Raw genomic sequence first — 144179 nt, 5'->3', positions numbered from 1 at the left:
TAATCCCAACAAAATGGAGCTGCTACTGGTGAAGGGAAGGTTTGGCCCCAAAATTTAAATATCTCCTGTACTTGATGGGACTGCAGTCCCTCTAAAGAACTCTCAACCTGTGTCCAGCATCATATAAAGGACCTGGTATTGACTTTTAAAGCCCTGTATGGCTGAAAGATCATTGTGATGAACAGGACTGGCTTCAGATCTGCCTCTCCTGAGAAACAGCCAATAAGAGCTGATGGAATGCTGGGCCAGTGACAGTTGAAGTCTGTTGGAAGAGAGTTAGAGACAAGGGCTTGGGACACTAGTAAGGGAGGCAACAGGGGGGCGTGGTGTCGGCACCGAGAGGAATGGACGCCTGAAGCCGGAGCTCCGCTTCACTCCCGCCTCAAAACCCCATTAACCGCTTCAAAAAACGTTCTACACACCTTAGCATGAAGGGTAAGCACGACTTATCCTCAAAGAAGCAGAGTAATAAGGCAGTGAAAAGTTTGCAGAGCTACTTTCCAACGATGGTTGTTGGGGGTTTTCCGGGCTGTATTGCCGTGGTCTTGGCATTGTAGTTCCTGACGTTTCGCCAGCAGCTGTGGCTGGCATCTTCAGAGGTGTAGCACCAAAAGACAGAGATCTCTCAGTGTCACAGTGTGGAAAAGATGTAGGTCATTTGTATCTACTCAGGAGGGGTGGGGTTGAGCTGAGTCATTCTGTAAGAGTTTCCCAGGGTGTGGAATGCTAATGGCGGGAGGCTTCACTGTATCCTGAGGAGGTTCTTTTGCATATGGATTGGTGCTTGATGTGCTAATCTTCTCTGCAGGGCTATTGTCGGGTGTGGAGTGTTTTGTTGGCCTGGTGTTTTTCAGAACTGGAGCCCATGCTCTGTTCATTCTTAAGGTTTCTTCTTTCCTGTTGAAGTTTTGCTTATGCTTGTGAATTTCAATGGCTTCCCTGTGCAGTCTGACAAAGTAGTTGGAAGTGTTGTCCAGTATTTCGGTGTCCTGGAATAAGATACTGTGCCCTGTTTGAGTTAGGCTATGTTCAGCCACTGCTGATTTTTCAGGCTGTCCAAGTCTGCAGTGTCTTTCATGTTCTTTTATTCTTGTCTGGATGCTATGCTTTGTGGTCCCGATGTAAACTTGTCCACAGCTGCAGGGTATACGGTATACTCCTGCAGAGGTGAGGGGGTCTCTGCTGTCTTTTGCTGATCGTAGCATCTGTTGTATTTTTCGGGTGGGTCTGAATACTGCTTGAAGGTTATGCTTTTCCATAAGCTTTCCCATCTGATCAGTAATTCCTTTGATATATGGCAAAAACACTTTTCCTGTAGGTGACTGTTTTTCCTTGGTTGTTTGATTCATCCTGGGTTTGATTGCTCTTCGGATTTCATTTCTGGTGTAGCCATTTGCCTGAAGTGCGTGGTTTAGATGATTAATTTCCTCATTGAGAAAGCGCGGCTCACATATCCGTCTTGCACGATCCACTAATGTTTTCATTATGCCTCTTTTCTGTCGGGGGTGGTGATTGGAGTTTTTGTGTAAGTACTGATCAGTGTGAGTTGGTTTCCTGTAGACCTTGTGACCTAACTGAAAGTTTGCTTTGCGGATGACCAAGGTATCCAGGAATGAGAGTTTTCCCTCACTTTCTTTCTCCATTGTGAATTGTATGTTCAGGTGGATGTTGTTGAGATGATTCAAAAACTCCCTCAATTCTTCCTCCCCATGGCTCCAAATGATGAATGTATCATCCACAAACCGGAACCATACACTGGGTTTGTGGGGTGCGGATTCTAGAGCTGTTTTTTCAAAATGTTCCATGTAGAAGTTTGCTATAACTGGGCTGAGTGGGCTCCCCATGGCCACCCCATCCATCTGTTCATAGAATTCGTTGTCCCATTGGAAGTAACTGGTTGTCAGACAATGATGGAATAAGGCTGTTACATCCTCTGGGAAAATCTGATTAATCAGTGCAATAGTGTCTTTTACCGGAACCTTTGTAAACAGGGATACAACATCAAAACTGACAAGTATGTCTTGTGGATTGAGTTTCAGAGAACTGATTTTGTTGATGAAATCTGCTGAATCTTTGATGTAAGACGAGGTTTTCCCGATGTGGTCCTGCAGGAGATCTGCCAGATGTCTAGCTAATTCATATGTCGGTGAACCAATGGCACTCACAATGGGTCGGAGTGGGACTGAATCTTTATGTATTTTGGGGAGTCCATATAGTCTAGGTGGCTGTGCTTCAGTCTTGCATAGTTTTCTGTGCGTGTCGGGATGTAGTGTAGTGACAAAATTTCTCATCTGATGGAGCCATTATCTCAGCAGATAAGTGACCTTAAGATAGTTATGGACTCTGCCGTCTTAAAATCAGACCAGGCTCTTAACCAAAATGCTGCCTTGAGGGAGGAGGTCCGCTCCCTGCAATCAGAAAATGACCGTATCCACAACAAGATCCTAGACATGGAAATCCAAATGCGGGGCTCTAACTTGAAATTTAGGGGGATAGAGAAGAATGCCGCCATAGATACAGACCTCCCTAACTTTTTGGCGGGCTGGCTGGCGGCAGAGCTGCAACTGAAGGAATTCCCTGCAATGTCTCTAACCAAAGCCTATAGAGTGGGCCCCAGAAATCCGGAAAAAAGAAAAGGTCCCAGGGACGTTGTGGCTGTCTTTGCAGACTGGAGGCTAAGGAAGACGACGCTTGAGATGGCAAGGGCGCGAAAATTCCTATCTTACAGGGGAGGGCGGATAAGCGTTTACACAGATCTGCCGACGGAGATCCTAGAACGGAGAAGGCAGTTCAAGCGCGTAACTGAAGAACTTAGAAATGCCCGTATAGAGTACGGTTGGACCCGATATTCGATGCTGCGACTCAAGGTGAACGACGAGCAACAGTTGATCTCCTCTCCTGAGGACGGCCTTCGCCTCCTTCATGATCTGGGCATAGAGGTTGCCATGGAGACAGATACCGGCTCTCAAAAGAGAAAGCAGAGCCCTCCGATGTCTCCTCAGAAAAACAGCAAAATACCCGTTCGGGACATCTGACTCCACATATGAGATAGGTGGCTTAGCTTACTGTGTTAGAACGTCCCTATCTTATTGTTCTCCAAACAGATGGGGGTGGTTGAGGTGGGATTGAAAGGGCTGCTTCCCCATTTGCCCTTTCCACAGACAGTCCTCCTTACTGTGTTATTGCAGCAGCCTCGTTACAGAATCCATCTGTGAGGCTGCTGAGGACTGTTTAGCTCTTATTTGTTCTCAATACGTTGAAGAACTACCTACTTGATTAGTGCAAACTTGTTATACTTGTATATATATATAATTTTCTTCTTTCTCAAAATCCTTTAGGAAAACAAATACAATAGTAAAGTGCCAGGTGCTTGTTATATATAGTTAATATACATGGCTAAGGCAAGTTAGTGGTTAGATATTAGAAATAAATTCATTAGGTCGGTTCGCTCCTACTCAGGCTAATATAACAGAGATTCTTACTTAATTTCTAATCAATTGAATAATCTATTGAATACCCAAGATTTCTTGTAACCCAGTGCATCTCTTGTCAGGCAAGCTTGTTATACTTGTATATAGATATATATATATAAATTTTCTCTTTACAACCCTTTAGAAATATAAATAGTTTAGTAAAGTGCTAGGTGCTTGTTGTATATAGTTGATATAGACGGTTAAGGCAAGTTAGGGGTTAGGAATTAGAGACAAATCCATTGGGTCAGTTCGCTCCTAATTGAATTGATAACAGGGAGAAGCTTAATTAATTTCTGATCAACCACATAACTTATTGAAAACCCAGGATTAACTGATACCCAGTACTTTGTTAAGGTAGTTAAGGCTAGTTAGGGATTTAGTGTTAAGAGGTACATCTATTAATTTGATCTACTCCTACATACGGTAATAAAAAGAAATCATAATTAATTAGTACTTATTTGATTGGCTTATTATATACTTGGAATTAATTGCTGTTTGGTACATCCATAATCGGAGAGGGGAGGTAACATAGCAGACTGCAAGCTCATCACAACTATCAGTATTACCCACTGACAGTCTGCTTGTTTATCACCATACTTTAAAAGGGTAAGGGCAAGAATTGATTAGTTATTTATTGAAAATTACCAACACAGTAAATTACCTTACACTTGCTATACATTGCATTGCATTTGTGTTTTGTGATAAGATTTCTCTTTCCTTTCTAATGAATTTATTGCATGATTGACTACACAGTGATGAAATTTGATTGATTAATTATCTAACATCAGACAGTGATTTACTTACCTGAATCTTATTGCACTTGTGTATTGACCCTTCAACTGGTGCTTAGATCATTTCAGCCATCCAATTCATATCTATTATCAACTATTGAAGCAGGAGCCATTACACGCCTGCTAGCGGTATATATACTTGCACTTTTGGTCCTGCAATACTATTCCATACCACTTCAAAGGCCAATTCTGATACTCTAATTTTGCCCATTCCATAATGGCCTCACAACCACATGTCCATATTGTCTCGCAAAATGTGAGAGGCTTAAACAACCTGGTGAAGAGAAGGAGAGTTCTGACCAGCCTAGCAAAGCTGAATGTAGATGTAGCCCTGATCCAAGAAACACACCTTCATGCATCCTATGAGGCAGAGCTTAAGGCCCCATGGATAAAATTGCAATTCCACGCAAAAGGCTCCTCCAAATCCCGCGGGGTGGCAATCTTACTAGCAAACAGGGTCCAATTTGTACACAAGGCCACCCTAAGGGACCCTAGAGGTAGGCTCTTGTTTATAAAGGGGCACTTCAATGGGCAGTTACTTACACTGGCATCTGTCTATGCGCCCAACACGCAGCAACTGGAGTTCACGGAAGAAGTTCTTCAACAATTGGAAGCATTCCAGGAGGGATCAGTAGTTGTGGGAGGGGACTTTAATTACGTAGCACACTATGGCCTAGATAAATCCTCATTTCCCCTCAACAATGCACCTCGAGCGCCAAAAAGATCTAAGAACCCTAATCGTGATACACAGATGCTCGCACTATTTACTCAGTTCCACTTAGTGGATATATGGAGGGAGATGAACAAACTGGCCAAAGATTACACATACTACTCCCCACGCCATGACGTATACACCAGGATCGACTATATCCTGGTGTCCCCAGATCTGAGAGACAGAGTGCTACTCTCCAGCATAGGGGACATAAATTATTCGGATCATGCTTGGGTAACGTGCAAATTGTCCCTAGACAGGCCCTACGAAAGAGAGAGGCATTGGACGTTTCAGAAAAACCTCATACTAAATGAAAACAATGTCTTACAAATTGAACGAGATATCGCCCAATATCTCAAAGATAACCAAACAGGCACGACATCTTCCCAAACAGTGTGGGACGCTCTTAAGGCGGTACTAAGGGGACAACTGATTGCTCTCTCTGCCTCTCTAAATAAGAAGAAAAAACTCCAAAAGCAACTCATAATGGACAAAATCCATCAATTGGAATGCTTGCACAAGGAAAGAGGCAGCAAAAAAACCTATAAACAACTGCTCCATGAGCGCAAAGCTCTGGAGTCGCTTGAAACGTCCCAAATTCAAAAGAACATCTTATATTTAAAACAAAAGTATTGGAACCACTCTCCTAGGACCCTACATTATCTATCCTGGAAGGTCAAGGAGAAAAGAATAAATAGGCACGTCAGACTCATAAAAGACGACAAGGGACAAATGTTCACTAAATCTCCCGAAATATTGAATGTATTTACAAAATTTTACACAAATTTATATACTTCATCCAGGCCAGATAAAGTGTCAATTAGGAACTATCTATCAAACCATAGGAACATTAAAAAATTGACGGCGGAACACAGCCAATTAATGGATACCCCAATCACCGCCACAGAACTGCTGGAATCCATTAAGAAATTAAAGAGCAATAAGGCCTCTGGGCCGGATGGCTATCCGGCCGAATTCTACAAAACATTCGCTTTGGTGTTAACCCCACCCCTGTTATCGGCCTGTAACGAGGTACACAAATTAGGGACCTTACCTGGAACCTGGGCTGAGGCAGTCATCACCATGATCCCCAAGGAAGGCAAAGACCCCTCTAACCCCGGTTCATATAGACTGATTTCTTTGCTGAATGTCGATTATAAAATCTTTACCTCAATATATGCACGACGCTTCAATTCTTTCATTGGAAATTATATTTGTACAGACCAGATTGGCTTTATTCCCAATAGGGACATCTCCGACAACATTTATAAGACATTGAACATTTTGGCATTCAGTAGACACAACAAATTACAAACCACATTCCTCTCCTTGGATGTAGAAAAAGCTTTCGACACCCTGGAGATCCCGTACCTGCAGATGCTCTTTTCCCACATGAAATTCGGCCCCAACTTCCTACAAACAATTAAAGCGATATACGCAGGCCCCAGGGCAAGAATCAAACTTAATGACTTAGCGTCCGATCCCTTCACTCTACACCGAGGCACACGCCAAGGATGTCCCCTTTCCCCTATCCTTTTCGCCCTCGCGATAGAGCCCTTAGCAGAGGAGATAAGAACCGATGAAAGGATTCAAGGCATTGAAATAGACAAGCGTACTTACAAAATATGCTTATTCGCTGATGACATCTTGCTGTTTCTTACGTGCCCACTGGTTTCCCTAAAGGCTCTGGCAGTTGTTCTTGCTCACTTTGGGTGTATATCAGGGTTGAGGATAAATCAAGCCAAATCTACCATCCTATCAGTAAACCTCCCAGAGGAGACATGTAGCGACATAAAACGGCAATTTGAATACCAGTGGGCTAAATCACACCTCCGATATCTGGGCATAAATATCCCTCCCAACCCAGCCCAGCTACTCCAGGTGAACCACGTCCAAAAGATGAAAGAAATTAAACACCTCCTGCTCAAATGGAACAAGCAAAACCTGGCATGGTATGAAAGATACCATTTGATAAAATCCTTCGTCCTCCCAAAATTGATATTTTTGTATAGAACGATTCCAATTAAAATCCCTAGCAAAATTCTGAGCAAATGGCAGACGACATTAAACCGATTCTTGTGGCAGAATAAGCGCCCCAGGATAGCCTTCAAAGTTTTGTGTGCCCCTAAAACAGCAGGGGGCTTTAACTACCCAAATATAGGGCTCTATTCTGATGCAGCCAGATTATCGGACATCCTCCAGATATTACTCCCCTCTGGACACTCTGATTGGATAAACATAGTGGGCACCTTTTCCCACCCAAAAACATTGCGAGAAACGTTCTGGTCTACCCCAAGTTTGCGTCCTTCTTCCATACGTCAAAATATGTTCCTTACTGCACTGCTAAAGCTTTGGGACAGACACAAGCAGTCCCTTCTTCCGGCTATATCCCGCTTTTCGGTGCTCACATCACATAAGGGCATGCCTCGCCAGCACAATATAACCGCACTGCGCTCCTGGGATGAACTGAGAGACTTGAGGTTGTTGGACATAGCCACCAAGGATGGTATTATAAGCAGAGTAGACTTGAACAACAACCTGGGCAGGGAAGTCCCCTGGTTTTTCTACCTCCAACTGCGATATCTTCTGAACGAATTAAATATAAAAAGCGTAATGACTAAACCAACAACTAAATTTGAAGCACTTCTGGACTCACACTCATTTAACCGTAAGGGTCTCCTGTCAAAACTATACCTCGTCTTACTTGATACCAAACCACTAAACACCGAGGCGCTGCTCAATAGATGGCAGCAAGACTGTGGGATAGAACTCACACGAGAAGATAGAGAGCATGTTTGGACATCTGCATTGCTTAATTCCTCTGTCACCAGTGTGCGTCTCCAAACCTATAAGCTTATCCACAGGTGGTACCTCACTCCCCAAAAGCTGGCGAAAATATATCCCAGCAGATCTCCACTCTGCTGGAAAAAATGCGGGGAGCAGGGTACGTTCCTGCATTGCTGGTGGGAGTGTAAAAGTGTTGCTGCCTTCTGGAAGGCGGTTCTCCAGGAAATTTCCCGTATCTCGACCTATGTGATACCCCCAAACCCGGGACTTGTTTTCTTGGACCTTTGGGGAGATCTAGATATTCCTCATCTGCGGAAGGCATTGGTCAGAACTCTCCTAGTAGCTGCAAAAACCACAATTGCACTCAGGTGGAAATCGCAATACCCACCCACTCTTGACATATGGTATAGAATAGTGTGGGATCACCTTATAATGGAAAAGATAACAGACAGAATTCGAATATTGCAAAACCCCTCCAAACCTACACAATTTTACGCACAATGGTACCCTTTTCTGGAATTTTTATCTCAGAATGAATGGCTGATCTCTAAGCTACCTCACTACGCGATTATAAACCCCGAAATTTGAACTATGGATTTATTCTGCGACGTACTGGATGTGCCTGTACATGCTTCTCCCGATGCTGTTGTAATTAGCTTGCTTAACACTGTATTAGAATCCTGTTGATTATGTATAATATTTGCACACTTGATTATTGCTGACTATTAGTGTTTTGGTGTTTATGTATTGTTGTATCTGAACATTGTTACGTATGATACCACCTTTTTTCTACGCATTTATTGTTGATCTTGTTACTTGTTATACTTTCAATAAAAACTTTTTTAAAAAAAGGGAGGCAACAGAAAGATAGCTGGCTGTTAATCTGTTCTATTACATAGTAATAACCCTGGTTAGCCACAATATATATGGGTTTTGAAAATGTTCACTCCTATGTAGGGTTGTAAGATTGTTTTTAAATAAATACTGGACATGGGCTATCCAGAACTTACTGTAGTAATTATTCATGCGGACGTGCTCTTTGGCCACTTCCAGAAGGGACATCATCGTGCCAGGCTGCACAGACCCCCTAGTCTCTCAGCAGCTGGGCCATGTAGCCAAGGCCCAATGGTGAGGAGCCAGCCTGGCCAGCCCAGCCCTCCTGGGGGCATGCCCCTTGATGGGGAGTGGAGAGGCAGTAGCACTGGGGGTCCATCCAAGTTCCACTTCTTCTGCTGTTAGCTTCCTGCATGCTGTGCAGCTCCCTTCCCTTCCTGGCCAGCCCAGCCTAGCCCTCCTAGGGGCACCCCTCGATGGGTAGCAAAGAAGCAAGGATGCTATAAACTCGGCCAAGTCCTGCTTATTCTGTGGCTGGCTTGTTCTGCTCCCTCCCCTTCCTCCACTTTCCCCCCACCTTTTCTCCTATTCTCCTCCCTCCAGTTTAGCCTGGCTCCAGGTGTCCAGTATTTTTAATCCATCCCCCCCACCCCGGAACCATCCAGCAAAATTCTGTCTGGGTGAAAACTGGACACCTGGCAACCTCACTCGTATGTTCTATCTTTTAAATAAACAGTTTTTTGTTTGTGGCTGGCTTGGAGTTATTGGCTGAGGGGAATTAAAGCAAACACACAAACGTCAGACACTCTGGTCATGACTAATGGACCAATATATCTAAAGTAAATGGTGGCAGTGGACCAATAGCTCTGGTCAGTAGCTGGATGGGGGAAAGTAAATATGGGGAACTGGCTGCCTGTCTGGTGGAACCTCTGGAAGAGGAGAGATGGGACACTGTATGGATTTGGGTTAGAGCTCTCTGCCTGATAAAAGAGGTCAGACTGTTGATGTGGTGTGACTGCCCTTAACTGTTAGTGAAGCCTCCAGGCCTGTGAAGGGAGGTTTATGGTGGGTGGTGGTGTGTAAGGCCATCACCGTCTTTCCCCATATGAACCTTACCTGCCGACTCCAGTAATCTTCAGAGGTCTTACTTCAAGTGCCTCTGCCATATGAGGCAATACAGTTTGCTAACTGAGAAAGGAGAACACTTTGGATCCACCTAGCAACATTATCAACCTCTCCAGCCACAAACTGAGCCCAGCAGAGGAATCTGTCCTCTCATGTGGACTATCTTTTTGCCCAGCCAGACCCACACAAACCATACAACTTTGTGGAGACCTGGAGGCCTATTTTAGACGCCTTAGACTGAAAGAATTCTTCAACTACTCTGCTGAACAAAATGATGAACAAAGCACTGAACAGTCACCATCACAGCAGCAATCACCCTCCCAACCCAGCAATACACAATCATCGTTACAAAACTCAAGAAAAAAGAATTCCACATGGACACCCCCTGAGGGCCGGAACTCCTCATTGGACTTTTACATTGAATGCTTCCATCGACGTACCCAGGCTGAGATAATTGACAAACAACAACACCTAAAGCAGAACCTCAGCCATGCAGAAAGAGATGCCATAAACAGCCTCCAAAATAATTCTGGCATCGTAATCAAGGAAGCTGACAAAGGCAGAGCAGTTGTCATCATGGACAAACAAAACTACCTACAAGAAGCAGAAAGACAACTCTCCAATACAACATTCTATAAAATACTACCTTCTGACCCTACGGAGCAATACAAAAGAGAACTCAATAAAATATTAAAGACTCTCCCCATGGACATACAAGAATGCATCCATACGGATACACCCCAGGAACCATGACCAGGAAGATTCTACCTACTACCCAAAATCCATAAACCAGGTAACCCAGGATGCCCCATTGATTCAGGAAGAGGCACTATCACAGTAGGAGTCTCAGGATACATGGACTCTATCCTCAGGCCCTATGCCACCAGCACACCCAGCTATTTACGGGACACCACTGACTTCCTCAGGAAAATACAGTCCATTGACAACCTACCAGATGACACCATCCTTGCAACCATGGATGTGGAGGCTTTATACACCAATATCCCACATGCAGATAGACTGCAAGCCATAAGGAATATTATCCCGGACAAAACTACAGCACACCTCGCCACTGAACTTTGTAACTTTGTACTCACTCACAATTACTTCGAATTTGGTGACAGCTTATATTTACAGGTTAATGGCACAGCCATGGGCACACGCATGGCACCACAATATGCTAACATATTCATGACAGACTTGGAGCAATGCTTCCTCAGCTCCCATCCACTGGAACCACTACTACACTTAAGATTCCTGGATGACATCTTCATCATTTGGACCCATGGGAAGGAAGCCCTTGAGAGATTTCATCAGGACTTCAACAACTTTCACCCTACTATCAACCTGAGCCTGGACCACTCTACACAACAGGTACACTTCCTGGACACCACTGTACAACTACATAATGGACGGATAAATACCACCTTATACCAGAAACCAACAGACCGATACTCATATCTACTTGCCTCCAGCTACCACCCTAAACATACCACTCGGTCTATTGTCTACAGCCAAGCCTTACGTTACAACTGTATCTGCTCCAATGCTCTTGATCGTGACTCCCACTTAAGAGATTTACAACAAGCGTTTTTGGGGCTACAGTACCCACCAAATGAAGTGAGGAAACAAATCAACAGGGCCAGACTAGTACCCAGAAACAGCCTGCTCCAGGACAAACCTAAAGGAACTAACAACAGAACACCACTGGTTGTCGCCTATAGTTCCCAGCTCAAACCCATCCAACGTATCATCAGTGAGCTACAACCCATCCTGGAAAATGATACCTCTCTCTCAGAAGCCCTGGGTGGAAGACCTTTCCTTGCCTACAGACAGCCCCCCAACCTTAAACAACTTCTCACCCACAATCATGAATCGGCCAGCAGAGTCACCAGCACAGGTACCAGGCCCTGCAACAGATCCAGATGCCAGCTCTGCCCCTATATCTACCCAGGGAATACAATTACAGGACTACACTGTCAACTACACTGTCTCTGGCTCTTACAGCTGCTCATCCTCCAATCTGATATATGCCCTCATGTGCCAACAATGTCCTTCTGCTCTGTACATTGGACAAACCAGCCAACCTCTACGCAAAAGAATAAATGGACACAAATATGACATTAGAAATGGCAACGTCCAGAAACCAGTGGGAGAACACTTCAATCTACCAGGACATTCCATCAAAGACTTAAAGGTCACTGTAGTTCAACAGAAACCTTTCAAAAACAAAATCCAACGGGAAGCTGCTGAATTGGAATTCATATGTAAATTTGACTCTGTCAAGCTGGGACTGAATAGGGACTATGAATGGTTATCTCATTATCACAGGTAACTGATTTCCTTTACAGAAGCGGGGTCGGGGGGAGGCCAGTGGCACCTGGCGTGGGCTTTCGAGGATCGCAGTTCTCTTTGTCAGATGCATCTGGCGGGGAGAGCTGTGATTCTCGAAGACTTGTGCTGCAGTGGAATTGGTTGGTCTTGGAGGTGCTACTGGACTCTTTTTGATTTTGCTACTACAGACTAACACTTCTAACTCCTCTGAACCTTTACAGAAGCAAACTGATCTCCATATCAGAAGGAGCTGTTTGCATCTACATATCAGAAGGAGCTGTTTGCATCTAACCCGCCCTCCCCTCTCCTCCTCTATATCTGACCAGTTTCTTTTGGCCCTCCATGCATCTGACGAAGAGAACTGTGATTCTTGAAAGCTTATGCTACAATAAAATTGGTTAGTCTTAAAGGTGCTACTGGACTCTTTTTGATTTTGCCACTACAGGCTAACATAGCTAACTCCTCTGGATCTACTTGGTTGTGTCACTGAAACTTCAGAACTTCCTCCTGAGGGAGATTCATCTGTCTCCCTCTACCATAATCTTCCACCAGCAGGTGAGGACTTTTAAAAATGCTGTAGCATTTTGATGTTTGCCATTTTGGGACATGTTGAATGAGAAGCTACCAGGTTCAAACCTCAGGCACAGTTGCAGTACAATCCTATTCAGAGTTACTACAGTCTAAGAATATTGAAATCATTGGTTTTAGGATGGAGTGGCTCTGCATAGGATTGCACTGTTAATCATCATGTCTAGAAATTTGCTGCTGACTCTCAGCAGAAGCATGCTATATGTAGGTGCTTGGATTTCAGGGTGGTTTGGAATGAAGTGGGAGCAGTTTGGATTCATACTGTTTCTCTGCACTCCATCCCCTCCAGTTTCCATCCTAAGTTATCCATACATAGGCTGACTGAGCTTGGAAGTAAGATAAAGATCAACGCTTAGATCCCAAAAACAAGTTCTGCGTGCACTATTCAGCCCCTGCCATGTAGCACACTTCCTATTGAACTGGCACTTCTTCCATTTGCACAAAGATCAGTGGTTTTCACGGAACCCTTGAACTAACGGATGTGTTACTGCAAGACAAAGTGCGCTCTTTGGCAGAGGCTGTCCAATGCATATGGAACTCATTCATAATATTCAAGCACTGATCTTTATCTTACTTCCAATCTCAATCAGTCTATGTAGGGATGACTAAAGATGAAAATTTAAGGAGGGGGATAGAAGATAAATGAAATCCAAGCATATTTGTTGTTTATGTTTTTATAGGAGAACACACTTTTGCAAGATGCTATAGCTGTAAAACATAACAGTTTTTAAACACTGAAAAATGCCATGTTGACATCCGATACTCTCTCATTCCATGCCTTTTGCACATGGTCTCTTTTTATGTTTTGCAAATCCTGAAAAACATATTCATTAGCATTCTTTCTTAGTAAAATCTAGGAAAAACCTTCAGGGGTTCAACAATCTACTTCCCACACAGTGCTTATGTACTGGTTGTGTGGTAAAATAGTTCCATAGACCTGAAGTAGGGAGGGTGATTTTCATCCTATTTAAATAGAAAATTAATCATAGACAGCAAAAACATTTGGCCAAGAAAAACTTCCTTCAATAATATACAGCCAAGGAAAAGGATTCTCTTCTACTTCCCAGTCAGCTCACCCACTCCACGAGCCTAAGACAAACTGAGCCAGAAGAATGTTAAAGTCAAGCCAGTAATCTTAGGGTGGGAGGGACACAAATTCAATTCTGCTGGTAGCTGGAGATCTCCCAGAATTACAACTGATCTCCAGGCCACAGAGACCAGTTCCCCCGGAGAAAATGGCTGCTCTGAAGGGTGAACTCCATGGCATTATATCCCACTGAGGCCCCTCCCCAAACCCTGCCCTGTCCAGGGTCCACCCCCAAAATCTCCAGGAATTTCCCAACCTTGACCTGGCAACCCTACTGCTAATTTGTATTCACCATGTTGTATATCAAATCTTGAAAGCTACTTCCAAGTCCTGATCATTTTTACAATACTATAAAAAGTTTCTATTCAAAGTAATGACATTCAAACTATTGTTTGACTATATTATTAACAATATCTATGTAAAAAAGTATTGTGTCCAGAATTTTATGAGATTAGCTACAAAAGAAACAAACCTAGTAACTACTCCTAGAATCTAGTCTTCAATTAGGATTGCCATATGCCACTGGGCATGGGAGATCTCCCACCTCCAGCGAGCCTTGCTCATTGGCACTCCAGTAGCTGGTGGGAGAAAAATAAAAACACTGTTGGCAACAGCATGATGTCATTTCCAAGAAAAACCAGAAGAGACATCACTCCTCACTAGGAATCGATGAAAACTCTATGGTAAAACCATCGTTTCTGGCAACTCAGAGGTGTTATCATTGATAGCTGCCCCCCACATGCCCTAGTCTCCTGCTGGTTGCCAGGTCAGGCCTGGTAATCCTATCTTCAATGATAGTTAATATGGATATGGCTTTTTCAGAGAACAGTATTTACTCAGACATGTGAATGGACAGTATAATATTGAGGATAAACAGCTAAATCCTTAGAGAGCACTGTGGCAGAGCATTCATTTCAAAAACATTGCTGTTCCATTATTAGCTTTTCCATCAGTGTTCCATTTTAAAACACAATGTTCAATGTCTTGTGTTTCAGCATGGAAAAATGGGTTTCTTTCCAGGAAATATTTCACAGAGATTTAAATGCTGCTAGGATACATCTCAATTATTTTGTTTATCCCTTTTGAAAGGCCCTATATTTCAAGCTAAGAGAAGACACACTGTATATTTTAAATTATTAACTGGGAGGGTTAGATAAAGTTCACCAACTGTATATGAAGTGATAAAATATACCATTTAAACTGGTAAGGAGACCCTATAAAAACAAATCCTTCAGAAAATGACAGAAAACATGTCAAGATCTGAGTAATTTTGATTGTTCACTTCAGAGCACACTTGACCTGAAAAATGTGAAGAATACAAAAGCTGTAACAGATACAAGATGAATTGGTGATTTGGGCAATGAAAGAAGCAGGCAGATGCTCAAAGATGCCAACCATATAAAAGCTTCCATCCAGAAGACTAAACAAAGGCTGTAAAGCAAACTATTATTATTCATGATTTGATGTATTGGTACTGCTCTCAAAGGCAAACTGTTCTGAGGAACCCTTCGTTTAAGCACAATCTATTTTACTTTTGTAATGTGTTTTCTCTTGCTTAATTTGGAAAGAGTTGAGGATCTTCCTGGTCAATCCTGGTGGGCCATAGTTCTAATCCTCTTCTGAAGGTTAGCTAGTTCTTACACTTATATCCCACATCATTCCCATTATAGAACTTAAGGAAGCTTATGTAGGGTCTGCAGGAGGTTTCCCACACAGGTGCTGACCAAGCCCCAATCTAATTTGTTTAAGCAGAATTGTTGTATCTGTTGGAAATTGCAATGCCTTGTGTACTGCAGCAGCCAGAAGGGAAGAAGAGCCTTCTATGCAGGGGGCAGCAAGGATCACTTAGTTTAAACAGTGAGGGTGGCATCTCTCTTGTTTCCTGGGGGTCATTTCCTTGTCCCCTATTGTGCAAAACAGGGCAATATCCTGCTTCTTCTCTCTCCTGCCTTATTCACTTCTCTACAAGATGTAGTCAGATAGCAAGGACCCTATCTCTATCTCTCTTCTTAACTCTCAAGTATGTATTTCTTAAATAAACCTTTTAGCCCCTTTAATCAGCACAGCGTAACTTCTCTGCTCTGTTTGCACTCTGCCAACAGTATCCTATCCCCACTTAGCAATAGTTATCAACAGGGGTCATTTCGCAGAAAAAGAGCTGCAGGAACTCATTAGCATAACTCAGTGAATATGCCACACCCCCTTGCCATCACCAAAGTGTGTCATTAGCATAGCTGATTTGCATATGCCACACCCCCTGACCTCACCAATCGTGGCTATTTTGGACCCAGTCCTGGCCATTCAGGGCCAAAATTGGACCCAAAATGGCAAAAAGGGGCTGAAAATGGCTGAAAGGGGGCCCAAAATGGTCAGAATTGGGCCGCTGCTGAGCGGGAGAGTGATCCACCACCTGTAAGAGGCCCAAACCTGGCCATTTTGGGATCAATCCTGGCTGTTTTAGGACCAATTCTGGCCCTTTGGGGCCCAATCCAGGCCAAAATGGACCCAAAATGGCCAAAAATCAGGTGGGTGGGGCCACCTGACATGTAACATCTTTGGAGAACTACCAGAACTGTGTTCCTGCACGTTCCCCCTCAAAATGAGCCCTGGTTATCAATATTGACAAATGCAGTGGCCTTGCACGAACACTGTCCTACATAGCTACCTGTTCAGTTTCTGCCATTGCCTATTTTATCTTCCCCATTCCATATTTCCTTCAAGGAAAGTTACAAAGAAATTGCTATGGCATCCTCTGTAGAGGCTGATGAGAATATATTTTGGCACTTTTCTCACACTTTTGTTCCAGCTGAGCTTTTTACTTGCAACACGAAGAACCGAAGTTCCCATTCACTTTGATGATACTCCATAAAGTGCTGCGTTAAAGGTGGACTGCTACTGTATTTATTGGTTCATTGCACTGCTACAGTATATTTTTGTATAGGTTTTTACAATTACTATTTATTCTTATGTAGAGCACTGGCACTTTAATCATTATAAATAGCACTCTTTAGTACTAGTTTCCGGTGGTTTTCTTCTGTTTGATTTCTTCCCTGTATGTCAAACAAGTAGCTGCTTGCAGAAAACAATCTAAACCCCCATCTACTGATATCTTTAGACTATGATGCCACAAAGCTTCTACTGGGCATACCAAAATCCTTCATATGGTTGAAAGCACTGTATTCTATTTTTTTAATGCCCTTGATCTGTTTTGTGGATAGGGGGCTGGGCATGGTGATGTCACAGGCCTGTGTTGGTATTGCCATGTATTGATTGGCTTCCTTCTCACATGACAGATACATGGCCATAGCCAACATGCCAACATATGGTTGGTGGATTTCATAGTGTCACTATAAACTCCGGTGCAGTTATTACTATCTTGGTTCTTTAGTGACCCAATGCTTTTGTGTTTTCTTCTGGTGAGAGAGCATTGAGTACTGAATGGTTACGTTGGCAAAGCACCAGTGTGGCTTGTTAATAGTTTACAGCAAGCCTGTCCCCTTCACTTCCTTTATGGGGGGACAAGTGTTACCGTACCAGCAAAATGATGGAATTTTTGACTAGAAAGAAATCCTGTGAACAGTTTCTCAAAGAAAGAAAGAAAACTTATCCTTCTGTCCATCAAGAAAAATGTCTAATTCTCATAATATAATTAAATGATATAGATACTGTCAAAACAAATATTATTTACTTGCCAATAACTTCTAGAAATTGATATAGAGACTCTTGTGGCAACACCACCATGTCTTCTTCCAAAGAAAACAATCAATTCAGGCTATGTAAGCATTAAAAATAAATGCTGTATAAGTACAAGTTACTTTAAAGTATTTTAAAAAATCCAGAAATTATTAAGCAGATTTCGTGAGGACTGAAGAGGCCAAAACAAAGAGGCTCAAAACTGTGAGGTTAATTTTTGTATTATAATCCAAATATAATACCTTTAGAAATAAAGCAACTTTAAATGTATTCATTTAACAAATACTGACAATACAAAACAACTATGCAATTCTCTGTTACAAGAGTAATTCAGCATATCCCACTTAATTTATATATGCGTGCATGTATGTATGTATGTTATTTATATTCCACCTTTCTCACAGAGACTCAAGGCATATTACATAGTGTGAGATGAGTACAATTAGTGGCAAGGACAAGGGCAGGCATTTCCCTACAGTGTCAAGAACATTTCCATAAACAGTGTCATAGGGTAAATGAATATACTTTCAAGAACATTGCCATGAACAATGTCATGGGGTAAAAGAATATAAATTTACAAGATATAGTGTTAGCAAGGATCCAGTATGGAGTTGAGGAATTTACTTTATACAAGTAGCTGTTCCTGTAGTGACAACAGAGTATTTCTAGAACAGACTGAGACAACAGCTTACAGGAATCAGCTAAAGCCTCTGTAAACTACAATGACTTATTCTGAACAATAATGCCAGGCCTTGACTGGAGTTCCCAGCAAGAGACTGGCAACCAGTGGGAGACTAATTTGCTGGGGCTTGCTCGCAACATAATGATGTTACTTCTGGTATGACTGGATGTGATGTCCCCACATCACTGATGATACTCTAGCATTTGGCCAAAACTATATAGCTTAACTGGAAGTGACATCTTATACAGGACACCACTCGTCCTCCATTTTCCCCTACACCTATCTGACTGATGGTGGGAAGGGCCAGCAGAGGGCCGAAGGTCTCCCACCATAGGAAACCTGGCTTTAGCTGATAGGCCTATACTTGCCTATGGCCAGTTCTTAAGCTAAAATGACAACTCACAACAAGAATGAATAATTTGAGATGTAAATCCAAGCACTGCAACTAACCCAATTCTTCATGTTCCTTTAGGTAACACTGTTACATAAACTAATATCACCATTTATATCATAAGGCTTATTTATTTAACTACTTATCCTCCAGTGTGACAGAGATCAGTTCCTCTAGAGAAAATGGTTCCTTTGGACTCTAAACTCTATTGTGCTATACCCAGCTGAGGTCCATCCACACCCCAAATTCCATTTTCCTCAGTGTCCACCCCCAAATCTCCAGGAATTTCCCAACCCAGAGCTGGCAACCCTAGTACAAATCTGACATAAAAATCTGAAGGGTTTCAATCTCCTTGAACATTCTGCTGTTACTCTGAAAGCCACCATTATCCATTATGAAATAGAATTCATTTATGTCTTATTTGTGACCATGGAGTTTTCTCCCATGACATGGCTTAACTCCTCCTATTTATACCAGTGAGACTTCAAAGTACTAAAGTGACATGAGACGCCCTTTTAAATTAATTTGGCCCTAGTAGTAATGGTCTAATGCTAGGGTCCATCAGACTTCATATTGGTTGTTGTGGATTTTCCGGGCTGTATAGCCATGGTCTTGGCATTGTAGTTCTTGACGTTTCGCCAGCAGCTGTGGCTGGCATCTTCAGAGGTGTAGCACCAAAAGACAGAGATCTCTGTGTCAGTGTGGAATAGATGTTGGCAGGTAATTTATATCTACTCAGGAAGGTGGGGTTGGGCTGAATCATCCTGTAAGAGTTTCCCAGGGTGTGGAATGCTAATGGGGGAGGCTTCACTGTATCCTGAGGAGGTTCTTTTGCATATGGATTGGTGCTTGATATGCTAATCTTCTCTGCAGGGCTATTGTCGGGTATAGAGTGTTTTGTTAGCCTGGTGTTTTTCAGGACTGGAAACCATGCTCTATTCATTCTTAAAGTCTCTTCTTTCCTGTTGAAATTGTGCTTATGAGCACAATGAGCACAACTAGACTTCATATTCATTTCAAAAAAAGTTTAGTACGGAGAGCTGTTCAGGTAGCTACACTTTTATGTGTGCATGTGTATACAATGTCAGAAAAGGGTTGACATAATTCTTATCAAAGTATTAAGATTACTTGCTCTGATTCAGCACAAGGTAACAAAGGAGTATACTAAAAGACAAAACATTACAGTATATGTTTTATTATTTTGTACTAGAAACATTGTCATAAAATCATCATCTGCCAAATGTTGTGCCTAGCACTAGACCTCAGGCTCCATGCAAAATCACAAGCCTAAAAACCTTCATAAATAGCAGTCTATTCCTGGACACTAAAGTTTTCCAATGTTCTTTTGCAAAAAAAAGGCCATTATAATTTTAGATTACCCCATAAGAGCTTTTGCTGAAGTTTTCTTGGCTACCCCCCAAAAAGCTGAAGAATTGAAACTGATCTTCATTAACATTAACAGTATATTCATTACTTGCATCAAGAATCATCTTTTTACCCAACCTGATACATAATAAAAACACAAGGTACACACACTTTGAAGTGGACTTCAGTGGACTTCCACCTAGTTACAGGAAGAACAGCAGAATATGAGTCCAGTGGCATCTTAGAGAGCAACAAGATGTTCAGGGCATAAGCTTTCGAGAATCAAAACTCCCTTCTTTAGATACAGGGAAGAGCAGAGATCCCTGGGCCTTTATACCCCAGTTGCAGGGGGGGGGGCGGTTTAGTATCCTTTTTTTCCTAATGTTGCTTGAGGTACTTATTCTTCTTATATTAACAAATTCCCCTTATATTAACAAATAAGCCTACAGTATTTTCTCAAACGCAATACTCGTTTTTTTCCACAGGTATGCCATCAAAAAAAAAAGGGGGGGTTACATTTGCATTCGTTAGAGTTACAGCTGAGAATTCCTTTTGTGTCTATAACTTTAACAGGATTGCCTTATATTCAGGGTCGTCTTCCTTCTGAGTAAATACGGTATTTCACTTAAAAGCTAGTATGAACGACTGTATATCTGAACTGCACGTGGTTGTGTTCAGCGCTATTTTAAGCATAAAACAGTTCCTTGTTTGGTGCTATTTTCCAATTTATTAAGCTTGGGAAAGCAAAAAAAAACAAAAAAAAACCCTGATGCCCGGCGCAGCGGCCCACCATGCCCTGCGGCTCGGTTGTGCAGCCCCTTCCCTTGCCCCAGCAGAGCCTTGCGAGGTAAGGTCGGGCGGACACTCTCGTCCCTCGCCGCTGCGCCCGCCCTACTGTGGGCCGCGGCAGCCTCAAAGGCCAATCCCGCCCCAGCGCCCCGTACACAGAGAAAGCAAAGCCCAGATTCATTGCTCGGCACTCGCTTCTTGGGCCTTTTAATCCAGTACAGGAAAGAAGGCGGGGCTAGAGCATTCCAGCAGGTTCAGTCGGGGAGCTCCGCTGGCGCGGGCGGGCGAATCAGCAACCATGATCCCCACGCCGTGGCACGAACACGTTGGACCGGAAGGCCAGTACAGCTCAGTTTACGAGCCGGCCGAGGACACCTTCCTGCTGCTGGACGCTCTGGAGGAGGACGCAGAGAAGCTGAAGAGCGCCAAGTGAGGGTCGGAAAGGGGGAGGGGGAGGGGGGAGTGGCAGCCAATCAGAATCGAGACTCTCCACTGAGGGGCAATGGAGAGCAAGCGCTCGCTTTCTGTTTCCGTGGCTGTGCGGAGACCGTCCTCGGAATCTCGCCCGTCGCGCATAATATAAACATTGGCTCCTGTAATGAGTTTTGTTTCAAACTGCCTGCATCTTGCAGTTCTTTATTATGGGGAAAAGCCTGTCTGTGGTTGCACTGTTATGCAATTTTTTTTATTCGGAAAAAGCAATTTTAAACCGAAGTTCTGTACGCTGGGATTGGTGTGTGTCAGAATGGTTAATCAAAAAGAGTCCAGTAGCACCTTTAAGACTAACCAATTTTGTTGTAGCATAAGCTTTCGAGAATCAAGTTCTCTTAGTCAGATGCCTGATACAGAGACTGGTCAAACACAGAAGAGCAGAAGAGGGAAGAGGCAATTAGGGGGGGAGGGGGAGGGAGCAATCAAAACATTCCTTTGCTAGTATATGTAAACATCTCCTTTTGGTGTGTGTATCAGTTGGCTTCAAAGGAGTTTGCCCTGTTAGTTTGTAGAAGCCAAACGGCTAACTCCTCTGCATCTACGAGAATGGTTAATGTCTACATCTGCCGGGTTTTAACGGAGAGGGAAATTAAGCAGCACAAAGGCAAAACTGACCCAAGGCATTTTGAGCTCGGATTATGGTTGGGGGCATACAGCGACCTTCAGTTTTTGTTTACCCTTTTCATTTTCAAGATCCATCTTTTTTATCTCCACGATGAAAGGAGCTAGAGCCTTCTTAAAATGCATACTGGAAATTCAGAGAACCTAATGCTAGATCATTGTAACATTACAACCTAGGTATTGCCAATTAAAAAACAAAAAATAGCCCCTAGTAGCAGGAGGGTGGTAGCAAAGGAAGAATGGTGGAAGAATGGGGCAGGGAAAGTGGAGGGATCCCACTATCTGGAAACAGTGTCGCTGCTGCAATGAACTGGCAAGTGCAAGCAACAGAAAAACTACAGGAAATTTTTGCTGTTCAGCAGTTCATTTTGAGTGAAATGTAGAAATTTGGAAAACTAGATGTACAGCCTAGAAAAAAATAGACAACTGTGTGAAAAGTGAGTTCAGACTTATTAAAGATCTTAATTCATAAAGTGCAGAACTGGAATTTAAGATCCTTAATGGTCACGGTGTATTCAAGTAAAATAAGCTTATGCTAAACGTCTGTTTCCTTACCTTTTTGTGAACAATGAAATACAGATTGTAAAAGTTTAGGATTTTAACAAAATTGTATTGAACGATTAATCAGAAATGTCATAACCCATATAGTCAGCCTTATAGCAGTATAGCTTTCATTTTTCTCCAATATTTTTATGTTGAAAATATTTAGCATTGAGATCTGCCTTGAAGTAGGATCTGGATCTGGAGTAGTTTCAACTTTCGTGGCATCATTTATTGAATCTAAAGCATTATACTTGTAAGTATTATGCCATTTCATATTACCTAGGACTTCATGAGTAGGATGCATTTGTTTACTTAAAGACATTCTCCCCTCCCTATAGAAATTATGTAACACTGCCTGTTTATTTGCAGTAGTACATTATTTTTTGAGCTGTCTGCCGCTGCTTCTTTTTAACCTGTTCTCTGCTTCATATTCACTCCTGTCTAGTTGTGCAGCAGCCTCTGGAGATGCAGAGCAAAGGGCACAATTATGGCTTGCCAATCCGACAGTATGCAGCCACAGTGCAAACTGTGCTTTGCAAGCTGTAGTGCGCAGGGCTTTTTTTCTGGGAAAAGAGGTGGTGGAACTCAGGCCTGCACAATGATGTCACTTTGGGTCAGTTGGAACAAGGGGAGAGTTTTTTAAAGTTTAAATCGCCCTCTGCGAAAATGGTCATATGGCCGATGTCTCTGCCCCCTGATCTCCAGACAGAGGGGTTTAGATTGCCTGCCGCGATGCGGAGGGCAAGCTAAACTCCCCTCTGTTTGGAGATCAGGGGGCGGGGCCATCGGCCATATGACCATTTTCAAGAGATGCTGGAACTCCATTCCACCACCTCCCCGCTGAAAAAAAGCCCTGATAGTGCACAATTTTACTTTGTCAGTTCAGACATTATGCTTCCTTAACCACAGTTTGACAAAGTAAGTTTACCTATTATATTGAGTAACGGAAGCTCACTTTTATTTTGCAAGGGTTTTTTAGTGACCTCTTCTTTTTTTTGGAAACATTGGATAGGTTGAAAAAAAACAATCACTTCAGTGTCTCTTTCTCCTACAAATTACATATTTCATCCCAACCCACCCTTCCCCTCCCCTCCCTTCTGACTTCCAACAGCACTTATACCCTTTAATTCACATAATATTCCCTCTAATTCTACTATTGCTCATTTTCTTCTAAGATAAAGTTACAGTCAATATAGATTTCAACAGATTACATAATGCTCATCAAAAATTGTCCATGGACCACAATTGGTCCTTTACATCCCAATTCTTTTCCAAATAATCTTCAAATTTTTTCCAATTCATCAAAAATCATTTGAGCTTTGTTCTTTTAACTTTCTAGTTAGTTTGTCCATTTCCACCATGTGCAAAAGTTTTTGTATCCATATAATCATATACCATCATATAATCATCATATACCATAATAGTGTTCTGTCCTTCATATTTACAGTTTCCATATTAAGTCCTAACAAAAACATTTCAGGATTTTTCTGCAAATTACACTTCAAAACTTTTCTATTCAGCATGAATAGAAGACCAACATTGTTTTGCCTTATCACAAGTCCACCACATATGGTAAAAAGAGCCTTCATGTTCCTGACATTTCCAACACTTATTTGACATAACGTTATTCATATTTGCCAATTTTTTCGGCGTTAAATACCATCTATACATCATTTTATAGCAATTCTCCTTCAAATTAATGCACGTAGATATTTTCAAAGCATTTTTCCATAAATACTCCCATGATTCCATTGTAATCTCTTTATTAAAATTCAATTCCCATTTCACCATTTGAACCTTAACCACTTCATCTTCTGTATACCATTTCAATAATAGTTTATAAAATTTCATTTAGTGACCTCTTCTTCACAGGTTAATTTCGCAGTTCAGTTCTCATACTGCAGCTATCTTTTTGTAACCATCTGCAGCTGATTTGCTGCCATGAGTAGTCACTCCAGCTACTATGTGGCTTTTCCATAGCTTTCCTGTGAGTGCTTATACCTTGACCTTTTTAAAAAATCTGTTTTGTGGTGTTTCCCCATGCTCACTCTTTATTCTGTTTTTTGGTGTTCTACCCTTTTCCGCCCCCCCCGCCCCGTGCCATCTCATTTCATTGTGATTGGCTACTCTTTCTATCTAGCCACTCTCCATCCTCTCTATCCCCCTCCTCTTCTTTCTATCCTTCCCACCTCTTTCTTGTTTTTTTTTTTTTTTAATTAAGTCCAGCACAGGATTGATGAATTGCTGGTTTGAAAGCATGTAGGAGTAAGTTCCCTTTTTTATTCTTTTTGCTTTGGCATGGTGGGAGTATTGTATAGGGGGCTAAATATCTGTGTATCAGAAATAAAGATGTTAATATCGAGTTTTAGATTCTCTTTTTATTCCGTGGTGGAGAAACAGATGCTTGAGGGCAAAAGAGGAGGCAGGAATGCAGCTTTACCAATGATGCATCTCTGCTCCAATGAGATGATCACTTAGAAATATTTTTTTAATTAATTGTATTTTTATTTGTTTCTGGGAAAGAACATTTCCTTGTTCTCACGAGTGATTCTAGCACATGTGTGATTGCCCCCCCCCCTTCCTCTATTGTTTCCATTGTTTGGCTGGCTAAAAGGCTATTCTTACAGACATTCACATGTGGAACTCCTTAAAAGGAAAAAGTGGAGCCCAGGCAAATCAGTAAATCAAGATAAACAAAGGAGGGATGGAGAGGCTGTAATCCAGGAAATAGAGTCCCACTGATACATTGATTCAGCACACGTGTGCAAAAAAAAGAAAAGAAACAAAGGGCTGCTGCTGTGATGCGACAAATGATAGCATCAGTGACGATGATGTCCCGACTCATTTTGTTTGGCACAGTGCAGACTAAAAAAAAACCAAGGCCACTCTGACCAAATATAAGAGGTACAAATGGCCACATACAAGCCGATTCCATGCCTTTCAGCTTGACATGTGAGATAATGAGGGGTTGTATCCCTGGTGCAGAGGGGGCTAGTGTCTCTAAATGAGGGTCATATCTTTGCTTTAGTGGCAGATATCCCTCCATCAGATAGAACTCCCCTTAAAGCACATACCAACTATTTAAATCCTATGACTGATGTTTTGAATACTGTATTGATATAACATAACTTTATAAGCAACATTCTTGGTGTCTTTATTAGATATGTGCAGTATGCTTTCTCCTCTTATATTCAGGCTAGTTATTCTTCAATACTGGATGCTGTATTCTTTGAAAATAGTATCTTAATGCTTAAACAGGTTCAATAATAATGTACTTGATTAGATTTTTATCACAGTGCTCCTCCAAAGAACTCAGACCATCATGCTTAGATTTTGCTCTCTTACCATGTTTCACATCAACCCCAAAGGTAAGGCATAGGCTGCAAACCTAAGGATGCTTCCCAGAGAGTAAGCCCCATTGAACTCAATGAGATTTACTTCTGAGTATACATGCGTAGGATTGCATAGAATGTCTCCTAGTACCTGTATGGTCCCCTAGTGAGCTTCATGGCAGAATAAGAATTTGAAGCCATTCTGCCTCCTCTTTCTCCATTTTATCCTCACTGTAGCCGTGAGAGGTAGGTTAGGTTTATCAAGTGGGCTGTATGGAAGAATAGGAATTTGAACCATTGGCTCTCTAGTTTAGTCTGACACTAATCATTACACTACACAAGTTGCATTGCCTAGGCAATCCAATTTGTAGGTACTTAGTATGCTTCCTATAACCCATAATATCTATTGACATTATAAATTCTCTCAATTAATCAATGATACAATGTATTAATTAAAATGTTACTCATGTTGTGCTTTCAGATGTACTGATACCAACTCTGCAGCAGGTCTGTGCACAGTGGAGACAGCTAAACGTAATAATGTTGACCTTCAGCCCATAATTACTGATTTGGTGAGATTGATATTGTAAATGATCCTTCTTATAGGACTGCCATTTTAGTTGGGTTTTTAAAGTTAAAATATTTACAGTGTACCAATTGTCTTAAATGATCAGTGCATTTTAAAAGTTGCTGTTTTTGTTGAATGGCTTTTCAGCATGCTCAGCTTATTCCTGATTTTCTCAGCAGTCAATCCACAAGCACTGGGATCAGTTTGGGTACAGTTCTTCTGCCTATCTGCCCTTCCTCCGCATGTTTAACATTTGTGGAGTCGGTTTATTTCTTCCACATGTGCCCTAAATAATTGGGATTTTCAAGCAAGGTGCTGTCATCAGTGGCATCAACAGCTGGATCATAGCACCCCTCTACCTTTTTTTTAAAAGCACGCACTTAATCCCCTTCATTGGACTTTTGTAATTTTTTGAAAAAAAATCAATTTCATAATATTATCATGACCTAATGTAGTAATTGATGTAGCAGGCTCTCTGAATCCTCAACTTTTCTCTCTTTTTTAAAGTAAATCTCTAGTCCTTCCCCTTGTGGAGATATTTTAAAAAATGCATGCAGAAATCAAAGGATAAATCAAAGCTGTATGAGGCCCGAACTGATTAAAAAACTCTGTGTGGAAAAGGCCAAATTTTAATAAGCTCTCCAGGTTAACAAAGCTACTTTGCTTTATCCATTCACTGATTTATTGTTGTCATAAGAAATAGTCTTTCCTGAGTTTCTTTCATATCCTGTATCAGATTTACTGATGTTGGTGGCCTCTGGCTTTGGCAAGCAGTAGAGTCTAGCCTCTGTATGTAGTAAGTGGCAATCAAAAACAGTTGCTTCTATGAGCAGCTCCCAGAAAAAGAGTGGCAGTCCTCAAACAGAGAAGCTTCAAGGAGAGATTACAATGCAAGATTGCTGAACTTGAGTTCATTCACAAACTCAAGAGAAATCCCTCTCCCACCCCCTTTCTAAGGCAAAACTAGCCTTGTTCTAGTAGATTGGCAAACTCATGGAAAATTTCACAGGGCTACTTTAGCTTTATATTTGTGGGATGTTTGTGAGTATGAAAGATGGGAAGGCAGTTCTTAGATTGTTAGTTTCTCCCTATGTATGTACAAGTCACTCGCTCAGACTGTTGGTGTAGCTGTAGTACCTTCCCACCACCACCAAATGTAAAGGTTGGGTTTTCTATATTTGGTTTACATGTGACAAAGTTTTACTGCCTTCACATTTCATGTAATAAGATTTATATGTATTCTTTAATACAGAATGGAGTTTATCTATTAAGGAATAAATGGCATGGGTTTTTTTTGTTTCAACCTGTCTAGGTAACAGGATTGTTGCCCCGACTTCTTGGGAAAGTTGATTTGCTGTTGTTTAACCCTCCCTATGTGGTAACTCCTTCTGTCGAGGTGAGAACATGTATTAAAGGAAGCCATTCAATGCACATTGGGTACCAGTTATTACACACAAAGTATGTTGTACTTCACTGTACTTATCAATGATCATTTAAAATAAGGCAGCTTGATAGAAAATTAGTATAAGATCTAAGATGTACATTTTAATTTAATAACAGCAACTGAAGTGAAGTGATGCTTGATTTCAGTAAATGCAAGTGTCATGTTATTTAGCCTAAGATGTTTGTTTTTTATTACAAAATTTATACCCTGCCTTTCTGCCTTCATCGGGGGCTCAAAGGTGGCTAACAGATTAAAAATGTGTATCATAAAAACATTACTTAAAAGACATTGAAACCAAGCTAAAATTCACGTATGAAAACATAAGAACAATAATTAAAACATAGGGTAGGAAGAAAGGATCACTGAGGGAATGACAGACAAAACAAAAGGTCTTTGCTCATGGGTAGAAGCAACAGAAGGGGACAGGTGAGTCTCTGTGTAGACTACCAGAATTTTCATGCTACAAGCCAGAAAGCCCTCTCGGGTTGCTACCTGCCTAATCTTTGAAGGCAGGGCTTTAGAACGGGGCTGTATCAGTCACATAGGTTCCCTAAGGAAGTAGGTGGTCCTTCAGGTATGCTGGCCCCAAGCCATAGAGGGTTTTAAAGGTTAACACCTGCACCTTAAATTGTACTTGGAAATGTTGTGTGATCTGAGTGCAATTTTTGTATTTCATTTATTCTTAGATAAAAAGCCATGGAATAGAAGCATCTTGGGCTGGAGGTAAAAATGGCAGAGAAGTTATGGACAAACTCTTTCCAGTCGTGTCTGACTTGCTTTCAACAAGAGGTTTATTTTACTTAGTTGCAGTTGAAGAAAATAATCCAGGTATGGAAATATCCTTGATATTGGTTGTACTAATTTCACACTATGTAATCTGCCTTGAGTCTCAGTGAGAAAGGCGGACTATAAATGAGATAATGTTTTAAAAAAATTCATTTACTTTATACTCAATAGTTTATTGAAGGATTTTGAAAATATTCAATCTTTCAAGATTACTACTTTATTCTTCCTTTGTCAGGTTAATAATTTACTTGTCTGAAAACAGTGTGAAATCTATGTCTTCAGGGTGATTTTATATACTGGATGCAACTGTTTCCATTGAACACTTACACTATCAACAGATAGCCTTGTAGAGAACATAAAGTCTTACTAAGCTTGTAACAAAAGTTTTAAAATGGATAAATGATACCTTCCAGCCCAGAATTTCTGCATCTTTATTATAGAGAATTGGGGACTTCCAGATGCAACAGAATAGTAACAGTATAGGTGAAGAAGGCTTGTTCCTGATAATACCCCCTCCCCTTTTCTAAATCCAAATTTAGTCTTTCACAGTTAAAGAGAAAAAAACTTGGATATGTCAGCTGCAGTACTGAGGAAGCCTTCACAGTTAAGGAGTGTATGCCCATGAAGCTGTCTTGTAGTGACAGCTTTGTCTATCAAGATCTGCATTGTCGACTCGAACTGGCAGTGGCCTTTCACATAATCTCCTACCTGATCCTTTTAACCAGAGATGACAGAGATTGAATCTGTGACCTTCTGCATTCCAAGCAGATGCTCTCCCAATGAGCCATGGCTCCTCTCTGAGTGTAGCTGTCCTGTATGCTTCTTATCCTGTTACTTGCCTGGCTTCAATCTCTCTTTTTTCCTCTGCTTTATTCACTTTATCAGATAAGCAAAAGGGAAGGATTTCCTGATTAGAATATTTTTAAAATGAGACTTGGGAAATAATTGTTTAATAGGATATGGCTGATGACTGCTGAATGTAAACTGTGTTTTAATTATTTAATTGCAGATGAAATTATAGAAATATTACAGAAATGTGGCTTAAAAGGCACCAAGGCAATATGTAGACGAGCCGGAAGTGAGAATCTCTCAGTACTCAGATTCTGTAAAAACTGAAGACTCTGCGTGCTGTTACCAATGTGACAAGGTTTAATCTTAATAAATTTTTTTTTGTACCGTTACGCTGTGATGAACTTGAAGTCAATTGCCATGGGGTGGAGAAGATTCAGGGAATTCTGTGAAATATTGCTAGGGTTTTTTTGTAGGAAGAAGCAAATTTTTGTTCTTGAATAGTGTAAATTCACTAGGGTGGAAGAGAAGGAATCTCTAACAATGGAGGGGGAAAGTAGGACCCCTCCAATGTCAAAAAAGAAAAGATGGAGCACTACATAGCCTCTGCCCCCCCCTGCAACTCTGTCACAAAGAAGGTAGCATCATGACCTCTGGCTCTCCCTTTTGCCTGCTGCTGCACAACATGCCCCTGCCTAATGCTTCTTTGAGTTGCAATGCAGGAACAATCTTGTGTTCGGACCAACTGCTTGTGAGTTTGTACCTCTTTACTGCAAATTTTTACAGGAAAAGTAACTGGGAGAAGACCAGAACCAGTGATCCAATGGACTGTTCTTTTCTACCACCTGATTAAACCAGAATGCTACCATGGTGCCTACAAGAATTTCACGGGGGACAACTCTTGTAACCTTTCAGTAGGTTTATTGCTTACCTTTGGACATACCACTAGGTTTACTTTTTTAACTTTTTAAAAGTTAAACATGAGATGGCAAATTTTAGTATTGGAGAATTTGGTAGCCTGCTGTGACCTGGAACCAACTGAGACAGTGCAGTCACTTTCACTCGATTGTCTGCCATCCCACCAGTTTCCCCAGGTTGACATTGTGAGATAAGAGGGAAGACCTTGGTCTTAAGAATTGGATGTTCTACAACTGGTGAGAGGAAACATGGGAAATGAAGCTCCCATCACTTACAAATGCCTTACCCCACTCCTCTTGCAATGTAAAGTATGCTGAGGAAGACCTCCATACTATTATGCTCCTAGAAACAGCACTGGAACTTCAGTAGGTACTAAGTTTAAACAAGTTAATTCAAATCTGAAGCAAACTTGAGTCAGACTAGCCCATTTAAGGTAGATTCCTTGCAAATCTAGTCTGCTTGATGTAGTGTAGCCACTTTCATTCCTTTTATACAGTTTCAGTAGATTGATTACTTGTAGCCTTCTTCATGCTGCTCTGCACTATGTTTTCTTTCCACTACTTTGAGGAAGAGGGTTAGCAAAAGCACCCAGGAGGTTTTAAAAAAAACCCTTAATCATAACCAGTTTGATTCAAAAAGCAGAAAACTTTCACTTTAAATTATACATTAATAAAGTCTCTTTAACAGAAATTGTTGTATTTTGTTTTTGTGTAGACATGGATCACAATGCCAGTTTGGTGTAGTGGTTAAGAGCAACAGGACTCTAATCTGGAGAGCCGGGTTTGATTCCCCACTCCTCCACTTGAAGCCAGCTGGGTGACCTTGGGCCAGTCACAGCTCTCTGGAGATCTCTCAGCCCCACCCACCTCACAGGGTGTTTTGTTGTAGGGATAATAATTAACATACTTTGTAAACCGCTCTGAGTGGGCATTAAGTTGTCCTGAAGGGTGGTATATAAATTGAATGTTGTTGTTATTAATGACCAAACAATGCAAGACTTTTATTGTAAATAATGCTAAAACTAAATTAGCTTATTTTGTTGCCAAGTCTGGGTATGTTTGGTGTCTGAGAAGTTCGCCAAAGTAGAGATGTATTTCAGAAGAAGGTCTCCCGACAAAGTGGACAGGTGGACTTGTTACTAGACGTAAACCACTTGTACTGGAAGAGATGAAACAAAAAAAATAAAAGTAGTCCTTATTATGGAGCAAATACATTCCATATCAGTTTTCCATTTAAGGGATAGATATACTCTGTATTGTCAAGGGATATTCATTCTCTTGGTTTTACTAAAATGTAGTTTCTACATACATGCCTCTGAGAGCTTTGTACAACTACTTTATTTAGCTATAGAAATCATTCGCTCTATTTCACCTTCTCTGTTTCACCTTCTGTTGTATAAACCAAGTTTTAAATGAAAAATGTGCCTATTTCAGGTACTTACAAGACAGGCAGAATGGAACTTTTTCTTGCAAGTTCTGCAGGCTTTTTTGGGAAGAGAGTAGTTAGAGCCATGTATAACAGAGAAACATATCATGCAATCTTCAACACCCTCAAAGCGCTTATCCACATTGTTTTTCCATAATGCCAAACCTTCCATAATGCTTCCATTCTAAAAGAGAGACAAATACTAACAGTAATCAATGGTTATATATTGGTTCCTATAGTATTTCAGCTTTCACAGATATTTTGGAAGAAAAATATGTTGTAAATATTAGAACATAAAAACTAGCCCCTAAGCGCATACACTGGATGGGAATTTTCCATATTACCTCACTGATACAGGGGAATATGCAAAATATCTGATTGCTTGGGCAGTACATACTTGAAGATACTCATTTGTCACTATGTATAATACATCATCCAACATGTATAGAAGGTTACCAGATATTGTCTGATCAAGATGGAGTTCCACTCATGAGAAGGGATTTTCTGCCACCCTTTCTACTACAAGCTTGTGAGCCTACTAGAAAGCAGATATTGACTTAGCTGTATAAAATTTCAAAACAGCATTGTCCTCTAAAGAGATAAAGTTATACTGGTCAAGTCCAACTGGGGCTGTCAAATGGTAAACAGCAGGACTGACGCTTTTTTCCTGCTCTTATTCATTGGTCTGAGCAAATCTATCATGTATAATGTGGGTCAATTCTGATACTACACAGGACTGAACTACCATGGTGATTTCAGAATGGAGAGGATTTTGATTAGATGCATACCTGATGAGAGAGATACGTGCTCAGCTGTAGCATCCAATTGCGCCACTGTTGAACAGCTACACCAACTCTCTTTCCACTCTCCACAGTGATGGAGCCCAGAGGGTAATTTGGGGGAAGCTGTATTATCAATTCAATGAATATATCATCGACTGAATACGTAGCAATGACTTCTCGAGTTGCAGATCGAGCTTTTACCTGTAGAAAACAGAACTGTTCAAGGCTGCATAGAACACAGAGCTTTCTGCAGTACAGGATCCATTCTTTTTGCAAGCTTTGATGGTTTGCTTTCCTTTCTATTCTTATTAAGCAGAAGAAAGACCATTATCTTAGAAATCATTCTGCTTTACTTACGTTATTTCAAATATTACACCTCCAAACATCACTCTGTTCTTGGCTGGAAAATTCAGCAGGAAGTACCACATAATTAATGTGAACTGTGGCAATCAAAATGCTCACCTAAACACCAGTAACTGAGAAACCTGATTTTGTGGAAGTGGCTTTAGATAGCACTTCAGATGTCTTTGAATATTAGGATTGATTTGAAACACATTGTATAGTATTGCAGTTCTAGACAACATATATTTATTTAAAATATTTTTATCCTGCCCATCCCAAAATCTGAGGGCAGGTAAACCGCAATTTTTTTAAAAAAATACCATAAGCTAAGAGAGTTAAAGCCCTCAAAAATTTAAAAACGTTATTCCGTTTTCTACAAATACAAAAGTAGAACAACTGTTTTGTACTGTGTACCATCACATACAAAAAAATCCATGTAAAAATAGGTTTGATTCTGGTAACAAATCTTTGGGGTTTTTTTGTATATATAGATTGATATTCAAGCCTTATAAAAGATCAGAAGGGGCCCAGTACATTGCTTCAGGATAAATCATTCCATAACTGAGGAACAGTGGAAAAAACTCCTGTTCCTAGTAGATACTAACTGGACTTCTGGAAAAAACGGCAGTTAGCAAATGATGATAGGCATAGCTAAGTAGGTATGTGGATCTACTTAGATGGTCCTTCATGTAGGTGGGCCCCAAGTTATATAGGTAATCACCAGCAACTTTAAGTAGACCTAGAAGGAAATCAGCAGCCTGTGTAGCTGTTTTAACACAAGTGTGTTTGATAGGAGCATACTGACTAACACTTTCAAACAGGTATGCAGCTGAATTTTGAATGGGCTGCTGTTTCCAAGTTGTTTCCTATGGCAGACTTACACAGAGAGTGTTACACCTAGCTGACACCATATTGTGGCATGGAGCAGAATGGGCAGATCAGCTGAGTTCAAGAGGAATTAATTTCTTCACCAAGGCAAATGATTTTTTTGTTTTGCCACATTTTGTACTTGTTTTTCAAAAAGTAGGAAAAGGTCTGAAGCTTCCCAAGATTTTATGTGCTCTGACAATGTTGACCAGCCCATTTATCATGGGGAGATCAATTTACATGCAGACATGATCAAGGCTATACAAACCGTCATGCCATTAAACAACTGTGTGCTGGTCTGCACTGAAGATATCTCTTGTGATGAAAGGACATTACTGACATATTTGCTCGTAAATTTATCTACAATGCCGAAGACTCGTTTTTCACAGCTGTTCCACCAAAGGCGAACCATGGCTGGCAGATCTTTTAACGTCATGCAGTAAACTGAGCAAGCCAAATGTGGGATCTGTGATGACAGCATGGACGTGTCTGGAGAACACATTGGAAAAATGATTATAAAATAAGAGAAGTTAGATTATACCCTTTCCACAGATCTCTCACAATTTCAGTTGCTTTCTATTCATGATGTGATGAAATCGGTTACTCGATGCTGGGGTACATGATAGACTCACTGAGAGGCACCAGACAGATATTTGCCTCTTGAGAATTCTGACAATTCCCCTGCCTACAGGCAGAGAAAGCTGAAATGTTTCACAATCACAGTGAAGTATGAACTACTGGCAGCCGGTTGCTCATCTCCCTTTATTTCTCTCCACAGTGACTAATTCTCCCTGCTACTCACCTTCTCAGTGCTAAAGGAAAATTAGTCACTTAGTAGAAAGATAAGTAAATTGGGCAGCTAATAGTTTTTCAGCTTTTCTTCTTTCCTACAGATGTAAAGAATTCTCACCAGACAAAGCTGCACTATTTAGAAGTGGACAGCATAATGCATAGCCTGTTTCTCAAAATGGGTTTCTGGCCAATACATAAATCAGAATATGATAAAATGGAAATACATTTCTAAAATATTTGACTTTTTACAACACTAGATTATTTTTTAATAGAGAGAAAACAGTCATACTTCAAATCTATTATATAAAGTTCAAAAAAATAGCTTATGCATTTTGCTGATTGACTGACAAATGTAGTAGCTTTTGAGCTAAAAACCTTTTTAAAAAACCCTGACTACTAACAAATACAATCTTTGCAAATAGATATTCATTTGCCTTTTTCTTTCATTTCACAATGAACCATAAACCTGTCTGTCTACTAAACTTTTATTGAAGAATTATTTCTGGGACAGGAAGAAGAAAACTATTTTCTCTAATTTTGGCATCACAAGTGAGCTATTGCTAGAAAATACTTAGAATTAAGTAATTCTTTCAGAGTAGTCACTGCAAATAATATATCATCTTTTTTCTTGCATGATTTGTATCATGACAGAATGACAATTCCTGAACTGTGTTTTGGAGCTTAGTTCTGATAAATTCTACATTTGTCACTGATAGCAATAGTTGGATTGCACATTTTGTCTTGAGTTTCCCAAGTCAGACTTCGTGTCTTCTATCACATGTCCTCACAATATAGCTGGTGCAGTCTGTACCTTGTACTGAGTGATTTCCAAATAAGCACTCCATTTACAAGTGCGTTTGGCAAATTCACTATCTCCTGAACTGCCAGATTCTCTGCCATGCTCCTAATGAAGGTTAACACTTGGAATTGTAAATATAAGGTTACTTGAAAGTAAGCTATGCTGTGTTCTTGTTTAAGTAGTCAGTTACAAGCAGGTTTATTTATGATTAAAAACCATAATGCACCAGTTGAAAAAGCAAGATGTGGGTAACTTCTGTGTTGTGTTTGTGTGGATTGGAAACATGCAAAGTGCAGTGTATAAATGATCAAAGACTAGGAGTAAAAGGTCTTTCATGTTGGAATCATAAGAACACTTTCCTGAGTGTAAGATTCATTGAATAGAATGGGACTTCTGAGTAGACCTGCTTCAGATTGTTAATCACCTTTGAAATTCTGACACAGGGTGATGGGTTCAACCACAAAATGGCTGCTGTGGGAGATAGAGCCAACCTACAAAATTTCAGGAAGTGAGGTTATGCTATTGTGTGTTGTTTGTTGCCTTGGGAACCTTATTTTGGATGAAAAGGCAGCATATAAATATTTCAAATAAATAACATAGTAATATTTCAGCAGAAGCTCTGCTTAACAGATGCCTTTTAAAATGAAGATTGTTTAAAAGTATTGTATTGCATACATGCAGCTTACCTTCACTCACACAGTACTGTGGGGGCAGCTGCTGCCAAAAGCAGTTTTAGTTAAACTTCCCGCCAATCGGAAGTGCTGTGGGCAACAGCCCTGCCTGACCCTGCCCACTTTCGAAAAACATTTGGTGCATGTCAGGAAAGGTGGTGGGTACCATGGAGTCCCTGCTTTCAAGTATATTTAACCTTAATAATGAATAAGCTTAAAAGGATTTTGACTAACCTTTAATGTCTAACTTAAGCTCTTCAGTAAAATACGTTTTTGTGTCCTTATTGGGAAATTCAGCCATCGATCCTGGAAAAGCTGGATTTTCTGGCATAAGTCTGAACAGGTGATACAACAGTTTATTCAGACTCTTAGTTCTTCGAAGATATTGTGAATAAAGAGCTCTTAGCTGAAAGTGAAGAAAAAAAAATATAAAATTATTCCCAATAAAATGTGTTCTCAAAAACAAACTGACAAAAGAATGCATGCATCAAAAGGGTAAATTGGAATTCAAGGCTGACTAGATAATAGTGTTCCCATACCAAGTTTTAATACATCTTCTTAAGTAAACTGATGGTATCATTGCACAAGCTGTTTAAGAAGCTGATCAAAATCCAAAATGTAACTCAGAGATGAAATCATACTGTCTAACTAAACTATATACCATACACTAAGAAATCCATCACAATCCATATGTCTATGTTTCTGAAGAAGTGAGCTGTGGCTCACAAAAGTTCATACCCTACCACAAATTTTGTTAGTCTTATAGGTGCTACTTGCTCTTTTCTACTGCATATGTCTATGGGTCACAAAGAAAAGTGTCAGGGTTTGTCGCTGCCGCCACTGGGTGGGGCGCCGGCTGGGCCGGCCCTGACATCAGAGGGGCACCAGGAATGCTGCAGGACCCTGCTCTGTGGAAGGAGGGACGGTATACATCACCCAGATTCCCTCTCAGTCCACTCGCTGGCCTGCTCAACCTAGCCTGCTCACCCCCTGCATCCTCCATCCTCTCCTCCTCTAAGCCTCCACTCTCCTCACTCCACACCATCGCTCCTTACTCACACTCACCACCTCAGAGCTCTTCCTAGCCACCCTTTATAGGGTTTCCTTTCTCCGCCCCGCCCTCCTTCCAGGCTTGTTCCCTCTCCTGACTTGGCCCAGCTGTGCCTTCCCTCAGGTGTTTCCCTCCTATCACTAATCCCTTCTAGGCTTCCTTGCCTTGCTGGCAGGGTGGGGTTGAATGCGAGCCACCCCCAGCTGAGGTCTCCTTGGCCTTGCTCACGAGGAGCTGCCCCAGTAGGCCTTTGAGCTGCTGAGCTTGCCTGGCCTTGCTCGTGAGGAGCTGCCCCAGTAGGCTTCTGTGCTGCTGAGCTTCCCTGGCCTTGCTCGCGAGGAATTGCCCTGGCCAGCTTCTGGGCTGCCTGTTCATTGATGCTGGGCGGGGCTACCCATCTCCTCCCCCAGAATGCCTATGGCAGCTCCACTTGGAGGGGCTCGGCTCCTAGCAACTCGAGACAGGCTACTGTCCTCTAGCCGGGGTGTGGCTCTGGGCTGTAGTGGCTGCTTCTCCTCCTTGGCTGGTAAGGGCTCTGTTTGGGCTGCTGCTGGGTCCCTATTCCCCCTGCCCTGGCCCTTTTCCTCTGGCCTGCTTAGCCCCCTCTCCTCCCCCTGGAGGGTGGGACTAGCTGGTCTCTCACTGCTCCCTCCAGCCCTCTGAGGCTTTGGCCTTTCGCCCCTTCCCCCTGGAGTAGGCAGGTTCTGGACCTGGTTGCTGGCTGGGGTGGCAGGGCCGCTGCCTCCCAGTTGCCTCCCACTGTTCCCTCCTGGCAAGTCTGGGGGCTGGGACTCAGACCCCGGACAAAAAGGACCATGAAAAAGAACCACATTGAAGAAAAGGTCCATGCAACAGAATGCTAGGCCACTCTAATTTCTATTGGTGTTGGTGCTAGTACAGCAGACACCTTTGTAGGGTCTAGCTGTTTGATACTGATGCACAGAGAAAAATTGGAATTGTATATTCCTATCCTTGCACACCTTTTTAAATACCTGAGATGGTGCTTATTGTTTATAGACAAGGCCTAGATTAATATTCAGCATATCATTTGTCTACCATTTTTAAAAGCCTCTATTTATGGAAATCTCTAAAAGTAAACATGGCAATATAGTTCCTTGGTAAAAGTCAACAGAGTGCTCACATAAGTAAGAGCTAGGTATGTTGCCAGGTGTAAGAAGTGCCATATGCACTTCCAAATCTTCTTACAGCTAGAAATGGGAGCTGTAGAACTATATTGTCTTGTATAATTAAATGTCATTTATCCCAACTGCCCCAAAATAATTCATGTTTAGACATAAAGGAGTGGTTTACATACTGGTTGCATTTACCTGAGAAGATGCTGCCTTGAAGAAAGTTAATATTAATTTCCAAGTGAGCAAGTACCCTAAAACAAGGCAAAACTCCTCACTCAATGGCTGAACAACTGCAAACTCTCCAACTGGAATGCATTCTAAGATGTTTTCTAGTAAGTCTTCTTGAGTGGCAAGAACAGTCATAAGAGCTGCTGGGGGGGACCTAAAATGAAAGGGATCAAGAAAGCTGTTTAGTCAGACAGGTGTTGCTGTATAGAACATTTAAAAAAATTACGGTAGCCTTCAAATTTCACATTGAACTGAGGCTAAGGCTAATTGCACAAAACCTGGACAGTTGCCAGGATCACATGCGCCTTCCTCCTCACCCCTCCCTTCTTGTACTGAGGCTCATGGGTAAACGGTAACTCCAGTTACCTATGACATACACTGCCCATCCCTTCCAAATGTAGCTTCCTTCCTTAGTTACACGCCCACTTGCATTCTTTTCACCTCTAAGGCCCGTTAAGATCACCCACCTCTTGATCAAAGGAGCTCCCTGCGCTCACCTCATAAAGCCCCAGGTTCCCTGCCTCTTTCAAAGCACCTTCCCTTGGAAAGTTGTGCTAAAGAAAATGCTTGCATCACATATGCAGTTTGAATGCCCCTAAGCAATATCACTGTATGGAAGGGTACCACTGTCAGGCTAATCAGCAAAGGCAGTAAATATTTCTTTCTGGCCCTGTCAATTAGTAAGCAAACTCGAGTCCACAGCACTGCCCAATGCCAGCTCCACCTGTGGAGTGGGAGGGTTGAAAATTGGGTCACAATATGGGCCATGCCTCACAACTCTTTGGACAGATATAAACAGAGGAGTTCTATTCATGTTTGCTTGACCATGCCATGATTAGGCCACCAATAAGGAAAGGCGTGGCTTTGGATTCAGTGGAACCCTTGAAGCCTGGACAGGAGGCTGAGCTGTGGCCCCTGAAATGAACAGCTTCTGCCCTCCCCATCCTGGCCAGCACAATCCTACCTCTGTTCAAGAGTGGAAATTTCCATTTCAACAGAACTGTACTGAAGAGAGAATGCACTGGATTCTGTACTCATTTTTTGTGTTTTAACATAGTGTGGGCATTATATAAATGTTTTCAAATAGTTTTAGTAGTAAAAATGGAAGACAGGACTCAGATACATCTGCACATACATATGAAAGAACCTGGATATAACTGATTTTCTGTACCAGGCTTCAAAGCCTGAAAATGTGTTGCGATACCAGTGGAACCGTGTTACCTTATCCAGGAACAGCTAATAACGTATGTTTTGTTTTATTTTTTAGAACTAATAATTGGAAGGTCTCCATCTAAATGAAACTAGTGTTTAGGGAAAAAAATTGTACCAGCCTTAAGTTGTTTAGCAAAGAGAACCTTGAAATTTGTACACAAAAGCATCTGCATTATTTTATACGTGACCCCTATATATAAAATTTTTAATAACCAAATACTGTCTCAAATGTGTCATTTTCAACCTCTGATATTAGCAAAGAAACATACAATGAGAGTTCTTCCTCTTCATCACCATAGGATTTTAGATCTTTATTGTCAAATTCAGGCAAATCAGACATTAACCTAGAATTTGAAAAAAAGGAGAAAACAGCAAAAAGATTCAATCCATATTTTTACATCCTAATGTTTATCTTATTCTGAAAGGATTTTATTAACCACTGGTAATTATCTTGTAAAGTAAGCACACTTTTATGCATTACACGCATCTATATAAAAGACGTGTTAGAAATAAAACTGCATAATGATGGGGGGTGGGGTTAAGGGCTTCTGTCCTAAGCATCTGAGCTGGTGACTTTCATAATGCAGTATGTTGTGATGCTGAGCTTGCATTGCTATTTCTCATCCTTGGACCACCACTAATTATGTTTAATATATTGGACATTGTGTATGGCAAAAAGAGGTCTGCAACAGCTCACTCTTGGTGGAGGAAAGGCATAGAAGACTCTCCATTCTTCCTTTTCTTTCTCCAATTTACTCTGCCTTCAGGGATGGAACTCATAAAATCCACCATGGGACAGCAATGATTACTAATCTCTTTGCAGAAAAGTGGCCCAGCAACTGATACTCTTCAGTCTCCTTATTCCAGGAAGTCTCCAGTTATGTGCATTTATGGGCAGAAAGAGCAGCCGCTTTAGAATGGGGGTGGGAGGAGAGGTAAGGCTTAAGTAGACTTCTAAACAAGATTACTGCTAGTAAACAGACAATGTTTATGTTTGTGCATCATGTGAAATAGTAATCCTCGTGTTAATAAAAAATGCTGCCTATTTTTTTTCTAGACACGTTTTCTACTGATAAAGTGAAAATGAGAACAGAAAGACATCAAAGGATGCATATGGAGGAGGGACCGACTTACTTATTTAGCATGTGGTATACTGTGATTTGAACAGGTCTAGCTCTGAAGAGCAGTAGTGGAGATAATGTATTTAACAAGGTCTGCACATTATCCGGGAGATTCGTCTTCTGGCTAGCAACAAATTTGGCAGGAAGCTTGTGGTTCAGTAACTGATCCTTTGAGACAAACCTTAAAGCTTCACCCAAGGAGTTCAACACAGAGTTCTGAAATGATGTTTCTGATGAATTTTTTTCTTCTTCTGGTCAAAGGAAGACAGAAGGCAACATGCATTCAGTTTAGCAGTTTACCATTGAGTTTGTAGATTGCTGTTACTTCCCAAACCATCCCAAAATACCAAAAACAAGCATGATACTGTTCTTGTATGTTTTTTAACAGCCACAAGAAAAAGTGGGATACAAATATTTTAATATTTTAATAAATATATAAACAGACTGCAAAAGATAATTACTTCAACTGGCACAAAATTTCAGTAAGTGTGGAAAAGCAGATGAGACAAACTGATGTAAAATGGATAGATGTCTATCCTTCTGTCCTATGTGGAACAGCTACAAAATTTCAAAAAAAAAAAAAAGACAAGGAGTGAGGAACAATGCTACAAAATTATGCATGGGGTAAAGTAAATGAAGGGAGTTTTTTCTTCCTCTATCATAATACTAGAATTCAGGAGGCACCCTATGAATTTAATGGACAATAGATTCAGGACAAATAAAAGCAAGGACTTCCTTAATCAACAAAGGATTAAATTGTGGAATTAACTACCAGAGGATGAAGCAAGGGTCATAAACTTAGTCCCAGGGGCAGACACTGAAGGTGGCAAAAACTGACTTGAGGGAGGACTGCTTCTCACATGGGCAGTTCTACTTGACTTGCTTCAGAGTGAGCTCACCCAGCAGCCTGGTGATCCTAGCACCTGAGGGGAAAACCACCCATGAGGTCTACAAAGAGGTCCTTCAGTAGAAAAAAAAGGTTGCATGTATTTTTCACTTTATTTATTGCACTACAATGTTTTCCTTTTAAAATCTCTTCAATAAATGTTACATTTCAAAATTCACTTCATCAGTTTTCAGCAGCTTCACTTTATACAAACACCTTTATGATGCTCGGGTCTTATGCCATTATACTACAAAACCAACTAAAAAACAACAACCCACAAAACAAAAAATATTACATACCCATAAGTGTTATAACTGGAATTAAAGTAGTTAAATGCCATAGCAAAGCACGGGCATCAAGCTAGTATGGATATATCAGAAGAGAGCCTTAAGCATTTGCCGGGGGTGTGTGTGTCTTATTTTCCCCTTTCTCATCATGTTCTTTTCCCTTTCTTACTCCCCATAGCCTCTCCCCCCTTTCCTGCTTCCTTCTCTCCTTCCCACCCACCTTTGTCTGGCCCCTTGTCTTCACTTTTCTCCTTCCCCCTCCCCAGCAGCATCTCCACTGTGGCCCACTTGCATAGTGCTCCTAGGCTGGGCCCAAATGCATGGTGGGGAACTTGCAAGGACTCGCTGAGGTTATTTCAATTTCCCCTGTATCCCATTCTTGACACTATTTCCTCTTTCTCTCATCCTGGTAGACTCTATGTGCTCACCTTTCCCTACATCCTTCACTCCTTCACACCCACTAAATAACTTCTTTTATCTGCTCCAATCTTCATCTATATATTCATCTATATATGTATTAAATTTATTATTTATTCACTTTATTTATATACTGCGTTTCTCTACAATAGGGAGCCCAAAGCAGCTTACTTCATTCTCATTGCCTCCAATTTAACAACCTGAGAGGTAGGTTAGCTGAGAATGTGTGACAGGATCAAAGTCAACAAGTCAGCTTACACAGCAGAGTGGTGATTTGAACCTGGGTATCCTGGATTCTTCTCTAAAATACTAACTACCACACTACACTGGCTTTGTGGGGAAGAAGGCAGCTTTTGAACAGTAGCAAGCAGCCTTGGTGAGTCATGGAAGTCATATAGTATTATCAAACAACCTTCTGGTTGCTTCTGGATATGGCCCCAATGAATCCTCCCTCAGAGGCCAAAACAGCCCTGAAAAGGCCCCTGTCCCTGCCTCCTCCCAGTCTTTTACTGACAAAAAGCAAGTCTGGAATACTGGCTGACTTGTAATGGTTGCCTAGCAACAGCAACTGAGAACATCTGGTTAATTCTACAGGTGCTCCTTTTATCATTTTAGGTTTTTTAAAACCTCCAGTATATATTTTTTTCCTACAGAAAAATCTGTAGGAAGATTATCCTCAGATCACAGCCACTTGGTTATTAGTATATAAGATGACCTTAGTACTTTTTGCCCACCCCCAAACACTAAAGGTTGTATTCGTTGGATATAAACTTTTATAGCCGGGGGAGTACAACATATGCCATCCCTACTAGTGATACCTCCATCTGTCATATTTCCCTGCCAAAATGCTTCGGGGACAGCTAAACAGGTGGTCGTCTAGATTACGTGCCGTTGTTTTTATATATGTATATGTGTATGTATGTATGTATGTATATGTATGTATGTATATATATGTATATATAAAACATATATATGTATGTATTTCATATATATTCATATATATATATATATATATATGAATGTATGTATTTTAATCTCTGTATTTAAGATGTTTTATGGTTTTAAATTGTATATACTGTGAAATATGATTTTAACTTGTTTGTAATCCGCCCTGAGCCTGCTGATGCGAGGAGGGTGGAATATAAATCGAATAAAATAAATAAATATTTGTGGCAAGGATATGTGAAAAAGAAGACTTTTAAACAGTTGTGACACTGTAAGAAATGTCACAGTGAATGCTATATAAACAGAGACATGGGAATTTTCCTGAGGAATATTCTTACAAATCTATGAGTATCCAAGGTGTTTCCTAGTGAGCAATGGGAAGGAACTGAAAACAGCAGCAGAAACACTGGAGGGAATGGAAGGCATGAAAGGAAGTTGAAACCTAATTTAGTATTGTGCATCACTCTAGAGTCACGGGCTATAGCTTGCATTGCATGTCCAGTCTTGCAGTGTACGTTTTATTAAAATAAAATGAATAAAAATGCATTTTACTAAAAGAAATTTCTTGGCACCGTAGACAAGTTAGCACATTTGTATTTTGCCACCAACTTACTTGTGATTTTTACCATCAAAGGTAAAAGTAAACTATGAATGCCTTCAGAAAAGAACTCCTGCCATTCACTTATGAGGTTTGCTGGAAGTTTTTCAATGATTTCTGGACTTACTGCCTGGAAGTAGACACTCAAGGCAGCAGTCAAGTCAAAGGTCACACGGGCGAACACTTGATCCAGGGCAACAGGAAAGATTGCCTGGCTTTCACTTGTGGTCTGAAAAGAAAAACAGATATCCATTCTGTTTCTCTTTTTAAAATTGCAGTAACATATAAGTACCCATTTTCAGAACAACTATCTCCATCGTGTTACACATTTAATTCATCTATCAACAGATCTTTTCTTCTTCTAATTCAAATCAAAGCCATTTCTGGCTTTAAATATCTATCTCAAAAGTCTATCTTAAGTCATGCCTGAGTGATTTGTATTTTATATTCTTATTAATATTTCTAATTCTCAACAAGGCCAAATCCCAACAAGGCCAAAGACAAATCTTTCTACAAACCTGAAAAACACCCCAGGTTTGCAGAAGACCCTGAACTCTTAAAAAAAAAAAGAGGGCTTAACCCCCCCTAAATAATAGAAACAGCGCTTGTAGCTTTAAAAAACAAATGCCCTCAGTAGCCATTGCTAGGCAACCAAAATAGTATTTCCAGCTTTCAAGCCTTGGTTTCTGTCATGAAAAGGTAGTGAGAGTGGCAGGGCCCTTTCGAGGGCGGCTTTGGCCTTTATGGGAGAATTGATCAGGGCCGCCAGGCCCAACCACTGGGTAACTTGCGCGACTCACTCAGGCCTGGCTGCTTGCTACTGTTCAACAGCAGCCACCCCATGGAAGCCAGTGTTATCTAATAGTTAAGTTTCAGTCTAGGATCTCATTCTGCCAAGAAAGCTCCATGTGACCATGGGACAGTTACACATTCCCAGCCTAACTTACGTCACAGGTAAGCGGATAAAATGGAGGAGAGGAGAATAATGTAAGCTGCTCTTGGCTCCCATTTTGGAGAAAGGTGGGGTGTATAAATGAAGTATATAAATAATAAATATAGTTGAAGATAGGTGGCAGATAAAAGGTAGGTTGATTTGAAACAGAGAATGGTGAGGATATGGGGGCTGCTAGAAAGAAAGAGGAAATAGTGTGGGGAAGGGGATACAGGGGAAAGTGAGGTGCCCACTCCAAGTCCTCAGGGAGTCCCCCACTGCCTTGAGGACTTCACCATTGCCTACAGTGCCTGGCCTAGCGGCCACAACAGTACCATAGTTTTCTTGGGTAGAGGGTGCCAGGGGAAGGAAGAAGGAAAAACAGAACACAGGGAGGCAGATAAAGGTAAGTAAGCTGGCTTGTAGTTGGAAAGGAGAGAAGCAAGAAAAGGGGAGAGGCTATGGGAGGTTCCAGGGAGAGGAAAGAGTGAATAGCAAGGGGATTAGATTCTATCCACCCCCCATGCAAGTCCTTGCGGGTCCCACACTTGTCCACACATATTTTTAAACAGACAAAACATTTATCAGTATTGTGAGAAAAAGATCAATCAAATGTAAGGTAATCTGGCAGAGGATGTTCTAGACAAATTGGTAAGCAAGCATAGTTTAAGCGAACATCTGCTTAAGGATTCTAAAAATTAAGCTACATAAGGTTCAGAAGAGAATATAGCCTCTCATACTGAATAAACCTGTAACCATCTTATTCAGAATGGCTTACATGCTAGCCTATGGTAGCATTGCCTCCCAGTGGATTAAAAGAAAAAATGTCTGTGGCTTTAAGCCTTTACATAGAAGTAATACTTTCATTCTTTGAATTTATGTGTGTTACTTACCTCTAACCAAGCCAGCATGGAACACATGACAAAATCCCACTCACTGTCCAGTAGAGAGGAAGGATTTTTCAGCAACAGAGTAAGGAAACGGATCATCTCAATATTGAAACCAAGTAACTGAGGACTTGCTTCCTTTAGATTGCTTGGGCAAAAATGGGAAAGGAGAGTTAAGAAAATAAATGGATGTTTTAATCACAACAAAAGTGCAAGCGACCATTTTCCTTCAGATTAGATTTCATTACATGAACTGGGAACGCTAACGAAGAACGTTTTAGATAAATTAACATGTCAATAATAGCCAACAATTTTGACTATGTACAGATTCTTTATCTTTTGATTTTTATTAAGCTGTTCCTTAGTAATAGCATTATTGAGATGTATAACTTTGCTTTCTGAGAAGGCCTTCATCCTTATTTTGGAGATTCAAGTCCTTTGGGGTTGGATATAAAGACTTCCTTCTTCTAAGTGAAAGTCTTCTTCCATATGAAGTTCTTCCTCTGCCACCCAAAAAGCTTTTCTTCCAAAGACTCTCAACAGAAGAGAGCCCAGAGCCAACCTATTAAATATAATGACTTCAAATGCATAACAGTCTGATCATAAGAAAGTACACAAGTATCATCCTACCAGCTGAAAAGAAAGATGTCTTCATAGTCCTGTCGCCAGGATATGATGATTTTTAATATTCCAGGCATTAGTTCTCCACAATCAATACTTCCACCATTCAAGCAAGAATTTAAAATAGCAAGATATCCAATAGGTCCTATAAAAGAGTCAAATACCTTGTTTAAAAGGCTACATTAAATATCCAGGCATATAACCAGAAAACAAAGATCAGAACTGTCAAGGGAGAAAAGAGAAATAAAATAATTCCTAACATTCCATATGAAAAAAAATCTGTCATCCCACCTTTTATTTTACCAGTCTACAGATATCTGCTAATGTTGTGCTATATATTCTCCTAATTTAAATTTGTTGGACCTATAGCTTCCCTTTAAAATCCTGAAAGTCCCAGCTGTCCATTTCTTTCTTTCACTGTTGTACAGAAATGACCTTACTGTTAAATTTCCTTTACTGCATCTTGTAATAAATTCAGCTTTATTAAAAAAGAAACTTATTTACACTTGATTTGTCCAATAGGCATTCATGCAAAGTAAGCATAATATGCATCTAAAAATAAACCACACAATGAAATTCACAAATCAGCAAACAGAATTATAAGTCCTATGGAGTGTTCTTACAGTCTTAAAAGACAGAAGCAACTATCAATGGCAAATACACATCTGATTAAATATGTGCATTGAAAATCCTGCCCCTTAAATTTAATGTAGCACTAGAGAGAAAATGTAAACCACTGACCATCAATCTTGGAAATTTCAATTTTTTCACATGTCATAAGTTTAGCAGTACACTGAATGACCAGCTCTTCCTTGTCTTCTTCAAGTAAAAATGGAGACAGATTCTGAAGTGTGTGCAAGTTGCCCTCTGTTAATGGAAAAAAACTGTCCATGGTAATGAGACAAAGTGAATTTGAAAATCAATATCCATTACTAAAATATGGCTCAGAAGAGCCATGAAACAGATAAAGAAGACTTCATTACAGGATTTTATGAAAGACACCTTTAATAACTAAAGACACAGTAATAATTTGAAATAGATAGGCATCTAGATGATGGAAAAATCCAACATGAAAGAAAATGGGCAAAAAGCACATTAGGAAAAAGAAATGTTAAAGATGTTTTAAAGAACTGGACACTGCCTCATTTTTTCTATATTTTTTATCACAAAACAATCCCAAATAACAATGCTTATGGTAATGTTGTAATTATTAAGTGTTTTGAGCACATCCAAAATTATGTCAGAAACCGGAAGTTTCACTGAAAGTAAGTATGGGTATTTTAGACCTATGCTTATATAAGATCCAGTTACAAAGCAGTATTTTTATTACATGCATCAGTACACATATTTGTCTATGTACTTCATATGGTAGATATGCCAATGCTTGGAGTAAATCTTCATCTCATCTGAGAGCCAAGGTCATATAGTGGTTACAGTTATGACTGAATGGGAGACTCATTCAGCCATGATGTTCAATTATTCTCTCTCAGCTTAACCTACCTTACAGGATTATATGGATAAAAAGGAGGAAAGGAAAACCATGTTGCTTCTCCAAACTCCTCAGAGGATGAATGGGATGAAATGGAGTTAAATAAGATTGTCATGTTGGCTCCAAACTGCAACCAAGTTGGAATTTCCAGACACTGCAGTAATATAACTGCTAATATGTGATTTTGCCCCTGCCATCTCTCTTGGGACTAGAATAACACTTCTCTTACTAGCATTAAATCCACTGTGACAATTCCTCCTTTGTCAATGTGGCAGCAACAGAGAGAGGACTGGACCCAGCCAGCTTTTCATCAACCTCGCCCACTCTCCTTCCCTGCTACAGCACCATCCAACTTGACTTTTGTACATCCAGGTCTCATGACCTGGGTCAATAAGGACACCCTTCTTCCTCTATCATCAGCAGAAAAGCTATTTAGATCCAACCCACAATCAACTGAAAGCATAGTACCTTTCTGTTGTATTGAACAGGGCTTTTATCTCACAGGATGAAATGTTCTTTGTATTTATCATTTTAGCCATAGTTAAGGCCCAAAGTCTTCCCCTGTCTTTTGATCTGTGAAAGAACAGAAGAGTATCTGTGATACACCTGTTTTGTTCGGGAAAGATAAATATATTCATTTCTGCAAATAATTCACAAGACAACAACAGTTTGAAGATAAAGAAAATGATATCCAAGCAGGCAAAGTGACAAGTTGCCATAAAGAAACAAAGGCTTATTTAAGAAATAGCTGTAATTTAAAGAGCACCAAAACATACACTTACCTATTAAATAAGATTTGTAATAGACAGGGAATATTAGTAAGATAACCTAATGTCTCAACTGAAATTGTCATTACTTGGATCTTTTGAAGAAATTCAAGAAGCAGGTATGGTGGGTTTCCTAGTTCTTCAATCCACTGTAATGCATAGAGCTGTTCTGCAACTAAAGAAGAAAGCCAACAACGTAATACAGTCCAGAAACTATAAAGCATCCCATAATAAATCTTGATGCATCTGACGAAGAGAACGTGGTTCTCGAAAGCTTATGCTACAATAAAATTGGTTAGTCTTAAAGGTGCTACTGGACTCTTTTTGATCATAATAAATCTTTGTAAAGGTATGATATTCCCAGTTCAAAACATAAATTTGTATATTAACAGTTGCTGAGGAAAGCTGGAAGTAGATTACTGCTGTTATCGTTTAATAAATGCTGTGTTAGAACCAGTGACTGTCTTCCCCTAAGCTAGTTCTGAACTGGATCTGTTCTTCTAACGGTTGTGCTTTCCTCTGGTACGAAGAACATTCTCCGGATGCAAGAGGATCTCTCACTCACAAAGGTGAAGGATATCTCTGTAGCCAACCCTTCTTCCAAGTCTTCTTCTTTCAAAGCAAAGGCAAAACAAAAGCAGAAAGGAACCATTGGATCCAACTCAGTAGTGCAGTGATTAGAGTATCAGACTGGGATCTGGAAGAAACAGGTTCGAATCCCTCCATTCTGCCACAGAAGGTTGCTGGGTCACCTTGGGCCAATGACACTAGCTCAGCCTAATATACCTCACAGGTTTGTTGTGGGGAGAGAAGGATTACATAAGCCATCTTGAGGAGAAAGGTGGGGTATAAATAAATAAATAGATGCTTTAGTCTCCAGTAGGGTCTCAGTTCACAAGGATCATTACAGAGAGTGAATTCCAGTTGAGATTTACTGACATCCTTTTTTTCCTAGTTGTACATTCAGCATACCATTCAATGGACCACACTTGTCTGCTCATTGTTCACATGAGTGCTCTAAAGACACAAGGAGCTTTCACTCATGCAAGGTCTCCCCCATTCAATTCAACTGAGAAGGTAATTTCATGTACAGAACAGAAAGCTCATCTCTGCCCTGCCACTGAATGTGCATGAGAAAGTTCTGCCTGAAAGCAAAACACCCACAGTGCTTTAAGTCAGAATCACAGCTTCAAGAAACAAGCCACTGTGTAAATTACCACACCAAAAGCACAACATAGATGTGCCAGTGATTATAATAAAAAAATATCCTTACCAATTCATAACTTTCAAAGACATCAATTATCTCCTAAATTTGATTTTTTTTTTGCTATTACTTACTGATAGATCCAATGTTGCTACTTTCCAGGTCCTGCTTTTCAAACACCACTCCTTTTCTCAGTAGCAACAGTGTCACTCTACTTAACAGTGCTGCAGTGCACAGGTGGCTTGGAAGTTTAGCCATGTCACAAAGACTCATATCTATTCCAGAAATCAGGCAATTCATACTCAGTCTTCCTTCCAAAAGAGGGTTTTTTAACCACTTTAACAACATACAAGAAATGGAAATTAAATGTTGATTTTCCAAACAATAATGCAAACTTTAAATATTTTATTACTTTTGAAACAAAGGTATGACATTAAGATTTCAGTTCACAATAACTGATTGTAGTTATAACTAGCAGAGGAAACTAACAAGAAAAATATCTTCATTCCATATACAAGCATAAGAGTGTTTCACTTATCAATTTTGTTCTCATACTCATTAATATATTAGATTAGAATCTAGAAAAAGCACTTGATCTATCAACAACAAGGGCTTAGCTTCCCAGTTTACACACAAAGTGCTTTTGCCACATACACTAATGTTGGCAGAGGTAACATGCTTCTGAGTGGTTACGATGTAATCCTATCAGCTTTAATGAGATTACACTGTGAATAGGTATTTATAAGATGGGACCACAGTACTATTCCTCTGGGAAAACATAATAAATGTAAACTATAGCACATTAAGAGGGGGGAAAGTACTCCATTAGATTTGGGGCATTTTACAGTATTTTATAGATTTGCAATTTCCCCAACCAAATTCTTTTCTTCCTTTTGAAAAGATACTTTTATAACATATACACATGTATACATAAAGATAAGCAAACAGAAAAGCAAATCAATTAAAAACAGCTTTAGTACCATAATTTATTTAAAAGCATTGATTGTTGCTAATATGTAAAACTCAATTTTTGCAAACATGTTTGTAGTTACAAAAGAACCTGTACACCATAAGTAAGAGATAAGGTATGTACGAATGATGGGGATTTTTTTGCATCCACACAAACCCAGGATTAGGGGTCGGCCCTATCCGCCTGTGTGCTATTGCAGTTGCCTGGTGTCTGTTTGTGCTCTAGAAAATGGCTCCTCCCACATCCTGAAGGCCCTTGCTCTAAGGCTGTAGAAAGTGTGTTTTCAAATTGGGATTCTTGGCTGTCCTGCTGCAGAGATTATTAGTGCAATCATGAACAGTCTAGCTCAGTTGGAGAGAGACCAAAAAATTCTGTCCTCACTCCTCAGGGAACGATAGAGCAGGAGCTCTTGATAAATCTGTTAATGTAGAGCACACAAGACCTGAAAAAAGGGGAGGGGGAAACAAAGACGTTTGTGCCGAAGACATGTTTGCACTCTCTCCATAGTCAAGATTTCATCTGTTGCATAGATCTGTAGTTCACAGCAAATTTTTCTTTAACATGAAAAGCCATCTCACAAATACTAACAATTAACATCCATGGTATAAGTCAATTTTTTACCTCAGTAGATAGGGATTCCCGCATCATTTCCCATTCAGATTTGCTTGGGGTAAGCCATTCAACATAGTCTTTCAAAATATAAACAGAAACTTCATCAGCTTCCAACAGTTCAGTTAACAAATCACTAACTGCAGAAATCAAAACCTGCAGGCTGACATGAAAGGAAACGAGTGTTTTAGATGAAGAATAAAGCACCAAAATTAAGTAACAAAATCTGTGAAATCAGTACATGCTTGAGGAAGCAAATTATAAAACTATGCAAATACCTTTTAACATCCATCACTGATGACTGAAGCTGATTCTTCACCCAGAATGCAGATCTCTGAAGGATGGTGCTTTCTTTATGCATATCACCAAGCTGATGCACAAGTGACTTTAAGCCACACATCCAAGTATGCTTCAGCTTATTTACAAGGAAATCTACATCCGTGAAAGAAAATGGTATAGCATTTTAACTGCTGAACTACACTGAGCATAACAGCAAATTACTGTGCCTCAGCACAGTAATTAAGAACAGATTCCAGCCTGTAATTTGCTTTTGAAAAGGTTATGCTGTCCTCAACCAATTTTTATATATCTTCTAAAAACCTGAGAGGGAATTCAATGAGTGGTGGATGAAGTCAGATAACTTTGGAGCAAGGAGGAAGACAACTAAGAAGGCCTTCCTCTTTCTGTGAGGAACATTCAGTTCAAATATTTACATATCAGTCCTTGTCTGCTGTAGCAAGCAGAAGTAATCCCACATATCGGGCATCCCCCTCCACCAAAGAAGCATCAAAAAGCACCTCAACTGATCTGGCTAAATGGTACAGTACCTGACAAATACGTTGTATCCTGGCTTTGTGCACACAACTGAAAAATAGTGAACAATAAGTCTTCTGATGATGGCATCAACAAGCATCCTTTAACTGAGCTGAAAAAGTTAGATGCTATGTCACAGATGAATGACACGGATGGCTCAGTATTTCCAGCTTCTGAAAGATTCTTTGCTTTAGAAAGAGCTGCCTGAAGTTTATCTATTATCCTTTTGACATAAACGTCACCAACCAAGGACTCTATTGATTAAAAAGGACACACTGTTAAATTGCTCAGAAAGCAGTAGATGATCTGCATATTGCACGCTCTGAACATTCTGCCATGAGTTAACTTGACCTGAACTAATCACTGATTCCTCTTTTAAGTGAATCCAGTGAGGCTGCAATCCACATCTTAGACATTCTAGTCTTCACTGCTTTCACATATATCACAGGTTTGGCTTAATGATGCCAATGTCTAACCCTTCCTACCACGCTGGCTTACCTTCCATTTAGAGAAGTGTAAGATTAACACAATTGTTATTTCAAAGAACTGTGTAAAGTTTATTATTTCCAAGGAAAGCCAAAGTCCCCTACCGTTTTTAATATGCTGTGATAACACGAGGCTTAATAGGGCCCATTTTTCTGAGTGGAAGGATTCCATGGAAGCAACTGCAGTTTTCAAGCTTGTGCTGCACAGATCATCAGCCAGAGTTACTAGCTTCTCCCCCAACACATTTCCTTTTAGCCAACTAGAAACCAAGGAATGATTTTCTGAGCTTGAACATGCCTAAATTATATTAAAAAAGATTTATTCAGAGCAGCTGCAATTGTTTACTTAGAAACAGGCAATCTTTCAATACATTCTGTTGCTTTTATATATATGAAAAATACATAAAATACTGAGTTTGTCTTGATCATGCTAACTATGACCAACAGATGAACTAATTTACTCATGCAGCAGCACAATTGAGAGTTTTATTTATTTACTTCATTCATACCCTAACAGAAACCTAAGGTGGCTCCCATCATTCTCCTCTCCTCCATTTTATTCTCATAACAACCCAATGAAATAGGTTAGGCTGAGAGTGTGTGACTGTCCCACAGTCACCTGGCAAGCTTATATGGCAGAGCAGGGATTCGAATGATACTACATTAGCTTTTCCTCTGAAGAAAAGGCATCTTTGTTCACCCTTCACTTGAGAGTGTCAAGATCCATCCCTGCAACTACAGATTTCTTCAGGCCTAGCAGGTACCTCTCTTGCCCAACAGCCTCCACAATACACAAACAGAGAAATTCTCTTTCCTCTTACAAATCAGGAACCCCGCAAATGTATCTCAGAAGCTGAATAGAGAGGGTGAAACAATCATAAGCCCGGGTATGTTCCCCTCCTTTTTCATTTGGGTGCTAATTTTGTTTCCCTTCCCATTCAGCTCCAGAGACACTCCCAGGCTTTTTCCCTTTCCTTATCATGATGCAAGCAAAGCAGCCATTTTCATTTTGTGGCTTCCAGCTGTATAAAGAAAAAATTGGGAGGTGGACCCATGTCTCTCTTCAGATGGGTATTTAAGTGGGTACTTAAGTTTATATTCTAGAGTAACAGGTCTTCCTTTCTGCAGTACTATTGGAAGCCATCCAAGTTATTCAATTCTGATACCAGTTTGGCAACAAGCCTCACATTATAAAGATTTCCAACATGGCAATTCCCAACAAGAACACAAGGAACTGTCTTAAGAGAGGGAAATGATCACTGCAAAACAATTATCTCTCTTTCTAACAATAAATTTAAAAATCCAGAATGCAATCCATTCAGATCAATGGGACTTAAACACACTTACTTTTTTTCTAGACTGCGCTATCATTTATTTAAAAATTATTAAAATAAAAAGGCACCTTAAATTTATGCTTCAGTAAACCTGCTCGTCTTTAAGTTACAAATCAGTATTTATTCCCTGCAACAGACTAACCCACTGTCACACTGGAAAAATTATGAGCAGACATGGAAATGTAATCATCCTTTCAATAGATGAACAATAAAATAGTCCAATAAGAATACATTTAATGGTACTTTTTATCATTAGAATAATTGCAATTTTCAAAATAGATCCAGCAATCCTATGAAGTTGTACACACTCAGTTACATGTTCCTCCTCCTTTTAGCTCCAGTGTACCTTCAGCACACACAGCTAAAACAGCACAATTTTTAAAATGTGGAGTTTGGCACATGTGTAGAACCAAGAAGAAAACTTGCAATAGCACCAAGGGCTACACACAACAAGACATGCCAGTCAACTGACAGGGTCAAACACTGTCAATTGACCCATCATCTATCTATTTATCATTTGACTGAAGACAATGCCACTGCATAGATGGCAGCTTACTCTAAATTTCATTATAGTATCATATGCCACCAAGGGCAGAACTGATTTCTGCTTGCCCCCAAGTCCTGTAGTAGTCAGGGGTCAACCTGGCAGTACAGCAAAGCTTCCTCTGCTCAATCCCTGATATACCTGTAGGAATCCCCAGATAGGAAAAAATGGCTTGCTGCTTACTTAGCATAAATCAGCCATAGCTATCTATAGAAAATGGACACATTCAGGGCAAGGGGTATTTTCATCAGCAAAAACAGGCTCTTAAGTATATAAGGAAACCACATTAATTCAGAAAGTGGTTTCACAGCTAAACACTACAGAAACCTAAACGTGTACTCAAGGCATTTCCACACATACAGGAGGTGTTTCACTGTTTACTGGTTTTACTGTTCAGTGATAGCCCTTCATATCTCCTGCGATACTGATCTCATGACCATCAAGGGGCTCTTCTCAAGGAGTTGCTACTATAAAGGGGGAAGCCAATGCCAAGTATGACTGGAAGCAATTACTCCGGACTCAAATCAGTATGTACAAAGTATGATCAAATGTTGAAGATACCTTCTGAATTATTTGAAGAAGAATCTTCCACTTCAGATCCATCTAAAACACAGAAGGTTAAAAAAGTATGTAACACAGAGAAACATGTTAATTTCATAGAATTGCTTTTTACTTTTTAGGGAGCTCTGGCACAAAAGTGTTCGAATACGCAATCTGCAATCAGTACTCAAACCCACAAATTCCATAAGTAAACATATTGCAAGAGAAGCTCAACCACCCTTTTCTTAGCATAGCAGGTTATACTGATCTTTCATGGGCAGATATATCCTCTGCTACCTGGGGAAAGAGATTTGGATTCATTGCAACATAACACCTCTATGTTCTAGCCAGGAAAAAAATGCTGATAAAACTGCACTGTGAATAGATTCACAGTTTATAAAGGTATGCTAACTGAACAGGGTATCTTTTCCTTTAAAAGATATCATCAGTAAATTTGTGGAGGTGCCCCACATTAACATGGTCACTTACTAGGTATTTCATGGCATACAATGGATGGCTAGTGTGGGCTAGTTTTAGATTTTAGCTAGCTTTTAAAATGTCTATCTATTTGCAGAACTGCATTAATGCTGTTTATTCTCTCTCTTTCTCTCTCTCTCTCTCTCTCTCTCTAATCCCCTCTGAATTATCTAAAAGAAATTTGGAATCCACTGACAACAGTCATCAAATAAACCAATCAGCAATACAAACTACTAAACTAATCTTGCAAACAATCACTATCTACAAAATGAGTATATGTAACAGAGATTTTGAAGTTGTTTCATTTGTAAGAAAAATGTACCTTTGTTATATCACTGAGAATATGATCTCTCTCTGTGGCACTGCTGCAGCAACGAAGGACACTATACAAAATATCAATCAAAAAGTCTGTCTCTTTCCTCCAGTCTTCTTTCAGCCAATCTATTACATTTTCATACAGAAACTGGAGAGATGGATTTTCATACTGAGGTTTTATATCTTCTTGAATATTACTCCTACTGTCTAAGAGCACTTGGAAAACTCTACTAGAAGCAAAGTTGCTGAGTAGAGCAGAGAGGAACTTCAAATGCTGGTCAGATCTTTGAACCCTGGTATAAACAATACTCAGTTCTGCAAGTTTACAGACTAAATCTTCCAAAGGATCTTTCCTTAAAGGAGAAAGATGTTGTACATGAAAAATAGTGCCAGGTTCATTGCTACCTCCCACGTCCACATCTTTCCCATTCTCAGAGTTGTTTTTAGCTTCATCATCTTCTGAAAATCTGATCTTTACAGCTTTTCTTTTGTTTGATTTCATCATCTTTTCTGCATTCTGAAGGATTTGTAGCAAACAGGACACAGCAGCCAAAGCTTTCTCATCCGCAACTATTACATCAACATGAGCCACACAAACTTTTGAAAGTCCATCCCAAAAGTTCATCAACATTCTTTGGAAAGTGAGAGCTGTTTTATCACAACTTGAATTTTCTGTTCTTGTTTCCCAAGCATTTAAAAGGTCTGCTACCTCATAAAACAAAGGTCCATTTTGCAGCCTGGGCAATTTAATCACCATGTCTATGAGAGGAATTAGCTGTAATGAAAAACACACATTAGTCTTAATACTGAGCAGAAATGATAACTGTTTTTCATGAATTGTTTGCCTGCTACAAAAAAAAGTTTGCAGTTATATTTGCATGTACATTGGGAAAGAGTATATGAAGGTTCACATATGGGAAGAATTTCAGCATTCTTTTTAGCAAGACAACAAGGCCAATGGCCCCTGTCTTGCAATGCTGTAGCAGCAGGTGATTGAACAGCTGCAATGCAGTGAAGCAAAGCAAGGAGCAGCACAAAGAAAAAGGGTTAATTGTTGCTTGACCTCACTCTCACATCATCATATAGCCTAAGTGGCAACATGAAACTGTAACTTCATTATGTTATTATGCGATCTTTCATAAAACATGACTCCAAAAATAGCTTCAGCAGCAAACTGGAATTTTAAACAGGCACAGGAAACTGCATGTTCTGAAAGGTACTTTTCAAAGAGTATGTCAGCTCCTTCAAGGCTACACCTGTTGCCCACCACCTGTTCAGTAGTAAACATTTGCCACAGTCCTAATTACTTTCGTATATTTTTAATGGTAGGAATGTTTCCAGTCACGTTCATAAATAACCTGAAGAAACAGTAATGGTAGAAATAATTAACACAGCATCTAATTCAATTAATGAGCTCTGAGATCTACTGTCATCTATGACTATACTTCAACAGGGCGTTCTCATTCATGGTCTTCTCTCTCATGGTAATGGAGGTCTGCATTATCATTTCACTACAGACTTGACCATTTCATTATTGGCTAAAACACTGTGTATATGTGTGTACTGCCATCAAGCTGCAGCCAATTTTGTGGTAACCCTGTATGGTTTTCATGGCAGCAGATGTTCGGAGATGATTTGCCATTGTCTGCCTCTATGTAGCATTCCCTAGATTTCTTTGGTGGCCTCTCATCCAAGTCTTAACTGGGGCTGATGCAGCTTAGCTTCCGTGAGATCAGACTAGCCTGAGCTTTCCAGGTCAGGACAAAATACTGCACAGAAATATTTTAATGTCCAAGTAGCTACTGATGGATTTAAAATTGCTGGCTGTGAGCTGAATTGTTTCAGTTTTATAGATGGTTTAATTGTATTTACATTTTATTCCCATAACATACAAAAAATTATTTTAGTATTAATGAGCAGGATACAGATTTTCAAAATAACAACAACAACAACATTCAATTTATATACTGCCCGTCAGGATGACTTAACACTCACTCAGAGTGGTTTACGAAGTATGTCATTATTATCCCCACAACAAACAAACACCCTGTGAGGTGGGTGGGGCTGAGAGAGCTTCTAGAAGCTGTGACTGACCCAAGGTTACTCAGCTGGCTTCAAGTGGAGGAGCGGGGAATCACACCTGGTTCTCCAGATTAGAGTCCTGCACTCTTAACAACTATACCAAACTGGTGAAACCATTTTCTTTTATGCTTCAAGAGTAAAAAGAAATTGTCCTAGTTTATTAAGTTATTAATGGGAATATGTTCTCAAATCTGAATACATTGAGCCTCCACAAATATCAGATGATATAAAGGACATAGGACTCTGCATGCTCAATTAAACCAGACTAGCCCAAAAGATAGTAATGAACTTCATCTGGGAGACCTGATTTTCAATTTTAATTCAGCTGATAGTCTCTCAACCTCACTTCACAGTATGTAAAACACGAAAAGGCTGCTGTGAATATAAGCAAGTACGGAGATCAAAGATAAAGCAAGTAATGCATTGCAAAGCCCTACATACAAAGCCCTTCAAAATAATCGAATAATGAAAAGAATTAAGACTTGCCCTCACTTTGCCCACTGAAAATTAGTCAGTGCCAGCTGCCTGGAAAAATACCATTCAACAAATGAAGGGAAAGTTCCTCCAGGGCTTTCAGAGGTCCCAAAGAGGACACAGGTTCAACTTGCACTACACCAACCCTCTGTTCCTTCCCACGCCATCTCCAGTAAGTGCAGAAAGCTTCAGATGGAATAGTAGAGGTCATGGGGAGGTAGCAAGGGAGCCATGAAAGGCAGCTAGTTCTTCCTCTTCTCTATCAGCTGCCAATTTAATGAACGCACAGCTGGAATCTAGATCTAAACTCAGAACTGGCCAGTTTGGTTAAAATCTAAAAATAATCAAAACTCAATGGTATTTTAAGAACCTTATCATAAATACCTGATCATTGATAAGCATTTCTTGAATTTTAATTTCTTCTTCTTCTTCACCTATGTTCTGCAATATGGTAAAGCGCAAACATTCCATAAATGCTTGTAAGATTGCAGACCCCTCTGAACGGCTAGCTGTAGCTCTTTCAGACAACATGCTAGGCAAGCACAAAATTAGGAAACAGAATGAACTTCATTATTGCCTTTGTATTAAAATATGATTGATTAAAAGTGTAACTACTGATTTTATAAAGCAGTACAATGCTAGTTAGAAATTTAGTATGGCGAAGTAACAGTATAGATAAATGTAAACTTTGAAAACCAGAAAATTGTAACCTAATCAGATTAAAAGAATTAAAAAAGCAAATTTAAAAACCATCCATCAAGAAACTATGACTGCCAGACAGATGATATTCTAAACACTGAGGTTTGACATCTGCAGTTTTTAACATGGCTTAAATATTATGTGTTCTTTATTTTTTCCACACACAGAGATAAAGGAATTCTTTAACTGAATAACCAGAAATAGCTGTTCATACCCTTGAATTATGGAGGTAAAAAAGGTTCTCGAAAAGTCCAGCTTTGGTTCAGTAATGTCATGAGGTACCTTACTAATGAAAGGTAAGAGGTTAGGATATATGATAGTGGCAAGACCTCGTCCTCCTTCTCGAAGTACTATCCATAACTTTGGCAGGACTCCCTTTTTGGAACTCACATGAATCCAACAATCCTAGAGAATAATATTAGGTGCATAAATGAATTAAAGAACATTCCATAGACTTGAGAACAGATTTCTAATACAATTTTTAATCTATTTTAAGGAGTATCTACCCAAAGATCACAAATCTGTTATATTAATTCAAATTAGCAGTCTAATCTATTCAGATATAACGACAATGTGGTTTGTTATTATGGGAGCAAGATTTGCAATTCCTTCGGCTTATGAACTTCCAGTTCCATCTTCCCTTGCCTGCAGCTCAGTGTGAAGATTTCCTGATTCTTGACAAACCACCATTTGTTGACACATCTGAATCAAACAAAACTGTTATTAGTTCTCTTGCCATAAAACTAGGATTCTAAACCATGGCATGTTGTAACTATGAGTTCAATGTTAACAGGTTCTAAAAAACATCTGAACAACTGAAATGAATCTTGTGTGCACTGATGTTCAAAGTAGAATCTTCAGTGACCTCTCTTCAGAACAACTGGAATTTATAAATTATTATTAACATTCTCCAGTTTGGATCCAAGTCTTCATAAATATAGGGCGCTTCTGCATCTTCCTCTCCTTCTTCCCTTCCTCAAAAGTCCCTGGTTCCCCTTCTTTCTCCCAATAAAGCTTCTGGAGAGGGGTCATGGGACCCCTGGAAGAAAAATGGCATGCAGTAGAGGGAGCTACAGCAAAAAAAAAAAAAAAAAGGAAAGTGGCAGCCACCACAACTACCACCATAAACTTTTGCTGTGTTCATGGAGCTTGTTCCTCTCACACAGTCTCTCCCTTTCTCTTCTTGCACATTCTTATTATATATAAACAGCATGACAATCTTTAAACTCATCTGGGAATGCTCAATGCCTATAAAATAATTAAGCCTTTATAATGCATGTGTATACTGTACTACAAAAAAAAGCACATCTACTAGATATCCAAAGTTTGTTTTTCAGAAGTGCAGACAGAAAGAGGAACAAAACCCTGCTACATGCAAGAAATAATGTTTATTCAGCCTCTTGCATTACCTCGATGGTTGTAAGGACATGCAGCACAGCTTCCCAAAGAGCAGGGCATACAACAGCATCACTATCATCAATGCTAAGAAGAACTGCTGGGCAAACTCTTGATGCTTCAGCTTTCACTGATTCAGGAATATATTGGCAAAGAGTAGAAATTAGTTCAAAAAAAGCTGAACGAACCTAGAACAGAAAAGAGAGAGGAGCTAAATGAAATCTTTTTAAACAATGTCTAAGAATGACAAATATTTGTCATCTTCATAGTGCACCAGCACAGCTTGTTAAAAACAAAACAAAAACGAAAACTGTTCATTAAGTATTATTAAGCCTTCCTATGAATGCCCAATATGCTCATTAAAGCTGTAGGCCACAAAGAGCTTCAACTAAAGCTATCCTCACTGAAGCAGGTGCTTTGCGATTACAACCAAAAGTAAATTTAAGCACTATGGAAGCTTACAGGGTGAAACATTAAAGAGAATAATAGGGATGTGCAATCTAGCATTCACATACCGCTTATATAGCCAGATTTATGCCAATCCAGCATACTCCTGCTATGCCAGTTCAACTAGAGAATCCCAGATCAGATGGATGGATACTGATGGACCAGATGGATGGATACTAATGGACCAGATAACCCGAGTTTATTCAGTTTAATCTGGCAAACGCTGTAGGCTGGCTTCTCAAAGCGGGCAGGGCAGGCAGGAGCGGGGGGAGAGACCATCTCTCTCAGCCCATGCCCTCACAGCTCCCCATGCTCCTGGCTGGCTCTTCTCGCACCATCTCTGCCTGCTGCCACTTCATGCCATTGCCCTCTAGCTGCTGCTCTACCTCTGCTGCCCACTTTTCTCCATGAGGACCATGGATTCCCATCCCACCTCCACCCACAAGCTTCAAAAGAGTCCTTCAAGACACTGATGGTCTCCTTTTTAAACTATGCAGCTTATCCGGCAAGCCCCATCCCCTGTTGCTTTTTGGGATTCTCTGGTTTGACACTGGGGTTCTCTGGTTTGACACTGGTTCCCTTACTGTAGTTTGGTTCAGTTGGGCCTTGTTGGTTCAACTGCCATTGGGAGTGGGACTTTCACTGGGAATAGCTTTTGGCCAGGGGTTACCTTTGCTTAAAGTTTCTTTTTGCCTGGAAAGCCTTGGAAATGTTTCCTCCTTAGGAAACAATGGAGACTAGCTGGGGGCAGCACGTTCATGGGCCCACAGAATTGAACTACAGGGTCCAATCTTCCTGAAACTTGGGTAGGGGGGTCTCTACTGGACAGAAAGGGTAGATTCTCGGCAAATTTGATGGCATTTGCTTGAAAAATGCCCCCCAGCCCCCCCGATAGTTTTCCCCATAGGAAATAATATGAACCTCAAAAGTGGAGCATCATTCCAAGTCTCACTTATGGAGTACAAAGTACAGCGGTTTGAGAATTTGAGCATACATACTGAATGCCTGTGAAGAATCATGCTTGAGGAAAGGAGAGGATAAACAGTTATGAAATCTTCCCCAAAGACAAAACATGTTAAATCTCCTTCTTCAGAATAATATACACTTTTAGGAGCTTGGGCAGGCCAAGTTCCCATTCGCATTTTCTTTCCCTTGAACTAACACTCAATTGTCTGTATCTCCATGTGCATGCTATTTTGGGGAGCACTGGTCTTCTTTAGTTTAATTTACAAAGTCATATTTTCTACATGCTTGAGAACTTTCCTATCATCTGCGTGTGGTCCACTTACTTTGCTATTAGATACAGCAAAATAATAATGATATATTGGAATTATCCCCTACATCAGTCAAACTGGAATGCCATGTTCTTGTCATTTTAATATAACAGAATGTGTAAAATGTTTTAATGGTTCAGGGACCTGTGAACTATATTAGCAAGTTAATAGTTGGTTGTTGGAAATGGATTCTTTTGCAAAAGTTTTCAAAGTTCCTTAGAAGTCAAAGCTTGCAGATAAACAGATGCCAGACTCTGAATGACTTAGAAGAAATGGATATGAAAAGGCAAAAAAAAAGGTGATTACAGAACAAGATCAGTGCAGATAGTATATATCAGTAGTTTTCAACCTTTCCAAATTCAGGACCCACTGAGCTGCATGTGATAAGAAGTCATGTGTCACTGAAGTCATGTGACAAGAAAGGGGGCTAGAATTATGACCTCACTGGTGTGACTGTGGTTAGGGGGCATGAATACCATGGAGGTGGGATAGAGTTGCCATGTCCCTGTCATCTTAAGCTCTCATTCACTGACTTGATATCATGGGTGGGGCCAGCAATGTCACACTGAATAGTTATATTTCCACCCTCAACTGGGTATGTACCACATGTACCATTCGTAGTCACAGTTAGAGATGGGCACGATCAGAATCACGGTGTGAAAAAAACCCCCGATAATGGCGTTTGCGCCATCAGGACTCAGCTAGGTTCCGTCCACGGTGACCGATCTAGCGTTCGGGGGGGGGGAGCTTGATCGGGGGGGCCATCATGATCTAATTGGAGAGCCAGACACTCAGGTGCCAATACTCTATTCCCCTAGCAACGGAGCCAGGGGAATGCCTGAGCTGTATTTTCCCTCCTTCTGTCACCCTGGAAAACCGAACGGAAGCCCAGCTTTCCTTGATTAGCAGGCTTCCTTCCAACCACGGAGCAGCGACCCAGGGAAGGGAGGGGGAAGGGGGTGTTCTGAAGCCATGGGCACAAAGGTTTTTTGCTTTTTGAAAAAACGGGGCTTTGTAGGAGGAATGGCTGTTTTTCTGTCTGTCACTCTCTGTTTTTAACCTGCTTTTAAACACTGTATTTTGTGGGAAAATCTCATTCACGGTTCTGTGTGTGTGTTTAAAATATGCTTTTTGAAGACTGGCTGCTTGCTTTTAAAATTGGGTGGGGAGGAACGGAGGATTCTGTCCCTGCTTTTTTTTAAAAGCTGGCTGAAACATGTTGACGGGGTGTCTCTCTCTATTTGGAGAGGCAGGAATAGATCCCCCCCTCTACTCTAAAAGTGTGTGTGTGTGTGAATCAGGGCCGGATCGACGGGGGGGCAGGGGGGTAGTCTGCCCCCAGCGCCGCCAAAGAGGGGGCGCCGGGCACAGTTGCCAGCCCCAGGAGCGTGCCTGGGGAAAGTTGAATGGCGTGGGCAGCCTCCCAGCCACCCGCGCTGCCTTTTGTCTCTCCCACAGGATAAGGGGCGGCCAGCATGTGGGAAAAGCAAAAGGCGGCGCACGTGGCTGGGAGGCCGCCCGCACCGTTCGTCTTTCCCTACGACAAGGGGGGCGCGGGCAAGCCAGCCACCCCTTGTCTTGGGGAAAGGCAAAAGGCAGCGCAGGTGGCTAGGAGGCCGCCCGCGCTGTTTGTCTTTCCCCAGGACAAGGGGCGCGCGGGCAAGCCGGCTACCCCTTGTCCTGGGGAAAGGCAAAAGGCAGCGCAGGTGGCTAGGAGGCCGCCCGCGCCAGTCGTCTTTCCCCAGGACAAGGGGCATGCGGGAAAGCCGGCCGCCCCTTGTCTTGGGGAAAGGCAAAAGGCAGCGCAGGTGGCTTGGAGGCTGCCCGCGCCGTTCGTCTTTCCCCAGGACAAGGGGCGCGTGGGCAAGCCGGCCGGCCCTTGTCCTGGGGAAAGGCAAAAGGCAGCGCGGGTGGCTGGGAGGCCGCCCGTGCCGTTCCTCTTTCCCCAAGACAAGGGGCATGCGGTCAAGCCGGCCACCCCTTGTCTTGCGGAGCAGGTGAATGGCGCGGGCAGCCTCCAAGCCACTCACGCTGCCGCCAGCCCCGCAGCGCAGCGGGACAGCCGGCTTGCTGTGTGGGCGGGGGGGGGGGCGACCCAGGAGCACGCACGCACAAGAGCCTGACTACGGTTGCCCTGGGCGCTGGCAATCGTAGATCTGGCCCTGGTGTGAATGTCCCCTCCCTGAGAGGAGGCGGCTCATTGCCAGGTTAAAAACTTTTTCCCCCCCTCTGCTCTAAGTGTGTGTGTGTGTGTGTGTGTGTGTGTGTGTGTGTGTGTGTGTGTGTGAATATCCCCTCCCTCCCCGTGCCTGCCGGGCCTGGCGGCCACTGCCACCAACCACCATTCCTATATCGCTGGAAACAGCGGGGTGCCTCCCGCTTTGGCCTCCCCGATTCCCGATTCCGGATCGGAAACGGGACTAGATCGGTTAGAATCAGTGACCTGGGTTCGGCGGCAGCCCGGATCCACAAACGGGCTGATCGGTGGTTTTTTTGGATCGTGCCCACCTCTAGTCACAAACAAAGAAATAGGCCGTCCCTGTAATAAACTATAATGCAAAAAGGAGGGAGGTGAATCCCACAGGGAACAAAATAATCAATTTCATGCAATAAATCAATTTATAAGTGCAATTGAAAGTGCAAAGTGCTGGTAATTCATAAATATTCCAACAATATAACAAATTCATAAATATCCATTCACAAATATCCATACAAGTCCATAAAAGGCAACATTTCATATATGAGCATTCTCCAAATAGTCCACAAATTCCGGGTGAAAGTCAAAGTCTCTTCAAAGGTAAGTTCTTATAAATTTTCCTTCCTTTAACATCTATATGAGCAAATCCTTGATGAAAAAGGTTTTTTTCTTTCTTTCCAAATCTTCTTCTTTCTCATACATTCATAAATACAAAGCAAAAAGGCTTTCCTTCCATGAGGTGGGTTATAAAAGCAGCAGTCACCCTCACTCCTGCATAATACTCATGAAGTGAGTTGTAAAGGCAGCAGTAAATCTTATTTCTGCGTAACCCTCTCCTGCATAACATTCATGAGGTAAGTTGTAAAAGCAGTAGTAAACCTCATTCCTGCGTAACACTCAATCTGGGGCCAGCTGCAAGCAGATTTCGCGCTTGCTTCTTCAGGAGCCTATTTCCTAAATAGAACATGAGTCCCGTCAGTTTTCCTATATCACAAAATGTAATCTCATACAGATTTAATAGAAATTGTGTAAAAATATTTTCTCAAAGCTACATTTATACTCACATAACCCCCATGAGGAACTCCCCTGAGCAATTAAATCACTCAACCCGGACAAGGCGGAGAGGTTTCTTCACGCGCGTCTAACGATAAGGGTGATTCCCTTAAATAAACAAACTTCATCTGTCTCTTAAAGATATACTGTCACATTCCAGCCATGCAGTTTCCTCCACCCTATTACAAATAACAATTCAAAGATAATTCATTATTCAGCCCTTTAGGTTTAACTGATCCCAATCTAAAAATCCAAAATGCTTCTCTTTGAAGCAGCGCCGCCGTTTGTGCAGACTCACGATCTTTCCTATGAATAACCTCCACAATCGTCACCTCAGTCAGGGGTGCCTCCTGGATGTTGTAACGTATACGCGATATATGTTCTAAAATGCGTACCTTAATGGGTCTTAACGTACAACCAACATAAAGCAGTTTACATGGGCATTCCAAGACATAAACAACCCCCTTTGTTTGACAGTTCGCAAAATGTCTGATAACACATTTATTTATACTGACGGGACTCATGTTCTATTTAGGAAATAGGCTCCTATTAATTTATTGTATTATAAATTGCATGAAATTGATTATTTTGTTCCCTGTGGGATTCACCTCACTCCTTTTTGCATTACACCTCTAGTCACAGTCATGAGGCTCTGAAGAGATGGTCTGTTTACCAGACAAATTATACACACACACCAGAATTCAGTATGTGCTAAAGGCAAAATGTGTGGGAAGGTGGCCTGATCTCATCAGATCTCAGAAGATAAGCAGGATTGGTACTTGTATGGGGAACCACCAAGGAAGATTCTGCAGAGAAAAGCAATGGCAAACCACCTCTGCCCCTCCTTTGCCTTGAAAACCCCTTGATGGGATCACCCTAAGTCAGTGGCAACTTGACAGCACACACTTATATAAATGTAAAATTTAGTTTAGCTGTGAGGAAACAATGACCTGTCATGGTTTCCCATTCACATGTACAATAGCTAATGCAAGCAAGCCTGCGCAGAAGAGTCAGAAGAAGTCATACATCAGCAATACGGCATAACTTCAGCTATCAGAGAAAACTGATTTGCTCATGATAATTGTATAAGTCTTTAGTGATTTAGAGTACTTACTTTTATTCTCTCTCTCTCTCTCTCTCTCTCTCTCTCTCTCTCTCTGATGCTCTGTCTTAAAGGGACTGTTCTGAAAAGAAATTTTGCTGAATACAAAGAGGAAAAATACCTGGGGACTATTGTGTTTTCCATATTTCCAAAACTTGTTTTGCGATAGTAGAGGCTTCAGTTTCTCTTCCAGTAAACTAATCTCACTACCAGGCAATGCACAAAGCAGTTTCTTTAAAGCTAGCAAAGAACAGGTTAAAATTCGAAAGAATTTGGCTTCCCTTTCTTCCTCTGGTACAGTTCTGAAAGAAAAAAATATATAACTTTGCAGTTCAGTAGACAGTATTGCCACGCTATTAGTGCTACAAATAAATAATGTAAAGCTTGTTATCAGTTATCCCTAATATCACACTGCCATGTTCAATTCATTTTCTAGCTCACAGGTTGTAGCAAGATTCTGCCCAGCACAAATTCTCATGTAGACAACTAACCTACTGAACTAAAATGTGCTAATCAAGATATGGCAGACAGAAGGTGTTCTTCTTAAAACAACTGCTCTGATTCAGCAGTTGTTGGTGAACAAGAAAATTATAATGTGCACAGAGATCTCTCAGTTCAATATAATCAGTTGGCAATTCTGCAAACACAAAATATACAAACCTGTTTGATTGGAAAGCCTGCTTGTATAGGAGCCCAGTGCATACACAGAGCTGTAGAATGGGGAAAATATTTCCATATCATGTAGCATGATAGAACTGGAACATGTTGTCTCTCTTATTTTCAAGAAACACCTCAGTTTTACAAATTTACTGAATTGACAGAAAATAATACACTTTATTACCCCCCGCCCCTAAAAGTACATACTGTGGGTCACTTAGTGTATCTGGTGTTTCTTTTAGAAGATGATCTTGTAGCACCTGGACAAAAACAAAGCATTTATTGTTGGGAATGGGGAAAGCCCATACTCCTCATAAAAGAAAAGGTAATGAAATTATTTAAAAGAGCAGTACATTTTATCATTCTATTCAATGTTATACTTCTCAAACTGTAAATAATTGTCACAATAACCTTGAATAAAGTCTATACTTTCCTTATTTAAAGACATTCCTCTACCCATGATGACAGTAGCACTAGTGGTATATACACTAGGAGTTCGGGGCAGCATACATGGTTTGCCCCTCCTCCATTTTATATTCATAACTACCCTGTGCGTGGCTGGGCTGAGCAAGAGGTTTAACTTCACCCAGTGTTCTTCATGGCTCCTGTGTTAATAGTATCAGCTAGTAATAAAGGTCAAAGATAAAAAGTGAATTTGTGGAACCAGTATTAGAGGTGCAGGCAACACAGCCTCTCCTTCCTGTTTGGACTGTCTACTTTTCTGTTTTCACAAAATATGAAAGTGACATAATCATCTATGTATGAAATAATCTAACACAACATTAAAAAATAAACATTAAACAGAATCTCTGTCTAACGAGAGAAAGAAAGTGTTCATGTATTGTCGAAGGCTTTCACGGCCAGAGAACGATGGTTGTTGTGGGTTTTCCGGGCTGTATTGCCGTGGTCTTGGCATTGTAGTTCCTGACGTTTCGCCAGCAGCTGTGGCTGGCATCTTCAGAGGTGTAGCACCTTCAGAGGTGTAGCACATCTTCAGAGGTGTAGCACCTTTTGGTGCTACACCTCTGACGATGCCAGCCACAGCTGCTGGCGAAACATCAGGAACTACAATGCCAAGACCACGGCAATACAGCCCGGAAAACCCACAACAACCAAAGTGTTCATGCTTCCTAAATTGAAAAATAACATCTGCTTAAAGCTTTAAGACAGCCATACAAACTGGGAAACTCACATTCAGAATTTCATCTTTACAAAATACTAAGGCTTCAGGTTGTTTGGTTGGTGGAAAAGCTTTTTCAAATGCCACTTTCGCTGCTGATGCAGCTGGAGAATAAGTATCACATTGAGCTATAAGCCAGTATCCCATAAGACTTTTTAAATGAGGAGCCAAACTTTTCTTAACTTTCAGAATAAGCTGCTCAAAAGCTTGTTGTGTTGCTTCTCGAACCCGACGATCATGATCCTATAAAATATGTTGAAAATACATGTATAGCTCAACGTACTACATAGATATATACAATTACACAGCTTAAAGCACTGGGTTCTTTAAGACAGCTGTTCCCAGAGCAGAGCTTTGGGAAATCAGTTTGCCACCTTCCCTTCTTTCTGAAACTCCCTACACTCCGTGGAAAAGCCACTCTTGTGGGTCAGGAAACCTTAAGAATGGGGTTGGAAGTGGTGCAGAGGGCTGCAATGAGAGAGGAGAATCATTTGAAATCCCCCCCCCCTTATGCAAGCTCCTGATCTTCTTGTATAAAATTCATGCAAAAGAAGAAGGCTATTTCTGCCAATTCCTTCACTGCTTCATCCCATACCATTCTCAAGGGTTTCCAGCCCTCTAGAATGGGGGGGGGGGGGCGCGCAAAGGGGCTACAGAAAAAAGGGGAAAGTAGCAAAGATCTCACCCAAAAGTTTGATTTTACTTGGGATTCTATGGATCTAATCTTATGGATTTCCATCTGTGGAACAGAACTTCCTGCCTCTGCAGCTCACTGATCTCCACATAACACTGCTCTAGGGAACAGGGGATTCTGAGGAACAATATAGAGGGGAGGTTTGCAGCAAGGAGGAATTGGTAGAAATTGCCAGCTTAGTTTTTCTATTTGTCAGTAAAAACCAGTTTATATAAACAGAGGGCTGGATCTAGACTATCTGAAACCATCTCTGTTACTTAAAACATTAAGACACACAAAGCAATACAAGTTTTCCCACATTGCTTTGTAAATATTATCATAAAACAAATTGATTCTTTTTCACGTTTTAAACGTGCTTTAAAGCAGTTTACCTGTGAAAAAGTACAATTAAATGAACTACTGATTACTTTGACAATGATTGTGATAAATTCTGAGAGGTACAGTGTGGTTCATATTTGCCATACTTACAATGGATATTTTACAATAAATTCTAGACCAGTAAGGCAGAACTCCTTTAACAACCTCTGTTTCTCTTTCCTTACACATCATCCCAAATTCTTGCATAGCCTAAAATTAAAAACAGTATTTAAGAATTTACAAGATTTTTTCAAAGCAAGCTGGTATTTTATTAAACTTTCCACATTTCTCCTGATATATCAATCACATTATAAAGTAAACTCATCTCATCTGATCGGCTTGCATCCAGAGAACAAAGATTTCTACAAGCAGAATACCATTTTTTGTCTCACTTCTTCCCATGGCAGACTGAAATGCCACAAAATCCTGTTCCTGGGGGACAGGAGACTTCCAGAAACAGGATGGGGTACATTTTGGGCTACCCCAGTAGGTGGCAGAAGGGAAAGAGGAAGAAAAGTTGAAATCTACAGGCTAAAATCCTTGTTCCCACAGAAGTGGTGCTCTGGATCCAAGCTAGTGTGTGTGTGGTGCCTTCAAGTCAGAGCTGACTTATGGCGACCCCTAGTGGGGTTTTCATGGTAAGAGATTATCGGACGTGGTTTGCCATTGCCTGCCTCTGCAAATCTGGTCTTCGTGGGAGATCTTCCATCCAATTATTAACAAAGGCCGACCCTGCTTAGCTTCTGAGGTCTGATGAGATCAGGATTACCTGGACTATCCATTTCAGGGCCCAAGCTAATATTTATATATTTATATTCTGTCTCTTCTGAAAACTCAAGCAACTTACAAATATAAAAGAGAAATGCAGTGGCACCTTCAAGAGTAACAAAATTCCAGCATTACCTTTCATGCAAATTGTAATAAGGCAACAATCCCAAGTTCAGCCACTATGGCTAATTGCAAGCAAAGCAAACCAATTATGACAAAAAACTCAAAATGTATAAAACTAGAAATGACTACTTTATTATTCAGAGTATTTCCTATCTCTTTCATCTTATAGATACTTTAACTGCTGCAACAAACCTACCTTTAATTTGGTTATAACATCTCTTTTGGAAAGTTTTCGCAGCACCATCCGGAAGTCAGCATCTACAAGGCTATCTATTTCTTCAGCTCCTTGAATTGCAGGAACATATCCGAGATCACTAGGGGAAGTGCCAAAGCCAATAAACCCAGGAACAGTTCCTCGTTCTTTGGCAAGAAGTTCTGCTGCTCTACCACTGCTAGAAGGCTGTTTATAAAGAGAGAGGGATCAAATTTACAACACAAAACTAAAGTTTATATTTACTGAAAACTTTGTTTAGTTTTATTTTTGTACCCAACATCTACAGCTTTGCATCTTATTACTTACTTGCTTGCCTTTGGCTGTGTGTTTTTATTCTAACTTACAAGTCCAGCTAGATGTCGTGAATGAACTGATTCTATTGACCAGTTACCAATATGTGTTAGATTTGTTCTCTAGCTACACTGCTGCCTATTCAAACTTTTGCCTGCTCTCATACTTCTCACTTGAATTGTACTTTAAGATAATTCCAGAAGTCATGCAGATGTACTGCTGTAGCAAAAAAAGACTGCATTCAGATGTCAAAAACAAACCACAATTTGTTCTTGAAGTAAATGAATCTCAAATCTGGTTCATGATCTTGTCTGCACACTCCTTCATTCACCTCCCCCCCAGCCCCGCTTTCCTGGTTCAATATAAATCATTTGGTTATGATGTCCAAGTTTGAGCAGCATAACTAATTTGGATTCTTTTCTAGTTAACCAGTATTCCAAACCCGGTGAACCTTAAGAATAAAACTAGCATTTGAGGCTTATTCATGTCATAAACAGATTGTAGCTGGTTTGTGATAAATTAATGCCAAAAAATCTTGTGGCATCTTAAAAGGCCAGTAAATCTAGTAAATCTAGTAAATATACTAGATTTTAAGGTGCCAAAGGACTCTTCAGTTTTTCATGTTTAAGACTGGTTCTGACTTATGAAATTGTTAAACTCTTGTCCTCCATCAATTTCGGTCATAGATTCACACACACATTTACTGCCACCAACCACATTCAACTATAGGTGAGCTAGACATGATCATATGAGAAAGTACATGCATTCAGATGTTTATACACAGGCTGTTTGCTAAATTCTGATTAATAAGTGGATACTGGAGTGAGACAAGTGGATATGTCCCTGATTTCTCCCATTACATATCCATTCCCACCAGCAATAAATGTCTGAAATCAGAACACAGTTTTGAAATCTTTGATTTTCTCTCGTCTACTCTCCCAACTGTTTTTGTTTTTTGCTTATGTTACTCTTTGAAGCACTATGTACACTGATGATGCTATATAATTGAATAAATAAAGCAGCATATGAGGTGCAAGAGAAAGAGGTTAGAATCTGGGCAAACATATAGACTTTTAACATGCTTGATAATGCAAGGATAGAATAAAGGATACCAGCTACTCTAAGATCTGAAAAACTTCCACTTCAGAGAAGAGTTAAATTGCTTATAAATTCAATGATACACACGGAAACTGTTAATTAAGTTGCTTCATTTAATTTCCACAACATGTAAGCAGCCCCCATAGTGCTCTAGGTATCCGAGTCCTTCCTCCAAGTAAAAGTATAGGGAAATGTACTTTGATTGACTGAAGCCACTTCAAACTTGAAAAATACAGAGCAGATTTTCACTAGACCATTAAGACCCTTGGAACAACCTTGCATTTTCAGTGCCTCTAAACCAGGATCAGGATTTGTTGAGAGTACGTTTGGGGACACAAAAATGGGTAAAAAACTTTCTGACCCCTCTACTTCAAAGCAAACATTTTAAACCTGGCCAGTTTATACTATTTACAAGATAGAACCCTCACGCCAAATTTCAGATTAAAGGAATGTAGAATGACTCTTTCCCCTTCCCGACTGTCTGGGTCTTCTTTCCCCCTTCATTCCTCTCCTTCCCTCATACAATATTTAAGCGGGAGTGCTGGGGGAACAGGCGCTGACCCGTGCCAGTAAAACGAAACTGACAGGTCACCGTGGCGTTTGACGCTTCTCTTGCCTCTCCCGCTTGCCCGAGGAGGCTGCTACCGTCAGCCAAAGTTTATTCCCAGATTCGCCAAATTACGTCCCCTCTTCCCTGCCCAAACACCAGGCAGCGAAGGAAGGCCTTCCTGCCCAGAGAGAAAAAGAGCGCCAGCAACCACCACCCCAAGCCGCCATCGCGCTGACTGCCTCACCCGCACGTTGCCCTTCGTTCGCTGCTTGTTCTTGCCTCCCATGACAGCGGCAAAGACGACGTCGGAAGCAAACAAGGAGCCCAGCCGGCCTCTGCAGCAAGAAGGGGAGGAGGAATGGAGTTTCCGGGGCAGAAGGAGGAAGTGAAAGAAATGGTGGAGAAGCCGCAGGGCCCAGGCGTCTCCTCCCCTTCAGGCCTCGCTGCCGAGCGGCTGCCAAATGACAGAGCCGCTGAAAACAGTTCTCTGAGGGCGGAGAGCTGACAGGGTCTGAACGCTCTCCTTCTGTACTCTTTGCGGTTAGTAACTATATTATGTTAGAATTGTGGTGGCCTTTAATGACTAAAAAATAACTCAATCTCTTGGCGTGCACACAATAAAAAAGCAGGATTTGTCTAGTGGCACCTTAGAGACGAAAAAGATTTTCAGAGTATGAGCTTTCGAGAGTCAGATTTCTGAAGAAGGGAGCTTTGACTCTCAAAAGATTACATCCTGAAATTCTTGCTGGTCTCTAAGGTGCCACTGGACTCAAATCCTGATGATATGCTGCAGACCGATATGGCTAGCTATCTAAAACGAAGGGGAAAAAAGATTACAGGTTTATCCAAATTTGTCATTTATCCTCTTTCCAAGAAGCTCAGTGTTGCATTCAGTTAAGTTTTTACTCACTTTGTTTAAAGTCTGCCTTTCTCACCAAGAATCGAGGATTACAAAATCTTCAAACAGTAGTCTTGTACTCTTGTACACTGGCACTTTTGACATTTCTTTGGGTCTCCTGCCCCAATCAACAGGCACAGAGCTGTAACAGCAGATTTAAATAATATAATATATAAATAGATCATATGTTATAGTCTGGTACTGTGAGGGGACCAAAATAGGATTCAGCACCCCATTAACCAAGGCAGAAATGTTGGCACGGTAAAAAAGAGTTTATTGGAGTGAAAAGACCCAAATAAACTGATGCACAGCAGATATCTCTGACCATGCAGGGCATGCCCACTTCCTTATATACCCTCTTACAAACAAGCCATCAGAAAAGGTATTTAGAATATCAAGTTACTTCTACAAGAATGCAAACACATCTATTCCAAAAAAATTTTTAAAAATTGACAGGCACTAAGATCTGCTAAGTGTTACACTTGAGATCCTTATGGCATCTCTTGTTATCTTTTTGCGTTTGAAAAGGGGTACATTCCATATACAAAATAGGGAGTACTGGGGAATCAAAGCCACTCCAAAACATCTCCATCTCCCACTATCTTAGGCAGAATTGCTAATTTTGCAAGGCCATTACAAGTAGGTGAAATGCGGGGCAAAGGGAGGGAGGCAGCCAAGATTCATCCCAGCATGCCTTTCAGTAGAACCAAAGTTATGTTATGCATGTCACTAATAGAGTTTAGCTAAAATCTATACAGCTACAGGAAAAATCCTCTTAGCAGGTACCTCTGCAGTGCTTCACTGCCCTCTACCTGCTGTGGGAGATGTAGTGCATTGAGCCACTTGCCAACCTCATCTTTGCTGACATCTGCCTTCTTCCCACATCTCTTGGGCCAGCCCTGGATGGGTCACTGTACAAAGTAAATTTGGACTTGTGAGCCACCATACCGAAAAGGTTGGGAATCACTGTGTTAAACAATACAGAAAATGGTATTACATGAGCATAAAAACAAAGCAGTCAAAATAGGAAAATATGTACAGCAAACAGATAATACACACTATACACAGCGTTATTCACTGTCCCATTTCTTTTATAAAAGTGTCTTCCTGAACTATTTTGTTATCATATAGCCCTATTTTTTTTCTGTTAAGTTGCAGCGAACTTAAGGCAACCACATAGAGTTTTTAAGGCAAGAGACTTCAGAGGTGATTTTCCATTGCCCGCTTCTGCATAACAAACCTGACCTTCCTTTGTGGTCTCCAACCGAAAATACTAACCAGAGCTGACCCTGCTTAGTTTCCAATATCTGACAAGATTGGACTAGCCTAGGCCAACCAGGTCAGCCCTATGACCTCTATTAAAATGTTCTCCAGAACAATTCTGTTTTATGTATTCTGTAGAAAGAAATGTGGGAGCCTTCCTGACTACTTCAGGCAGGCTATTCCACAAAGTGGGAACAGAGAATGCCACATAAACAGTTGATGATGCCCTTCCGGGGGGGGGGGGGGCTTATTTTATGTTTCCACCAGGACAGCTTGTAGAAGGGACCAAACCAAATGAAGTTGTCAAAAGGAAAATTAGCTAACATCATGTTTTCATCTATACTTTGCAAACACAAACTAAGCTGCAGAGCCATCCTTGAGTCCTCTAATCCATCAGGCTCTGACTTTTACTCTGCCCATATACCTGGCTCTAAAAAGCATGAATTTTGTCTAACCTGAAATTGCTCTATTAAGCATAAGGCCATAGATAGATGCTGACACCAGTCCTCCATTTTTATTCATATTACCCCTTCCTATCTTGACCTGGAACCAGCTTCCCTTCTGCCTTTACATGAACCTGTAAATATGTTTGGGCTATCACCACAACAGAGACAAAAGAACCAGCAGAGTAAACAGACAAAAGAACCAACAGAGTAAACATAATAATAATAATAATAATAATAATAATAATAATAATAATAATAATAATAATAATAATAGATTTATATACCGCCCTTCAGGACAACTTAATGCCCACTCAGAGCAGTTTACAAAGTATGTCATTATTATCCCCACAACAAAACACCCTGTGAGGTGGGTGGGGCTGAGAGATCTCCAGAGAGCTGTGACTAGCCCAAGGTCACCCAGCTGGCTTCAAGTGGAGGGGTGGGGGATCAAACCCAGTTCTCCAGATTAGAGTCCTGTTGCTCTTAACCACTACACCAAACTGGCATTGTGATCCATGTCTACACAAAAACAAAATACAACAATTTCTGTTAAAGAGACTTTATTAATGTATAATTTAAAGTGAAAGTTTTCTGCTTTTTGAATCAAACTGGTTATGATTAAGGTTTTTTTTTAAAACCTCCTGGGTGCTTTTGCTAACCCTCTTCCTCAAAGTAGTGGAAAGAAAACATAGTGCAGAGCAGCATGAAGAAGGCTACAAGTAATCAATCTACTGAAACTATATAAAAGGAATGAAAGTGGCTACACTACATCAAGCAGACTAGATTTGCAAGGAATCTACCTTAAATGGGCTAGTCTGACTCAAGTTTGCTTCAGATTTGAATTAACTTGTTTAAACTTAGTACCTACTGAAGTTCCAGTGCTGTTTCTAGGAGCATAATAGTATGGAGGTCTTCCTCAGCATACTTTACATTGCAAGAGGAGTGGGGTAAGGCATTTGTAAGTGATGGGAGCTTCATTTCCCATGTTTCCTCTCACCAGTTGTAGAACATCCAATCCTTAAGACCAAAGTCTTCCCTCTTATCTCACAATGTCAACCTGGGGAAACTGGTGGGATGGCAGACAATCGAGTGAAAGTGACTGCACTGTCTCAGTTGGTTCCAGATCACAGCAGGCTACCAAATTCTCCAATACTAAAATTTGCCGTCTCATGTTTAACTTTTAAAAAGTTAAAAAAGTAAACCTAGTGGTATGTCCAAAGGTAAGCAATAAACCTACTGAAAGGTTACAAGAGTTGTCCCCCGTGAAATTCTTGTAGGCACCATGGTAGCATTCTGGTTATAATCAGGTGGTAGAAAAGAACAGTCCATTGGATCACTGGTTCTGGTCTTCTCCCAGTTACTTTTCCTGTAAAAATTTGCAGTAAAGAGGTACAAACTCACAAGCAGTTGGTCCAAACACAAGATTGTTCCTGCATTGCAACTCAAAGAAGCATTAGGCAGGGGCATGTTGTGCAGCAGCAGGCAAAAGGGAGAGCCAGAGGTCATGATGCTACCTTCTTTGTGACAGAGTTGCGGGGGGGGGGGGGGCAGAGGCTATGTAGTGCTCCATCTTTTCTTTTTTGACATTGGAGGGGTCCTACTTTCCCCCTCCATTGTTAGAGATTCCTTCTCTTCCACCCTAGTGAATTTACACTATTCAAGAACAAAAATTTGCTTCTTCCTACAGAAAAACCCTAGCAATATTTCACAGAATTCCCTGAATCTTCTCCACCCCATGGCAATTGACTTCAAGTTCATCACAGCGTAACGGTACAAAAAAAAGTTTATTAAGATTAAACCTTGCCACATTGGTAACAGCACACAGAGTCTTCAGTTTTCCGGCTCGTCTACATACTGCCTTGGTGCCTTTGAAGCCACATTTCTGTAATATTTCTATAATTTCATCTGCAATTAAATAATTAAAACACATTTTACATTCAGCAGTCATCAGCCATATCCTATTAAACAATTATTTCCCAAGTCTCATTTAAAAAATATTCTGATTAGGAATTCCACACTTTAATGGGAAAAGAGGCTATTTCTCCCTCTACCGTAACACAATCCTTTCTTTTTAATGTTCTGCCAAAGAACAGCACCCACATTTGCATTCCTTACAAATAGATCTAATTGTCACAAAAACATAATTGTCATGTATCGGCTCTGCCGCCAGGCATGCATGCCCCTCTGCCGTGGCGCCTTGTCAGGTGTTTGCCCTGTCAGCTCCTCCTCAGCCAGACGCCGCCTCTCTGGCACGCTCGTTGGGCCCTCTGCCTCCTCACCGAGTCCTGAGGGCTCCTCCCTTGAGACCTCAGAATGGCTAGGGCCTGGTCAGGGAATGTCCCCACCAATCTTGCCCTGCCTGGGAGAGTCTGCCCTTAATGCCAGGCACAGCACTCTCCTCGTCTTTCCTCCGCGGTCAGGAGTCTGAGCCCTCCTTTTATCCTCTCTTTTTTTCTTTTTTTAATAACTTTTATTGATAATACTTATTCTCCATACAATGATTAAATAGAGTTTGTATAATGTAAAATACAACTAACAACTAACAAACTACAAAATTCCAAACTTTTAAAATTCAGTTTCAAAATTACAACATTCCAAAAATTTCAAACTGTCAGACTTTCATAATTATAAAATTTCTGAGAGTGGATAACTAGTACATAACTATGAAAAAGTTTGCAAAGTGATGAAATACAGAAGTTTACAAATATTTTAAACATATTCTAAAACCTGAAAGAACTTTAGACCTGGATGAGAACTGTTACTTTCTAGATACTCAAAAAAGCGGCACCCCCTCATGAGTCTCCCAGGACCTGGCAGTGTCCCTGAATCCACGCCATCTGGGACTCCTGTTGTTGAGCTGCGATATCCTGGAGCAGCCTTGTCTGTTGGTCGGCCACCCATTGGCCGGACTGCACCAAGTCGAAAGCGGGGCTGGCCGCTGCGCCTTGTGCTTTTCCAGTGGCTGAGTCCATGCTGGCGGAAGTCACCCGAGTGGGTTGTGTCGGTTGCTTAGGTGCGGACCCTGTGAAGGTGGGAGGCCGCAGAAGAGTGCACTGTGACATCCAGCCCTGGGGCGTAGGGAGGTGGGGCAGAGGTCGTTTCAATGCAGGGTCACTGGTGCTCGGATTCTCCACGTCATGTGCCGGCTTTGCCCCCAGGCACGCATGCCCCTCCGCCATGGTGCCTTGCCAGGTGTTTGCCCTGTCAGCTCCTCCTCAGCCAGGCGCTGCCTCTCCAGCACCCTTGTTGGGCCCTTCGCCTCCCCACCGAGTCCTGAGAGCTCCTCCCTTGAGACTTCAGAATGGCTAGGGCCTGGTCAGGGAATGTCCCCACCAATCTTGCCCTGCCCAGGAGAGTCTGCCCTTAATGCCAGGCATAGCACTCTCGTCTTTCCTCCTTAGTCAGGAGTCTGAGCCCTCCTTTTATTCCCTCTTCTCTCTAGGGCCAACCCCTCCCCACTTCCCAACTGCCCCCGCCCAGTGAAAGTCTCACCACCTGTGCCAGCTGTGGCCACACCCATTGCTTCCACCCCTGCCTCGGCTGACCAATAGGTCTGTTCCCTGCCGTCCTCACCCTGGGTTCATGGGTGGAATTTAGCCGGACCATGCTGGCAGCACCACTGGCCAGTGGCTCCACTCTCCTGGAGGCCCGCCTCTGGCCACCCCCCACCTCCTGGGGCGGGGTGTGCCTCTTTGGCCTCTGCGCTGGGCCAGGTCAGTGCAAGCTGCTGCCATGCCAGGCATGCTCCACTCCAGCCTCCGCAGCATCCCTCCATGGCCATTGCTGCCGCCCCCAGGCTCTCTATGGCCGCTGGGAAGTGGAACGGCTGGGGCCAAAGTCGCTGTCGCGTCCGCTGGCTCCCCTCCACCCAGGCTGCTGGCCTCACTGTCCTCGCTGGGCCCGTTGATTACTGCGGCCCCTGCCAGTTCTAGGTGAGTAGAGGCTGGGGCCGACAGTGGTGGGGCAGGCCCGCATCCAGGCCAGGGCCTAGTCCCGATAGTAATTAAAACTCTTTGAAATTGCTCACCAAAGCCACATATCATGAATTAGACCAAGATTACTCTTGAACACACTGTGCTCTTGTCTGGAGGCCTCCCCTTTATTTCCTTTATGGAAAAACTCTCAGAACCCTGAATCATCCCTTTGGTTAGTTGGGCAGCACACCTACCTGTCCGCTTTGCCACCCACCTCTTCCATACCAGCAAATAAAATAATCCCATGTGTTTGATTCAAGCCACGTCATATAACTGAAGTAAAAATCTGTACAAATGTGAAATTTTATTTGCCCAGGACTACACCCTCTTGTGAGGTGCAGAGTATCTGGACTGCGATACCTGAAACATGTCTCTTCTCTGGATTATTAGCTACCAGAAAATTGGATACCTGCCTTGGTATTTGGATCCCAGTTTGGACAGGTAGCCACACATTTTGCTCACGCTCTCACTTTCTAACCCACCTTCATCTTAATTGTTTAGCCCTTCACCTCCCCTCTTGATTAGAACACATTATAGTTTTATGGCAGGGCTCAACAAATTCCAGGTTGCTATGACACCAGATATTTCATGGTCGCACTTAATCATTTTTAGCAATGATTTTATTGTAGCATCTTTCAGCAATCCTTAGTGGAAGTACAAAACTTATCATTTTACATCAGGATATGTTTTGCTGCACGACATAAAAATTGGGGAGAAAGATAGGTCAGGGTCAGTAATTAGCTTTTTGTTGCGGTGATGACCCCATTATTGCTTTCATGAGAAACTATGTGAGTCTAGAGTTAGGATTTGTGGTATCAATAATTAGAAAATATAGTCATTAAAATATAAAACTCTGAAGGTTGAAAAATAAGCTTAGGTACTAAATTTTGGGGGCTAGCTCAAAGAATATTTGTTATGACTTGTGTTAGAGTCTTTGGAATATTTGGTTCCTTTTAATGGGCTTTGACTACCGTACTTAAGGCTTTTAGCTGCATTGCTTCACTTTGCTAATTCTCCATTCCAGAAACAGGAGACACTTGGCCATCCAACTGTGAATTCCCCCTCTTCCCAGAATAAAAAGACCTCTTTGCTTGATGAAGATTATTCCATGACTCTCTAGGCACTCTGCAATACAGTCACCATTTCAGAGCGCTCTCAGATAAGACAAACACCTGATAAGGTCATCTAAATACAGGTAGGTGTGCAGCCTCAACTATCAAGGTTTACTAGCAGGACTTCCACAAACTAGCAGGGAAAGAGCTACATCATGGTTCGCTTGAGGTCCAAACTACACTTCACATCTGCTATTTGATTATCATAGGGTCCTGCAACTGGATGCCAGCCACAAGCTTCTGTGGGAACTCAGTCCAGAAGCACAGCAGGATCCCAGCCTAGATCAGGACCATAGCATGGGACCGGGGGCCAGGGGGAACCTACCTGCCTCCCCACACTGCAGTCACAATCAGAATTGACCCCCTGCAGTGCCCCTGAACCAAGCCCTCGCAGAGAATTTGCAGCTGACATTCTGCCCAAAATCTGCCCTATGTGTACTGGCTAGTGCATTGCATAAAGAATTGATTTCTAGAATGTGCTCCAGACCTTGTAAACAAATTAATTTTAAAAAGTATTCCTTAAAGTGTGAAAAATTGCTATCTTAGAATTACTGTTTTGATTAAGTTGATTTTCTTATTTCTGAAGTCATTTTATAAGATTAGGATTAGTCACGTTTTTGTATGGGTTCCACATACCAGAATCTGAAAAGCAGCGTAATAGATATGAGATCTGCAATCAATCAATCAGTCAATTTCTGACTATCCTTGTCGTATTGTATGTCAGTTGTTCTAAGGTTGACTAGAAAAGCACGGAGCACTTTAGGTATAAGCTAATTGCCATCCATAGTTAGACAGGCTTAAATCCATTTATTGGGCGTGGTATGCATAGAATCAGATTCTTATATGGTTAGGGTCATTGGAATTAATGTGTTGAACAAGCCAGATGGATTACTTTATAAGCAAACTGTTGGACTATAGAAGTGTCATTCTTAAAAGTTACCACGAGAACCTAAATCATACCAACTGAATAATTTATGGAATGTAGATATTTTCCCTTTTATTAAAAATCGCCAATCAAACTTCAAATCTCCAAACTGGAGACAGATGAAATTAAGATAGTAATGGGCTACTGTGGCACAATAGATAAGCATAGAGAAGGGAATGACAGTGGGGTTCATAAGCAGAATGTAACGCATTACTACTCATCATTAGAAATGATTTGTAGACTGTTTACTTAAATTCCCCTGAAATCACCGGACTTGCTTCAAATTAAAATGTTTAGTTAGCTTGAGTTCAGTATACGGAGGTACAACTGAAAGTTATTTCACTCTTCATCAGCGCTTAACATGCTCTTAGAACTAAAGATCATCAGAAATAAAATGAAAGTTCTTAGTAATCCTTTACTGGTAAAAATTCAGATCAAAAGGAAAAACAATGACATTATATCAACTCTCATTTAACATTCTACTGATTTTCCTTAGTTGCTCGCCTATTGTCCTTCAACTCCAAAGTACATTTGGAAGATATCAGCACATCCATTGTCAACTAAAAAATGATACAGTTGTCCTAGATCCATGTGATTTCCTCTGGTGCCATGTGCATCAAATAATTTTTCTTCAAAACATGAAAATTTCATTTGTTTTTCAATTTCATCTTCAGCCCCCTCTAAGGAAATGTCCTCTCTATGACGAATCAAAATTCGTTGCCATGATAATCTTCTGATTCTAAATATGAGATAATCACAAATTAAAAAACACAATAATTGCAGTTCAATTCACTAGGACTATGCCTCATTGAACCAAAGAAAGCATGTCAGTTGCAACCAATATAAATCCCATTGCTTTCGATGGAATATGCAGCGCACTTGTCAGTATATTTATCTTTGAAGTAAATCTCAGTGCATTCAGTGGGGTGAACTCCAAGACTGTTTAGGATAACTACCCTAGTGTGGTATCCTATGCAGGGCAATGAGCTAAGATGGAAGCAATTCTGCATAAGATGCACTTAGTTATGACTAACTTTAACTGGATAAGGGGTAGTATTCTCTGAACCATTAGTACGATGATATTACATAAATTTGGCTTATAAGCCTGTATTTCCTTATGCAAATATTTCTGGAAGCATAGTTTCTTTATGATCACATGATATCCTATTATACAATTTCTAAATCAATTTTATTGGAACCGTCAAAAGTGCTTATAGAAATCATGTTTATATAAATCATGAAAAAACTCTGGGTAGTTGAAAACAAACATCTGTATGTCACACCTCACTTGTAAAGGAGATTTCTGAATCACTATCACACTGGCAGTCCTTGTTGTCAGTGGTAGAAATGGCTCTAATGACAAATGGGAAATGCAGCTAGCATTTGATAGCTAGTTTCTATTATAAAAATTCCACATTGGGGCCAAAGAGAAAAATATTGGCAGGGGTGGGATGACGTTTCTGGGTAATCTGTTTGATTGCTGCTAAAGACCAGGATACAGATACTATTATATTATAAATTGTGAACCAAACTTACATTGCCTTCTTTTTACTAACACAAGAAACAGTTCTGCAACAACAGGCTGACTTAAGTGATCTGGAAAGTTTTTACTCTTACATCCTTGGATTATAAGATTACATTGCAGCCAGAAATTGACTAAAGGGGTATTTGTGTCTATACTATTATTACTGTATAGAAATAGCCTCCCTTCCATGTCTCTAGTCTACATCTTTAATCTATGTCCTCTTTCCACATTAAATCCTAATTTTGGAATTTACTACTGGTTTTCCATATAACTTATATTTTGGGGACAGAAAGAAATCTGGTCTGTCAGTGGGGATGTAAATGAATGGTTAGGACACAAGGGGTATAATTCTAGCTCTACCAAACAAAGTAAGACTTACTAAGTACATATATGTCGGCTTAAGATGTAAGAAAGCCAACATGCTGTTAAAGGGGCAACTGGTAAGGATGCCCATGAATATTTTACCATCTCATAAACCAAATATTAATCTTGCATATGTTTGTGCTTTTCCCATTCATTATGGAATAAAGCCACTCTCCCCAGCAACAATGGCAGACTCAGAGCCAGGAGACTGAATTCAAGTCTCTGGTCAGCTGTTAAGTTTCAGGTAACTGTAAAGCTCAATCCACTGAGATCCACTCATGCTAACCAAGATCCAAAGATAAGCGCACAATTGGATTTCTCAATAATCAGTGGCTAGTGTAAAATGAATTCCCACGTGTACTTTTTCTCTTCATAGTGTACATTGAAGAAATCTTGTCTTCTGTTAATTTACAAGATTTTTACCCTGCCTTTCCACTCCATTTTAATCTGTATTTGGCTTTATGTTTATTTCATATATAAAACATTAAAATTAACCAACCAAATGTGCAAATACAAGAACTTCAAATGCAAGAGATAACACATGAAGAACTAACCTTGCCCAAAACTCCTCACACATGGTCTGTGGGCCTTCTACACAAATAATGCCTGGTTTCCCAGGCATGCTGAATCCAGACAGAGAAAGTTCCTTAGCCCAGTCAACTATATTCTTTCTTTTTTGTTTGTTGTAAATGTGATGGCTATAAATCCAGAGTCTAGTGAAAATATCTTCTGATTTCTTAACATCTGATTTCCCCACAGAGGAAGATGGGAGATCCTTGTTGATATAGGCAGCAGAATGGTCTTTAACCCATTCTCTTGCATTTAATATGCAAACCTCACCAGCACAATTTTTCCTCAAGTAAGTTAGGAGATCTGTGTTTAGCTGAATCTGTTGCGATCGGCTTAAGGATGGAGATCTGAAGAGAAAAAGAGTGCATAATATGAAAAACAAAATAATGCAAATGCACACACATAAACATCCTGGACAGAATAGGGAAACTAATTGAAAAGAGGACTTTAACCTAAAGATTATGTGGTGATAGTACTTAAGTAGGATGGCACAATCATTGAAAATCTGGTGATGGCAAAAAAAGAGAGGAAGTTTTAGGGCTAGACCTGCATCGATAAAGAGTTACAATTTCAACAGGAGCTACAAAATATATACATAATCTACTCAGTAATTGAATAGTAGAAGTAAATTGATTACAATTACAGTGATGGCCCTTATTTGGGTTTATGTGTAACATACTTTATTTTTAACAGTATCCTAAGCAGATCATGATTGTGCAGACAAATACAAAAACATTTACTTGGAGAGTTCTGATCCTAATATATTTAAAACAAAGTCTGACTCCAGTCATTAGGATCTAAGAAATAATGAGTATTAGCTATTATCCCACATTTCTCTATATCAAAACATATAGTACCTGATAGTAATTTCTGGAAGAACAGTTGGGTACTTAAATGGAAACGCGCAGAATAAAGAAAGTTCAGCCTAGAAAGAGATGTTTAAACATTAGAGGTTATTAAAAATCTGGTTTCAGTTAGCTTACTTATTTTAGAACAACAAGAGCATACTACCTTATCACCACCAGGAGTCTCCAGCTCTAATTTCAGCATAAATTGTATTTTTGAAGATGGCACTTCCAATGGACATCTTTCAACAAGATTCTTTAGTTCTGCTAAAGCAAGCTGATCAGTCACTCTAAATTCATCTTCATTAGGAAACATACTAGAGAGCAAATCTAACTCAGAAAGCTGTAGTTCAGCTTCTTCCAAATTATTCATTTTTTTTATGTGATTCCTAAACAAGGTAGAGGAAAAATAGTTTTAGTACTTGTCACTGATAATGCTACATATGGCTGTATTTGAAATAAGTTAAAACCCTCAAATGATTTCAAAATACTCATGACCATGATACTGTATGTAGGGCTGCCTTTGAAGACCTTTCAGAAATTGAGTCCAGAACACCATGACAAGGTTATTAATGGGGACATGTTATAATGAACATACTATGTATGTTCTATGGGATATACATTGGTTACTGATAGTGGTGTGCATCTGGGATTTGTGGGGGCGGGGGTCAGGTTTTTCTGATCTGGCTAAATCCAGCTTTCCCAAATCCGACCTGGGAACCCAGATCCAGACCCCCAGACAGGGGTCATTTTGTAGAAAAAGAGCTGCAGGAACTCATTAGCATAACTCATTAACATAACTCATTAGCATTTGCCACGCCCCTTGACATCACTGGAAGTGTGTCATTGGCATAACTGGTTTGCATGTGCCACACCCCCTGACATCACCAGAAGTGTGTCAGAAGGCAACACCCACACAGACAACAAAGCCAGCAAACCACAGATTTTAAAATTAAAAATTCCAGTGCACACTGTACATCTGGGGAAGGGGGACATACAGTAACATTCAAGAAGAGTGTGTTTCTATGCCTTTCAAGACAGATTAGAGAAGCTCCACACAAAAAACAAAGCCAGCAAACCACAGATTTTTAAATAAAAACTTCCAATGAACACTGTACATCTGGGAAAGGGGGACATACAGTAACATTTAAGAACAGTGTGTTTCTATGCATTTCAAGACAGATTAGAGCAGCTCCACACAGACGACAAAGCCAGCAAAATACACCGGGGGTGGGGAGGGAAGATATACTCACTGCTTGCAGGCCGGGAGGACGGGCTCCAGAGACTGCCACGCGCTGCTGGCAACCACGACCGGCCTGCAAGCTGGGGTGATGGGCAGCACAGGCCGCAGCAGCGCCAGATGCCAGCTCTGGAGGCCACCATCGGCTGCGCTCCACCTTGACCAGCCTGGAGGCTGGGAGGACGAGCATTGCAGGCCACAGCGGTGGCAGCTGACCATGGGGGAGTGTTCCCACACCTGGCAGTGGCGAGATTGGGGACATTTTGGGCCCAATCCAGGCCGAAGGGACCAAAATGGCCATTTTGGGCACATTTTGGCCTGGATAGGGCCCAAGATGGCCCAGATTGGGTCGGAAGGGACCCCTGCCAGACACGGACCCAATCCTGGTGGTATTGACCCTGACCGCAGCCGAAACGGGCCCCAAAGTGCCAGAAATGGCAATTTGGGGCCTGTTTGGGTCTGAATCAGGACCCAAACAACCCGGACATGGTCAATGCCAGGCAGGGGAGGGTTCCCCCGCCTGGCACCGACCAGATCTGAGCCATTTCAGCACCAATCTGGGCCATTTTGGCCCTGATTCAGACCAAAATGGGCCCCAAAAGGCCTAAAATGGCCATTTTGGGCCCTTTTCGGCCCAGATCGGGGCCGAAACAGCCAGGATCCAGTCGGTGCCGGGCAGGGTAACCCTCCCCCGCCCAGCACCAACCCAATCCCAACTATTCCCCAGCCTGGCACCAACCCAATCCCGGCCATTTTGGCCCCGATCCTGGCCATTTTGGCCCTGATCCCGTCCGAAATGGGCCCCAAATGGCTGAAAACAACTATTTTGGGCCCATTTTGGCCAGGATTGGGGGCAAAATGGCCGGGATCATGTTGGTGCCTGGCAGGGGAGGGTTCCCCCGCTTGGCACTGATCCAATACGGGCCGTTTTGGCCCCAACACAGGCCATTTCGGCCCAAATTGAGGCTGAAATGGCCAAAAATGGCCTCAAGTCAGGTGGGCAGGGCTACCTGACTGTTGGGGGAACTGCCGGAATGGTGTTCTGGCACATTCCCCCTCCAAATGAGCCCTGCCCCCAGATAAATCTAGGTAAATACAGGAAACTCTGTTTATTCTCCTAGACCATCAACTTTCAGTCCAACCGATCATGGTATCCTTCTGGACTGCCTTTCTGGGTTGGAACTGGGAAGCACTATTCTGCAGTGTTTCCAGTCCTATCTGGAGAATAGATTTCAGAAGCTGGTGATGGGAAACTGCTGCTCAGCCCTTTGGGGTTCCCGCAAGGTTTCATCTTACACCCTTTGCTTTTCAATATCCATATAAAATCACTGGGTGAGGTTACCACAGATTTGGGCTGGGTTGCCACCAATATGTGGATGACATTCAGCTCTATCATGTGTTTCAGGCTGATCCCATAGGCTGCAGAAATCCTGAGCTGCAGCCTGGAGGCAGTTTGGGAGTGCATGTGGGCTAATGAACTGAAGTTTTCCCCAACAAGATAGAAGTGTTGCTGCTGAGCAGAAGGTCTGACTTGAGATTTAAGGTGTCACTCGTTCTGGATGAGGTTGCACTTGAAGTAACAAATCTATAGTTTGGGGGTGGCTTTTGGACCCAGGCCTACTGCTGGATAAGCAGGTAACAGCTGTGGCCAGGAGCACCTTTTGCCATCTTTGACTGGTTAGCTACTTGCTGCCTTTTCTGAGCAGAAAAGATCTGGCCACTGTGGTACATACCTTGGTTACATCTAGATTAGATAACTGCAGTGTGCTTTACATAGAGATGCCCTTAAGAAGTGATCTGGAACTTCCGGTGGTACATAATACTTCCATCAGGATGTTAGCTGGAGTAGGTTGTAGGGACCATTTTGCTCCAGTTTGGGCCCATCTACACTGGCTCCCAATTTGTTTCCAGGCACAATTCAAGGTATTGGTCTTTAAAGTGTATGTAGTTTGGAACCAACATGCCTGAAGGACCACCTGCTCCCTTATAATGTTACCCAACCACCGCAGTAATCGTTGGAGGCCTTGTTTTGGATACCTCTGCCTTCTGAGAACCTGGTGGCAACAGGCAGCCTTGGTTAGCAATTGGATGGGAGACCTCCAAAAAACAGCAGGGTTGCAGATGCAGGCAACAGCAAACCACCTTACCATGAAAGCCCTAGCAGCGGTCAGCTATGACTTGACAGCACTCTCTGCTGACAATGATACACACACAATCGCAGATCTAGTCATTAAAAATTCCAGCAAAGTAAGTGGGACTCCATGTGAATCTCCATAGACAGTCAACCATGTAAATAATTTTGCAGGAACCAGTAATAGTATGTCGACAGTCTTGTTCCATTAGTAGTTAAGTGTGCATTGCTCAACTCAATTTTTAAAAGTGGCCATTAGGTCTGCAGAACTACTGCAGTCGTTCAGGAGATGAACAGTGCAATCCCACGCAGAGTTGCTCCAATCTAAGGCAACTGATTTCAATCGGTTTAGACTGGAGTAACTTTCATAAAATACCTTATAAGCCTTACTATTGAATGGAATGCTGAGTAAACAAACTCAGTCCAAACTTTCGTGTGCTTACTCAGAAGCCATAAATTAAGTCCCAACCAAGCAGTTACTCGCAGCCGTAATATCCTACAGTATACCTCTAAATACCTCACAGGAGTCGTGTAGTCTGCTTTGCTCGAACGTAACTACTACTGTGTTGAACTTCAACAAAGCTCACGTCCATCTCATAGCTGACAACTAAGCAAATAGCTCAGAAATAAAAAGTTGGGAACAGAAAAACAGCAAAAAATCAATGCGCATGCTCGATACCCACAACGCTTTCCGGGTTCATGATTCCCAGGAGTCACCATACCGGAAATTTCATGAAGAGGAGTAGCCGCTCTATAATAGGAGGCATCTATGCTCATTGGCCGCCAACTGCATCACGTTAGACTCTGAAGCTGTTTGGTAGCTATAAATCTTTGAAGACGCGGCGATGAATAGTGCAGTATTTGAATTCAAGACCTCGTTTCCAAGTAAGGGGTGTAGGTGCACAACGAGTCTCGGGGCGCCTCAGTTTCACGGCCCTGAAGGTGGCTTCCGCTTTCCTCGCCGTTTTGGAGCTGCTGGTTCTCTCGGATAGAACGTGGTTTTTCCATTGGTTTCTTCTATTGTCAGCAAGAGCAGAGGAGGCGGGCGGAGAAGGCGTTGAAAAGGCCAATCAAAGGGGGGAGACGTAGATTCCGCCTGGCCCTGGGAAGTGCGGTGTGCTGTTAACGAAATGCGTTTCTCACTATCGTGGCCTGCGGGGGTGGGTCTTCTTTCCCACCCCCTCCGAGTTTCTGGGAGTGATTTATCAACAAAAAGAGCTGGCGGGGGTGGGTGGGATTTTACACTCCCCCCCCCCCCGTTTATATCACAAACATTAGGAGACGGTTGTGATGTATGGAGAAATGTTCCGAGATACCAGCTTTGTGGCAGAGCGCTTGGTTTGCATGCAGTGAAGTCCCTCATTTAATCCTAGGCTCCCAAAGTTAAATGTACCTTAAGTAACAGGTATTGGGAACGGAGGCATAGCGTGCAGGGGGCCAGGGGGGCGGCTGTCCTGGCGCAAAATTTTGAGGGGGCACCTGGACCATGCCCCCCCCCCCCGCGTCCCTTTGCCACTGCCACCTTCCTTGGAGCCCAGCGAGCCGGGTGCTCCGGCGGTGCCGCAGGTGGGGAAGTGGGCTGTCTCCTCACTTGCCTTCTTGCCCCTTCACTGGCGGGTGCCCCAGCGGGTGCGGCGGCATGGCAGGCGGAGAGGCAAGCAGGGAGGCGTCTGCCCCCTCGCTTGCCTTCCCGCCCCTTCACCAGAGCCGCCGGGCGCCCCGCCAGTAGGGCAGGCAGTGAAGAGACAAGCGGGGAAGCGGGCTGCCTCCTCGCCTTCTCGCCCCTTCGCCGGAGTTGCCAGGCACCCCAGTGGCGCGGCAGGTGGGGAAGCAGGCTGCCTCCTCGCTTGCCTTCCCGCCCCTTCGCTGGCAGTGCCGGGCGTCCTGGCGTGCAGCTGGTGGGGAAGCGGGCTGCCTTGCTGCTCGCTTTCCCGTCCCTTCGCCAGCGGTAGGGAGATGAGTGGGAAGCCAGGTCCAAATGAGGAGGGGGGGCTCCTCTGTGCGCTAATGTCACTGAAGTGACGTCATCAAGCAGGGCTGGAGTGCACACGTGCTTCCCGGCGCACGGGGAAAGAGAACCACCTCCTGGAAGAAACTTTTCTTGTCAGAAATCCTGAAGTACTGCTGCTGGTCAGAATGAACGTTATTGAGGTAGTGGTCTGGCTCGGCTTACATCTACCTCATATGCTCCCAAGGCATGTAACTTACTGTGGTGTTATTTTTTATCGTTTGAGAGCTCTTAACTTAAAAACTTCAGTGTTAGCATTGCTTCTGGAGGCATAATATGAGAGAAGGAGTTGGTAAAAGTATCAGTAGTGGTTGTCTCTGAGGGCCAGAAACGGGCCATTAAAAACAAGAATCTAAAAAAGATACTGTAGCTATAGTCTTCTTTCTGTTCAAAGAAAAATAGTTTGCCATATGATTTCTCCTAATGGATGGAATATTGCTTTATTATCTGTTTCCTTAGATCCTGGAAAATATCCAAATTAGACTATAGGTTCTATATAGTGCATCTTAATCTGCTGTTTTATCAAACAAAATATGTATTAATATGTAGAAAAGAATGCAACAGTGTATGTTGGAAAGCAAGCCATCCGCAATATTCTAAACTGCTTACCTTATTGCATTGATAAACAAGCTCCCTTCATGATACCTTATGATGCAGTATTGGAATGCTCAAGCTAGATATAACTTGGAGATTGTAAAGTATGCTGTTTAAAAGACTCTTAAAACCACACCCTGTAACAGATTATTTTGTGGTTCAGTTTAGAAAGTCCCATCTGACTAGTTTGACCTGTAGCACTCAAGCATAGCTTGATATTATCTTCCTATTCTTATTATTGTTAAATGTCACAATGTTAGAAGTATCTTTTAAGAGAGAGAAAAAATAGTTTGAATTTCTCCAACTGTCAGGTATCTGAACATGGGAAGAGTGGAGATATATCAGTTTAATTGGACTAAATTTCCTATACAAATTTTAGGTGTTGTCAGAACTTTGCTTAGTTCACTGCACAGGACTAAACAAATTCTGCCTCCATGCAGCCTTTTCTATAACAATTTATCTGCTGAAAAAATTCTACACTTTACAAAGATTTTTAGGGTGCTTGCTAAGTTCATGTAAGGCACTGGCTACACCTGCTTGGCCTCTCAGTTTCCCCTGTGAATTAAGCATGTAGCCAAGAATGTTCTTGTATTCATATTTATTTATTTGTCATTTTTCTCTGAGACTCAAGGTGGATTACATATTGTGAGATCAGTATAATTAGTAGCAAGGGCAAGGGTAGGCATTTCCATTAAGTGTCAAGGACATTTCCATAAACAATGTCATAGGGTAAATGAATACAAGTTTACAGAAACATAGCATTAGCAAGGATCCAATACAGGGTTGAAGGATTGCTGAAACAGAACATAATCAATTCTAGGATTGACATTAGACAACGTGAAGCACGAGCAGTATATACAAGTACATATTCAAAGCACCAGATAATATGTAAAGCAACATAATGGTGGAGCCCATGGTTCCCAGCTCATTGGCGAAACATCCGAGACCCCCTCCCTACAATACTGCCCTCCTATTAGTGAAACATCCAAGACCCTCTCCCTACAATACTGCCCTCCTATCTGAGTAAAAAAGCCTTTTTGAATAATTCAGTTTTACATTGTTTGCGAAAAGCCAAGAGCATGGGAGCTCTCCTCACCTGCTTAGGCAGGCTGTTCCATAGGGTAGGGGCCACCACAGAGAGGACCCATGTACGGGCTGCAATTGATTTTGCCCATGTGCAGGCTGGCACCTGCAAGAGACCCTGTTCGGATGAGTGAAGCTGCCGTGGAGGAACATAGGGAGGGAGGCGGTCCCATAGGTATGTCGGGCCAAGGCCATGAAGAGCTTTGTATGTAATAACTAGTACTTTGAATTGAGCATGGTAGCTGATAGGTAGCCAATAGAGTGTCTGCAGGATGGGAGTGATGCTCATGCTCCTGCTTGCACCTGCTAACAGTCGAGCTGCAGCATTTTGCACCAGTTGGAGCCTCCTAGTTAACTTAAATGGAAGACCAGTATATAGTCCGTTACAATAGTCAAGTTTTGATGTTACCATAGCATGGATCCAGGTGGCCAGGTCGACTGTGTCAAGATAAGAAGCCATCTTCCAGGCTAGTGAGATTGTAGAAAGCATTTTTTGCAGCTGCCTTAACTTGTTTTTCTAGTAGTAGCACTGGATCCAGTATAACCCCTAGTCTCTTAACCGAGTCAGCGAGGGTCAAATAAACTCCCATCAAAAGTGGGGAGTACAATGTCTTTCAAAATATCTGACTTCCCAACAAGCATCACTTCAGTCTTGTCTGGATTTAATTTCAATTTGTTATTTTTCAGCCATTTCACCATGGCTGTCAGGCAGCAATCTAAGATTTGTAGACAGAAACAAAAGATTGGAACTGGTAGATAAGCTGGCTGTCTTCTATGTAAGGTGGCTACCAGTGAGGCTGTTTCCACACTAGTCCATTGCTGTATCATGATAAAACCTGAAGAAGCTATAGTGGCATGATGGGAGGAATTTCTTCTGCTGGGGAACCCTAGCAGGGAAGCTACATGGAAACCTACATGGAAGCCCTGTTGCCACTGTGTTGTATTTGCAGCTGCAGCAGCAACTGATTCAGGGGGATACATGGAGCTAAAGAAACGAGTAGAGAGATATGCAGTCGCCATCTTAGATAATATTAAGATGGGGAGGGGCTGTGTTTCAGTGTTACAGCATCAGCTTTGCATGCAGGAGATCCCAGTTTCAGTCCCCAGCACCTTCACTTAAAAGAATTTGTTAGCAGTTTGTTTCATCCAGCAGAGGTTTTTGCTAATTTCCCCCCTCCTATCGCATACTTCCAACTCCCCTTTACTGGGGAGAGTTGCCTGTCCCCCAGGAGCAGCATTTCAGGGAGCATTTAGGTTGCAGTGGGAGTGGTGCAGATAGGGAAGCCCTTTTTCTCTGACAAAATTATCCCTTGGATCCAAATCACTGCCAAATGGACTACTGTTCTTGCTCTGTATAAGCCACATTCATTAGTTTATCTGCAAAATTTTCTACTAATGTATATTTTTCATTGGATTGAATTATATCCCATTTTCCCACTAAGCACCCAAGATGATATAAATGGAGTTATCCCAAATGTACTTACAAAATTCCTGAGAGACAATTTGTCCATGGCCACCAGTTACCTTTATGGCTAAGAAAGGATTTGAACCCACATCTTTGTAGTTCATGTCCACACTAGCTTTCTCAGTGAGAGTACCTTCTTGTACATACCATATTTCTAATGATCACTGTGCTTCTAAACCAGTTAGTATATTGTAGACTGGATGGATTGTTCTGTGTAGACCTTTGATCTCTGGATTTTCTCCAATTTAATTATTTAAGACACATGCAAAGATGGGAAGTTTGACTTGCAATATAAAATCTTACTCTGTTCTTGGATCTCATTATGTTCAGGATCTCTCTTTTTCACCTTGAATAATTTAGTTCTTAATGTTCATTAGTTTAGACATTTTTTGCCAGACCTCTTGAAAATGAAGAATATTAATCTTTCTCTCTTCTAGGTCACAGTTATTTCATATGAAATGAAACCCTGAAGCTCTTAACATGGGAAAGAAGCGAATAAAGGGAAGACATGTACAGCCAGATGAAAGTTCTTCGCTGGAAGTGCTAGGTATGCTCCATACCTTTCTATTGGTTGGGTAATTCTAGGGAAGGAAGTCTTATAAAAGAGCTTACTGTTTCCCTAGCAGAAAGGAATGTCAGAAAGGTGGGATATTAGTTGCCTTGGTGGCTCTTACAAGGGCAGAAAGCTGGGCTGTAACTTTTGCTAAATAAAATGAAGGTGCTGCTCCACTGGAATTTATGTCTGGTAGAAACAGCACTGTGTTTTATAAAATATGATAGTCCCAATTAATATTTTGAGGCATAATCCAAAATATAGTTGTGGTCTAATTTTCAGTTGATCAAGATCATGTTAGATAGCAAAGAACTTGCCAGACACTGCGCTGTTGGTCCTATTTAAATCAACAGGAACATTGAATTTTGCACTTAAGAGCTGTTGAATAAGGAGCCCCTTTTTGTGAGTCAAAAAGGAGTTCAACTTAGAGGAGGGTACCACTCCTTAGCAGCGAATAATAAGCCTGAGAAAAATAAGGCTTCTCCATCAAGGGTGATGACCTGGAACAATAGATGTATTTTTCTGGATGTGGAGGGGGATTTGAACACCATATTGCAAATAGAGTGAGTAGATAAACCAGTCCCTCACAATGCACAGTGTATGCCCATTAGAAGCCAGGCTCTTTCATTATTATCATAGAATCTGAGGAGGTGGTATTTACAGATTGGGGGAGGGTAGCGCAATCGATTTTATCTCCAAATTTAATATAATCCTTGGACAGGAGACCAGGTGTTTCATTGAATGGCTACAAACTATTTACCTTATCAGCAGAGGCATCCCCACATGGTAGAGTCAAAGGAGGGCTCTGCATTTTAATTTCTACCTCACTGAAAATAATGATAGTGGAGCTCCCCCACTACAATCATTTTGCTATGGCTCTACTACTAGCCCCTTGCTAGAATTAACAAGCAAACCCAGGCTATAAGATTCTGTTTGAATCTTATTTATAGCACTTAATATCGATTTATGCTATGGCTTGTGTTATTGTGGGAGGTGACTTTAATGCCCGGATTGGTTCTGATTATCACAGTCCGCACATTCAGAACAGGTATTGCCCACTTGGGATAAATAGCACAACTCCACTCCTAAATAGGCTCTCAAAAGATACAAAGGTTAATTTTGCGGGCCATTTGTTAAGTCAAATAACAAGTAGAATCCATTTTTATGTTTTCAATGGGTCCCTCCCAAATGACCACCCCGCTGAGTTTACATACTGGTTGGGTGAAGAGCATCATCGATTATATTATGGTTTCTGAGGATATGGTCCAATATAGAGAGTTTTTCAAGGTGGCTTCATATTGTGACAGTGATCACTTACCACTTGTTCTAAAAACAGACATGCTAAAGGCACATCTGTACATGGACAGACCTTTTGACTCCCATTTAGGAACTGTAGAAGGCGACAAATATTGTCGACCCGGATGGAAAGTTTCACTTTGGCCCAAACTCTGCAATCAGAGGCTGTAAATGCCATCTCTCATAGACTAGCAGCAGCAGACAATATAGATTCTTGCCTGGGGGAATATGAACTAATTCTGGGGGAACTTCAAAAGGTTTTGAAAATTTCTAAATCTGGGCCCCTGAGATTTGGATCAGACACCTATAAATTTTGGTTTGATAAAGACTGCAGAAACGCAAAGAAATCTCTTAATGTAAATTATGCTAGATACAGGCTCTATCCAGAGGCAGTATCCCTGTCGGCTTTGAAGCGTGAAAAAGCCCAGTATAAGGCCCTCATCAGGAGGAAGAAACAGGAAGCTATCTGGTTAGCCTGGGAGGAACTCAAAAAGGCAGTAAGGGAGAAGAACTCAGCCTTATTTTGGAGACTTGTTTTGGATCTTCCAGGTAGTCTTTCACCATAAGAAGTAATCCTACCTGGTACTTGGGAGAACTACTATAAGAGCCTGTATGGGGATACAACTATAAGGAATTTTGTTTCTGATGGTGTTAATAGTTTACCAAATTGGTGGACACTAAGGATGTAAAAAGCTCATTGGTACTCTGAAGCTTGGGAAAGCCCTAGGTATAGATCTAATCCCTCTGGAGCTGATAAAGTGGAACACAGAGCGGTGGGCACCCATTTTGACATCACTGTTTACACATACTGATCAATCTGAGAAAATCTCTAAGGATTGGGAAGTAGCTGTTATAACCCCCTTTTATAAAAAAAGGCAATAAAGATGACCCCAATAACTATAGACCAATCAGGTTGCTTAGTATAGTAAGCAAACTCTATGCAAGACACCTCTAGGCATTTGCAGCTAAACAAATCTTACTTGGCAGAAGAACAGGCCAGCTTTAGGGAGGGTTGTTCTACCCTAGATCAATGTATGTTGTTAGATCATTTGATTGCAAAATATTCCTCCAACTCAAGCATGTCACTTTTTACTGCCTTTCTAGACCTGAAAACAGCATTTGACTCAGTATCCAGAGTTATTTTACGGGACAAACTAAGGGCCACAAGTATTGATAGATGTTTACTCTTTTAAATTCAGGCATTGTACAACCAGACATCTATTCAGGTCAGGTGTACCTCCCAAGGTCATCTTACAGACCCCATCAGAACTAATGGGGGGGGGTTAAACAAGGATGCTTTCTTGTGCCCCTTCTTTTCAATTTTTATATCAACGATTTGGTAACATACATAAATAAGTCCAAGTTCCTTCCCCCAACGCTAGGTGATAAACATATAGGGGTGCTTTTATATGCAGATGATGCTGTTTTGCTCTCAAGGACCCCAACTGGACTCAGAAGAGCTAGGAATTCTTTTGCCCAGTACTGCCGAGAAAACAATCTAGAGGTTAACTATTCTAAAATGAAAGTAATGGCCTTTGGACCCCCCCCCCCTTTTTTTACTACTGGTCTTTAAACTCCATTCCCATTGAACAAGTTTCATGTTTCAAGTACTTGGGAGTCTTTTTTCAGGCGAATATTTTGAGAACTGTTAACATAAACTCTGTCACCTTAGATGCTAAAAGGAGTTTGGGGGCAATTCAAAAATTCTATTGGCATAAAGGAGGTAAATACTTGATAGCAGCCCTTAGATTATTTAAGGCCAAATCCCTTACTCAAGTTATCTATGGAGCCCCTATTAATATTACCGCAAATTTAAGAAAATTTGACATGGTTCAATCAAAATTTTTGAGAACGATCTTACAAGTGCCCCATGGTGTCCCAAATACATTAATTTGAATCGAAACCAGCATGATCACAGTAGAGGCAAGATAATGATCTTGTATTGGCTAAAACTAGTATTTCTACCCAAAGAGCTGGCAAGTTTAATAATTCTAAATTCCTTCCCCACCCTCCAATGGCTTAGGATATTGGATAAGAAATTGCCTTCATACAGTTTCTCAAAACAATATCCATGCTCTGTGGATTATGAGAAACAGCTAGGGATTTAGTAAAACAGGATACTGGATATTGCAAGGCAACATGGTTTGAACAGAATAGAGAAATAGTGAGTCCTTTTAGAGCCCATCACTGAGGTAACTCGTGTGACTTATCTTTTCAGTTTATCAAACCAAGAGTGTAGGAGAATGTTCACATTAATGCAGTGGAATGTACTTCCCTCAACTGTCCTTGAAGGGAGGTTTTAAAAAATCCCTTATGGGGAAACAATTTGTCCCTGTGAGGAAGGGATAGAATCTTTAGAACATGTTATATTAGATTGCAAGGCGTAGTAATAATCTTCGCGAATCCCTCCCTATGACTACCCCTTACCTTTGACCTGTAGTCAAAGATCATGCCTTCTGAGACGTTTTCTTTCAGATAGGCACACTGAGGTCACTCAACAGGTAGCCAGATTTGGATGGCTTGCTTCAAGGTTTAGGAAAACTTTAATTGGCTCATGTGAATGAATGCTAAGATTTTACTGTACCACTAAGAATTTTAAATTTTAACCTATTGTATTTTGAATGATTTTACTAATGTTTCTATATTTTCTGTGGTGCCCATTTTACTGTTTTAAGTGTTGGTCATTGACCATGAATAAAATACTACTACTACTACTACTATTACTACTACTACTACTACACTCAGCAGTGCCTTTAAACAGAGATTATCCTCTGAACTGGGATTAAGAATCTAATCAACTTGCCCAAATGCTATATTGAACATGGCAGAGAAGGATATATAAGGAAGGAGCTTTATCCTTAAAGTGAAGAATTGCCTCCTGCAACTTTTTCGTATCTTCCTATGTAGATGTAGCTCACACATATGCCTATTATATTGTATAGATTAGTCAGTTAATAAATCTCTTGAGTCATAAATGTATTGAGAATGTGGCAAAAGTAGAACATTGAGTTGAAGGGGGTGAGGGGTGGGGTATAAATGCCATATGACTAAGGAAGCCTTCAGAAGTTTACATAGATTTTAAAAAGTGCATCATGTGCCTTTCCTTTAAAAATTAAAATATAATGAAAGTTGTTTAAAAGAATTAATGGTTAACCATTCAGAATAATAAACAGTTGGAAATGTAAAGTTCTTTTCACCTAGACAAAACCCTAATTATGTTGGATCTTATGATATATTATCAGAGGATGCTTGCAGAATCAGCTCTTTAACTCCAACCCAATATTTTTACTTAGGTATGATGCCCTCACTCATAGAAGAGCTTTTATATATCTTGTGCTAGAGATTTTGCATGGGAAGTATGCAATCCAATCCAAATATGTGATTCCTCTTGCGCTAGACTTGAGTAAAGAGCTTCCTGTTGTAGCACTACACAAGTTGTTGTGGAAGAGCATAGCTGCTATGTTTCTCCAGCTCAAGGATCCACTCTGTAGATATCTCAGCTGCATCTCACCCTTTGTCCAATGAGCTCAGGGTAGCATACGTGAGGCTGTCTTACCGTCTTATGAGAGGGTTTAGGCTGTGAAATTGAAACTTGCCCAAGGCTGACCTGAGATCTGGAGCTAGGTCTGTGCAGTCCAGTCCTGTACCATACAAGCTGTAATAATGACCCATAGTCCCTTTTAACTGTGACCCTCACTTTGCTTTTTTTTTTAAATATAGAGCCTGTATGCAAACACCTTCGTAAAGGATTGGAACAAGGTCACCTGAAAAAGGTGTTGCAGAATGTGGACTGGAATGCCTGCCAAGATTGCCAGTCATTGGGTAGTGAGACACATGAGAAATATGAAGAGGAAGCAGAAGACAGACCTTCAATATGGTTATGTCTCAAATGTGGCCATAGGGTATCTTCTTTTTTCCCCCCCTCATTACGTGCATTCCAAAATTGAAAAATGTATAACTAATGTAATTAATACAATGTTATCCCTTATTGTACTTATAATCCAGATTTGGTCAAAATGTAACTTGAATAAATGGTATTTCATACATTATGTTGTCAATGTTGCAGGGCTGCGGCAGAGATTCTAAAGAACAGCATGCTTTAAAGCATTATGAAACCCCAAGATCAGATTCTCACTGTTTGGTTCTTAGTTTAGACAATTGGAGTGTGTGGTAAGTTTCTGGTTTCTAGCACCATTTGGAATCACATTTTTTTTCTTTCCTGAAAAGTATTGGAATGATAACATAACCCTTCGTACACGTGACCTTAAATTACTGTTCTGATTTCCACTTCTGTCATGTTCCTTGGGAATCAATAGATTGAGAGTGTGGGGATATAATTTGTGTAAAAATAACTGAAATATACACTTTGTTCTATTTGCCCCTTAGGGGACTCCATGGGAGTTGTTATGTCACTGTTCACACTATACACTGAGGCCCAAAGTAGATCTGACAACATCCTCATGGCCACCATAGGAAGGCTGCTGTCATTTTAAAGAGATTTAAAAATGCCATGAGGGCCTAATCCTGTGGTGGGCTGGGGCACTCTTCTCACCCTCCAGCTGTGAGCCTTTTCAAGTGCCAAACAACCCCCCTTCCCCATCGCTGTTTTAGCATTTAAAAACATGCAGGGGTGGGGGGACACAAGAGCACAGTTCTGTATTTTTAAATCATTGTAAAATGGTGGTGATATCCTTATGGCTGCCACAAGGACACCATTACATCTAACCTGGCCTTGAGGTGAGTATAACCAGCATATATTGAAGAAAATCTTGTGTGGATCCAAACCTTGTATTCCACCCACACAAAGCCACTTCCAGTGGTGGAGGGTGGGCAGTTTTTCACTGCAGTCTTACACATCACACCCAGTGCTGTTCATGGAGGACTGTCCTCCCCTCCAGGAGTGGCAGTTAAGATGGTATTGTGGGCTGTAGCTTGGGAAGGGAGGTAATTTTGCTTACTGATTTCCACTCATGCTGGATAAAAATGGCATGGGAAAATAGGTATGCTCAAATCCCACTCTGTTCTGTGAAGAGCCAGTTTGGTATAGTGATTAAGAGCGCAGGGCTCTAATCTGGAGAGCCAGGTTTGATTCCCCACTCCTCCAGTTGAAGCCAGCTGGGTGACCTTGGGCTAGTCAGAGCTCTCTGGAGCTCTCTCAGCCCTACCCACTTCACAGGGTGTTTTGTTGTGGGAATAATAACATACTTTGTAAACCGCTCTGAGTGGGCATTAAGTTGTCCTGAAGGGCGATATATAAATCAAATGGTATTATTTATTATTATCTGCTCTGATTTACTGGATTGGATTTTAAGTGTAGCTACTTGTTCTTTGAACAGGGTAGAGTATAATATAGCATACACAGTGCTGGTACTGACTCTGCAGTTTAGATCCAAACATTAGCAGGACTAACTGACAGAGGATGGCCACTTTGGGCAGGTCAGAATTGTCCTCTTCAGTGGAGGAAATGGCATTAACCATAAACTTCTTATCAAAAATAAGATAATTGAACTCAACGAGATTTGGATTGCTTGGTTCCTCTGACTAGAATTTGCAAGGTTTCCCTACCGTGTACAGTGGCCCCCACTATTCAAAACATGGGTCATAGCCAACAAATTCTAATGACATGTGGACATCAGACTCTTGCGCAAAAGAACTGCAACAGTGGTACTTCTGGTCACTATGTGCTATAACACCCATTCCATTTCACGTCTAATGAAAATGCCCATGCTGTCCTAACCCCACTGTATTTTGAGTCTAGCCCCATTCTTAAAGTCTCAGTTTGTATCTTTCTTGCCTTCCTTTGGTCTCTTCATGGAGACAGGTGCTACTTGTGTGATAAAGAAGTCCAGTACAATAGTTCCACTCAGTTGGGCCAACTTGTGGATTATGTTCGAAAGCAAGCTCGTGCGAACATCCAGACTGCAGGTAAGTTCCTACAACAGTTATTTCAGAAAGGGCCTGTTTCTAATGTTTAACAACCACTGAGCTTCTGTTTGTTAGTATTGTGGTCTTGGATCACATTAAACTGGTTTAGTAATGAATTTATCACCATCTTCCCTACTGAGCTAGGAAAGCTAATAAGTCATAAGATGCGTCAATACAGACATCAAGGTGGTTGGAGAATGAGGAAGTCTCAAGAATCAGCTATGTTGCATGCCCTTGTATTCTCAGTTGTTAATCTCATATCAAAATTTTAATTAATTGCTGTACCAATAGAGGTCTTAGAAATATCAGGATAGCAAGTTTTTGAAAGCCTTGTTTTTTGTCTTCAGCAAAGTCTACTACTTACTGACCTGCCCTGTGACAGGTTGATGTAACAAAGATCTTGCAAGCTTTTGTCTTACCTCCAACCCTACCATTATACCAAATTAAAACAATGACAGGAGCCATATTTTCCTCTTATGCATGATTTTGAACATTAGTTAGCCTGCCTTCTTATGCTTTCTTGTCAGTAGTATCAGCTTTTATGGCACAGAAACTTTTAAGAACCACATGCACAGAATCCAGTCACCTAAAATATTTGACTGTTCCTGAGCTTGTAGGGTTTAAACTCCTTCAGACAATGGATTCACTCCAAAGTCCTTTTCCATGAATGGAAGAGTAATTATACACATGCAAGAGAAGGGCCAGTTTTTATTGATTCTCCCTTCCCACTGAAGACTGTACCCCCACATCTCACTCTATGGTGACGATCCTGTGACCTCCAGGAATCACCTTTCAGGGAGTTAGGGGTTGTGGCAGGAAACAGGTGGTGGGAAATATCCATTCCTCAAGTAGAACTGGCTGGCTTCTAGATTTAACTCAATGTATTAACTGTACCTATGATACTAGTAAGCCTGCTTGCGTTCCTCTTTGACTTCTGTTTTAAAGTATGAAACAAATTGTTTCATTTAAGCATCCACAGATGAAGAGAACAAGCAGTTGGAAAATAAGAAAATAAAAGACCACAGAAATGAAGAAGAGAGGGAGAAAAAAGAGACCTTAATGAAGGACAACAACCTTCATTTAAATGGCAATGCAGAAGTTGCTGTGAAGGGTCTCAGTAACTTGGGGAATACGTGCTTTTTTAATGCTGTTCTGCAGGTATGGTAGAAATTGTTAAGGTTCCTAAATTACTAATGTCCCTACTCCTTTGATTATATCAATGCAGCATCAGGAGCAACATTGCTTACTGAATCTGTTTCCATCTTATATTCAATCTACTTGAATTTTCAGCCCTGCTTATATAAAGTGGTTTAGTATCTCATTGCCTGTCTGTGCAAGTTTTTTTTTTTTTTGTGGATCCTCTCACGTGGCTCAGATTCTGCTGCTTGCTGTTACTGATTGTTTTATCTTCTCCAGTATTTGAGAAGGTATGCAAACTAAAAGGCCCAATAGATCTGTCCACATTAGTGCAATAAAATCACACACATTTTTAAAAAGGAAACAGTTTTAGTATAGCCATCAGGTCAGAGACCTAAAGCTGAGAAACTAAATATTTCTGTCTAAAATCGGGGAGAGCTGTTTGCTGTATGTGACTTTCATCTTTTATTAGCCGCTTTGGGTGCCCTTTGTTGGGCAGAAAGGCAATAACACACATAGGGCTGGATCCAGTTAAATTTTCCATCAGTGGAATGGAACTTTCCTGCCACTTCCCCTCCCAACACAGCCTACTGATCTCCATGGAATGCTGTTCCTGAGGGATAGGGAACCCTGAGGAATTACATGAGGGAGAGTCTGCAGTAAGAAGGGAGAAGTGGTGGAAATAGCTAACTTAGTCTGGATCCAACCCATAAACTAAGCTCCAAAAGCATTTCTTGCTATCTGAAGTGACATAAAGAGATAATCTGTGGAAATGTTCCGTAACTGTGGCACTACTTCAAAAGGCTCAGCTCTGGGTACCAGAAGCCCCTGCGTCTTGAATCAGAGGAAACAAAAACAAAGGTTCCTGTACAGATCTGAATTTGTGGGTGGTTCATCTTTGAGATGACGTTCTCTCTGTTCTGGATCCAGGCTGTTTATGGCTTACAACTTATCACCAGCAACTGAAACCAGACCAGGAAGCTTCTACAGATGAACAAGACCTGGCTTAGTACTTTCTTTAAGCTCTGCCTCCATCAAGAAACAGACAACAGTATTCTTCACTGGCTGTGTGACAGCCCCATAGAGGTTACCCATGCACACACAGACCTTTGATGCTGAGTAGGGATGTGCGCTTTGGGTTCAGGATCCGGATTTTTAACCTGAATTGGGCCCGATTCGGGATGTTTTGGCATTCCTGAATCAGCCTCAGCATTGCTGAAGTGATTCAGGAATGCCAAAGCAAAGCTTACCAAAGCATTTCGGAATGCTTTGTTAAGCTTCAGGTAGCATGGAAGCAATTTTTCCCTTGCCATTCCTAAAGAACGGCAAGAGGAAAGCGCTTCTGCGGCTAGTGGGGCTTTCTAGGTAGCTGGTGGTGGCATTTTGCAAGCAAAATGCACCACATTTGCAGGGGACCCTCTCCTAACCCTTCTCTCATGACCAAGTTTCAGGGAGGTTGGACTTTGGGGAGCTATGTTATGGTCCCCCAAAGAAGGTGCCCCTATTCACCACCGTTCTCCATTATTCCCTATGGCCAATGGGGGTGGAGGGAGTCGGAGTAAAGTGAGTCAGAAGAGGGAGGAGGGAGGGGGATCTGGGAAAGGACAGGTGAATCTGAGAGTGGCCAATCCTGGAATCGCTGGAAGTAGAGTGCCTTTTTAAAAATGCTGCAAGGATTTAAATTGTAGGATGGGGCACCTTCTGTGAGGGGCTATAATATGCCCCCCAAGTCCAATCTCTCTGAAACTTTGGTAGTTGTGAGAGGACAGGTAGGTGTATATCCCCTGCAAATTTGATGTACTTTGCTTGCAAAATGCCACCCCAGCCACCTAGGAATCCCTCCCCCCATTTTCCCCATAGAGAATAATGGAGATCGGCACTGGATAGGGGCACCTTATTTGGGGTGCCATAACATGGCCCCCGGAAGTCCAATCCCCCTGAAACTTGGATTGTCATGAGAGTAGGGTTAGCAGAGGGTCCTTTGCACTTTTGGTACATTTTGCTTGCAAAACGCCACCCCAGCCACCTAGGAACTCCCCTCATTTTCCCCATAGGGAATAATGGAGATCAACATTGAATGGGGCACCTTCGTTGGGGAGCCATAACATGTCCCCCCAAAGTCCAATCTTGAAACTAGGGTGGTCGTGAGAGGAAGGTTAGCAGACAGTCCCCTGAAAATTTGCAATTATTTGGTAAGAAAATGCACCCAGGCCCCTGGATAGCCAGAAATGGCGTATCCCATTGGAAACACTGGCCAAATCTTACCTAATAATCCCGAAGCAGTTAAAATGCCTGAAGCAGCTTGCCGCTTCAGGTTTACCTGAATTTTTCCCCTCTTTAGTAAGCCCAAAGTTGGAAACGGGAATCTTTTTTGGGTGCATACCCCTAATGCTGAGAGAGGTTGAGTGTCCAGCATACCATTTATGAGAAGTTGTTTGCTGGATCATCTTGCATTTATTTAATAAGATCAGTTTTTAAAAATTGCATCTAAAGTGTAAGCTGCTGATGTACACATATTCTTGCACAGCTGTGGCCACAGAACCTATTAATATTGGTCTGTCTTTCCTTTAAGTGCTGTTGCTGTAGGCTTAGATCCTACCTAGAATTTCCACCGAGGGAGGGGGGGTGCAATTTTCATGTATTCAACTATCCTGCAGCGGACCAAAATATTCCTCTTGAGGGACTGGGGACCCCCAAAATATCTGGAGTGAATATCAGAGGTTTCCTACAGGAGCGGGGGGAGGCGTGGGACTGGCAAAAATTGCTCCACCCTTGTATCCATGGAAATTCTAGGCAGGATGTAAACCTATATGTCCTCCTTACTTCTACAAAGGAAGCCAGGTTGGAGAATTCTGGTGAGTGAAACAGATGTTCTTCCTGCTAGCCTTTCAAACATAATAACAAACAAGAAAGGCAATCCCTGGTACAAATGCACTACAGAAAAGTGGAAAACCACCCATGAATAGTAAGTAAATAAATGTCTGTCTTAATCTTATTTAAAGTGACAGTGCTCATATTTACTTACTATTCCCGGGTGGTTTTCCACTTTTCTGTAGAGCCTTTTAAACATAAGCGCAGAGTTTTCTGGAGATGTAGATGAGTGGTCAAGTTGCTCACAAAATTTTTATTACTTCCTAAAGAATTTATCACAGACACCAATTCTGAGAGAGCTGCTGAAGGAAGTTAAAATGGCTGATGCAACGCTTACCATTGAGCCTCCAGAATTTTCATTAACGGTAGGTGGGCTTCTGCTTAGTAGTATGTGAAACTGGTTAGGGGTTAGTTTTTCAAATATAACTCTTTTTGCTAGAGCAGTGCTCTCTCGCGTGTTGCATTTCAGCTCTCCTTAGTCTGGCTTTTGATTATTCTCCTGCAATAGTTCTTAAAAGGCTCAGAATTTCTTTTCTGTTTTTACAAAACAAGACCTTGCAAAGCTATGAGCAGGTCAAGAATTCATCTGGGGCAAGGACAGATGCATGAAGGCCAAAGTTTGAGGTCACACAATGATTGCATGCCATCAGCATGCATCTCACAGTAGATGGAAGCTGATTTAGTTCATGTGTTTTATGTCTCTGTTTCTTAATCAAATGCTTCACTTCGTAGGAAAGTTACCACTCTGGCTAGGACCCTGCAGGCAAAAATTGGTATTTGAATTGTTATTCATTAGTAAATTCATGCTTAAATACCATACTGAGATACCAGGGTGGATCCTGACCATGTTTTCTGATTGTGGAAGACTGTTCCACTAATGGGGAGGGCCTTTCATGGAACCCCCCCCCCCCACACACACACACTGCAGAAACAAGATTTGCCCCCATATTGGTTTTGGTATTCCACCAGCCCTGGGGGTGGGGGTATGATTTGGGGGAGAGGGCAAGGCAGGAAAGCTTTCTTTCACAGGGACAAGAAAGCCAACATGCCATAGTGATTAGAGTGTTAGAGTAGGACCTGAGACAGCAAGGCCTGCCATGGAAGCTTGCCACGTGACAGGCTGTTCACGATCTTTCAGCCATACTAACTTCAAAAGGTTGTGGTTATAACTTATGAGAATAGAGAGCAGGAGGGGAGAATGATGTGCTAAGCGGCTTTGGGTCCCAAATAAAAGAAAAGTGGAATTATAAATAAAAAACCAAATGTTTTTCTACTCACGTCAGGAGGAACTCAACCTATAGTGTTTAAAACATTTGCATGGAGATATGGTTGGTGCCATTTTGGGGGGTGCACTCTTTGTGCTTTAACAGAACTTTAGTAATTTTAATGTAGTAACAGTTTCATAAAAACAAGTATTAACCTTTTATGTGCTGATGATACTTTCTTCAGACCCTTTTTGCTTGATTTTAATAAAAGGATTCCTTAAAGTAAGGAAATTGTGATCCTAAATCAACTTTGCTTAGTGGAGCCGCTCCAGAAATAATTGGCACAGGAGCTTTCACTTAGCTGCCTCGTTAAGTTCCCTGCATTTAGTTTATATTTACAGAAAGAGATGCATATTTTAGTTAGGACAGTTGGCTTATATAGGCATATCAGATGAGTGAATGAATAACTGAGTGGGTTAAAATCTGTTGCTTTTTGTGTGTGGCGTACAGGAACCTCTGGTGATTAAACTTGATCACCCAAGACCCCTGACACTGGCAATGTGTCAGTTTCTAACAGAAATGCAAGAGACTAAAACAGGAACTGTAACCCCTAAAGAACTCTTCTCTCAGGTCTGTAAAAAGTGAGTATCTTCCTCTGTTCTGTGGTAATAAGGATTTTGAAAAACCTATCTACAGAAGCTTATTAACAGTTTCAGCTAACATATGAAATATGCTTTAGGCTAACTGGCCTGTAACATCCTGCGTACTTTTTGGAGCCATCTTTAAAAATAGATGAAATACTTGTTACTTTCCAATGCTTTGGTATTGGGGCTGATTTTAGTGACAAGCTACATATCTTAATTCATCACTGAGATTTACTCTTTCCTTTAGAGACATTAGTGGTAAAAATGTATTTAGGAACATCAGTCATCTTTAGTACATTTAAATTTTAATGGTCATATTTCCCTTCCCAGAGTTACAGTGTTATGTAGAATAAAATACAACTTTACCCTCCCTTAGCATGAGCAGAGGACACAAGCATGCTAGACAGTATCTACAATTTCCTGCTGTATTCTACCAATTTCTAAAAAGTTCCCCAACACTCTAGTAAAGCTTTCAAGGGAACACAAAAAGCAGAAGCAGAAGAATACAAGCAGGAAAGAACTATTCCATGAACAGAGGGATTCCCCCCTATCAGGAACAAAGAACTGGAAGAAATTTCCAATGTTTCTAACTCATTTTCTGTTAATGCTGCCACTTAGGGTAGTTAGAGCCCAAATCCTTTGGAGTCTGTTTGTTTTTTAAAGTCTCATGAGACTTTTCCTTACCAAGATACTTTTGCACTGTTTAGGAGACTTTTGACAATGCATGCTTTGTGAATATATGTTGTATCAAATATTAAAGGCTTGTAATTTTTCAAATAGAGCAATACGTTTTAAAGGATATCAGCAGCAGGACAGTCAGGAGCTGCTTCGCTATTTACTGGATGGGATGCGAACAGAAGAAACTCAAGTATGTATCTAGGATAGTATGGACACAAATTTCTCCCTTTCCTTTGCACAGTGTTAAGGTCAATAAAGTAGCCCCATGTAGGGAGAGAACTTTCTCCATTAGGAAAATTGTTTTCCATTTGTGGAAGTCTTTCCTCCCTTGAAGAAAGACTTGGGCAGAAGGGAGCCAACCCATAGAATTTGTGAGTACAGTCCAGCAAATTCTAATCATAGTGGAATCTCCTTGAAAGCAATGGAGCGGCCCTTCTTTCCGGTCCTATGTTCTTGGGAGTATGTTTCATAGATCTAACTAGGACTTGCTTCTAAGAAAAGACATATGATTAGGCTCCCCAAACTAAACTTGTACATTCATAATGTTTTAAATTATGTATATACCTGCCTACTCCCACTCCCAGAGGGCAACTTTGGATCCAACCTAAAGCACAATAAACTAAAGTTCTTCCCAGATTCTTCCAGTAAGGAGAAATGTGAGATGTCCATCTCAGTTGTCCAATTAAACCAACTCTTTAGTTAGTAATATTAAAAAAAGAGAAGGAGAAAGGGGAGGGGGAGTTCTATAAGAAAATAATTATTTTGTACACAAAGGGAGATTCTGTCCCAGCTTTCTTTTATTTCAAGCATGACCACAAATAATGTCTGGATTTTGTCCGTTTTGTACACTTGAGAGTCCCAGCTTGTATCCCAGAAATGTTAAATCTGGGCATGTGGGTATGAGACAGACTGTTAACATGAATATTCTATATTCTTCTGGTGCATTAATCTGCAAAATAATTTTACTGTTTGCCTTTTAGGGTGGTTAAAATTAAACTTGAAACAAAGTTGTTTGCTTTATAAAACAGTTAAAAATATGCTTGCTTTTAGCGCACGTGTGCTAGTATTTTTAAAGCACTGAATAATTCTGCTGACAAAGAAAATGAAGAGCTAAAGAAGAAAATCAAAGGTAATACAACTTTTATATTTGTTCACCACCTTGAATGTTCTTCGGAAAAGCTGAGTATATATTTTGGCTGTATGCATTCTGACCCTAAATGCTGATGGACTGTAGATAGAGCAGTGCAGTGCAGGGGGATGCAGCCCCCCTTCCATTGCCTTTTCCCTCTGTTTAGATGCCATCTTGAAGAAATAAATGCTTGGCTTTAGAAATTGCATTGCTTTTGGATAGCTTACTGATACTGATGGTAGATTATTGCTTACATTTAACTAGCATGGTTGCAGAATTCTGCTTCTTAAAAAACTGATGTGGCTTTCCTTACATTTGACCCAATCTCTGTACCTCTCTCTACATTAATCTATTTTCTGAATTTTTTCATGTCGGGTTTTTTTTTAGTGGCTGCGTCACGTTCGACTACAACTTTGCTAGTTGTAGTCTTTGGATGCATCTAAATCAGGGTCTTAGCTTAAAAATTAAGTGAGAGGGATGAATCACTATACCTTTTAAAATTATTTTTCATTTCCAGTCTTTTCTTCTGCCCTGCTCAGGATTTTTAATTTCTTTATTTGCTCCCAGGGTGGAGTATTTTTCTTGTTCGGATCTCTTTAGCATCAAAATGTTTTTTAAAAGCCCACCTGTTTATAAGAGAACATTTTATTACTTTATTGACATGTTTAACTTTTCAGAGTATGACAAGAGAAAGGCACCACACAGCTTCATAGATCGTATTTTTGGTGGAGAATTAACAAGTACCATCATGTGTGAAGAGTGTCAAACTGTAAGTAGGTTTATTTTTTTACTTAAGACATTTTTTTTAAATAGCAGGAACTCATCATTGCTCATCCCACTGTTCCTTCAGTTTTGTAGAAAGAGAATAGTTTATTGCTAACTTTATACAAATTTCTGGGATTACCTTCTGCTAATTAATGACTCGGCTTGAAAGATTCTCACTTCACACGGAGAACTTTTGGCTGCAGCCCTTGGTATTTATCTCACTCCACTCAGGAGTTCTTCTTCCATAAACATAATTGTTATATAAGACAGGGTGGGTTCTTTTTTTGTTAAGCATCAAGAAGCCACAGCTTATTCTTGGAGGGAAGAGGCAAAAGACTTACTGGAGTACTGAAAAGTTTGCATGTAGCCAATTCTTTTTAATTTGCATGTTCAGTACGGTATGGCTTATTTTGACACATGAACAGACTTATAGAAATACTTGGATGTGCCTTCTGGCTAAAATAAAATGAAAAAAAAATGTTAATAGAAGTTGCAGCAGGTTTCTGAAGGGTTATTGGCCATAGTACACAAGGGTATGATTATATATTCCATTATTTTAACTGGCACAGCAATCTTTAGCAGAATTGAAAATGGTGCGTAGTATACTAATTTGTCTTTCTCAATATGTATAAGCACATACATAGGATGCTGAATTGTAAGTCTAGTGGTGTCACCTTTACACCTATTTATTTTTACTTAGAATTCTGTATTGTGATATGTACATTTAGCCTGTATTTGTATTTTATGCTTATACCTTTGCTCATTTTTAAAACAGTTTCGCTTGCTTTATTTATTTATTTATTTATTTAGATATATACCCCGCCCTCTCCACAGATGGGCTCAGGGTGGCTAACAACATTCAAAAAATACATTAAAAGTCAAAAAACCATAAAATCAATAATAATTTTTAAGAAGTCATTAAAATAGTCCAGGAGCAGGCTATTTAAACAAATATTGGGAGTCCGTATATGGGCATAGATGATGACCGAGGGCAGACCCAGAAAAAGTGGTGGTCTTAGATGGAAGAAGGAGGACACCCGCTGGTACTCAGCCAAAGGCCTGGAGGAACATCTCCGTTTTACAGGCCCTGTGGAACTGTAACATGTCCCGCAGGGCCCGGATCTCCAGTGGGAGAGCGTTCCAGCAGGCCGCGGCCAAGGCAGAAAAAGCCCTGGCCTTAGTTGAGGCCAGACGGATGTCCTTTGGACCAGGGACCACCAGGAGTTGCTTGTCTGCAGAGTGCAACACTCTACAGGGGACGTAATGGAAGAGGTGGTCCCGCAGATATGCAGGTCCCAGTCCATGAAGGGCTTTAAACACCAAGGTTAACACCTTGAACCGGATCCGGAACTCCACTGGGAGCCAGTGCAGCTGGCGCAGCACAGGATGAATGTGCGCTCGGATTGGCGTTCCGGTAAGGACGCGGGCTGCTGCATTCTGGACCAGTTGTTACTTCCGGGTCAGGCCCAAGGGCAGCCCAGCATAGAGTGAGTTGCAGTAGTCTAGCCTGGAGGTGACCGTTGAATGGATTACTGTGGCCAAGTCCCGGGACGAAAGATAGGGCGCCAGTTGCCTGGCCTGTTGAAGATGAAAAAAGGCAGACCTGGCAACGGTCATGACCTGCGCCTCCATTGAAAGTGTGGCATCCAAGGTCACACCCAGGCTCCTCACCGTCGGCAAAGGTTTCAATTGTACCCTGTCAGGGGCTGGGAGCCAGGTCCCCAGCTCAATCGCCCCACAACCCAGACACAGAACCTCCGTCTTCAGGGGATTCAATTTCCGGCGACTCTGATGTAACCATACCGTCACAGCCTCAAGACCCTTGGCCAAGGAATCCAGAGTGAAATCAGACTGCCCATCCATCAGCAGATAGAGCTGAATGTCATCCACATACTGGTGACAACCCAGCCCAAAGCTGCGAGCTAACCAGGCGAGGGGGCGCATATAGATAAATTCATAAAAAGGCAGCACTGGGAGGTTGTTGGGTTTTTAGTGCAGCTGTATTTGTATTTTATGCTTTGCTCATTTTTAAAACAGTTTTGCTTTACATTCGTAAAAAGGCAGCACTGGGAGGTTGTTGGGTTTTTAGTGCAGCTGTATTTGTATTTTATGCTTTGCTCATTTTTAAAACAGTTTTGCTTTACATTCGTAAAAAGGCAGCACTGGGAGGTTGTTGGGTTTTTTTCCTCCTCCTTTTCTAGAAACTAATTTAAAACTGGTAGTTCTTGAGCAAACTGACTCTAGCATATCTTGGTTCTGGGGCCTAATGTTTGTTAAAGCAGACTTAAATGCTTTAAGCTGTTTCTCTGAAATAGGTCAAATTGTTTATTTCAGGTATCTTTAGTTCATGAGTCATTCCTTGATTTATCACTCCCTGTCTTAAATGATCAGGTAAGTATGGAAGGGTTGGTTGGTTTTGGTTTAGATATGCTGTCTGAAATCCAGGCTTTACTACATAGATCCTGAAGAGTGAGGAATGGAACATCATAGAAACAAAACAAAACAGAAATAAGTAACAGTGACATTTTTGTCACCCCTTTTTGAAGAAATCTGAATGAAGAATTTTTCAATAAAAAGCTCTTTAGAAGGAGCTAAAGATAGCAAAAAATATGGTCACATGGTAACTTTTAACTGAAGGTGGGTGCTATTGATGTCAGGGGCAATATGAGAAGTCTTGAGCCCTCAAACCTCCTTGGTGCAATCTTTTATGTGTAATGATAAGTTTAAAATAATGACTTCAAGGACCAGTTAGCTTAACAAAAACTGTGTAATATTAATAGGTATAATTTCTAATGGAAGCTGTCTATCATATATTAAAGTCAAACAATACAGGTTTCAGTATCTTCAAATACATACTTTTTATTAATTCAAAAAAGCAATACATCAGCTACACTGAATTTACAACATTTGAAAGATTAATATGCTGAAAGGACAATCAGAAAGATTTGTTACTATTTATTCATTCTATTGCATGATCCTTAGCAGCAAATTTAAGCACTTTTAAGAAAGAGGAAAATATAGTAGATTAACACAGTCTCTGAGAAGGAATGACTGATGGCCTTCTCATCAACTGCTGCTTCAGCTGCATGCTTTAGAGTGAAGGAGAATTGTTATAAGAAAATATACTGAAGGTATTTGATACTACACAGATTAAATAGTATTGCCATTCAAATAAGCAGTTATATTGGAAATACGAGTCAAGATAAGTGGACTTTAAAAATATATTTTGGCCATGGTACTAAATTTATTTACAGCCACAAGAATATTAATTACACAGAATTGAAAGTGCAAAATATTTGGCTGTAAAATCTTGGATAAATAAAGTGTGGGAAACAGTAAAATTATCAAAGTTGAATAAATTAGGCTAACAGATGAGCTAACTGGACTTATTTTTCTGGATGTTGGAAATCTTGATTTTTGGGGGGAGGGAAACCTTGTATCTAATTGTGCAACATGTTTATAACTGATTGATTAATATATAATTGTATTGATTTGTTAAGAATCATAGAGGTATTTGGAATCACTTTCCTGTGTTTCCCAAGTGTTTCCAAATACTTATTTGGAATAGGTTATTTGGAATCATATAGGTATAGGTACTCAGTAAGCACTTGTTTAATATTATTGTTATTGTGAGATCCTTTATTAGCTGTTATATACATATATTCTTCTTTGAATAATTTTTTTTAAAGAAAGCTACTTGGAGGGAAGAATACAGATTTAACCTTGATCTATTACTGCTTAGAAAGGAACCTGAGAGTAGTTTCACTAGCTGGAATTGAAAGAACTTTGTGTGTAGGCAAGGGAGCAGTTTTTCCTTTTTGATGGCAGTTTTTAGGGGGTGCTGGGATTTTCATTTGGAAGGAAATCCCAGAACATGGAAATATATGTAAGTGCCTGCTCACAGGCCTTCCCACATATATAGGTTTCCTCAAAAACTAGCAGTGTAAGCCAGCCCTAATATTGCAGCACATACTTATGCTTCAGTTATATGTTAATGTGGTGGTTTGTTTCATGAGAAGAAATATCTTGAGACTGATTGTGACAGAAAGCTCTATCCTTTATATTATGAGCTGAATGAGGCCAAGCTGATCATGGAGTGATGAAGGATAAAACTCCCATGTCCTAGCAAAGCAAACAATATTTTGTAGTGGTCTGTTAGCTCTTTTTCTATTAGAGGTTTCTTCTGTAGTCATTTGGTACTGCAATGAAGGTTTGAAACAGTCATGGTGGAATTGAGTTCCTGTCCCTATACTGTTCATAATTTTTTTTAAAGAGTGGTAAGAAGAAAACAAATGATAAAAATACTAAAAAAGTACAGGAAAAGGAGACAGAAGATGAAGATGACAACATAAAAACTGATCGGTATTTGAAGGAGAGGGATGAGGCTCCTGGGATCAGTAAGCACTTCCAGAAGAAGGCAAAGAAAATGGCCAAAAAGCAAGCAAAGGTTGGTAATAAGGTGGAGCTGTAGGAAGGCATAAAAGACCCTTTTTTCTGCCCCCCCCTCCTTTTGTGAGCAGGAAAGTGTAAAGCCATTCAGCAGTTTTGTTTCTTAAACAAATTATTGCTTCAAGGAATCTTAGTTTGATGTTCAATGTTTCTTGGGAGGGTAGGCCACAATCCAAAAACATTCTTTAAAAAAATCTGAAAAAATCATACTGATTCCTTTTGGGGTGTTTACCTTTGTTTAACCAATGTTTGGCTTTTCTCCTCCAGCTTTTGGCATAAGATATTACTACTTCAGAAGAACTAAGATATTTTTCTGTATTCAAACTGCTTACCATTCGATTTATATTAACTTTATATAGCATACTGACTTTTATCCAACTGACATCCTGCTTACATAAAAGAGAGGCTGGGGCTGTCTTTGCCAATTCCTCTTTCCTTCCGCAGAAGGGTCCCGTGACCTTCAGCATCAACTTTTGAGGGGGATTCGGGGTGCCGATAAAGGGAGAACATCTGATTGGAATACTTTTTATTTAATCTTCCTTTGTTGAACACACATTGGGAATATTGTATTTCACTTGACAGAATCAGCGACGCCAACAAAAACTTCAAGAAAAGGTGATCAATCTAACATATACTTGTGCCACAGAACAATGTGAAGTTAGTCAAGATTGTAGTAAAGAAACAAAAAGTAGCGCTGAGGTTACCAACGTAAAGCAAGCAGAGGAATCCTTAAACCATTGTGAAGACCACACTACAGATGAAAAAGAAAGTATAGATGGGCAAGAGATAATAAAAGAGGTGCAGAATATAGAAAAATGTAATGAAAATACAGAATGCTATGACCAAGAAGCAAACAGTGAAGCTGGTATGGAGTTTTCCACTGGAAATTTTGTTCCTGCTTTGGAGTGTGTGAATAAATTTGATCACCTGTCTCTCAAAGATGAGATTTCTGAGGAAGTCAAGATTTCAAAGGAAGATGAGGAGATTTCTAATGTCTTTAACAAATTATCTTTGGATGCTGAGTCAGATAATATGGATATCTTATATGAACTTGATTCTGAAACAAAAATCTATGAAGTAGTGAATGAGGACCCGGAAACAGCATTTTGTACTCTTGCAAACAGGGAAGTGATGAGCACCGAAGAAGGTTCAGTCCTTCGTTGTTTATATCAGTTCACTCATAATGAGCAACTCTGTGAAAATAATAAACTTCTCTGTGATGTATGCACACGAAGACAACTTTGTGGACCAAAAAATGCTGCAAAACGTATGTTAAGCCATTTATTTTCTTATTGACTCAAATTTCCATTAGCAGCTATTTTAGTAGAACAGGGAAAGTAGGGGATGTCTCACTTTCATAACAGCATGAGGCAGTTCATTTAAAGTGTTTTTGCCCCCTGTTCTCTGAAATGGGATTAAAGGGATGTGGTTCTAGGTAGCATTATTACAAATGTGTCTAGAAAACCACAATGTGCAGTTGACAAAAGTAACTTTTTGAAAGGTGACAAAAATGAATGTGGATAAGGACCAAAGGATGTTGTTTCTGTGCTTTAACCTTGAACATAGACTTTGTGAGGCTTTTGTCTGGCAAGGCGAATCTTACTATGTCTCCATAGTTGATCAGATACCTGAAAAGTAGCAGGGGATAGTAAGATTATATAATTAGAATCCAGCCTTTCAAGAAGCATCAGTTTCCCCCATGGTGGTTCCATACCCAATCTTAGCTTTGATTATAGTTCTAACCATTTATTCTAGATCATCTCACTTCCTTTCCTGTCGTTCATTCCCATAAATATAATGATCTGCTTTTTTTAGTTACGCAGCAGAAGTGACAGAAAAAACTCAGACACTTACTTTAAAACAACAGGAAATATTCCGCAAGTGACACAAAACTGTATTTCTGTGTGCACATCAGTTGCAATATATATTCATGAATATTTATCTGAAGTTATACTTCAAAGATTGTGGAAGTTGCTGTAATTAAGGCTAGATGGTTTTTGTTTCTGTTCCTGTACTTTTAACCTGTAGACTGAAGTAGTACAAACTTGAATGGAAACTGCCAGAGGTTTCAGTTTCCATCACACTGGAGAAATCTGATGCATCTTGATTACAAGAACTTGCTACCTGCTTCAGCAGCTTCTCAACATGTATATATCAGGCTTCCATCTTCTGTCAGTTTTTTCACCTAATTTGCAACAGCTGTCTTTAAAGTGCAGCCATAGGAATGTAATCTCAAAACTAGCCCTTATCTGTCTGAGCTACTATTTCAGAAGTAACCTTAGAAGCACCATGAAGGTTACAATTTAGGAAGGTAACTATTAGAGAGAGATCATCAGGAAGAGAGAGGGACAGAAATAGTTATTGTCTCCTTATTGAGAGTCTAGCCGTTCGCTTAAGTTCCACTGAGTTCTGTAGAGTAGGCTCAGTTAAGAGCCTAGTGGTTATACTGGATCCAGCACTACTATTAAAAAAAGTTAGGGCAGCCACAAAAATGCTTTCTACAACCTCACTCTAGCCTGGAAGATGGCTTCCTATCTTTACACAGCTGATCTGGCCACCTGGATCCATGGTGTGGTAACATAAAGACTTAACTATAGTAATGCACTGCACCCATCTAAGTTAACTAGGAGGCTCCAGTTGATGCAAAATGCTGCAGCTCAGCAGTTATCAGGAGTAGGGGTGTGCAATTCGGGTTTCCGATTCAGGATAAATGCCCGAATTGGACCCGATTTGTAAAGATTTGGGATTTTGGAATCAGGCCCAGCATGCTGGCCCCAATTCAGAAATGCTGAATCAAAGCTTCCCAAAGCGGATTGGGTGGCATTGAGGTGCTTCCAAACCCCACAGCTGGCTCCAGCTGACCAGTGGAGGAGGCTCCCCCCTGCGGCCAGCTGAAGTTTAAAGAACCCTTTTCCTGCTGCTTGCGACAGGGAAAGAGCCCCTTCCCGCGCTTCAGTTGGCCGGAGGATCCCACCACCGTTTATTTCACCTGATGGGAGGGGGAAGAGGGAAGCCCATCCTCCCCCTCCTATTGGGTGAAATAACTAGCAGGGCAGGAAGTTTCAATGTGCTCCGAATCTTTACGGATCATACCGAAGCAGGGCAATAATCAGTTTCCGAAGCAGCTTGTTGCTTTGGAACTCGCTTATTTCTGATCCTTTTTCCTGCTTCAGAAATTCCGAAGCAAGAAAACCAAATCTTTCCGTCCCTGCACACCCCGAATCGGGAGCATGAATATCACTCTCATCCTGCAGTCACTCCATTGGTTACCTATCAGTTACCATACTCAGTTCAAGGTATTGGCTATCACATACAAAACTCTTCATGGCCTTGGTCCAGCCATACTTACAGGATTACCTCTCTCCTTATGTTCCTCCATGGCAGCTTCACTCATCTGAACAGTCTCCTGCATGTGCCACCGTACACATGAGCAAAATGTCTGTACATGAGCATTCTCTGTGATGGCCCCCACGCTATGGAATAGCCTGAGAAGGTCAAGCGAGCCCCCGCTCTCCTGGCTTTCCCCAAATGATGTAAAGCTGAATTATTCAAGAGGGCTTTTTTACTCAGATAGGAGGGCTGTACTGTAGGGAAGTGGTCTCAGCTTCACCAAAGAGATAGTGGGTGAAGTCTATGGTCTCTATGTTGCCTTATATGTGCTCTTATGTACCACCTGTTGCTTTCAGTATGATCCTACCGGGTAGTTCTATGTTGTCTAATGTCCTAGAATGTCTTGTGCACTGTTTTAGCATTTCTTCAGTTCTGTATTGGATTTTTGCTGGTGTTATGTCTTTGTAAACTTGCATTTATATACCCTATGGCACTGTTTATTGAAATGTCCTTGATATTTACTGTGCTAATCTCAAACTATGTAATTCACCTTAAGTCTCAGTGAGAAAGGTGGTCTATAAATTAAATAAATAAAGGATAAATGCACATGATTAGCCCTACCACCAATATCCATAGGACTTGAAATGCTTAAACTTGGTGTGGAGGAGATTGTGCCTGGAGTTCAGCATTTGGTAATCAGCTTCATACTAGATTTGAGCAATTTAACACCCTGTGGTATTGTTGAACATCTAATCAATCTTTTTTCCGCTCTAGATGTCAAGAAATTCATATATACGAATGCCAAAAAGCAAATGCTTATTTCTCTTGCTCCTCCGATTTTAACTCTTCATTTAAAGAGATTTCAACAGGTATAATTATTTTATTTTTATTAACAAAATAATAAATATAATAATTACTTAATAAAAATTATTTTTAAAATTCTTGTATTGTTTCAACAAGTTTAGTATGCTTGGGTTAGACTACGTGGTTAAACATTATTGGCTAATTGCTAGAAAATGAAACTTAGAATAGCAAATGGAACTCGGTTGGTTGTCCTGTTACATTGTTTTGTAAGCTAAACTTATAATTCAACATGGTGCCTTCTGGAATTTAAGAGCAGTAGATTCTGGCTATTCTCTTTTTATTTTATTTTTTGTTTGTTTTCTGCCAGGCTGTATATAATCTCCAAAAAGTGAACAAGCACATAAAGTTTCCAGAAGTAATGGATTTGGCTCCTTTTTGCTCAGTTAAGTGTAAGGTAAGGAAAAGCTCCAAGGGGGCCTTTCCCCCTTTGAGATTTCACGATTACACACAATTCAGCAGAGGTGCTAGCTACCATGTATGATGTGGACTATTATGATGAGCATCTTTATATCTCCTTTTAATTGAACCCCAGGAACTCAGAATCCTGAAAAGACTTTTTCAGGAAGAAGGCAGTAAAACCTTCAAATTGCAAACTAATTCTAAGCATTCGCTGTCAAACTGGACCAGAAGGATAACTATTTGTGTGACCTTTGATGGTTAATAAAGCCTCTGGCGCCCTGCAGTTTGTGCAGTCCAAAAGATTGGATTTGTGTCTGCAAAAGAATAAATAGACACAAATCTGACATTAGAAATGGCAACGTCCAGAAACCAGTGGGAGAACACTTCAATCTACCAGGACATTCCATCAAAGACTTAAAGGTCACTGTAGTTCAACAGAAACCTTTCAAAAACAAAATCCAAGGGGAAGCTGCTGAATTGGAATTCATATGTAAATTTGACTCTGTCAAGCTGGGACTGAATAGGGACTATGGTTATCTCATTATCACAGGTAACTGATTTCCTTTACATAGGCGGGGTTGGGGAGAGTCCAGTGGCACCTGGCGTGGGCTTTCGGGGACCACAGTTCTCTTTGTCAGATGCATCTGGCAGGGAGGGCTGTGGTTCTCGAGGGCTTGTGCTGCAGTGGAATTGGTTGGTCTTGGCGGTGCTGCTGGACTCTTTTTCATTTTGCTACTACAGACTAACACGGCAAACTCCTTTGAACCTTTACAGAAGCAAACTGATCCCCACATCAAAAGGAGCTGTTTGCATCTCCATATCAAAGGAGTTGTTTGCATCTCCCCTCTCCTCCTCTATATTTGACCAGTTTCTGTTGGCCCTCTATGCATCTGATGAAGAGAACTGTGATTCTCGAAAGCTTATGCTACAATAAAATTGGTTAGTCTTAAAGGTGCTACTGGACTCTTTTTGATTTTAATAATTTATGTTCTTTTGTCACCCCCAAACTGAATGTGGAATTTAACTAAAAATGTAGTTGCCAGAACAGAAAATTATATCCTAATTTTGCTGCTGTTTGGATGTATAGAATTCCTATCAGGTTCTAGAATTGAGTAACTCCCAGTCAGACTTTGTGGGAGGGGAGAGATAGAAAGGGTGACAGGCAGATTATCGAAGCCCTTGCTCCAGCAGCAGCTTTATTCTAGGACAGCTTCCAAACATAAGAATTGCCTTATTGTTAAAGACTAAAGTCCATGTAGTGCAGCACTCTACTTCACACACTGTCTGGCCAGATGACCCTGGAAAGCTGTCCATATAATTGTGATAGCAATGTTGCTTGTATATAAAAGTGTATTTACAAAATTTAGTAACAAGATCTAGGGATGGAGTTAGGGCCCTGCTTGTTTCTCCTATGGTGAGATACAGTATGGGGGAGCAATGTTAGTACTGCTTCACCTGCTGAAGTATCTAGTATCTGGCTTGGCCCACTGCTCACTGTTCTTATCTGCAGCCAAGGAAGCCTTGCCCCTTTAAGCTGCCTGAATGGGAGATCTCTTGGAAATGAGAGCTAGTATGGTATAGTGGTTAGTTATATTGCCATAGAATATGGGAGACCCAGGTTCAAAGCCCTGTTCTGCTATGAAAATTATTGGGTAACGTTTCACTCTCAGCCTAACCTACTTCAGTATTGTGAAGATAGAACAGATGTGTTATCCTGAGCTCCTTGAATGGAAAGTGGGATAAAAATGTACTAAATAAATAACTATATGGAAAAGAGTAGAGTTCTTGGGAGAGAGAGCCTGGTAAGTGAAACAGATTCCTTGCTGCATCCTCTTGAAAGACTTTTGAGAGCCCTTCAAGATTAGCAGGCCAATGTTAATGCCATGAGGATGGATAGCTGAGGTTAATCGTATCTTTTTTCTATGGCTCTGTTGGGAGTGCTTGGGTTCACTGGGCTGTCCTGGGGAATGCTCATATGTTCATAGATCAGACCTACTTGTATAATAAACACATTTGCAACTTCCCTGAGTGCAGCCTTTAGAGGAGTAAAAGGACCGTCCTCAACTTGCTTTTGATTACATCAACCTAAAACATAACATCCTCTACCCACTTTTCCCTTCATTTATACCTTGTCTTTCTCACCAGTAGGAGCTAGCAGCAGCTTACATTCTCCTGTTTTATCCTCACAACAGTGTATGACTGGCTCAAGGTCACCCAGCAAGTTTTCATGGCAGAGCAGAGATTCAAACCTGGGTCTCCCAGATTCTAGTCTGATACTCAGCCACTATATCATGCTGGCTGACTGTGTAAGATGATTCTTGGATTCTGGATTCTGCACAGAATAGGGAAAACTAGCTTAGAATTCCTAGAAATTTGAGGTTTCAAAGATTCACGATTTCCATTTTTCTGCAATCAAAGGTGATGAGTGCAAACTTCCTCTCCTTTTTGAGGCTGATTAGTAGAGGGAATTTTTGCCTCTAGGTAAAGTTTCTTCTTACTCTCTATGCCTCCTGTAAACTTACATCTATGCTCCACAAGGTGTTTACTCAGAAGCTTCTGTGATCCTTTTTAGTGTTCATCTCCCCGTGTTGTCCTACATTTTACAGGTGGATGTAAACCAAAGCCCAGGAACATTCTTGGTAGAACTTCATTAAAAAAAAAAAAAAGCACTGGGGATGGTATGTTGATACACACAGTATTTTGGCTATAGATTAAAATAAGAGCTTTTTGTTCAGCTTCTTGAGAACCCTGGTCATCTTTTGTGTCCATATCTGTGCGCTGTTTTAGCAAGACATCAAACCTCTTCCAACATGGTAGAAATATATTGTCATTTCTGTAAAGGATTGTCTGCTTGAAGTAGTCTCTCTCTCTCTCTTAGAGAAAAGGTACTGCAAATAGTACTGGATAACAAAAAAAAATTCAGCCCTGTTCATTGAAAACAATACATTAAGCTACTTGAACTACTCTGGTGATATACTTGTGTTTTCACAGAATGTTGTAGAGGGGAGTCAAAGAGTATTATATTCTTTGTATGGTGTTGTTGAACATAGTGGTACTATGAGGTCTGGCCACTACACTGCTTATGTGAAGACAAGAGCTGCTAACAACCAACTTTCTGATCTTGTTCTCCATGGCAAGAGTCTACAAAGTAAGTAAGATGTAGTAACTTACAATGCTAAATGAAAAAAAAGTCTTCCTGCAAGATAATGTAATAATAAAAATAAGACAATGTTTTTGTTGTTTTGCAGCTTCAGGAATACAATCATCCAAAGGACAATGGTTTCACATTAGCGATACCCATGTGCAAGCAGTACCTGTATCGAAAGTGCTGAATGCACAAGCATATCTCCTATTCTATGAGAGACTACTGTAAATGAGCTGCTCAGTGTTCTCCCACGGACTAAATTTAAAGGAAACCCAGGAAAGTTCTATCACAACTATAATCATGTTCAATTTGTTGAATATACAGTGTACAGGATTATCCACTGCCTGCATTTAAACAGAACAAGTTTATCCTTCATGCTTTTAAAAATAATACTTTAAAACTAATCTGTTCTCTGAGTAGTTAATAGAACTTTTACTTTATCACTTTAAGCTACAGCTATACATCACATGAAGGGCATACAACAAGATATTCTTCCTGTAGTTTAAATTCTAGTCCACATTGCTATGCAGGAAATTCAAAAACTTTACTGTAGACAAGAGATCACAAAAGTTGAAATTTTTTATGTGGTATCATTGGGTTCAAGTAGATGTCAAATTCAGAAAGCTTACTAGCAGCAATATCACGGTTTTTTGGGGTGTCAGTAACAACACAAGGCACTTCTCTAACATACAAGATATCTAGAGGGTAATAATGTGCACTAAAAGTAATTGGTGAGGGGATTTTTGGTAGAGCATCTCCATTTAATGGGATCAAATAGTAGATGATGTGAAAGGCCCAAAACCTTGAAGAAGCAGTAGACACTGAGCTTAATACATCAATGGGCTCAGCAGAAATGTAGCTTCATGTATTAAATTTTTATTGCTGGCATTATAGCACAGAGTTGCTAAACATGTACAATTTCTGCCACCTGCACTGTGGCAGATGTACTGTATAGTGTTAAGTGCAACAGACTTCTGTTTGTTGAAAACCACAATACATCTTGAATGTAGCCTTGCATTATTAGCATTCTAGAAATAGCTGTTAGTTCTGTATACCACCTTGGCTATTCAGCAGCAGTATAGAGCTGCCTCTGCATTATATTTATGTATCTTGCAATTAGTTGTTTCATAAGTGAAAAAGAATATGGAGTTTAAATGGGAAAGAAGAGCAGGCATTTTCCTCTAACTCAAAGGGAAAATCTATGCTTTAAACTGTTCAGACTTAGCATCAAAAGATATCCTAGGGAAAACTTTAGACTAGGGGTGCATGCTTCGGATTTCCAATTCGGGTAAAATAACTGAATCAGACCTGATCTGTAAAGATTTGGAAATCCCGAATTAAAGCTTCCCCAAAGCATTCAGGTTGCTTCGGGAAGTTTTGGAGCCAAGTTTAAAGGGCCCTTTCCCTGCCTCTTGCAAGCGGCAGGTCCCTTTAAACTTCAGCTGGCAGGCGGGAGGAATTCCCCCGCCTGACAGCCAAAGTTTAAAGGGCCCTGCCACTTTAAACGTCCCCAGCCCCCCACCTAGCCAGGTAAGTGGGGTGGAGGGGACAGGGGGCTAAGTGGGGATGGGGGGTGCTGGGAAAAAGCCTCCCCCCTCCCTCGAATCACTTTGGAATGCTCCGAATCTTTACGGAGCGTTCCAAAACAATTCAAATACCTGAAGGTTTGGGCTATTTTCGGGATGCACATCCCTACTTTAGATGTTTTACTGTGGATATGAGAGAGAACTCCACTCAAAGTTGTTAGAGCAAAGACTAAATTTAGTTTATAATTACTGTTATTGAGGCAGATCCAATCATCTGCCAGCAGTAACTTTAAACTTGAGCCAAAAGGAAAGGTAGGGTAAAAATATTTCAGTTACTCAACTTTGTTCAGGGGATCCATCCCATTATATATAAAACTCATTTGAAATAACTTGCTCATTTCAGATATATGCAACAGTTTATAATCTTAAGTGGTAAGATACCTCAGAACAGGTGGAAACACTTTATTGAAGTAGTGGTATAAGACACGCTTCTAATAGATTAGTCTCATAATTTAAGTGAACAACTCTAAAACACAGTCTGCTCAGGAACATTATGTGGTCAGTCACTTTGGTCATCATCCAAATCTTTCTTCCCTGATGGAGGCTTGGGCCCACCAGCTGGCTTTGCCATGATGATCTAGAAGTGAAAGAAGCTGTTAAGACTTTTCTACCCTTCTTTTATGCAGCAAAGGATTTCTTTGAATGAAAGAGGCATGACAGAATTGCATTTTATTTATTACTATTCAAAGTGAACCTCATCCACATGCAAAGTGCCCTAGCAGTAGTTCAGTAATTAATGCTTAATTTACACAATTGGAAAGAAATCTCTAGACGTTAGTTTTAACAAAAGAAGGTTTAGGTTTCAAGTATTTGCAGTGTCTTATAATAAAACCTTACCAGTAACTGTGCCTTTAGAACCAAGCAAAATACAAACATTATGTAGCCATCATGTTATTGATACTTCCTCAAAATGCTGTGAGTTAGCATGCAATTTTAATTAGGAAAAAAGACTAGTAAAGCCAATAGTATTTAGACACTAATTTCATATACAATAGCAGCAGAGGTTGTCCCTATGACTCAATCTCATCTCCATTTGGGGTGTCACATGTATGGTGTTTATGATCCTTGACCACCAAAAGGCAGGTTTTACTGGTCAGAATGGGATCTCCCATCAATCTGCATAATTTGTTCATCAATGATCTTGCATCAGTAGTGAGAAGTGGCCAAGTTTATGAATGGCATTAAACTATTCATGAGATTGTGGAGAGCTTCAACAAATTATATTGTCGAAGGCTTTCACAGCCGGAGAAAGATAGTTGTTGTGGATTTTCCAGGCTGTATCACCATGGTCTTGGCATTGTATTTCCTGCCGTTGCGCCAGCAGCTGTGACTGGCATCAACAAATTGTTTTAAAATTAGGTTAGTGGGCAACAAGGCAAATACAACATTTCAAGAAGCTAAATTTTTAACCTGTAAATTGTTATATATAACTGGTGGGGTCCAAATGGGTGGGTGACTTGACCAGGAAAGCTCTTTAGGGTCATGATACATAGCTCAATTAAGTTAATGGGTGAGAATTAAGGACAGACAAAATATACTTCACAGTGGATAATTAACTTAAAGACAATGCCAAAACATGGTGATAGCCACAGCCGTAGTTATCTTTTAGAAAGATTACAAAATTCATGTAAAATAAACTCAAGTTATTTTGTCTTGATGGCCAACTTAAATTTCCATGTATATCTATAAACATCAGCTACCTTACAGCAAAGGAAGAATTTGGTTCAACACTACTATGGAAAACAAGATGCTGGTCAGATACAACACCGCCCTTGTGTTAGTCCACTCTAGTGAAAAAACCCACACTGTAAAACGAATCATGCACGTACATTTCCAGATTAACTCTTAAAATCCCGTTTTAGGAATGTCTAACAGCACCACAAGGTGCTGTGTCCTTAAGTATCTTAAGCAGAGCATTAGAAGGTGACAGTTTACATCCAATACTCATTTAGAATTTGGGCAGAATATACACGAGGCCATATGTAAGGTACTCATGCAAATGACTGTCATTAATGTGGAACTTCAATCTTATACCATACTACTGTTCAAGGTCATCTTTCCAGTCATCCTTGTCCCAGTGTCCTGGTGATTTAGGGGCTTTTGGACCACCTGCTGCTTTTGCCATAATAATCTACAGAAATTTCACAAACATTTCCAAAGTTTCATTAAGTCATTGTATACCAGTATGAACACATATTTGTGTGCGCAGTGTGATAGATCCAAACCTCATTTTCACTTCCATCAGCAGATTTTTGCCAATCTCCCACTAATGTCCCCCCACCCCACCCCCATGCAGGGAGACTGCAGCTGGAAAGGAGAGGCAGGAAAGTTTGCAGTAGTAGTTTAAATACATCTCATTATCCTTTGTAGATACTGACTTGCAGTCCCTAGTAGAAAACTGCATGCTATAATGACATTGTTAACCATAAACAGCAGAACACCCCAAAATAGCTGAACTCTAGGAAGTGTACATTCCTGCAATAAATCAATACCATATTAACTTGATTACAAAACCTGAAACAAAACTCACCTGATCAACTCTTAAGACAGTTACTGCAGCATGTGTCGCCAGCTTAATACCCCAATGTTTGCCAAGGTATGTGTCCAATACACCAGCTTCCAACATATCTTTCACAGCTGCAGTTTCAGCCTGTCAAAAAAATCCCAGAAAATATTGCTCCAAACTGTCATAACTCCCATCTTCCCATCTTGATTCCTGACTGTTCTGCCTACATTTTGTGGTTCTTGTCTCTACCTCCCTTCGGTCAGTCCTACCACCACCTTTACAACATTTTTATCCAGCCTTTCTTGCAAGGAACTCAAAGCTGCATACATTGTTCTCCACTCTATTTTATTCGCACATCTGTGACGTAGATTCAGCACAGTGAGTGCCTTTCTCACGGTCACCTAGCAAACACAATGGCACAGCAGGGATATGAACATGGGACTTCCAAATACTAGTCCACTTTAACCGCCACACCACACTCTCTCTCTTATGGAAGCCTTGCCTGTATCTGTCTACAGAGCTGTTCACCAAAACAATGAGGTGAGCACCAGATAAAGGGTATGTACAAGACAAAAGATTTGCTTGGCTAGGAAAAAATGTAGAAGCAGCCGATTATTTACAGGACTGAATTTAAATCATGGGGTGTAAATGCCAGCTTGTTTGACCATAAACGGATGAAGCTGTGGCACCAACAGCAAGCCCAGAGAAAGTACTTTATATGGTACAGTCAGCCCCATAGCTACTATTCTGAACTGTCTCAACCCCACACTACGAAAGTACATAAACACTGCTGTCTGATCTTGATCTAGCCTAATAGAAAGGACCTCCAAAGCCCTCAACCTGTAACCAAAGCAAGCTATTCTTGACAAGTCACCTAACTTTCTTTGTTCAGGCTCTCATTATTTCAAAAGCTTTCCATTTGAAAACCCTTCCCAAATAGGGGTGTGCAGCAGGGAAAAGATTCAGTTTTCCCGCTTCAGATTTACCCTAAGCGGGAAAACGATCTGGAATAACCCAAAACCCGAAGCGGCTTGGGTTTCGAAAATCACTTTGGTATGCTTCGAAATGATTCGGAGCATACTGAAGAGAGATTCTCACTTCCCCCCGAGCCCCTCTTCCCCAACCTCACTTACCTTGAAGGCCGGAGCAGGCCTGCTGCTGCCACGGCTCGCAGGGCAGCGAGGAAGGCTGCAGCCTGCGCCGTTGCAAAGGCTGAAGTGGTGGGAGGCAGCAAGTGCCGCCCACGCAGAGGCCGAAGCAGTGGCTGGCAGGGCGGCAGCAAATGCTATGGTCAGCACCGCCACCAGAAGACTGCCCCAGGTAAGTGGGGTGGTGGTGGGAGGGCGGAAGGCCGGGCACCCTTTAAGGCCCCAAAACAATCTGAATTGCTTCGCGAAGCTTTGATTCGGGTTTTTTTAAAAAAACAGGAACCCAAAGCACACACCACCTCTACACCTCAAGTCCCTTACCTTTCATTCACCTAATCTAGATGTTTACTTCAGACATCTCTACCTACCTCCAATCCCATGAATCAAGACTTATGTAGTTCACACACGGTAACTACATTAAGGCATCAGAGGACATCAAGTTGAGCTTCCCTCAAGCTTCTGAACATTACATTTCCACACAAGTTTATTAAACTAACACATTTGAAACATAATTAAACAGACAGATCTTTTATAGGAACATGGTATATATTAAATTTGTGTCAGTAATAAGAGCATTCAGACATTCCAACAAGCTAATATTAAGCCAGGTATGCAGGCACCTAGGTTGTGGCTTGCTTCATACACCTCACACATCCTTTCTTACATGTAAAAATCCCAGCTGAAAACTAACACTGGTGACCACCCAATTAATCCCCCCAAATAAAACTTATTCCAGTAAACCTGCATTTGAATGTATGTATCCAGTAATCAGAATTAAGTTTCTTACTGGGATTTTCTGTGAGGGACAATGTTCAAGGCAGTTGATTGATTAAAAACTGCATTACTCAATTAGACACACATGAAATAAATACTATTTTAAAGTAAAAAAATATCCATTGTACATCATTAAAAATTCAAGATCAGGTAAATCACTAAAGTTTTAACAACTGTTCCAATGGTCCTCTCTGAGAAGGACCTTTCACAGCCTGTCCACAGAACATGTTCTGCAAGTTACTGGAGGCAATTAACTTCTTACCTCTATATCAAACCCAACATTTTTGTTGCCTTCTTGATGTACTGCATAAAGTTTGGAAATGAGTTCATTTGCCTTAATGCCAGAATTTTCTGCCAGGGCTCGGGGTATTATTTCAAATGCCTCAGCAAATTTCTTGATAGCATACTGATCAAGACCTGGACATGTCTAAAAGCAAAAAGATTTTTTTTTATTTCAAGCAGCAGCAGAATAGAAAACTACATTTCATAAGTAAGTCTGCAACTTACCTCTCCATATGAAGTGATCTGCTTAGCCAACTCAATCTCAGTTGCACCACCTCCTGGAACAAGGCGCTTATCCTGCAAAACAGTGAAAGTAACCATAAAACTACCTGGAAGGCAGGCACTTTTCTTATCAAGTATAAAAGCTTAGAAGTTTAGTTTCTAGAGTTTACCAAAGAGGTTCCCTATATTGATACAACAGTACACTCTTATTAGCGTTTCAGCAACTACAAATACTTGCATTTTAACAAAATTTCACTCCCTACTCACCCGTGTGAGTACTTTGAATGTATTGACACCATCATCAACAGCTCTTTCTACATCATCCATGAGATTGTCTGTAGAACCACGAACTAATATAGTAGAAATGGCACCATCTTCCTTTTCTGTTGAGAGATTTGACTTATGAAACCTGACTAAATGCAGAATGAGAGCATTTGCCATATTCAAAATATACTATGTAGTACATGGTTAGGTGACCTAAACTGCAGCATGCCACACTAATTTGCTCAGCACAAAGGGCAAATTCTCTGTCTAAACAACTAATCTGAGCCCCTGAGGTGCAGCAGTGACACCAAGAATGATGGCATAAAATGATGGACTTGGCTTATACCTGCCTCCTAAACCTGTGCAGCCGATAGCTGAGTTTGGAATAGTGGTTAAGAGCAGCAGGACTCTAATCTGGAGAACTGGGTTTGAGTCCCACTCCTCCACTTGAAACCACCTGGGTGACCTTGGGTCAGTCATAGCTTTTTCAGAGCTCTCTCAGCTCCGCACACCTCACAGAGTGACTGTCATGAGGATAATAACTTTGTAAACCGCTCTGAGTGTGGCATTAAGTTGTCCTGACGGGCAGTATATAAATGGAATATTATTATTATTATGGTGAGTCTGAGCTACTGGCAAGAGCACTGGGGCTCATCCTCCTCCTAATGTATCAGGTAAGTTCAACCCTCATAAAGACTACTTACACCTTATCAATTAAAACAGCAAAGCAACATACCATGTTTAAACACAACTACTTGTGTTTCTCCAACTTCTGACAAATAGACATTATCACAGTGACCCATTTCTTCTTGATTAGGTGGTGTCTGTAAAGGAAAATGGTAAAGCTTATATTTATGCCAAGAAAGACATATCCAGTGATTTAGTTCTTGCTGTTTACATACCAGTCTCGGGAGGGCTGTAGCACCAACTGTTTTACATAGTCTCCTGAGATCCCATTTAGAATTCAGCCTTAAAAAAATAGAGAGACTTTTCAGGAAAGGCCCCTCTGTTGTTTGAAAAATACTACTACAACTGAAATCAAAGTTATTAGAAGAGTTTACTACCAGCCCACTGCAAATTATTTACAAGCATTGCAAAACCCGGCCTGAGTGCTTCACTGTCAGCAAAGGAGTAGCACTTAAAGTGACTCTTTCTTTGTTTAAATAAGCATCTGTAGTGTGAAAACTTGCAAGAAGTGCCCTCATGCATACCCCCCTCCCCATTATTAGCAGTGCTTGGAAGTGTTCACACTACACAGACAACTCTTTGATTGTACAGCAGGCTTGTGCCTATTCTCCCTTCCCACTTGCCAAGTCAATGCATGGATGGGCCATCTTCTATAGAAATAACACGTTCTAGAAAGGGTTGCTGCAGTACAGTAATCTCCAGTAACTAGGATAAGAGTAGGCTGACTTTGGTCATGTAAAGTCAGCAATTCCCAAAGTCCACTCATATAATTAAAAAATAAATGTAAATAATTAGATCTGTCGCAGCAAAGATATGAACTGATCTATGTCAACTGATGTTGTTTAATAAAACAAGTACTTTGCTGAGTCTGACTCAAACCTAAGCAACCCAACATTCCTTGGAAAAAATTCCAGAGACAGCAAATGTTAGATGATAGTGTACTCTGGTCTACTTCCTCCCCATCCCTATATTTGAAGCAAACAGGTCTCTAAATAGGGATGTGCGATCTGGGCTTCCGATTCGGAAAAAATACCTAAATCGAACCCAATTCGCAAAGATTCAGGATTTCCGAAACAGCCCCAGCATAATAGATCCATTTCGGAAATCCCGAATCAAAGATTCCCGAAGCTATTTGTTTAGCTTCGGGAAGCTTTGGATCAAGTTTAAATGCCCATTTCCCTGCCCCTGAATCAGCTGCTCGTCAGGGGCTTCCCCAACAAGTGGCTGAGTGCTGGGCTGCGGGGCTTAAAATGCCTCTTTCCATGCTGCTGCCCGGTGCGAAAGGGGCGAGGGAATCTCCCCACCCCTCTTGCACCAGGTGCAGCAGGCTGGCAGCCCCTTCCAATGTGAGAGGGACGGGGATTCTCCCAGCTCCTCTTGCATCAAGGGAAGAGAACGGCAGGGAAGTAGGCTTAAGCCTGCACTTCCCCGCCGGCCGCTCCGTTCACCTGCCACTGTTGGGGCCCCATCAGAGGAAGGTGAAAGGGGCAGCGGGGAAGCAGGCATAAGCCTGCACCTCCCCACCAGGTGCTCCGTTCACCCGCCGCTGATGGGGCCAGAGATTTCCCCGGTCCTGTCAGCAGCGGGTGAAAGGGGTGGCGAAGAAGCAGGCTTATGCCTATAAGTCCCCGCCCAACGCTCCGTTCACCTGCCACTGACAGGGCCAGGGAACTCCACAGTCCCATCAGCAGAGGGTGAAAGGGGCGGCGAGGAAGCAGGCATAAGCCTGCACCTCCCCACCGGGCGCTCCGTTCATCCGTCACTGATGGGGCTCTTTGACACTGGGGAGAAACAGCTCAGCGCACTCACTCTCCCGGTGGGAGAGAAGGGGGAAATCTCCCCTCCCTTTCACACTGGGAATGTCTGTGCCGCCAGGCTTTTTCTCCCTGATGTCAAAGAGACAGGGAGATTTTCCCCATCTCAACACCGGGGAGAAGCATCCCGGCCCGCTCGCTCTCCTGGTGGGAGGGGGGTAAATCTCCCCTCCCTCTCAGCACCGGGAGAGTCACCACCAGGATTCTTCTGCCGGGCGTCAGAGGGAGCAGCCCTGCAGCGCCCGCCCTTTAAACTATCAGCTGGCAGGGGGGCAGGCAGCCTGCCAGCTGATAGTTTAAAGGGATCTTTAAGGGGCCAGGTAAGTGGGTTGGAGGAGGGGGGGTTAGTGTGGGATTTGGGGTGGGGATGCTGGGAGAAAACCAAGCCCCCTAAATTACTTTGGAATGCTTCGAATCTTTACAGAGCATTCCAAAGTGATTCAAATACCCTAATCCGTAGCGGCTTGCCACTTCAGGTTTTGAGTATTTCCGAATGTTCTGGTATTTCCGAATGTTTTTCCGAATATTTTCAGAGTGCACACTCCTATCTCTAAATGGATCAAGTGCAATTCATCGATTTCTTATATCCAACTTGCAAAAGTAACTTTTTAAAGGCAGTTCATTTTTATAAGCCTTACCTGACTACCATGAGATTGTATTTGTTAGCATAATGAAGGGCCATATCTGCTACTTTTCCACCAGATACGACAACATTTGCTCCAGCATCAGCAATGGCCTTGACTTGCAACTCCATTAAGTTCTCTTCTCCTTTGCTGAAATTCATTAGTTCTTCTGCATTCTTGATCAATACTGTTCCCTGTAAATGAATAAAACTCCAAAATTTGCCAATGCTTTATTTTTCTATGGAAAATTTTCCATTTCTGAAGATTCATTGTTTCATAAAATTAGGAACAATGAATAGATGGCATTGCCAATACAATATTAAGCAAGCTTGCTCATTTAAGTTGTAATTAATAGCTGTCAAGTGACTGTCCCTAGGAACTGCGTAAGTGTACATATATATGTTTTATACATTTGTAAACCAGGGACAGGAGGGTAGTCAGCACCAAAAGTACATACATAAACTTATGGATTCACCTGTACGGGTCAAAAAACCCCTAAAAGCTAATATGTATATTCAGAGCTCTCCTCTCACACCGAAGGGATACCGTAATCGCCAATCTGATATGAAACAAGTAATGCTATGGAACTGTGGTCCCAAGTAACGTTGATGGAAGAGTTATTCCATTGAAATTAATGAGTATATAACATTGATGGCATAAAATGCACAGTACTTTAGATATGCTAAAATTAGTGTTAACTGTTCTCAGTGCCTTTGAATTTTTAACCATGTATGGCCGATACATGGTCTATTTACTTACATTTTTACAAGAATTGTTCTAATGAAAACAGTCTCCACATAACGCTTTTAATTTGTTTGAATATTCCCCAAAATATTACAATTCAAATGTTTGTTGCTACTGGAGCCTAAAATACAGGGTGCTTTTAAACTTGCTTACTAACTATATTTCAAAATTAATACACAATCAGATCATACTCTTATCCAGGGCATAAGAAACCTTTCCAATCCTAGTTTTCCAGAAAACTTTCATCACTAAATAAAACAGGAACAGTATGCCAGACATCTACTCTTAATTTTTTTTAGAAAATGATGCTCTCCACTATTCTCGGCTTCAGCATGCTATAATTTGTATATTTCTTCATATCATCAATTCCATCTGGTGAGATTAAATAGCAGATGGAGCAAAGGCTAAGCAATAAACTTGACAGTTCACACAATAAAAGGAAGTGAGCAGTGGGATCCTACAAGGCTCAGGACCAATACTATTAAATTTGTTAATAAATGATCTGGAATTAGCACAAAGCCAGTTAGCAGATGATAATAAATCATTCAGAATGGTGAAAATCCATGTGTATTGTGAAGAGCTACAGAATGACCTTACAAAAATGGGTGAGTAGGAAAGCAATGGGGTAGGTGGAGTTAATGTAGATCAGCACAAGATAATGCATACTGTGACAATAATATTTAACTTAATATATGGAGATGAGGTCTGAACTGGCTGAGAATGAAAGGGAGAGAGATCTTGGCACTGTAGTGGATAGTTTGATGAAAATATGAACTCAGTATGCAGCAGGTGTGAAAAAGGCAAACTCCATGCTGGGGATTCTTTGGAAAGGGATTGAAAATCAAATAACCAGTATTGTAATGCCCCTGTATAAAGCTATAATGTGCTCATATACAATACTGTATACAGTTCAAGTCACCCATCTAAAAATATACTGCAGAGCTGGAAAGAATGCAGAAGAGGACAATCAAGATCATTAAAGGGTTGGTGCACCTTACCTATGAGGAAAGGCTAAAGAATCTGGAGCTTTTCTATTTTAAAAAAATAGCTAAGGCGGACATGATAGAAGTTTAATAAAATATTATATATGGAGTAGAAAAAAATGACAGAACTTTTCCCCACTGTCCCATAATATTAGAACTTGGAAGCAACCAATGAAATTGGTGGAGAATAAATTCAGGATGGATAGAAGGAAATACTTTAACTCAATGAGGAAATTGTAGAATTCACTGCCACTGGATGTGTATCCAGCAGGATGCTTCCTGATAATATCAATGGCTGGCCCAGAGGAGGGATGGGCAGCACTGGCCTCAGCAACAACACAGTGCCCTTTCCTCCACCACAGCATGTTTGCCTCTGAGGGCAAGATAGGAAGAATGGGCAGGAAAGGAAAGGCAGGGTCTAAGGGATAAGATGGAGTTCCTGCTGTGGGTGGGCTGTCCTGTAGCTCCTAGCCCAGGTGTTGCAGGAATTCCTGAGGGTGGAGTTATGCATTACCTAAAGGGAGAAGGGTATAAAGAGAGGGCTCCAGACCCTGGCAAGGGAAGAGAAGCCAGGCTCTGCTGCTAAAAGCTACCCCCTGGAAGGATGAGAGCAATCTCTGGGTGAAGTAGTGGGTGATACTTCCCACATCCGAGGCTAAATGACGGGCAGTATGTCAGCAGAAGGCCAGGTGATCCCTGCAAGGGAGGTGCCCACACTGTGGTAATGGTCATAAGCACATAAGACTTTAAAAGATAATTAAACAGATTTATGGAGGATAGGGCCCATCAATAGCTACTACCCATGGTAACTGACAGGAAACCACACATTCTGAGGCAGTAAACACCACTAGTTGACCTCTATGTTGGTCCTACAGGGCAACTCTTGTTCACTATGTAAAACAAGATGCTGGACTAGATGGAACCCGTCTGATCCAGCATGGCTTCTGACAGCAGTATGAAGAGTTACAGACACTAAATATACAAAAATAAATAGTTTTAACAAATTAAGGAGCCCTTTTTAAAATTCAGAAATATGAAAGATCCAGATCCCTATTGTATACATGATCGCCTGTACAAGCCCCAAAGCAATAGCTGGATACTTTTGCCCTGAACCACCAATTCTTCTTTATTTAGTATTATAGCACGTACAAAGATTTGGGATAACAGGATCTCTCTCATTTTATACAGAGATTCATGATAGCACTTCTTCCTGTTACACCTGTAGAAATGGCTGTGGGATGTACTGTCATATGTTCACTGATGTTTTCGATGGTATCCCACAGTGATCAAGCAGAACACAAACAGAAAGCCCATAGCCTGGTTTATGCTGAGGTTTCTCTATGCAACCCCATACACAAGAGGGATGATTTGGGAGAAAATAAACAAGCTTGTTGTTGGTTGTTACACCACCCTGAGCCTGTTTGATGGGGAGGGCAGTCTAGAAATGTAATGTAATAAATAAATAAATAAATATGAATCAATCCTTAATTAGCATTCAAACATTATATAAAATGACCAATACGTACCTTGGTCTCTGTTATCATACCATCAAAAGGACATGAATATACAGCTATTTTAGCATCTTTGACAGATGTAACATCACCTTCAGTTTCTTTTTTAAAAACCATGCCATGCAATACTGTAGAGGCACAAACACCAGAACCCTGAAGAAAATATAAATTACAATCATTATTAAATCGCAGTTTTAAATTTAATTTTAAATTTAATTTAATTTTAAAACAGTTCCATATAAAGTCAAGAGGAAATTCTGCTAAGTACACTGATTTCATCTCAACAGTTCACAGTCTAATCAAATTTGTTATAATTAAGGACAGCTTTTATGTCTCCACATAAAGCCCCCAGCACATTTTTCAAATCTGACATATGATAAAGAGATATAACAGAAAAGGTCCTTTTTTACTCAATGTTCTCTTTCAGCGAACAGCTCAAATAACATTAAATTCAAGAGCTGATTTAGTATTCCGCACTAGATATGGGCACGAATCGAATGACGACCCAAAAAAACACACAAACCAGGCCAGTTCGTGGTTTGCGAACCAGTGGTTTGTGGAAGCTCATTGCCACAAACTTCCACGAACTGGTCTACTGGTTTGTTTGGGTCGTAAAGGGGCAGTTTAAACTTAAACTTTTCCTGCGGCTTGCAAGCAGCAGGTACCTTTAAACTATCAGGGATCCCCCCCTGCCGCCTGCCAGCTGATAGTTTAAAGGGACCTGCCACTTGCAAGCCATAGGGCCCTTTAAACTTCCCAAACCCCAGCCCCCAGCCCCACCCCCAGACTTACCTTGGCTTGCAGGCCCATGGTGTCCTCCCCCTCCTCCTGTGAGGGGGGGGAAGGCCGTTTTCGGCCTCTTCCACTGCTGCATGGGCCCACAGGGCAGCAGCAGGGGCCGAAAACGCCTTCCTGCCCCTCAAATGGCAGCCTCTAATGATGGCTGGGGTTTGGGCAGTTTAAAGGTACCTGCCACTTGCCAGGCAGGAAAGGGCCCTTTAAACTGTCAAACGCCCCTTTCCCTGCTGCTGCTAAGCGGCCAGAAAGAGGCATTTAAACCCCACGAACCGGTTCATAAACTGGCCCCAGTTCATGGTTCCTGGTTCGTGAAAATCCATGAACATTGAGGTTTGGGTTTTTTGTGGTTTGTGCCCGTCTCTATTCAGTACTTCAAGGTGACACCAGGTTTAGTAGAAACTATTATGTGGGGTGAAAAGTTTACCATGGAGAATTTTCTAGTACTTTATTATTCTGTGGAATTATGTGAAGGTATACATGGGGGGGGGTCAATAAAAAATGAAACCATCAAATAACATTAATCAAGTCATGAATTCAATAAAATGGATTTATAGGTAAGAAATTTTAATTACCAATCTGATATGAAACTCAGATTATGGTTGTTCACTGGATTATATATACCATGTCATCAGTGTGTGTGTGTAAGGTGTTTTGGGTCTCTTTGGGGAGAAAAGTGAGGTACTACTATTTAAATAAACAAGCTACTAAGTAATGTTACAAAGAATGATGCTGAAATTGATGTTTCCAATGACCTCAGTGAAAGTGTTTAAGTATGTTAAAATAGGTGAGTGAACAACCATGTCATGCACAATTCTTCGGGAGTGCTAAAATTCACGTATCAACTGTGCTTCTGGTCTTCCCCTCCCCCTAAATATAATCAAAATCAATAATTAACTTTTTCTCTAATCAAATATTTCAGTTCAATAACCTGTTGCTATTGGGACCCAAAATTAACATGTGGTACCTAAAATGTTGTTTACTAAATATAAGACAAAATAAATGCACAAAATCAGATAACACTATTAAAGTACGTTTTCCAATTCATGTTTTTCCAAAAAAAAAAAAAATCTGGGGCCAATACTGTTCCTTTTCCACAAAATCTGCTCCTAGAGAATCTCAACTTCTAAGTTTATATGGACACACAACTTGAATTTTGTGGTTGTACAAGAAACTCTGGAAATACAAGAACAATGTCAAAAACATAAAACTCAGGAGCAATTGTCTATCAATATCCTATCCTCTATTTGCTTCCAACTGAAGTTCAGAATTTTTTAAAAACTAGTTTTTAAAAGTATCTTTTTTAAAAAGTTCCATTTTCAGAACTCTGGGATTATCGAAGTTTGCATCATCACCTAGAATATCCCCAAAAATGTACTCCTATAGATCATACAATACTGAGAAGAAAAATAACTTACTAAGATCTTGCACACTCGAATGTTATCGACATTGAAATGGCCCGACTCAGGAAAAACAGATACTGTGAAAATAAAACCACAAGTTTGTTTTAATTGAAACATTACTAGGTAAGCGAAAAGCTTTCAGTGTTAGATCTGGCTTTATGCAAGAATGGAATTAATGACAATAGATCATTTCACACAACTCCAAACCACAGTTTGGCACTACAGGAACCATGTCATCATAAGCTGTGATTTACTTAAGCACAAACCATAATTTGCAACCTAATTCAGACAGACAACCCTGAAAAGCAATGGATGAGACCCAGAGTTCATCAGCAGAAGGTACTAATGGTCAAGGATCCTTTCTGCATTCCCTTCCTCCCAGCATCCTTTCCTATCTCAGGAAAGTTTATTCCCATGGTCATGGAACCTACATGGGAAAGAATGAAGAAGAGAACTATTTGACCCCCCCCTGCCCATGCAGCCGTCTGACCTGCAGCCCCACTTTCCAGAGATTAGAAAGAATGGGAAGGTGGGAAGACACACAAAAATCCATAATCATTGTGTCCATGAATCAAAGGATCTGACCTTGGCAGTAACACACAAACCCCAATTTAGCAATCTGAATGTAGCATAAAACTATGTTTTACCCTAAAATGGTAGCAACTACCTGGAAACAAAGAAGTGGATGACAAAACATAGGACTACACAGCTTTTTACACACAATACCAAGCTATGTTATAGAGTCATGGGAAACCATGTTTCTTGTTCATAACAAGAACGAAACTGCTAGAAAAGAGCTCTGAATGCCCAGCACTCCTGCAGCCCCTTTTAAAACATGTGCTGCAATTGAAATATGACCCCAGTGATGCAGTTGGCTGGTAGAGGTGGGGACTGCAGAAAGCTGCTTGAGAGCCTCCTGGCTAAGAGCCAATGCTAGCTCCAATTGCCTAGTGTCATCCTGTTTACTGTTCCTTCCATCCAAGCACAAGTGATACTCCAGCTTAAGGCTGAGAGCTAGATGGTGATGTAGGCCATTTTAACAGCACCACGCATGGTATGTTCTAAATACTGAAAGCAGCATTCAACATAAATCCAGAGTTACCAAGAAATCCAAAAAGTGACTTTTTTTTTTTACTTTTTACAAAAGCCAAAATTTGGTCCACGTTAACATGAATATAAAAGAATATCAAAGATATCACAAACTTTGTATTATGTTATGTTTAGATAAAAATGCTTACCACATGCCTGCGCAATCAGCTTAGACAGAAACATTTCACTGCCACATTGTTTACTCATTACCGAAGTATGCAGCAAAGATGCCACTTCTTCAGTGTCCCGAAGATTTTTTGCAGAGCAGCACACTAGATCAGGGAGAATCTCTAGTGCTTTTTTACAAGCTTTTTCATAGCCTTCAATCACCTGCAATTAAATATACCAACATGCACAATAATGACAATGACAATGTATTACATTAAAGCTCAAAGTTTGGTATTGTTTCAGCAACCACTTATAATATGGCTGTGCAAAGATCCATTAAATGGATAGTGGAACACAATAAAAGCATATCACTGTTCTTCAAAGACATCAAGTGGATCAAAAGCTACACATGCAAAATTGTTAATTCCTTTCTTCTCTCTTCTGCTTCTTTCTGTACTACCCAAACGTTTGTTTTGTAAATCTGAGTTCCTCAAGACCTGCATAAGCTGCAGGCACTGCGCTGCAGCTTGAGTGGGAGATCGCTAAAAAATTGCAGATTCCTCCATAGTAAGAGGAACTGCCTTCTTATTATATATGAGCACCTAAGATACAACCCCACCTTTTTAATCAGCTGCTCTCCAAGCAGCTAGTGACATAAAAACCCATTCTAAATTCTATAGTGTTCCTGTTTCTATTGAAATAAGCACAGGGGAAACAGCCCTTCAAGGAAATGTGCCACCAAGAAGCAATTGCATTTAAAGAAGTTTACAATGAGAGAAAAAATCTAAGTGCTATAAAAATCATCAGGGTTACAAAGTCTTGGAATACTACTGTGAATTACAATAATGGGAGCGGGGGATTACCTCTGAAACAGAAAGTCCCATTCTTAGTAGTTCTTCTGCATGTTCCAAGAGACCTCCAGCAAAAACAAGAACAAAATTTGTGCCATCACCAACTTCTTGCTCTTGCATGTGAGAAGCCATGACAATCATTTTTGCAGCAGGGTGCTGAACCTATTTAAGATTTTATATAAGTTAATAAGCATATCAAATAAATCTAGTGAGTATTGGCATGCTATTAGAGAAACAGTGCAATCCTATGCAGATTCACTCCAAACCAAACTCACTGAAATCAGTCTAGACTAGAATAACACTGCTCTCCACTCCCATCTTTTTTGAAAGTTGATACAACAGAAAAGAGCAGGTGTGGTGGTTAGTGTCAGACTAGAATCTGGCATAAAGTCCCACTCTGGAACCTTGCTTGGTGATCTTGGGCCAATCACACACTCTCATCCTAACTAGACATGGGCACGAACAAAAAAAACCCCGAACCACATGATTCATAGCATTCCACGGAACCACAAACTTCCGCCCTTTTCCCAGTTCATGGTTCCGTAGCATTTCAACTTCCTTGCACCGGCTGCTGAACCTGGCAGTGCAGGGTCTGTGAAACTTACAGCCCCTTTCTCCTGCTGCCCAGGCTGTCAGTTTTACAGACCCCACACCGGTTCCAGCGCAGGATCTGTGAAACTGACAGCCCAGGCAACAGAAAAAGAGGCTGTCAGTTTCACAGACCCTGCGCCGGTTTCAGCGGCTGAACACAGCAGGGGTCTGTGAAACTGCCAGAGCAGCGGGAGAAAGGGGCTGTCAGTTTCACAGACCCTGTGCTGGGTTCAGCCAATGGGCTGAAACCGGCATGGGGTCTGTAAAACTCCGAACCGGCCACAGAATGGGTGGAAAAATTCATTTGTTCCAGAAAAACACGTGTTTCGGTGCAAATGAACCAGCCATTCCATACGGAATTTTGTTCTGTGGTTCATTTCATGCCCATCTCTAATCCTAACCTAACTCACAGGACTATTGTGAAAATAAAACAGAGGAGAATGATATAAGCTGCTTTATATCCCCACTTGGGAGAAATGCAGGGTAAACATGATGTAAATAAATATGTTAAGTGACACAGAACAGCCTTTTATTCAAATCTTCTCTACTCCATGCTGCTTATCTTTCCCTCTTCCCCACCAACTTGGAACTTTGACTCAGAGGGCCTCAGAGGAATTGTAACAGCCAAAAAAAGCATTCTTTTATAAAGAATACAATATTGACAAATGCTTCAATTTCTTCATTTACACGTTCGTTATGGCTCATTTTAAAACAGATTCAGGATGAAATACACAAGAAACAACTTACCTCTAACTCTCTTAAAATTGTAGCAGCATCATTAGTAACAAAAAGCTTTTCCAAATGATTGATAACCATTTTGTTCATTCCTAAACACAAAAAACCAAAATACTTCAAGAACAGGTACATTCTACACTGAAAGATACATTAAAAACACTATTAATTATCTAGGCACAGTTCATTAATATACATATTTTTCACCTGTAAAATGATGAGTTTCTGATTTAGAACAAAAGGTACATTTCCTAGATTTGTTATTAAAAGAGAATTAAACCATTACAAGATGGTATTCCTTTATAATTGCCCCCCCAGGTCTAAATGTAGATTATAAATCTATCTTTATATTTAAAAAAGAGTGAATTTACCATTCGGTCCATAGGCTGTACGAGTTGTTTGAGCAAGCTCTTTACAAGCCTGAATGTTTCGAAACACTGCCTCCTCCAATCCTGAATAATGCTACAAATACAAAATAAGAATTCAGTATTTTTGTGAATTTCTTAAATTTTAAGATACATGATTTTAGACCAAAAAGGATACTCCAAGTGCAAACTAGAAGGTATTCTCATTGGTGATCATAGTTTAGCAATTCAAGGAATTTTAAATTGATGCATTAATTTATGTGTGTTCCTAGTCAGGTATCTGCATGTAAACTGTAGAGCCTATAATTTGAAAAACAGTTTTCTCAAAGTATCACCTCAAAGTGATACCTCATGTTAAAGTTTGTTTGGGGGGGGGGGCAAAATTTCAATTAATTCTTAAAGATTCCTTGTAAAGCTCAATTAATGAGTGCCAGTTTGGTGTAGTGGGTAAGAGCTCAGGACTCTAACCTGGAGAACCAGGTTTGATTCCTCACTCTTCCGCTTGAAGCCAGCTGGGTGACCTTGGGTCAGTCACAGCTTCTAGCTCTCTCAGCCCCACCTACCTCACAGGGTGTTTTGTTGTGGGGATAATGACATACTTTGTAAACTGCTCTGAGTGGGTGTTAAGGCATCCTGAAGGGCAGTATATAAATCAAATGTTATTATTATTAATTTTTCTCTTCTAAGTTTAACTGTTTCTCAGTTATGGATGCTATGAAGTATAAGACTCAATTTAGCAAGCTAATATTATTTTGCCTTAAATGTCAACAATAACGACAAAATCTATTAATGTTCCCTCTCAAAGTAAAACCAAATAAATTGAACTGCAACCTAGTTCAAATTCTGTTACTAAATTTCAAGTGTTTGCAAAAATTTTGTTTCAGATTTTGTTTCAGCATGTTCTTGCATCACTAGTAGGCTCACAGAAGAAGAGGGTGTTGCACTTTTCTATGTACAACCATTTCCTGCATAATGTCATCAAATGCCACATCTCCAGGACTGAAAAGCAAGAGGTTTCTGCTGCTTTTTTTTCTCTGGAGTTTAGAGGAAAACAAAACTCTAATGGATTATAACTAGAAAACCACTTCATCCAGCTTTGAGTGCTGTCCAAAAGTCCAAGGAAATGGAAACAAGAATTAGAACTATTTCACTTACACTACTTGAAACATTTCTCCTGTTGTTGGGGTGCTTTTGTGAAAAACTAATAGTTTTAACATCTCTATCAATTTTCACTTTAAATTTAAATCCACTATTCTGCATGGCTATGTTCCCATCAGAAAAGGGCCATCTTTTCTCCGTGGGAGTCAAAGGTGAAGCAACACACAAGAATGCTGAAGTCTCCACTTTATTGGTTACTTTCTTTTCACTGGCAACTCCAGCAGATAATCACCACCCTGTGACTCAGCCAGCATACAACCCTTTGCTACCATCTGTTCCCACCTTGTTGCTACGACCACTTTCTCCATCTGGATCCTTCTCTCAGCTCCTCAGGCTCCTGTCCTGGACACTGCACCCTTCCATCAGGGTTAAGACAGAGGTTAACCCATTGGCCTGGGTTAGGCAGGAAAACCCCTTCTGGCTCCCTTGGGCCTGGGCTCCTGTCTTCCTGGGGCCTCAAAAGTTGTGGAACTTTCTTGCCTGCATAGACCCAAGTCTCCCCACATCTCTCTCCCAGCCTTCAGGCAGCTGCCTTATCTCCTTCAGCTGAGGGCTTTTATCCCTCTTCCCCTGGCCTCTCCTAGTTCCTCAATCCCTGCTCTTACTCTCGAGGAAGTATCTCCTCTCAAGGGGGCCTTTACCAGAGAGGAGTCTTTTGCTGAAAAGGAAGCTAGTACTGGTAGGTGTTTCTTCTGGCTGCAGCTGCTGCCCCATCCTGGGCAGTTGGCTTCCTTAGGGCTGTGATCCTTCACCATTCTTGCTCCCTAGGAAGCAGGTTGTACAGCATGTGCCATCAGGCCATAAAATGTCGAAAAATGCAGAATAGTTATAAGCTTTCCAGGACACAGAATCAGACTTTCTAAAATCCTGTGGAATGTCCTGAGCCCGCAAGACTTTTTCGGGGGAGTGGGTGGAAGAGTAAGCATGCTATATAAATTCTCGAAATTGTGTTGTACAGCGCGCACGCGCGCGCCCTTATGCCAGTGCGAAATAGGAAAAGGAACCGAGGGGCAAGGGACCTCTCACCAGCTAGAACGAGGGCCCGAGCGCAGGCAGGCAAGCTACGAGCTTCAGAGAAGCCCCCACCCTCTGCTCTTCACATTCTAAGCCGGACCTTGCTACCAACGCCCTTCCCCGTGCCGCAGATGCCAATGGCGGGGAAGGAGCTGTTCAGCCAACCGAGATCCCGGCCGAAGGAAGCGTGGGGCGCAACGGAGGCCAGAGGAGGGGGGGCTGCTAATTCCATTCCTTCCCCCGCCCCACGGTCGAAAAAGAAAAAGAACCGTTAGGACAGCGGCACGCGCGCTAGACGAGCGCCGGAAGGCTCATCCCGCTCGCCCGCCCCCTGCAAGAGGCGCGTGCAACCGGCGGGATAGAACTACCAGCCGCCTTCGCTTCTGGAACCTTCCTCGCCCCTCAGCTAGCTGCCTCCCCCCAACCCCTCCTACCTCCCGCTCACCTTCGCTCCTTCTTTCAGCATTTGGGCAAAGCCCGGAGCCTTTGGGACGTGCAGCGCCATCTCCTCTTGCAACGCCTTCCTCTACAGTTCTCAGGCCCACGCGCGGACTGCCACAAAAGGAAGACGAGCGACGACCGTCTTCTACGCAAGCGCAGAACACAGAAAAAAGAAGCCGGAAACGAGCGTCGGGGGAAAGCGGCGAAACAGGAAGAGTGCCTTGCTGACTTCGACGCATGCGCAACTGAAGAGTGGCCTCCGTTTGATAGATAATGATATTGTCATGCGGCGGCAGATGGCATAGAATTGTTGGCTTATTTTTCTCGGAGCCATTTACATTTTATAATTTTAGTTAACGTCAGTTTGGCGCTATGATCCTAAACGCATTCTGTAGTCGGTGGGTCATAGATTTCGGGGTTCCTCTTCACTGATTTCTTCGTTGTGTGACCTCGGGAAAAAGGTGGGCCTTGATACGGGGCATAGCCACCCAGCCCCATTTCCAGAATGGGGCATGAATCGGTGATTTCAGTATAACCATACAAACCGGCTGTAAATTAGAATCCTCTTCGAAGCCTAAATGCTGCATATGTTACTGTCTATGAATTATTAGAATCAGAAACATATTAATGATACTTATTTTTAGATTCAAAAGTGTGTACCCGTTCAACAACGAACAACTTCAATGAATACGTTAATTCCTTAAATTATTCCTGGGCTCTTTTAACCATACTGCAGCATTTATGGTCGTAATATTAAAAAGTGGATTTTTTTCAGGATCACCTAAGCATATTGATGGGGGAGGTACTAAAAGGAATGACAGGATTTCCCATTGAAAATAATGGGAGAGGCTTGAATGCCCATTGGAAATAATGGGAACCAGGAATGCCTATTTACTTGCCTGGGCTCCATTGAAACCCATTACAGCAAAAAAAAAAAAAGTTGCAAAGAAAATGTGCAGTGTATTTTGACGAAAGGTCCCTGCGCCCGGATAGACTATTCAGGGATTGGAATGATGACCCCTGCGTGTAACAGTAGGGGTCTGGGACAGGAATGACAGCCCCCTGGCTGGAATGACAGACCCTGGTTGTAGCAGAAGTGCTCTGAGACTGGAAAGACAGGCCCCTGAGTGGAATGACAGACCCTGGGGGTAGCAGAAGCACTTTGGAATGACAAGCCTCTGAGAGGAATGATGGCCCCTGGGTGTATTAGAAGGGCTCTGGGACTGCAATGACATGCCTGTGAGTGGAATGACAGACACTGGGTATAGAAGACAGGGTATGGGACTGGAATGACAGGCCGCTCAGTGGATTGAGG

At 41.1% G+C, this 144179-nt stretch overlaps 5 protein-coding genes across 10 annotated transcripts; 2 read left to right on the top strand and 3 right to left on the bottom strand.

Annotated features, from left to right (window-relative positions):
* Nucleotides 1-20835: 20835 nt before the first annotated feature.
* N6AMT1 (N-6 adenine-specific DNA methyltransferase 1) lies at nt 20836-31190 on the top strand. 3 transcript variants are annotated; one of them, XM_054973230.1, is made up of 7 exons: nt 20838-21080; nt 22474-22560; nt 26121-26211; nt 27520-27603; nt 28338-28479; nt 30013-30140; nt 30859-31190. In XM_054973230.1, exons 1-7 carry the CDS (start codon nt 20950-20952, stop codon nt 30892-30894), a joined length of 699 nt encoding a protein of 232 aa, XP_054829205.1. In that variant the 5' UTR covers nt 20838-20949; the 3' UTR covers nt 30895-31190. The 3 variants fall into 3 exon arrangements, with proteins under 3 accessions (XP_054829204.1, XP_054829205.1, XP_054829206.1); XM_054973229.1 differs by lacking the exon at nt 30859-31190 and having other exon boundaries at nt 20836-21080; nt 30013-30657; XM_054973231.1 differs by lacking the exons at nt 30013-30140; nt 30859-31190 and adding an exon at nt 29447-29618 and having other exon boundaries at nt 20840-21080.
* Nucleotides 31191-31192: 2 nt separating this feature from the next.
* On the bottom strand, nt 31193-72844 carry LTN1 (listerin E3 ubiquitin protein ligase 1). The gene is made up of 30 exons (XM_054973222.1): nt 72586-72844; nt 70385-70588; nt 69409-69507; nt 68259-68489; nt 67274-67326; nt 66531-66711; nt 60351-60524; nt 59156-59346; nt 58627-58774; nt 55694-56461; nt 54916-54957; nt 52582-52774; nt 52006-52245; nt 51457-51610; nt 51191-51341; nt 49734-49935; nt 48411-48570; nt 48097-48201; nt 46881-47023; nt 46149-46284; nt 45525-45666; nt 43716-43929; nt 40581-40818; nt 39716-39790; nt 38202-38388; nt 36057-36228; nt 33829-34049; nt 32358-32552; nt 31586-31753; nt 31193-31302 (listed from the first exon to the last, which is right to left on the bottom strand). The coding sequence occupies exons 1-30, from the start codon at nt 72625-72627 to the stop codon at nt 31240-31242; spliced, it is 5292 nt and encodes a 1763-aa protein (XP_054829197.1). The 5' UTR covers nt 72628-72844; the 3' UTR covers nt 31193-31239.
* Nucleotides 72845-81354: 8510 nt separating this feature from the next.
* On the bottom strand, nt 81355-88604 carry RWDD2B (RWD domain containing 2B). 3 transcript variants are annotated; one of them, XM_054973228.1, is made up of 5 exons: nt 88356-88604; nt 84429-84651; nt 84275-84342; nt 83402-83764; nt 81355-81698 (listed from the first exon to the last, which is right to left on the bottom strand). In XM_054973228.1, exons 2-5 carry the CDS (start codon nt 84633-84635, stop codon nt 81464-81466), a joined length of 873 nt encoding a protein of 290 aa, XP_054829203.1. In that variant the 5' UTR covers nt 84636-84651; nt 88356-88604; the 3' UTR covers nt 81355-81463. The 3 variants fall into 3 exon arrangements, with proteins under 3 accessions (XP_054829203.1, XP_054829202.1, XP_054829201.1); XM_054973227.1 differs by having other exon boundaries at nt 88317-88389; XM_054973226.1 differs by lacking the exon at nt 88356-88604 and adding an exon at nt 88151-88264.
* Nucleotides 88415-121727, top strand: USP16 (ubiquitin specific peptidase 16). The gene is made up of 18 exons (XM_054973223.1): nt 88415-88518; nt 93221-93330; nt 98353-98534; nt 98699-98802; nt 100454-100557; nt 101528-101715; nt 104835-104930; nt 106281-106411; nt 107195-107282; nt 108143-108221; nt 108899-108990; nt 111321-111377; nt 113260-113433; nt 114018-114702; nt 117540-117634; nt 117937-118023; nt 121020-121176; nt 121277-121727. Exons 2-18 carry the CDS (start codon nt 93264-93266, stop codon nt 121399-121401), a joined length of 2511 nt encoding a protein of 836 aa, XP_054829198.1. The 5' UTR covers nt 88415-88518; nt 93221-93263; the 3' UTR covers nt 121402-121727.
* Nucleotides 121728-123129: 1402 nt separating this feature from the next.
* On the bottom strand, nt 123130-143024 carry CCT8 (chaperonin containing TCP1 subunit 8). Of its 2 annotated transcripts, XM_054973224.1 has the most exons (16): nt 142869-143024; nt 140258-140348; nt 139902-139981; nt 138576-138725; nt 137754-137934; nt 136531-136592; nt 134333-134470; nt 131095-131273; nt 128858-128924; nt 128692-128779; nt 127959-128074; nt 127695-127766; nt 127450-127614; nt 125290-125409; nt 124794-124890; nt 123249-123336 (listed from the first exon to the last, which is right to left on the bottom strand). In XM_054973224.1, the coding sequence occupies exons 1-15, from the start codon at nt 142926-142928 to the stop codon at nt 124798-124800; spliced, it is 1662 nt and encodes a 553-aa protein (XP_054829199.1). In that variant the 5' UTR covers nt 142929-143024; the 3' UTR covers nt 123249-123336; nt 124794-124797. The 2 variants fall into 2 exon arrangements, with proteins under 2 accessions (XP_054829200.1, XP_054829199.1); XM_054973225.1 differs by lacking the exon at nt 124794-124890 and having other exon boundaries at nt 123130-123336.
* Between the last annotated feature and the right edge of the window lie 1155 nt (nt 143025-144179).

This window comes from Eublepharis macularius, chromosome 3, assembly GCF_028583425.1.
Source record: "Eublepharis macularius isolate TG4126 chromosome 3, MPM_Emac_v1.0, whole genome shotgun sequence".
NCBI lineage: Eukaryota > Metazoa > Chordata > Lepidosauria > Squamata > Eublepharidae > Eublepharis > Eublepharis macularius.
This window is presented reverse-complemented; position numbering and strand designations above follow the sequence as displayed.

Excerpts from the sequence above, each read along its gene's own strand:
- N6AMT1 (XM_054973229.1), top strand. The coding sequence starts at position 20,950 with ATGATCCCCACGCCGTGGCACGAACACGTTGGACCGGAAGGCCAGTAC. Across the intron at positions 22,561-26,120 it reads GAATCTAAAGCATTATACTT|ATGTACTGATACCAACTCTG; the intron begins GTAAGTATTATG and ends TTGTGCTTTCAG. Across the intron at positions 26,212-27,519 it reads AGCCCATAATTACTGATTTG|GTAACAGGATTGTTGCCCCG; the intron begins GTGAGATTGATA and ends CAACCTGTCTAG.
- LTN1 (XM_054973222.1), bottom strand. The coding sequence starts at position 72,627 with ATGGGAGGCAAGAACAAGCAGCGAACGAAGGGCAACGTGCGG. Across the intron at positions 32,553-33,828 it reads AGTTGTTTAATGGCATGACG|GTAAAAGCTCGATCTGCAAC; the intron begins GTTTGTATAGCC and ends TGTTTTCTACAG. Across the intron at positions 31,754-32,357 it reads GCACGTATCTCTCTCATCAG|AATGGAAGCATTATGGAAGG; the intron begins GTATGCATCTAA and ends TCTCTCTTTTAG.
- RWDD2B (XM_054973228.1), bottom strand. The coding sequence starts at position 84,635 with ATGAATAATTTGGAAGAAGCTGAACTACAGCTTTCTGAGTTAGATTTG. Across the intron at positions 83,765-84,274 it reads CTTCCAGAAATTACTATCAG|ATCTCCATCCTTAAGCCGAT; the intron begins GTACTATATGTT and ends TTTTCTCTTCAG. Across the intron at positions 81,699-83,401 it reads TGTGAGGAGTTTTGGGCAAG|AATCAGAAGATTATCATGGC; the intron begins GTTAGTTCTTCA and ends TCTCATATTTAG.
- USP16 (XM_054973223.1), top strand. The coding sequence starts at position 93,264 with ATGGGAAAGAAGCGAATAAAGGGAAGACATGTACAGCCAGATGAAAGT. Across the intron at positions 107,283-108,142 it reads TGCGAACAGAAGAAACTCAA|CGCACGTGTGCTAGTATTTT; the intron begins GTATGTATCTAG and ends GCTTGCTTTTAG. Across the intron at positions 121,177-121,276 it reads CCATGGCAAGAGTCTACAAA|CTTCAGGAATACAATCATCC; the intron begins GTAAGTAAGATG and ends GTTGTTTTGCAG.
- CCT8 (XM_054973224.1), bottom strand. The coding sequence starts at position 142,928 with ATGGCGCTGCACGTCCCAAAGGCTCCGGGCTTTGCCCAAATGCTGAAA. Across the intron at positions 140,349-142,868 it reads TGCTGAAAGAAGGAGCGAAG|CATTATTCAGGATTGGAGGA; the intron begins GTGAGCGGGAGG and ends TTGTATTTGTAG. Across the intron at positions 138,726-139,901 it reads CAATTTTAAGAGAGTTAGAG|GTTCAGCACCCTGCTGCAAA; the intron begins GTAAGTTGTTTC and ends AATCTTAAATAG.